This window comes from Molothrus ater, chromosome 1, assembly GCF_012460135.2.
Source record: "Molothrus ater isolate BHLD 08-10-18 breed brown headed cowbird chromosome 1, BPBGC_Mater_1.1, whole genome shotgun sequence".
NCBI lineage: Eukaryota > Metazoa > Chordata > Aves > Passeriformes > Icteridae > Molothrus > Molothrus ater.
This window is the reverse complement of record NC_050478.2, coordinates 135,591,555-135,735,733: the sequence shown is the minus strand read 5'-3', so window position 1 is coordinate 135,735,733 and position 144,179 is coordinate 135,591,555. Positions and strand designations below refer to the sequence as shown.

Genomic DNA, 144,179 nt, shown 5'->3' with positions numbered 1-144,179 from the left:
TTTCACCAAAAGAAAAGCAATGAGAAATTAAAATAAACACTGTCTTTACCTTATTCTTCCTGTTATCGTTATACTTGATCAAATCCAAAATAAACATTAAAACCTCCTTAGGACAAAGGTTGTGAACATCTCTCAGAAGGGCCATGGCAACAGGCATAGTCTGTGTAATAAAATTAATTACTATCACTCTTTACATTATTGAAATGATAGTTACACCCTGAAAAGAGGTATGTCCTGAAAATCAGCAATTAACAAATTTACAATAGCAAGGGTATGAAAAGCTGTATTTACATAATTTTTACAGTCAGACCATGTACTTTATAATTTTCAGATTATCAAATAAACTACGTAGTTATTGCTCAGTAATTAGTCACAATACAGACATTAAAAAAAATGTATATCCAAAAAACAGACTCTCAAGTCAAGACATTCTCAAAAAGGTATCAAATGCAAAACAATGAGACACAGAAAATTGTGATGGAATTGGAGATAGACACTGAATTTTAGACTTTTCATGTGAACATGATGTCTAAGCTTCCACTTTCACTGAGATATACAGACCCAACAGGGTCAGTGAAGCCTGAAGAACTATTAGCCAGACAGTTGTTACTCTAAATAGGCAGTTGTTTTAGAGTGAGCTAAGCAGATCTCTAGGCTCTACTCAACACAGATTTAAGAATCTTACTCTAGATTTACAAACTTGGCACACAGGATTAAAAAGGGAGAAAAATATAAGATTTAGTGGTAAAGACTGAACAATGACAAAAAAGCAAAAAAAATACAAAAAGAAGGTCCAAGAATGACATGAAGAATGAAACAGTTTTGGACAGAGTGAAAAAACCAAAAATTTGAGTCTTCTATAAAATCATTGATATGAAATCTATGAAATAAGAACTCAATCACCAGGTCAAGTGAATCTTGAAGGGAAAACATTGTCATTAATCCTGTTATCCAATGAACAACCACAGGTTACAGCAAAAAAACCTGCACTAACACCAAAATAAACAGTGGCAATATGGGATACTGACAATAGAAAGAAGAGGCCAAGAAGGATTATGCAATGTGTTGAACTAAAAATGTCCAGCAATTTAAGAGTTATAAGATTTTACTTGCAGTATGATATAACTGCTATTAAAAAATAAAGGCAGTTGCTGAATTAACCTAAAAGACAAAAGTACAGTCCTTACAGTCCTATTTAAGAATGAGCTCACAAATAATGGCAAGTATTTATATAATAATTTATAATTCTCCATTCTTCTGAAGAAACTGCTAATTTAACTTCAGCTAATCAGATAAAAATAGCCAATAATTTGTTAATTGATTTTAATAAGATTGAACAAACTGAAGCCATATGAGAAAGAATCAGTTACTTTGATTTTTATTAAAGAGGAAATCAGGTTTATGCTATCCACATTCCTGTAACTGTCAATTGAAGGAACATGTTTGTATTTTTGACAATTCTTTTAAAACATTCATTGAAAAAAATAAATTTTACCTTTTGAAGAAAGTAGCTCTGAAAGTTCATGAAGTTGTTGGTCTTCACAATGTTTGGACAAGTCTTACAACAAAACATTCGGGTAAAGAGTGACTTCATGGCTGGTGGTCCTGTCCATGTACTTACCATGGAATTTGCAATCTGAATAAGTAGGGGGAAAGGAAATCATATTAACATGACCACTGCAAGTTTAGTTTGGCTGTAGAAAAATACACATTTCCCATAATCAAAAAGGGTAATTGCCAAGAACATTCTCTCCTTTAAATAGATACTTACTTTCATGAGTGTATTATCTTATATTAGCTAAGTTTTCACTGTCATTCCCAATATATCTTATCTACATTAAAGGTAAGTACTATGGAAATTGTTCCATTTGGAAGACATCTGCAACTAACTATCCTTCCATGATAAACTTCTGTTCTTAATTATTTTCTCTTTTATATATTTTAGATTAATATTCTGTGTTTACTAAGCCAAGTTCTCTGACTCTACGGAAGCCAGTAATGGAAGGGGATTTTGCAATACCAGCTTCCCAAATTTACCCTGCCAGTAACCTCAGCCTAGACTTTAAACAGGCCTTAGCCACCCCAAGAATAAAAGACCACCCCTAAAGTTAAAGGCAAGGCAGTCCCCTCTAGCTTTAATTATCATTTATGGAAGACTGTGCACTGAGAACAATTTATTGCTGTAGTCTGCTCTGGTGTAAGACAGTTAAGGTTCCACAAAGACAAAACTGCTTTTTGTGCCTTCCCAGCATCCTGGATTTCATACATTTGCTGTAAGAAGCACTGAAAGCCTGCAGAACACCTGTGCTTGCTGATGGTTCATCTGCCTGATGTGTGTGTGTGCACAAATGAGACCAATGCACCCTACAAAGATGCAGGAATTCCCATTACAGACCCACCACAAACTAAGGAAAAATCTGTTCTTACAAAGAAAAGATTGAATTTGAGGATTTCTTTCGAGATTAGGTAGCTTGTTTCAAAGGCTATTACATATGCAGTAAGTGAAGAAAAATCAAGAGGTTATCTGAAAATGCACAGCAATCCACTTCATCAGTGCTTTTGGGGAAGTGTGGTGCTTAATAATTAAAACCCATTTTTCCACCAAGTCAGACTTCAAGGGAAAGTCAGAGAGGGAAAATACTGCAATTGATCTTCCCCTTGCAATAGGCTGAAGTGTTTGAACTAAAGATGCAGGCTTTTCTGAAGATGTAGCTTTTTCTGAAAGCTACAGTAACTCTTCCTGCAGAGGAAGATTAATACCAAAGACGGCTTAGAAACCATGATAAAGAACTTAAAACTACATATACAAAATTTATATTTTGTATATGTAGTTCAATATACAATAAAACTCAATCCCCAAAAGATCAAAGTGTCCTATGTTTACAAGATATTCACCATTCCATTAACATCAGGGTGTATATTTTAAAATATTAACTTCTTACTGTAAGCATTTAATTTCACAAAGTCTGCAGATAAACAACTATTTTCAATTAAAATCAACAGTAGTTAAACCATCATCTTTTCAGTATTTTTTTGGTCTTATCATATGTTGTGACTCATTTGATTTTCTCTTTACTGACAGAATCTGATTTTTCTACTTAGTCTACTGAGACATTACACATGCTGAACTAAATGCAACTGCATATTCTCCATACAGTAGCACAAATGACCTGTGTTGCATTTCCACTTAAAAAGGCAGGAGGCACACTCCATTTCTGCACCATTCAATTCCATACAGCATAAAAATGTAGGCAAAGGTTTAACTCACATGCACATCCATGAATCTCCTCAACGTTTGGGAGGGAGAAGTTTGTGATGGTAGTGCTTCTATTGCAAAGTTTATAACACATCACCTACACTGCAATGGATCTGAACTGGGAAATCAGCCTGTGGAACCTCAGGGATTAAGATTGTGACATTATCTTCTCCTTTGTCTGTATTTGTTATTTGTCCTGAAGGACTCAGGAATGAGACCCACAGCGTGTGTGCACACATGTTCACACATATCCTTAATTTATCAATGAGGATTTAATATGTCACCTGGACACTTTACTGCTGAGAGACTGAAGTCCTTTTCTACAATGAGGTACACCAAAAAAGTATAGCAAATTCAGTTTGACAATTGCATTGTCACATATCATTTCTCTGTATCAACATGAGTACACTGAGAATATTTGACAACAGTAACTGCAACCCAGCTAGAAACTGTAAATCAACAAAAAAGAACCCTCCTCCTGAATAATCATGAGGGACTTTGCTTTTTTCAATAAAGAATACAAATCCTGAATATTTACAACCTGAGAAAATTAAACTCAATGACAACAGGAAGTTGTTCTTATTATGTCCTGATGTTGGAATCAGTAATAGAATGTACTACACTTTCCTCCCAGATACTTCCATAAACATATCTACAACTTTGTTCTGCCATGCTCCTTCACCTTGATTTCATGTCACAGCCATACTTTTTGCTTGCCTTATTATCTTCGTTTCTGCAAGTCAACCACCTTATCCACAGACCCAAGATTCTCCATACAATTACAGCTGAACAAAACCAGCAATGATTATCTGCAGCCCAACTGCCAAAGAAGTTACAGTAAAGATAGAAAAAAAACTATAGCATTTAAATGTTGCAACAACATTTACCTGTGGAATATATACAAACAAATATTACAAGTGAATTTGTTCTAAAAAGTGCATATTTTAAGTCAGATACTGGCAGCACCAGCACTAGAACATACACTGGCAGTTTCATATCAGTGTCTCATATTAAAACAGTTTGTCAAAAACACTGGGATTTTCATTTTCAAAATATGGCTGAATGTTTTATTTCTGTACAGGAACGAAATTATTCCCAACAGGTACACAGCAGAAAGCAAGCTATATGTCAATAATCTGAACAAATTGTCTATCAATATGTCTTCATGTGCATAAAAGTCACCAATATGCCATTTTAGAAATTCTTGTTCTTCTGTGTTTCCACCCACTTGTTATAAAATTAGGGGTTTACTAATTTTCACTCTTAATGCTAATTTTATGTATAAGGAAAAAAAAATCTTCCCTTTTCAAGACAATTATTTGGCTTTCTAATATTTAATTGTATCCCAACTTGATGTTTCTTTTGTGACCCTATTCAATCTGAAACGATACAGAGCAGCAATCTGAAGTTCAATTAGGAAAAGATGAATTTCAGCACTTCAGAGTTCTCAACAGACTGGCCAAGGAACTTCCCACTAAAATAATAAAAAATATACTTTGGTTCTGAAAAAAATGAAACGAAAGTCTTTTATTTTGGCTACTTAATGAAATCTGGAAAAATCCCTTGTGGTTTTCATGTCTGACATCTCAATTTTGACAATTACGAAAGCCTTCTACAGTCTCCATTTACAGACTAAAATAATACCATTTTCCTTTCAAATCAGTCATGTTAAAAATACTTGGCAAATATATTTAAGAAGCTAAATCTCAAGCCAGTTTAGGAACTGTGCTAAGTTTTGACCCATTTTGAGCCATTTTCAAAGTCTAGTGGATTTCCTCCCTTACTGCACACAAGCTCACCTTTGCAAGGCAGAAGCAGGCCAGCATTCTCACCCGGTAGAAGCACTGCTCCTGTTCCAGGATGTCAGTCAGGGCAAGCCGGGATGCCGGAGTAGGGAACTTCTCCAGTGCCAGAATGGCTTCTTCTTGTGCCACCACATCTCTCTCATATCTCAGCTGATACTGCCACATGAAATCAGACTGCTCAAATTCCACCTTCCTCAGTACTGACATATCAGGATCTATTCTTATCCAGAGCAAGGGGGAATCAGCACTAAGACAGACAAAAAAAACCACTAATAGCTTACAAAATTTCAAGACTATAGAAATTCTAAAGATATTCTAACTTGTTATGAGTTATTTGTAAAGTATTTAAATTTAAAGAACCATAACAAAATACAGGTTAGAGAGAACTTTTGAAAGTCTCCTGCTCCAATCTCCTGCTTCTAGGATGGCAATTCGACAGCCTCCCAGGGCAATCTGTCCACACCTCCAATATATCAAAGTGAACACAGTTGTTTAGTATTTTTAACCTACAGATCTTTGTTTATGGTAAACTACTGTATGATCCCAGTATATTTAATTCTATGTGCTTGGATGCTACAATTTTCCTAACTGATAAGCACTTTATCACCATCTAAAGGTTAAGACTACAAAAGAAAATCCAAGAAAGAAAATCTGGTGGTAAATACACTTTGTTAATCAATAGATGTGAAACTCCTTTACAATCACTATGACGTTGAAAGCTGACAAGGGTAACCACGAAAATGATAAAAATCAGGATTAAAGTTATCCCACAGATAAAATGACTCAGTTGTATTCCACCCAAACACACATTTTATATTTTATTATTCACACAGCACCATGACTGCAGAAGTAATTTATGGGAACAACAAGCACAAATTATGCAATACATTCTCTTACTCATTTTTCCATATAAAATCATAAAATCAAATTATGCAATACGTTCTCTTACTCATTTTTCCATATAAAATCACAAAATCAAAATACAACAAGGCATTAGGAGAGAGTTTGGACTGATGAAAAGAGCATAATTATAAATATGATGTGTATTTCTGTATATGTTTGTAGAAAATCCAGAATTGCCACCAAGTTAGTAGCCAGAGAAGAAACAACAGTGCAAGAGTGTATACACAAGATTTAGAAAATGGAATCTGTATTATCACACATGCTTGGAGCAGAGAAGCCCAAACTGGACAGCAGAATGACCACACCACAGATCAGGTAATCAGATCAAATGCAAGTGTCTTGCATAAAATCCTATCCCAGTTCAAAGGTCATTCTAAGGTCACTGAAGTATCAGCTCAGGGTAATGCAGCAGGGACCTGAACACAAATGAGCAAAAATAGTCACAAATATTAAGGGTAATTATCCTTCAATATAATTAAACTATTCATATGTCAACTGTCATATGGAAATCATAGCAATGACTTGCTCAATGTAAATACATCTTACAATTTTTTTTCTCATAGTGTATTAGATGAGATAAATTTATGAGAATCTGCAACACTTTTAAGGTGAAAAGCAATCTATCCTTCTTCAAAGAGACACCACTGGCTTTCAAGAGCAGAATATTTACTTCCCTCAGCCAGAAAACCAGGTGCCAACACCTCCACTGTCTCTGAGGGTACTGCTGGCTCCAAGTCAAGGATGGTAAGCCAGGTATTTACACTGAGCAACAATTTGCTTCCAAAGAGCTTAACAGCTCCAACTGAAATGAACATCAGTGTGGATTTCAGTACAAAGCACTTCATCATTATTTTAATCCAGAGGAATTATTTTGTAATTACAGATTTCAGGAACCAGTCTGTATTAGTGGCAGTTAAATGGTCTTCATCAAGATCCAATAAAAATTGCTCTCACTTTGTTTCAAACAAATTCTTGTTTACATTTTACCTATGAAGTCAGGCTGAAAGGTTATCATTGAAAATGTGTTAGAGTCAAGAAATTTATTATCACCATACCATGTCCAGATTTTTTATAAAATCTGATTATATTGGTCAACCCATACTTTTTACACTTTGCCAGCATTTCCTAGCTACAGCAGAGAAGTGTCAGAAAAGACAGAGAAATGTGAGATAGTCTTAAAGTTTTCAGTCATATAATAAAGTACAACTTTATTATCCAATCCTTCAAAATAGCAGGCTTTAGACAAGGGGAAGATGGCTCAGACTCATACTGAGAAACTCCAACAAGCCAACTTACTCCATAGCAGAAAGGTCCATGTCCACCTCTTCTCCATTCATCAGCGGAATCTTTTTCTTCTTATTTCTATTGAAAAAGAGGGAAAAAAAAAGTATTACTTACCAGACTGGCAAATATATGTTTAAAACTTAAGTTTAAGAATGCAGAAGTACTCCATGCCTTTCACCACACAACAGCATAATATTCACAAATTTGAGCTATGTAACCATTTCTGTAATTTTTACTCCCACTATTTTTACAATTACACATAAACACAGAAGCTTGAGAAGTAGAATTCAAAGTAACTATCAAAATGCATTAGAAGATGGAGAGACTCTATGAGGGAAGTATGTCACTTTTCTTGTTCCTTAGGTTTACCCAACAGTCCCAGCACTCTCTTCACTTGAGGCACTCCTCTGGCCTACATGTGTCTTCCCTCTAATTTGTGATTCCCATTCAAAGACATTTTGAATAATTTGATTAATTAGAGTCTTCATTCAACTTATTCTACATAAATTAGGTCTTCATAAAACTTCTACAAAATCACTTATAATTAAGAACTGTGTAAAGTTTCTTGCTGTCCTTAAAGAGTATGAAATTCTCCACTTACATCACAGGTAAATCTTATTCAGTAAGATTAAGTAGAAGCATATATTTATCATCAAATGCCCTGAATGTTTTCATAAATCCATAGTAAAAATACCTGCAGTTAGTATTTCAGCTCTTACCTTCTGCTTTTAGAATGGCAAGGTATATCATGTTTAAGACTGTTTTCTTCAATCTGCAATGTATGGTTGAATGAGCCATCAAGTTCTTGCACTGTCACTTTAAGAGGACCCTTCAAGTTCACAAGATTTTGTTATTAACATTAAACTTATGCTTATTAATGTATACACCATACTTGTAGGTTAAATATGGAAAATGCACCTTACCACATATTTCTGAGTCCCAGGAGATGTGTAATCTTGTTTTATTTCCAATTCCAATACATTCCGTTTTCTATTAAATGCAAAGCTACCATAAAATTTTACCACTCCACTCTGATCCCTAATAAGCAGTATAGGAATTCTAGTGCACAATGCAATAGTTATAAAAATCCATGATTCTCAATTCTTAAAACTTGCTTTATGCTTCTTTATTCCCAGAATTTCCCATTCCAAGAAAATTTGGAAGAATCACTCATGTTCATTCACGAAATTCTGGGGTTTTACATTCCTTAAATTTTCTTCCCTTTCATGTTTCTTATGGAGAAAAACTGAAATGAAATGAAAACTACCTAGTATGAGGAAATTAATTATGAAAAACTATTCTGGACTCCACCACATCCAATGTCCTTGGCATGCTCTCAGAAAAAGTAATTGTGTAAGACTTCAGTAATTTCAATATGGTTTTACTATGTATTTTAGTTAAATAAAACTAAGGGGAAAATGTAGACATTAGTTTCTGTTTTCTATCCACACTATATTTAACTCCATTATTTTATTGTAGTTTTCCAAACTAGGTCATGTGAGCATTTGTGTGTGTGTGTGTGTGTCTGTGTTCAGGTATACATGAAAGTATACAATATGAATGATAAAAAGTAAAAATCTCACTCTAAATTTTTGCCCAGGCAATAATTTCTTCCAGACAATTTTTCCTGTGAATAATTTCATCCTTCATTTCTGTATCACAGCCATTACTACACTTGACTTATAGTAAACTAAAACCCTAAACTGAAGCATTTTGTCTAATGCACACTCTCACAAGTCTCTGACAATATGAGACAAAAGCAAGGGAGGAAAATCTGTTCCTTCATGTCCCAACATTTAAGGGAAGAGCTTCCATATTCAAAGACACTTCTTCTCATACAGAGGTTATTAACTTTCCTCTCAAAATTTGGCCATTTGGCTAAATATCTCAGACTGGTTCTGTTCATGGATGCTGCCTTCCTGAAGCTCTGGGACTTTGTCATCAGGTACAGTTTAAGACATTTTTAGTGGTTTTTCAGCACGAGGTTTACACTCAGCATCAACACAACCCTTGCTAATGGCATAATACAGCACTTCTTAATAGCAGTAAGATCTCCTCCCAAACAACATGAAGACCTTCTGTAAGATCATAGGATCTTATAGGGTAGGAAATCCACTGTCACAGGAATAGCAGTGTTTGAAGCATGGTAGGGAAGTTGCAATCATAGGATTAAATACAAGTTATAGTTACCAGGATCAGCCTTGGGGCCAAAGTATGGAAAAGGTGAAAATAATCCCCAAATGTGTGAGGTACAATTCTTTCTTCCTTACAGAACAGATGCAGTTAGATTCACCCAGCTCAGATAGTAATGCTGACCTTTATCTGTCACTGCAGTGGGAATACAGAACTCCTATTTTTCTTAAGCGCTTGGCACAGCAAGGTATGTAAATCAGAATAATGTGTATTTATATTTTATGAACACTTCTGATGCAAATAAAATACTAATCTCTCAAATTACTCTATAAATACTAATTATATAGTGCTTTTTAGTTAAGATATTGAGATGCATGAATGTTGTTAAGTCAGCTCAAATTAAATACCTTCTTTTGTTGTCTGTTACAACAGTAAGGTATGTTTTTGCTGGAGTCACGTACAACTCTAGCCTGGAGTCACATTAAATAAAACTAACAATGAAACCTGCTAAATGGAGTCACTTCAAATTGCCCCGTCATATCAATTCAAAATAAGAAACCCTGTTTCTTGACTAATATCACTTAAATTTGAAGAATCAACACACAAAGGTTTATTTTACCTGAAACTGTACTATTAACACAAGCTACCAAGCTATTAAAGTATATTGCAAACTAATAGTCTGTGCTTTAGGTTACTTATTTCATGGTGATTTACTGGAAATCAAATATTAAAATGCACCAGACTATAGTATTTTCCATGTCCCAGTTCAGCATATTTCTATGGGCAGTGTCCTCTGGAATCCTTTTAGTATAATTTGGCCTTAAATTCCAGCAGAGTTCCTGTGTTTCTTTCAAATGAAAACTTAAAATAATGAAATCCCTTCTAGTAAAGAACACGTAGAAAAGCCAGCGCAGTTCAAAGGACTGTGAAAAGATTGTGAACTTGTGGCTCACACATATATCTAATTAACAGAATAATGTACTTAACTGTTTTATGCAAAAATATTTCATGCCCTTCTTCACATTCTTTTGATTGTGCCAATTAAAAAACCAAATTCATTTTCCATATTAACAATCCAGACCAAGAATAAAAAGGATACACCCACTGCTTTATTAAAGGTTGGATGTCTTTGCCTGAGACATTTGAGATAGATTTCAAAAACCCAGATGTGGAAACCAACATCTGACTCCACATGTGTGACTGGAACTTCTGAGATGAAGCAGTACTGGCCAGACTCAACAACTTGTTGAAAACCTAAAATGATAAAAAGTTATTACTTTCCCTAAATACTTATATATAAAATAAGCTTTTCTGTTTAATTTCTGTTTAATTGCAACTAAAGGTCCATAAACTCACTTTCTGATAACTGGCTTTAAAAAAAGGTTTTCAAAATAAAGACTTTACAGGAAATTATTTGCTTGACCATATCAGAAATTTTCAGTCCAAATGTATCTTCCTCCAAGTTACACATACATATGCATATACAAAATCCATTAAAAGATCATCAACTTTCAACAATTATCTTTAGTAAAAGAAATCACTGACTATATCTTCTTTTTCAGAAATTAAACATTCATCAGATTCTCTGCAGTATTTTCAACCTGACCACCACCTAAAATAGCTCTAGCACAATAACATATATGTTTTCCCTAAAAATAACCTCAAACCAAGGCAAAAACCGCCAACCCCCCAAAAACCTGAAGCAGATGAGAAAACATCACTCATTTTTTAACTGTTTATTTGTAGCACCCTATTCTTTCACAAGTATGTCACAAAAGATAATTAGTGAAGAAGCAAAACTACAGTTCTGCAGAAGTTCAGTATTTCAGAATAAAATTACAATATTCTATTCAAATGCTTCTCTAATACCAGCATCTAAGTTTCATCTAGCACTGAAAACTTCATATAATGAGAGAGCTGGATTCTCATTATTTATAATTTCATTAGGTTAGCTCACAGCAACATCAGTCAGGGACAGGAAAACTGGCTCTCAGTGTTAACAACAAATCAAAATAACCCATCCAATGAAATACCTTAAGATTAAAGAGAATATGCAGCATATAAAAAGTACTGTAAGTTATGCATAAGAATCCTAACCCAAATGACCAAATGTTTGTGCAGTCCTGCTGAAATTGAAACCATAAATGGAATCCTATGATGACCTGTTCTCTACATCTCTGAACTCTATTTCATGAACAGAAATGCAACTGAAGACAAGGAGTTTTTTATATTCCACATAATCATCTAAATACCTACCTGTAACATGAACTCCATGCTAATTCTGTTCTCAATCAGTCTCATAACAAGATGTGCTTTACACTGGAACATCGTGTAATACTCCCAGGACAGTGTATGGGGGTGTTTGATAGAAAAATGTAAATGTGAAGCAGGGCTGGAAAAAAAAAATCAAAAAACCATCTATTTTGCATTTTATTGAATGAAATTTAAAATGTACCCGAGCAACCAAGCTTAGAGCTGCACCAACAATTACTTAGGATTTCTTGTACTGCCTTAGTTACAAATCATGGCACGCTTAAAAGGACCACTCACTTATCCAGAGAGGTGACAGTACCTGGCAGACAGCAAGTACTGTACAGAGATTAATGGCACATGATAGCTGCTGTGTAGGGCTGTGGAGACAATGGGAGCACCAGCACATTGAGCAAGGAACCTGTGACTGAGTCTGGAAATTACTCATGAATCAGCAATCTTCCTGCACCACTTCCATTTAAGAGTGGCTGTATAGAGTGAATATTTTGTATTTAAATAACCTATTATTGCAATTCAAGAAAAGTAGGAGTTTTACAATTCACAGAACACTTTCATGTGATGGGCCTAAGGAGTTTCTTTCCTTTTAATTTAGTTAGCATCTTTATCTTTCAATATTTTGGCAAACTTGGTATCTTCTAAATCAGGTAACATGGCAAAGAAGACTAGGCAGGTAATATTTAATCCTTGAGAAGAATAAGACTTTTTTGCCTCCTTTTAAAGAGACTCTTATTTGAGAAGAAGAAATTATTAATAGTCTGACTTAATTTTCTTGATGAACCAAGCCTATGGCAACTGTATGTGGCTTAGCTATGTTTCTTCTTTTAGTATTTTTCACAGGACATCTGAGTTTTCCATGAATGAGTAACACACATCTGAAGAAACCAGGTTTGCTGAGGTTCACTAGCAAATGAAAAGACAGTACCAGCATTTAGCTCCTTGTCTGCAGCCCTTAATATTTCAGATGGCAAGAATCAAGGTAGCTGCAATACCTTAATAACTTTTCCATTCTTCTATGTACTGGGAGAATCTCTTGACTTTGCTCATGAGTATCTGCTTAAACATCTTAAGAAGATACAAAAAGAGAAGTGTTTCTAAATTTAAGCAAGTATTACCCTTCTTAGGTACAGTAATTTTGTGAAAAAGAAGTATGTAGGTTAACTCCTTCTTTGTAGTTGATAAGCAGTTGCTGAAGCTCTCCTTATCACAATTCTGTTGTTCTGGATACTTCTCTATTCTGAGGTAGGGAAGGATTAGCAACCATGAAAGAATTGAAATTCAAGGAGGAAACTGAGGTTGTGGCTCAGACATTATATAATAATTTGGTCTCAGAATAAAAACCATCCAGCTTCAAATTTTACAGTTGATTGACTTTTGTAAAATTCTTTTCTTGCAAATTACAACTGAGCCAGTACCCACAATCCCAAGATCTCTTTTTAAATTTACTAAGTGTTGATTGATTTTGGTACTGGTTACATTATTTAACTGCAAAAAAAACTGACACAAGTTTGCATTTGACAGTTACATCTTGTAGTTCACTCAATATTAATACATTTCTTCAGATTATATTTTTCTTCAATCATTATTTATTGAACTGGCACCAAAACAGTGTTAAAATTACCAATATGGACCTAAAGCCTTTGTCAAAGTAGACAGTGAAGCAGCTTTTCCACAGAATATTATAATGCTCATGCTCCTGAAAAGAGTCCAGCCATTCAATATAAACCCTGTTAGTAAGCTTCTTCCATATGAAACATAGAGTTTTTAATTTTTACAGTAGGGTGGTACCAGCACAATCAAAGGCTGAAGAGAACCACAGCCTGAGAGAGGAGGACAGGAAATGAAAAGGTTACACACAAAGCTTCGCTCTGAAGCTTTCATGCAAACAGCAGTTAATCTGCAGTTTTCTTTCCTGCATTTTCCCAGGCTCTGGGATTTTGACTTTTAGAATAAGTACTCTGGAGTGCAGTGCTGGTACTACACCAGACATAAACAGGAAGAATCTGAGACCTTTGTTTTGCACACAAATTAATCTGTGTGTCTGAAGGAAGTTGGGTTTTTGGTTTTTATTTCCCTTGATGATTTATTATATTTTACTTCTAATTTAGCTGAAAAATGAGATTATTACTTAACACAAATTTTCTTCATATTATTAATTGGAACTACTGTGCTGCAAATACATTTGCCAGCTGTATCATAACAAGTAGAACAAAGAAATGAAATGCACAGAATATACTGGAGAAAAATGTTCTAGGCCCCATTATGAAAATACTTCCCTTCAATACAAATTATCTCTCAGAATCAGGAACACATCCATAATTTACATACCAGGGAACTCTGCAATCTACAAAGAACAGCAAGTTGTAATTCATACTTAAGTGATGCTGTGGTTATTATTAACAAGCTGTAACACAATGAAGTAGTAAAATAACTAGAAACAGTTTCCAGCAATATATCACAGCAAGGAAACACAACTTTAAGAGCACTAGAACAAGATTTTCTCAATTATTCATGTCCAATTCTAGAATAAATATAGTGCAACTAGTAAAATAAACAGTTAGAAAGAGATTTTGATTTTAGTGAATCTCCTTATTTAAAAATGTGGCCCTTAATTCTAGTGTCATCTGATCTTATTACAGTGAATGTAGTGATTTTCAAAATTCATTCAGTTCTAAACCCAGAGTTTTAACTTTAAATTAACAAAATATGGATTTGCACACTATCAAGTGCAAAAGAGCCACTGTTCTAGACAATTTTGGTTGTATTTTCATAAGACAAGGGCTTCTGCTGCAGTAAAGAACAGAAGTTGACATAGTAGTCTACCTGCACAGGCTCAATCTTGCAGTTGTGCACATGCTGCTTGTGTGTTTCCAAAAGCAACTCTTGTAAGGCTGTGTTAAATGGAGATCAATTTATGCAAGAAAAGAAAAACCCAGCAAAAGTTTGTCGCCAAAACCCATATCAACTTACTGATCTGACATGTAGCAGTATTTTCCACCACCAGTGTTTAGCACTTCTCATTGGGTAGTACTGGAGTATTGCAAGAGAGGGAAGGGGAATCATTCTAAGCTACACACACTGAAGCTACAATTATTGGGAAAATAAAAACCCAGCCAGTTCACACTGGTAACTAATAGTAGTTCACAGATGACTGATCTAATAATTTTCTACCCCCAATATACTAAGGAATCTCAGTCTAAGACTACAAGGTGGTATCTGAGAGCAGAAAGAAAAAAGAGCAAAGAAATAGAAAGCTGATGATACCATGAAAAAGCCTGAAAATCACTAACCACTCCAGAAACAGCTCACATCAAAATTCTGGCTCCATGTTGTCTCTTATCCTCTTACTAAAAAGCAGTTTCGTAACAGCATTAAAAACATTCATTATGCTTCATTTCCTTTGAGATTCAAATTGAAAGAAATAAAAAACAACAGTTAGAATATACTCAAGATGTACTTTATGAGACTGGTAATACATGCCTTGGGCAGCTCGAGATCTTCAGCCTTTGGCCTTGTGCTACACAACACACCCAAGGCATATATTAATGGCCCCATAAAAACATACCCTGCAATGACTTGCAGCTTAAATAAACATACTTGTCTTTCTCTTTTCCTCCTCCGAATATTGGATGCAGTAAAACTCCTCCAGTCTTCAGTTCGTATGCCACGATTTGATCTAACTCCTAAGAACAAAATACATAAGTAAGCATAATTTTGAAGAGCAGAAAAATTATTTAAAGAAGACAGGAAAGCTTTTAATATTGTTCAAATCATACCTCCTAATAAGTTTGTTTACAAAGGGAGAAGTATTTTAAAATCAAGGATGTTCCTCAAATGACAAACAATAATACAACAGTAGAAATTAGTATTTCATACTTTTTCAGGGGCTGAACAGGGGGCTAATGCCCAACAGTGCTTAACTACCTTATAACCACACTATTATTATTCAATAAATAAGTTGTCTTTGACCAAAAGAAATAAATGTGATGAGTATTTCATGCAGTGGAAAACAACAACAGATACACACACACAAATAAATATAATATATTAAATATAGATATAAATAAATAAATATATCTGTCTGGCCCAAGCTCTGTACTGGGTCTGAACTTGTGTGATGCCAGGTTAACAAGCATACCTTAAGGCAGGATGTTCGTAAGGGCTCCTAAGGGTGACTTTTGTCACCCAAAAGTCAACATGAATCAAATTGTGTCAGCTTAAGGACAGGAAATGGAAACTGATGCCTGTCTACAATGCACTGTTAAAGATCTTCCAAATATTTATATGTGTTGAGATTTATTGATACATATCAACTTGCACACCTTCATATATTGGAAATACTGAAAAAGGGCAGAACTGGAGCCTGTGACAGTAGCACCTCTCAATTCTACGTGGACACCTATAGTTTAGTGTGGACAGATGTGGAACAACATGAGCAACTTCTGCTGCAGACAGCAGTGAACTCTTCCAAAAGACCTCCACCCAGTTCTGCTGCTCTCTGCAGCACCCACACCTCTAGCACAGACAACACCAGACTGGTGAACTAAATGAGCATTAGGCAGAGAAGGACATGGTACTGGGTCCCCAGGTGAGTAAGGGATGTAAATGGAGCAAGCAGAGTTAGGATTTACTTTTTGGAATAGGGAGAGTAAGAGAAGGTGATGAGAGAAAGAAGATATGTATCTTTTTGTGAATAAATGTTACTTGCAAAGAATGAGGAGCCATTGCTGCTATCACTAGAAAGTACCTGTCTCAAAGATTGCATTTAGAAACGTAAGCTCTAGATAGAAATTTGTTTTCCAAGAAGAATCACTTCAGACAGGGAGCTTTGTACTGTTTCATTATTTCATTTAGTACTTTAATGATACTAAAAGATACCTGAACCACCACTGATCATAGCTAATACTGGAGCCTTCCTGAGCTATATGGATAGCCATCACAGTATAAGAAATTCACCAAATACAAATTCTTACGAATCCTATACTTCTATCCTAAGTATTCCAAAAGTAGTATCTTTTTTTGACTCTTTTTTTTGTTCAGGAGTCCAAACAAAAAGAGGAAAACTGATTGCATGGAGAGACAACAACAATTATTATTCATTATCCATACGTCAGTAACAAAAATCTATTTTGCTTTGTATGCTTGGTGTTCTTCCTTGCAGCAAGTGGTAAAAATATTTCAGCTCCGAGGATTGTCACTACTAAAAAGGTCTTTAGATTGCAATGCAAAGCTATATTATATTCAGGTTTTATGCTGTATTTTCTTTGATGCAAAATGTCTGAAAGGTACAGAAAACGCTATGATGTTACCTGTTTAATCCAGTGGCGATACTCATTAACACCAAAGGTTTTTTTCATCCAAAGGCCATAAATGTAACCAGAGATTCCCTTTAGCACCCATTCATCTGACCTATATAAGAAAGAAACATGAATTATATCACTTCAGAGGATATTTTGTAAGAGATGGTATTTTTGACCAACTCAAAAATAGCCACAAATTTCAAGAGGTTGTATAACTTCTCTAAGTCAACAGAAGTCTGATGAGCTGTTAACCAATTTATGGAACTTGGCACCTGGACAGAACCAATGAAACTGAAAAGTCAGTGAAAACTGAACTTTTACCACAGAAATCCAGATTAAAATATAAAACCTACTTTAGCTAAAACAATAATAATAAACAGGTGGAAATGGACATTAAAGTTAAAGCAACTGCTAATCAATATGATCTTTATTTCCTAGTACACAACTCTGTGAAGTGCAGAAGACCTGGACAGCAAGTAGACAAAGTACCTATCTCACAATTTGTTTGACACTCTTTTAAACACACCTTCTGTAAGTTATGTTCTAAGAGAGAAAAAACAGACAAAAACTAAAACTAGATCATGATCATGAACTAGAACCTTAAACAGAAAAATGACATTGTACACAGGATATGATGAAGTAAACAGAACAAGAACATACGAAAATGGAGTCATGAAGGATACAAAAACTGCCTTCATCACAGAAGTAGGTTAGAAATAAAGAAGGGAGCCACAGAAATTACAACAGTACAAACATCAATTTAAGAACATGTTGATTTCCCTTGTTTTTAAGACAAATATGTTCTGGGATGTAGGCTTTTGCTATTAAAAAAAGTAATTGGCTACTTGTCCCTAGTAAATAAACTGCATGCAAAAGGATTTAAGATAAATACTGATCAGAACTGCAAGAGCCATTTGGGGAGGTTTTCTGAGACATGGAGTTACAGCCACCTTAGCAGGGATTTTCCTATTTGACACTAATTTCTGCATTCTCCTCCCTGAAAAACTTAACTTATTAGTTCTGTGCTCTATAAGTACTTTGCGTGCAGGCTATACTTCATCATCCAAAATATCTAACAGAAATTGATAATGCAAAAGAATTAGCTTTCTAAAATTTTCAGACACCAAAGCACTCTACAACATTCAGGAAGATATATTCAATCTATACAATCTTTGGAGCTTTTATCTCTCACATTCTCCTTTCAAAACAACAAAAAATACTAATGGATTTTCATTTATTGAGCTTATTATTCTTACATTTTTTCCCATTTTTGCTTTCTTCTACAATTACTGTTTTACTTATTTTTTCGATAAAATGCAATTTGCAAATTAAACTTTGAACTTCCTAGATCCTCCCCATTTTCTGGAGAATACTGTGGTAAAATACTTACCAGGACATTCTGGATATGAAACATCCAAAGAATTGCTGGGCCAGGGCCTGTGCCAAGCATCTCCTTGTCAGTGGAGTTTCATCTATAATCATTGCGCTGTGCAAGAGATTTGTGCTGGGTCCCCACAAAAAGAAAATAACACAACATGAGCATTGGCTCCAAAGAAACAAAAGAGACCTTGCCTTAAAAACCAAAACAAGGAAAATAATTTCTTCAGTGTTTTTTCAGTGAGATAGTAACGTATTTTTTACTTTTTAATAATCTTAATTGAGGTAGATCTCCTGCTATTATCATCTATACACAACTCTCTGTATGGAGTCTAAGTAGTTTAACTGGTGACATTCTCTTGGATTCCTGATACCTTATTTCAGCTGGAGAAAAATAAAACACAATCATATTTCTGCACTTAATTTGAGATTAAATACTTCATGCATGGCATTTCTAATTCAGAAGGAAAATCACCACCAGTTTTTTCTTAAAGTAAATGCAACATCTTTATAACAGATAAAAATGGAAATGGCATTAAAACCCCATAATGTCGATATAAACAAGCCTTTTCAAACTAGGAAGCCCAACACTCAGGCTATAAAAATAACCAGTTTCACACATTTCTCAACAGTCTTGGATCTAGACCTTCTAGGCCCGTGGATTTAAAAGGTGCAATTTTCTCAAATACTAACCTGAAAATACTCATGGAGGCATAAGCAGCTACTTCAACATAAGCTTCATCTATAAAAACAGTCTTGAAACAGGAGTAAGGATAGCGGCAGGTAAGAATCTCCTCATAAAATTCAAACACCTCATGAAGGTATGATGTGGTATGTTTGAGCAGTGGGAGAAGTTGTGGTAAGCAAAAGTGAGTCACCTACAAACAAAGGAAAATTAGTTACAAGACCTACAAACATATTTACATACATAAATATCAAGTTATTATATATCTCAGGGAAGAAAGGCCATTTCAACTAAATTTGCCCCATAAATAAAGACATAAATGGAATTGCTGCTTATTTAAAGGCTTTTTTTCTGAGATAAATTTAAATGCAGGCATTACAAGACAAGCTTTATCATACAACTGTACTAATGAAGGTTGATCTAGAAATACCCATTCTTGGACTAATATATACTGACTGCAACATGAAACATCAGTAATTCTTTAGAAAAAAAAGGAGGCTTCTTTGATGAAGATTACCTCATGCATGTATGGATCAACAAGGATTTCAAAAGGTCCAATTGCCAAGGAGATGTTAGAAGCTGCAGTTGGAATAGTCAACATGTAATGAAAAGTCTTCTTTCTCATATCATGGGTGTATACAGTTTCTACCAAATCTCCATTTGAAACAGCTACCATTGCAGCATCTACAGTATACTCAAGTTTCCAGGTACACAGCTCAGAATATGAATCCACACAAGGAAACCAAAATCTAGAAAAGTGAAGATTAGGGGAAAATGGTTATCAATTATACTTAATAATTATACTCTTTTTCACAGATGATTTTTCTTTCAAGTTCCAAACTATATCCCTAATACTTTAAGAATATATGAATGTTGACATACTGACTTCTACAATACATTAACTTTATAAAGCTTTACAAGCTTATTTTGTCTTTACCTCTTGCTGAGCTATAAAGACTAGACATTCTAATTACTAGTCATTAGATGCTACTTCACATCAGTAAGCTCCTTTGAAGCACAAATTAAATTTTAGAATTTTTTTAAACTTGAAATAATTAAAATAAATTATTTGTATTTCCTACACTTTGAGAGTAAATAGGAAATACAAATCTAACATTCAAAGACAGTTTTCTTACCTTGTAGAATTTTGATAACCACATGAAAAGACATGAGCCCCTCTTTCTGCCATGTTGCCCTCCATGTCGGGTACCACAAAATGAAGGCCTCCTTTTGGCTGGTCCAGAGAAAAGTTTATATGCACCTTCAGGACTTTTAACTCTGCAGCACAAAGACCAAAACTGAGTAAGTATATACAACTTACATGAAGTTATTGTAGAATATTAACTCAGTTTTGGACTCCAGGTCTTTAAAGACTATGATAACTTCATTCTCATGGACTTCCCAGTCCACTTACAAAGTACAGCTCAAAGCTTACAAAACTGAGACCTCCCTAAGCACAACTCACAGGAGATGCATTTACAAAAATCTTTACTAATTAATAAAAACTGCAATTGGAGTCACATTTCATCTTCTAATTCCCCAACAGTAAAGCATATTTATATAGACTGTATCCTAACTATGAACTTGGCATCTTGCTGAAAAAAATTTCTCCAAAAACTCTATGAAGCAGGCACATTCTTAAAAGACATATTATTATCATTTGCAGTTGCTTAAAATCTCTTATTATAGTTAATACTTTTCCTGTAAATTAAGTGTCTTCACTTTGGTTTAGGTTCACAGAAATCTCACCTATGAATAGATTGGCAATCCAAGCATAGGCTGAAATTTATCCAACAAGTGTCACCATATTCTGGCATTCAAACATTGAAAAGTGAAATCATAAATGTTTGAATATTTTCCCTTCTAGGCTTGCTCCTCTTGTGTAAGGCAACAGGAACTTACACAGAAATTAAAATAAACAAAAATGTCTTTTCCATTAAGGTGCATCTGACAATACTGCATGAGTCAGCCTCGCGTTATTCTTTCAGAGGTCTCATAAATCCATGGGTCTTTCAGAGGTCTCATAAATCCATGGGAAAAACCAATAAAACCATGCAAGAAATAATACAAGAAATGAGTAGATCCTGGTAAGAAAATACACAACACTGGAGAGTAACTTATTACAACGGTTCCTTATTCCAGGATCCAGTGTGCCAGTTTATACAGGAGTCTACTTTCACACCAAATCAATTTTAAAGTGACCATTCCTTGAAGTGAGGTAGCATAAAATTAGTAGAGCTTTGTAAAAAGATGTATATACTGTATCCTTGTAAATTATTTTTTTGTTGGACCATATATATTGTAAGCAGCTTCAAAATTACAATTTAACCCCCAGTATGCTTCATTATTCCCACTTCCCCAAGTATTCTCCTGGGGTCATGACCACCCAAGAGTATGTTTGTATATAGTGTCAAGAAGCCTTGCAACACTCCTCCCTATAATCAAAAAGTGAAATTATTTTTCAGAATTCAAGTGGAGAGGAAAAAGGAAACAGTAATCACAAATTCATAAGATAATGTAAAACTACTTCTATTTCTTCAAAGCTACTATCTTCCTAAGCAAACTTGTAGCTGACAACTCTGAATTTAAATTAATTTTTCAGTATGGTCTCTTTACCGTCAACGTGTTTCCACAGCTCCGAGGGAACCTTAATGCAGAGCTCTCCGTTTCCAGCATCCGGGTCCACAGCACTGACAGCGGCAGCATAGGCATTGGAGAAATAGTTGAGATTCCTCCTGTCAGAAATAGCCAGTTAATTCTTAAAGTACAGTTGTGGTGAACCACAAAAAACAACCGTGGTTGTTAAGACTGTGTTTCTATGCACTGAATTTCAAGGTGCGTGGACAACCAAGTGTTTTGTTTTGTTTTTAAAGGAGTGGAAGAGAAAAGGAGGAAAGATTAGATTTCAACAACCAGAACTTAAAATATGGCTCTTGCAAAAGTGATCTGTGATCAAAAAGACTTAAACATCAATAACTCCCAATAAATTGAGAAATGCTCAGTGTTGTTTTCTTGCCAATAAGAGTAATAACTACATTTATTGGAATAGAAATTAAAAATTCTGGGTTTTATTTTGGATGAAGTTTGTATCTTTATTCTAAAGCTCTGTCTTGAAGATCTGCATATATTGCAGATATTGCATATATTGCAGATATTGCATATATCCTCATATATTGCAATCTTGCTCTTATTTTGCTTTTCTAAATGTGAGATTTTGCTTGGCAATGGTATTTTTCCCCTTTAGCCTGATGGATAGAAATAGGGGTTTTTTAATGCACTTGTAAATAACACATAAAATATGTTAAGAGTTCTGGCCTTAATACACAAAAACAGAAATATGTGTTATACTTCTTAGTTTCAAAATATTCTTCTTTTTAAAGTGTACCGTTATTTATTTAAGATGCAAACACAGTTGTTGTAATCAGGTTTGAGCAACTACGTATCAGTGTGGATTCCTTTGAACCCCTCAGGGAAATCCCCAGGGCCTTGCCCTGGAAGAATATAGCCATAGAGCCTCCACCTAGGCTGAAAGAGAAGACTTCCCCATGGACCCTCCCAGCACCAATCCACCCCAGTTTTCATTCCCCACGTGTTCCTAATGCTTGTGGTTTCTCCTTTCCCTCTTTCCTCCTTGGCTGTGGTATCCCTGGTGGCCAGCCCCATCTTCCCTGTAGGGCAATACCCTTTGTCCTGCCCTCTGTACCACCCCCGAGCCCTCAGACCATTGGCCACTGATCCCTAATTAACCTTGTGCACACCACGTGGCTTGGTCTTCTGTCCCTGATTTCCCATTTGCTGTGCTGGAATAAACCTTGGCTGGAATTTAGCAAACAAAAGGCCCTTCTGCCTCTCTTTGCTGACCTAGCTGTGGTGAGTGTAGACTTTACTGCTTTGCCTGAATGCTCACCCAAGCTGCTTTTCCACATGAGATGCTCTTTGGGAAATAGGCAGCAGCATCCACCATCTAAACCCCACACTGCTACAAAATCAGCTGCTCATTAACTGCTCACTTCACTACAAAGTCAGATCATTACTTCAGTTATGACTTAGTTTAATTGCTTTCTACTGAAATGAGCAGGAACAAGCTTATGTCTTCTGTTAAAGTACTTATGAGCAGGATGTTACCTTATTAGTTAATGTGATTATATTTAACTATTGTTAAATAGTTCAAAAATAACCCTGCTTTTACAGTTTTATGTGATAGTTTCTATACTTTTTCAAAATGGATTTCTAAACTGTTTAAAGTATGGGAGCAAAAGCCTCTCATCCATCATCTTAATTCTAATTCTCCAGTACACGCAGTTTTTCAAAAGCTTACACAACTCTATACCAGAAGAGAAAGTGTTTGACTAACTTATCACCCTTTCCACAGAATTTAGGTATTGCTGATGAATCCAAGCACAAGCAGGACACAATCAAGCAAAAAGCAGTCATGGAATCACAGAGCCACAGAACACTCTGGGTTGGAAGGGACCTCCCAAGGTATCTAATCCAACTTTCCTGGGGGAGGACAGGGACATCTTGTACTAGATGAGATGGCTCAGAGTCCTGTCCAACCAGACCTCCAATGTTTCCAGGAATGGGGCATCTACCCCACCTGGGAAACCAGTTCCAAGGTTTCACGGCCCTCACAGTAAGAGAGTTCTTCCTTGCACCTGGTCCAAACCTACCTTCTTTTAGTTTAAAACCATTACCCTTTGTCCTACTGTAACAAGCCCTACTAAAAAGTCTGCCCCATCCTTTTTATAAAGCCCCCTCTAAGTATTGAAAGGTTGCAGTAAGATCTTCCTAGAGCTGTTATCTTCTCCAGGCTGAACAACCCCAACTGCCTCTGCCTTTCCACACTGACAGGTGCTCCATCCCTCTTACCATCCTGGTGGCCTTCTCTGGATCTGCTCCAACAGCTCCATGATCTTCTGTGCTGATGGCCTCAGAGCTGGACACAGCACTGCAGGTGGGATCTTACCAGAGCAGAGCAGAGGAGCAGAATCCCCTCCCTAACCCTGCTGCCCACACTGCTGGTGATACAGCCCAGGACACCGCTGGCTTTTTGGGGTGCAAATGAACACTGCCAGCTCATGCTGAGCCTCTCATCCATCAGCACCCTTAAGCCCTTCTCTGCAGGGCTGCCTGCAATCCCTTCATCCCCCAGCCTGTACTGATACTGGCCATTGTCCTGACCCAGGTGCAGGATCACTGCACTACAATGGAGTAAATGAACTTTTGGCTGAGGACTCCACCTTCCAAAGAATCTGAAGTCTACAAAAAGCAGACATGATCTCATTTCAGGATTTTGCTCTCATCTAGCCATTCTCTGTTCACCATCCACGGAGAAAGCAACCCACATTACAGTACCTTACTTGGAAGAACAAAGTGTAATTAACCATGCCACCACCAGCATTCTGTAAGTCTGGGTATGTCAAATACCCTGCTTAATATTCCGAGTCTTGCACAGCTATAAAAAATTTTGCTAAAACTCTAAAATATATTGAGAACATATTTTCATGTAGTTCTTCATCTTTGGCAATAATAGTGCACAAATTCCCTGGCACCACTACCAAGGCTGAGAATGTCAGGAGCAGTAAACTTTTCTACTTTGCTTGAAAGCTTCTGAATAGCAAATGGGACCATTTCTGTAGAGAATCTCACAAACCTCAAGTTTAAATATATTTTTCTTTTCCTTTTTCGCACTTAACTATACCTAAAGGTAGGATATAATGCCAACAAGTTTTAAAAGGAAAAGGTTCAGTTTGTACCCTGGAATACAGTATAACTTCAGGTATAGCCCCAGAACAATTCCAGCCCACTTAAACTCCAGCTGCTGTGCTGCCTCTTAGCCTCACTCACGCATCACTACTACCTCACCCACTAAGGAGAATGTTCATCTGATCCTGTAGGGATGCAGCTGAGAGTGTCAAATGGGCAAGTAAGTCCTTTTTTTCTAATCAGGCAGCTTTTAGTTATCTGTCATACTGAGGGGTCAAAGAACCTCCCTGAGCAAAGTTGCTTTAAGCTGTCCTTCAAATGGCACCCTATACCTTATATAAAGGCAAACAAATACCACTGGGAAAACTCAATTTAAAAAGAGTCTGCATGACTAAGAACTGTAAGTAATCAAAAAAAGCTAGCAACAGAAAACCACAGTAACATTCTGTTAGACTGTGTTTAATTTTACTCCAAACTGTTTCTGAAAATTGACTATTATTGATAGGGATCCCTTTCCTACACAGTGAGAATTTGTTCAAACTTAGAGAATTGTGATGAGCTTGTAGCTACACTTTAAACATCACTGTGTTCACAGACAAGAAAAGGTTATGATTTTACAGCAAAGTAGGGAGACTCCAGAGCTTAACATTTTATGGAAAACAAGTCTATTCTTATATTTCTATTTTTGTGAAGTGTTCTAGTTCAAATGGGTGATTCATTGTAAAAGGAATCCATTAAAGGCATAGTACCACAGATTAATCTTTTCATAGAGTGAACTATTCTCAATAAACTACATATGGCCATTTTAAGAAAAACAGAGCACATGCCAGAAGTTACAGTCCAAGGAACAATGATAAATTTTCCTAATGCTAAGTGTAGATTGACAATGAAAAAATAAATGTGTATTCATGGTCTTTTCCCAACAGAGATACATTCTGTTATCAGCATTCACCCCAAACACTGTTAATTACAGCCCAAGGGCATGCAGCTTGAGCAACTGTAAAGAAGCATTGCTACAGAGATTTATTTTTTAAAATTACTAAATTGATATTAGTAGCTGCACCAGTGCTACAAACGTATGTGCCAAACACACAGTCTATAAACCACTGTTTTCCTACAGTACTTAACATCAACTTGGCAAAATAAGTTATTTGCTCTGCCTGTAATGCATTACTCTTCATAACCAGTAATTCAATTACTATTTTATTTTGCTTCCCATGTAGAATAAGCACTTGATATTGGAGTACATACATGATACACCACGTAAAAGATATAATACATGCACAGATAGGTGATTTATTATTAGGGCAATGATTTGAACCTTTGCTGAAAAACCTAATTTTCATTCCTGGTCATGTTTAAGGGCTTTGTCATCTCTTTTCAAAAGTGCTGTGCACCTTTGTGTCATGGTCTAGGAATGGTCCCATTTAGTGTTTCCACTGAAACTACTTCAAACCACGTGCCACTCTATCTCTCCACTCTGCCTCTGTGGTGGGCTGCAGAGGAGAACTGGAGCCACAAAAGGTAAAGTTTATGGATTGAGATAAGAACAATTTACAAGAGACAACAATGAAATAAGAAACAAATAGTAACAGTAACAATACCAATGACAATATGTATGAGAAAAGAGGTGAATGTTTCACATGGCATTGCTCACCCCAGGTAACTCATAAAAACACCTGACCCCCTGCCATGCTATGGGATCTGGAAGGGAGCCTTTTTCCCATCCCTGGAAAATAAGACAAGATGGTAGATAATAATCTCCAGATCTTAGCCTTTCTCTGCTCCTAACTACTGTAAAAATCAATTATGTCCTGGCCATGACACTTTTATTTCTAACAAACTCTGTAATGAATTTTCAAGCATTAGACAAGCATTATATCAGTGTAAATAAAGGCTATTTATTGCAGCAAGGCAACACATGCTCAGTCCACCAGAAATTTTTCTATTTTGTACAAAGTCTAAAGGCTTGATCATTGACTTCCCAGAAGAAAAAATACTGCAAGACAGACGTGCCCTTAAGGCTACCACATTGCTCCCTCTCACAGCTTACTGCTGCTTGTAACTAAAGCAACAGTGAAGTCAGAGGTTATCAGAACATCTTCATATTTGTAATGTTTAAATACTACAGGCTTCAGGCTAAAAAAAAGACAAATGAACCAGCAATACACAGGAAAGCATTATGTGCACATTAGCTAGCTATACAAAAACATAGCTTCCTTTACACAATAACAACAGTAAAATGCAACAGCTCCTCAGCCTGGCATCCTAATTATCTCATAAAGGTGAAGCACATAAGCAGGCACAACAGGATCCTCACAAACTTCACTTATCACAGCACTAACCACTGCACCCAAACTTTTGCTGCACCTATTTAACAGTTTACAATCTCAACCATAAGATTAAGGAAAAAATATATCTCCTTTGTCAGTTTTAAATAAATAGGGCTGAGATACAAGCAGTTGTCTCAGTATTCAGAATATGTACTAGGATTTCTACATAGAATGTAGAAGTATAGCCCAGAAAAAGCAAGCTTATTTCTCTTATACTGACGGAATCAAAACACAATTTACAAGAAAAAGAAAGATGAGGAGGATAGGCAACTGTAACACTTAAAAACAGCAGCCCCAAAACATGACCCAAATAGGCACTCTCCAACACTACATGCAGTCTCCAGAAGATTTGAAACTCTTCTCAAAAGCACAAGTAAAATGGGATTCTCTGCCATCTTGTGTACACACAGTAAAGCACTGTGGATTATTTCATACCTTACACCCTTGTTCAGGTGTTTGCTCAGTCAGGAAGGAAGTGACTGCATTATCTAAGTTCATCCATCTATTCTGATATGAAAATGGCATCAAAGCTAAAAATATATTTAATGTGCTAATGGCTTCTAAACTTTCCTACAAATTTCACAGATTTTAATTACTTTTTTGCTAAGAGTTTTTCTAATATTCAGGGGAACTGAAAAAATACATGACTGAAAAAAAATCGTTTCACCTTCTTCAACACTGAAAATGTGAAAAGACAGAGAACACGTGTCAATGATTTTTTTTCCTCAAATATGCTAAAATCCAATAGTACTGTTGCAACTGAAAACAAGTTGAATATTTCAATTCAGAATACAAAGAGGTGATCTCACACATCTCACCAAGAAGTAGCAAAGAACATCATAGCGAAGCCAGAATTCTGAAGACAGAATTGTGTTATACATAAAGCTGAATTTCTCAATCCTCTTTTAATTGTTTTCTTGCATGCCAAAATTTGCACAACATAACAGTGAACCACTTCTCTTAACCTCCTATCAGCAAACACAACCTTTCAAGTCAGAGACACTGTAGCAGGTTTTTTAATCTTTACTCCATACAGAATTTTTCATTTTAAATAGAATTCTGTTGCTAACTAAGGGAGTAAGAAGTCTTCAGATTATTTTAAATTTGATAAAATGGTAGGGAAGTGTCCATTAAATTAATACATTTTTTTAATACTTATGCCCCAGATAAGCTACAAGGAAAAAATTTCTTCATAGACAAGACTGTAAAGGTTGGAACAGACTGCCCAGGGAAATGATGGAGTCACCATTCCTGAAAGTGTTCAAAAAACTTGTGGACATGGCCCCTGAAGACATGATTTACTGGTCATGGTGGTGCTGGGTTGATGGCTGGGACATATGACAATGATCTTATGGATCTTTTCTAATTTCTACAATGCTTCTATGATTTTAAGTCTCTTAGAAAACAACATCTAAGAAACTAAAAGCATTATCAAAACAAAAGAAGATGTTTGTATATACAATCTTATAACCCAAACTTATACTTTTTACACACCACAGGGAAAATTAAAGATTGAAAACAAAATATTTAAAATAAACAGGTTGCCAAGAACCATCTTAATTTCCCATTTATTAGTTCAACAGACTACTTAATAAAACTGTGCAAAAGGTAATGATCCCTCTAAGATCAGAAACAAACCATCATGTCTAATCTGTGTCCCGCTCAAAATAATTGCTGCACCTAGTTCAGCTGCAAGGGCACAAAGGACATCATCACCAAACTTGCCATAACAAATGAGAACCTGGAAGAGATGACCAGATGATTAGATAGAAAGACTAGTGTTAGAGTAGTATGATTTGATATAAAGACTGAAGACTACTGTCACAAACCAATGTTTCTAGAAGCAGCTCTTTGTAAAGAAGGGCAGAGAAAACACACTGATGATTTTTTTGAGGTACTAATTCTAGAGTTTTTAGATTTCTAGTAATTCTGCTTGCAATCCTGCCTAAAGAGCAGAGATGCTGTATTTAACTACCCAACTGTGACCAGGCATTTTAATGGAAAAATACAGCTAATTTCATCTAATATTTTGTAACTCACATTGCCTTTAATTTCTGAGATACAGAAAGAGGAATACTAGTTTTTTGTTATGAATATTTAGTGACCTCTGTCTTTCATAACTATGAATAACATAAGAGTTATAAAATACAGAGATTTTCCATTAAGTTTGAATAGTTTGAACAAAAAACCCCTCACCTTCTCCACAAAATGACAGAATTCTCTCACGTAATCCCTTTTTTAACATAATGGGAGTGCTCCCTCTTATAATTTGAAATGCTGCTCCTTTTTCACATCTTCCAGGAGTTACACAGGATTCCAGTTATTACAGGATCACAGAATGGCTGAGGTTGGAAGCAATTTCTGAAGGTTGTCTAGTCCAACCCCTCAGCTCCAACAGGGTCACCTACAATCAGGTGCTCAGGAGCACATCCAGATGACTTGAATATTTCCAAGGATAGAGACTCCACAATCTCTCTGAATAAGTTATCCCAGTGTTCAGACACCCTCACAGTAAAAACTGTTTCTTGATGTTCAGAGGGAACCTCCTATGTCTCAGTTCATGCCCACTGTGTCTGCTCCTGTCAGTGGATGTAAGCTAAAACACATGAAATTCTATCAGAATATGAGGGAATGCTTTTTACTGGGAAGGTCATCAGCACTGGAGAGAGTTGCCTGGAGAGACTGCAGAGATTCCATCCCCAAAGATACTCAAAACCCAAATGCACACAGCCCTGTGGAATCAATTCTACCTGACCCCATGTGAGGGGACCTGGACTAGATTATTTCAGCCAGTCTTTTGCAGCCTAAAGGACTGATTTTTTTAATCAGCTGCTGTTGAACAACACTTTCACTAGAAGTTTTTCAACAATTCAGCAAATTGTAAATTCAACCAAGCCAGCCAAAAGAAGGTGTGAGAATATCAATGTTCCAGCAAATCAAAAGAGATTATCCAGGGAAAACATTTGCCCATCATGCTCTCACCAAAAATGACATGGCTACAAGATCATTTGCTAAAGCCCCTTCCCATATCAGTTCCCCAGAACATACAGAATGCCACATGATCTTGAACATACTCTTCAATATGAGACGTTGAAGAAATTTGAAACTTTGCCTTTCAAATTTTGAAGTGAGTTCAGGTTCTAGGACTTATACTGTTATCTACAACAATAAATAATGAAAGTTTGATTCCTTAGGAAAGACGAAAAGCTTTACTTTCTAGCACTTCACAACAGTCTAGAATCCCTACAATAAAGGATTCTGAATTTTTGACATAATGAGCAATAGAGTCAACAACAAAAACATCAAGTCACAGAGCAAACAGAATTACAGAATTAATATACTCAAGTGGTTCAGTATCAAGACTCAAAGAAAATTTCATAACTCTGATAATAAATTCAGTGTCCTATATAAATGAACACCGTATTTGCAAACTGAATTATTGAAGCTCTTGTATAACTGATGAAAAAAGGAATACACAGTGTCTGTCTTGAGCACACAGATCAAATCCAAGGCCTTTTTTCCCCATGAAGTGCTTTATAGGAAAATTTTTGATACTTTCACAAAACAATACAAAGATAAATGAGCAGAAGAAACTCTAAAGAAGACTAGTGTAAGAGTCAAAATTATTGCCAAAATACTTCCCCAAAATTAGACCAGACCAAAGATTATCATCAGGAAATCCAGGTAAAAGTTGACTGTAAAAGAGAATAGGTTATACTTAAGAGCAACAGAAAACACTCCATCTGCAGAGTCTTAAACACACCACTTACTGCTTTGACTCATGGTGACAGACCTCCAGTGTGGGATCATTATAGATGAAAGCTGCTTCTAAATCATTGACTCTCACTCTGTAAATCCGGCACTGTTTACTGTTCAGCTTGATTCTGTTCAGGTTTGCCACTGTGGGAAATATTGTGAGTTCCACATAACCCTATGAAAACACAAATCAAAATCTTCTGTAAAATCTTTAACAACTTAAAAACTAGAGAGATACAAAAAAATTATTACTAATACAATTTAAAAAAATCACTGGTATAAAGATGGTATTTTCATATTTAAAAAGGAAAATGAATTGCCCTTTGGATTTTCTACATTTTCCTTCATGCCATTTAACAGGTGAATTTTCGCAGCTGTAAATGAAACAGACAAAACAAAAAATTCAATGTGACTGACAATCATGCCTGTTTTACTGGAAAAAAATCTGCCTCTATTGACTAAATTTCAAGTTATTAGCATCATTATGTTTTGGCACTTGAATTTGAGACAAGAATTCTTAAAACCTAAGCAGAATCCTTTTAAACAGATATGTAAATTGACAAAGACCCTTGAAGACTTTAGGCCTGAAATGATGAAAGTCTCTTCAAAGCCCAAGTGAACTCACACACAAGGTAGAAAATTCTGTAAGTCTATCCCAAACATCAGCTAACACAGTGTGAGCATGAATTCTGAACTGCAAATTGCTCCGTAATATTTACAATGCAGCAGCTTTCATTTAGAAATCTTTTTCTAGAAGTGCTCACAATTAGAAAGAACTTTATTTCAAGCAATGACAGACTTATGAGAAGCATCAGATTAGAAAGTATAACATATAAAGTAGCTGAACAGCATAAATAGCTTGTGAGTGCAGTTTTTTCCTCTGAAAGTATGAAGAAAATCCAGACACTTAATTTCTACTTCACACTTTATTAAGAAATACTTACTACAACAGACTTTCTCTGAAAATTTATGTTGTTGATACAAACTACCTGATGAGTTGTGCTGGAAGAAAAAAAAACAAAAAAGCAAAGTAAGGTTTTGCACAAATGCCAGCATTTAAAATAATACTTTAACCCAGTTTAACAGAGAGCCACAGAGGATATATGTACATAAATACAGCCAATAGAATATACTTCTATAAAAATCATTAATGATTGTCTCAATCTTTTATACGGTCTAAACCAAATAATGAATAGAAGTTATCCACAATGTCAGGAAAGTCCTCCAAAAAAATCAAACACAGTATCATACCAGGATGAACATTACCAGTAATACAGGAAGATAACATAATTTTTGAACACCACCTATTTGTATGTAACAATAAAGAATTACAAATGGCAGTGTCCAGGTCTAACATGGTAGTGATGAGTAGTATCAGTAATGGCATGAGCTATAAGGCTTGCAATCAGAGACCTGCAGAAAGCTGACACTCATGCATCATTTATATAAGCAGGTATTACACATTAAAAGGTACAGTATGTGCTTTTACAATTAGCATGCCATAAGAATTTATAATTTCAAATAATGCTAATACATGAATCAAGATAGGTATTTTATACTAGTCAAATGCGTTTGCTTAAACTTTGAGTGACATATTAGAACTCCTGACAAATAAAACTGATTTAAAAGGTAGGAGATAATATAATGCCAACTTTTAAAAAATCCTCTAAGTTATTTCTATACAATTTTCTGTAGTGGGTGTCATCTTTACAGCAGTGCATTTCATGACTCAAGACAAAACCTTGAAATAATTCAACTTCTGTGGCAAATCATGCTTTATCTGCACATATCCTGTGCATTAAGAACTGACATTGCTTCAGGTGAGATAAAAAAATTCTTACAAGAGAATTACATCTAAAAATGGATTCAGATGTTACTTACATTAAGTGTGTATGAGAAGACTAATTCTACTTAGAAATACATTTGTGTAACAGATTTATAAAGGAATCAAAGAGGTATAACAAGAAATCTATTAAAATGTACTGAAATCCACCACCAACTGCTTTGTAGCTTGGTTACAAGCCAAATAGTGAATGTGTGAAAACAACAATTTGCTTAACAAAGCGGCTTGCTGCAAAGGCAAACATTTTTTTTTACACATAAAAAGCCCTTAAGTCAAAAGGGCTTTTTGACACAGCATTACATATGGAAGGAACATCGTAGTATGGTCTTTAGTACTGACACTGTGTGAAGAGACGTCCAAAGTTTGAAGAGCATAATGTAAATATCTTTATGAGACTGCATGTTTGACAGACTTGCTGCTCATGAATAAGTCCATTTACACACTCAAACATTTATCTGCAACACACCTTTTCTGAATGCAAGCTACACCACAAGCAACAGCTCCTTCTTAAATAAATTATTATTAATCAGCCTTTGGCCTGATTCAGTGTGCATTGGTTTCAAGTATAACAATTTAAAAAAATGGATACTTATAATTTATAGGGTCTTGGGCTTTCAAATCCTTTGTCTCCTTTCTTCCTATTCATCCTGAACCGCAGCACTAAACACACTCTGCTGACCGTCAGACTGGCATCAACATCATCCTCACTCAGCGGGTCCTTCGATTTTCCCCCGTGTCACGCCGTATTTGATCTCTCATCTCCTCAGCGATGTGCGACCCCCCGGCAGTCAGGAATCCTCAGCTCCAATGAGCGCCATCGCTACAGCACCACCACCAAGCAGTGTTTGTGCAAAACCTCCGTGGGTGCACACGCAGACCCTCGGTCTGCTGGGCTTACGGAACCAGTCCAGAGGCGCTTCCTCTCCACGGGAACTACGGAACACAACCGGCCGAGCGGCAGCGGCGGCGGGAGCGACGGAATCAGGAGGGCCGCAGCCAGGACGGCCGGGCAGGCACCGGGGTCTGTGCTCCCGGGAGCGCCGGCTGGGGCAGCGCCGTCCGCTGAGAGCCGGGAAAGGCCTGGCAGAGGGTAGAGCGGGCCGGGCGGTGGCCGGGCCCGGGGCAGGGTCGGCCCCGCGGGTCTCCCTCAGCAGCGCGCCCGCCGCGAATCTTCCGCAGCCGCCGCCATCTTGACAGTCACCTCCGACCCGCGGGTGAGAGGTCACGGCCCGATTGACTGAGCTCTGTCACTTCAGCGGGAAAGGCTGGTGAAGTTTTCCATTTTACAGAAAGGCAGCTGCTTTTTACAGCGGCGGCGGCGGCCGGAGAGAAGAAGAAGGAAAAAAAAAAAAAAAAAGGAAGAATAAAATAACCCTCCCGAACCGCCCAAAAGCCGAGAGGGGCCGCGCCGTGTCCCCGTGCGCAGGCGCCGCAGCTCGCGCAGGCGCGGGCGGGCGGAAGGCGGGAAGGGGCGGCGGGAGCGGCGCGCGCCCGCAGCGAGCCCCGCCTGCCGCCTCACGGGTGGCGCTGCTGGTGGGAGCTGGAGGACGCGAGATACAGTTCCTTCATAACCAAGATTGGTATAAGTCACTTCAGATTAATCTATTTTAGGTTAAAATAAATGCTTGCATCGGAGAAACTGGTGGGAGTTTGAAAGGGTCATTTCATTTTCAATGTGTAACAAAACCAAGCAGGAGTACTGCACACATGGAATGATAACACACACAGAATGAATGTAAACAAACTCTTCTCATAGCCGTAATAAAGTTCTATTCATTAAACACTTAATTTCTTATTCGTTTTACAAAGAAACACCTATGTAAATACAAACTTGGAGCACAAATATAAAAGTATCAATTGTGTTGCATATTTCAACTAAGGGGCCTTCTGTGATGCAATGGAAGGAATTTCCAAGGCTTTTCCGTTCAGATAACCATTGATCTCTGGGAGTGAACCTTCTGGTGCTGTTGGGGGACCAGAGCTGTTGGAACCAGACACCAAACAAGGCAGTCCTTCCCAGCAGAGAGCCCTTCTACATCACACAGCTGGTCAAACACCACAGCCCTGCACCAACAATGTGCAGCACAGGACACTGACCTTGCAGCGCTGGGCAACAATAAACAGAGCTCAGGAAGAAGCTTTTATTCAGCTTTTTATCTGTACCAAATTCCAAGTATGCACACAGTGTGCATCTTGAGTTACATTTGATTTAGGAGGAGTTTCTCTACTCTCCCCACTCACTCTACAGCTGGAATGCTGCAGTTCCAATGTATTTCCTACCTCGCATCTGAGTCTGATGGAAAAAATGCTTTTTGTATCATATAACCAACAACTGTTAAGCTGAAAATATAAATCTGAAAACGATCTAATATTAAACTCTGGTTTACTGACATGCAAATAATCCTTTTTAATGATTACAAAATTACCATCTCAGGTACACCACTTCATGGCAGTATCATCAAAACATTCTGTTTCATTTACATAGAACAGTATTATCATTACAAAACTGTAAGGCACAATTTCTATGTGCTGTCATTTGCCCTAGCAAAGTTTTAAAAAAACAATTGTACTACAAAGTTTTGTAGGTTCTTTTTAAAAAAGCACAAGTAGTCTTCTGTAAAGCATTAGTTTTACCTCAGCTACATTTTAATGACAGTTTATAGGAAATTTGTACCACAACATCCAACTACTCTCTCTTATATTCACACTTCACTGCAATTAGGTTTTTTTTTTTGTAATATATATAAGGCCATTCTGCCAAGTATTAAAGTGTCAGGTGCTGATGGTGTTCATAGACATGACCTTAAAAGGAACCAATTTTCAAAATCAAGACTGATGTAGTCTCAGTGGGGAATGATTTGTTCATCAGCTTGATGAGTTCTGTGCTATTCAAAATGTGAACACTGCACTGAAACCTTAATCTTTAAGAATGGCCACTAATGGGCAGAAGACTAAAATTTCTATTTTGCTATTCAATTGAGTTGATTGAATTATTATTAAGGAAGTTTTTAATATTCATTTCAGACTTGTGGATAAAGAGATTACGTGTATTCAAGAAGTAGAAGTTGGGCAAAGGAAGGTTGGCAAAGAATGCTGGCAAAGGAAGGTGAGCTGAATATCATTCCTTAGAGACCACAAGTGTCCTCACACTCTCCTTAGCTGAGCAGAGAACACAACATATTCAAGTAGCCTAGCTTAAACTCAAGTACACTGTATAATGATGGTTGGCCACTCTTTTCCCCAGAAGGCAGCAGCAAGTAACAGTCACTGTTACTACATTCAGTATCCTCAGTTCTTCAAACAATACTTGTTATGAGATGGGTCTTCTAGAATTATAAACTTTAACACCATTCAGCATTGATGAGCGAGCATATTTTGTCAGAAGAGCACCAACAGTCTGCTTCTCTGCACACAAGTCTCTACAGAGGAAATAAAGCACAGGACATTGGCATTTAGAGATACTATCACACAAAATGAATCTGTAAAACATTTGCAACTACAGCAATAAACTGGATTTGGATGTTTGGAAAAAAAAACAGAACTACTGTAACTGTCACATAATGCTTTAAATTACCTCAAGTTTAGAAGTTATCTTGACATTTACACACTAGGCAAAACTATAGTACTTACTTCAGAAAAAGAATTTGGGGTTTTAGGCAGAGTTTTATTATTACTGTTCTCTAACAGAGTTTTCAATCTAGCTAGCTCTGAACAATTCAGTTATAGCATGGTAAATTTAGAGCCACTCATAAAGGGTTGATGCAGTTACCTCTGGGATAGCATCAACATCTTCTCACATATATCACAGCTGGACATTCCAGATAATGCATAGTGTAAGTCTTAACTACCAAAGGAACAACAGATGCAGTACAGGAAGCACTACTGCCTTATAGTTCTAGTGTTGTAAATAGAGAGTAAATGTCAGCAAGTTTAGCCTTTGAATTGTCTGCTTTAATCAAATGAGAGTTATCACCCATTAAGCTCAGTAGGATCAACTTTTTACACACATTTAAGTCCAAAAAAAGAGAGTTACAGATCCCAGAGGTGGGTACTCTATTCATAGAGAATCCACTAAATTTAAAATGCAAAGTATAGAGTATCACTGAGGCAGTGATGGCTCATCAGAAGCCAGCTATACAAAAAGAGAAGAATATGGTACTAATTATGTTTTAATAAAAAGAAATACATCCTTACTGTATATAAGGGGTAATATCCACTTCTGTCCACTTTTCCCGTATGCCAAATAAGCTGTTGAATCTTTCCTGATTGTCCTCAGGTAAGTCTTCCACTTTCAGCAGAAAGATGGTCTCTGGTCTTGAACTTCTATCCACAAGAGCCAAGCCCTGCAGAACAGCATCAGAAATGAAATAAAAAGTACTGACAAAACAATTAAACTTCCTTCTTTCTGACAACATCCCATGCAAGTTGCTCTTTGCAGATCCAAAGCCTTCCAGAACTGCACTACCAGAGGCAAAGTGAAGAAGTATCATAAAAGCACTGTTTTACAGGCAGTATTTATCATTTCTTTTATGAAAAGAAGGAAGGGAGAATCTATTGGGTTCCAACATCTCTCTGCCTCCTCTGAGCAAAAGGATTCCAGTAGTGTTTGCTACTCTACTGGCTGTCACTACCATCTATTCAACAACAGCTTCAGCTTCTGTTCCAGTCACATTTACAAGTAGTAAATTATAGCTGCAACCTTTCTTCAAACAGTGAAATGTGCCTTAGTTACAGAAACCTAAATTATGATTCCAGACTACTGGTGCTCATAGAGGATATCATAAACCATACTTGAACTCAAAAGCTGACAGAAACAACACAATACCCAATAATGGCTAAAATCTATATATGACACAAGTCAGTTACAGCCTATTCACAGAATAATCCATCCTTCTTTACATGTTTACCTGAAGCTGATCAAGCCTTGTTGTCATCCCCTCAGGGACACTCTGTTGCCAGACTTCTTGAAACTCAGATAGATTGAATTTAACTGCATTTTGCAAAAGCATTTGTGCTATAGCTCTGCATATTTTATCTTCATGCATTTCAAAGAAAACCTCCCCTGCCAAGAAGCAAAAACTAGGTTATCTGGGGTTCTTGCCTTTTGATAAAAGAACGGCCTTGTATTTCCATTCTGTTCTACAGTCTTCTATACACCAAGCATCCTTTTTTTTTTTCCCTTGGGAAGCAATTTGACTTGGTATTAATTTGGATAAATTATGGTATCTTCTCATTCTCAGGAACAAATTACGCAGAATACAGCAGTACTGTCCCAACTACAGTATTAATTTGTATCAATAAATGTGCTTGCCCTCCATGTTTTCCCCTTTCAGTGTCCTGTTCCTCCTACAGCTCTCACTCCTATTTCTGAATGGCTTGTAAACAAAACTTTCACTTCTTTAATCACCCTTATGAGATTATGAAGATATGAGATTTAATTTTCTCTCACACTGACTTGGCTAAAATTTCTGACCCAAATCAGGTATAAACACTTCCTTCTATTGTTTCAGCCACTTCTGTAATTCAGACTTGTTCCTTGTGCAAACTGCCTAAATATATTAAGACAAGAGTCTGTTGTCACTCCAATAACTTCCTTGTGTTTTTTAAGGTTGAGTGCAACTCCTGCTTTAGCCAAAGGTGAGATGAAAGCCACTGTGGGGAAGAATTCAGACTGAATTACCGCAGTGCAGTATTTTATCTGTGTATGAGATGGACAGTGCAAATCTAATCCCTACAAGCAGCAGATCTTGTGGCGCAGTTCAAGAGATCACAGGCAGATACCTACTCCAGGCAAGCTGAATTCATACCACTGACTACTCATAATACACAATTAATTACTTAAATATCTGAGATCTTCTAGGGTATCTAAAGAGAGGATGTCATCTAAATTTTACTAGTGAGCTCTCTTTAGTCACGAAATTATGGCTTGTACACACCTAATAAATCAGTTCCAGTACCTCTGTTCACAATTGGCTTGTACAGTTTAATAGCCTTTTTTACCTATGAAATTTCCTTTAACAATTGTACTGATTTTTAGCCCAGTTTGCTCTCTCCTCCTACTCTCCTTTGCACTGTAGCAGTCATTTGTTAGGGCCGTTCTTCAAAAGCCTACATTTCCTCACTAATAACTATTTCTTTTATGCAAAGTTAAACCATGTTATCTTTCCCAAACTTACCATCATCAACATATTTCCTGCCATAGCTTAAAAGAATGTGTTCTATCATCTCTCTGGAAAAAAAAAATCAGAAAACATGTTCTAATACTAGTGTTTACTAGGACACTACCAAAACAGTTACCAAGAAGATTTAGGTAACAGGTATGGAGAAGAAAATAAACTGAAGAGAATATGATGAGACACATTTTTGTGGGTGAAATGAAGAAACTGGTAAAAAATAGAAGAGAGAAGGATCTCCCCCCAAAGGTCTCTTCCACTTTCTAGTTATAACTAGCAAAGACTAAAATGTGTAAGGGAAATAAGGAATAGACTCTTGCAATATCTTTTTTTTCCAATGAGAAAGAATTGTATCAGCACGTGTGGCCAGCAGGACCAGGGCAGGGATTGTTCCCCTCAGCACCGGTGAGGCTGCACCTCAAATCCTGTGTCCAGTTCTGGGTCCCTCAGACCAGAACTGGAGGACATTGAGGGGCTGGAGTGTGTCCAGAGAAGGGCAACAGAGCTGGGGAAGGGTCTGGAGCACAGCTCAGGTGAGGAGCAGCTGAGGGAGCTGGGGGTGTTTAGCCTGTTGAAAAGGAGGGCCAGGGGAGACCTTATCACTCCCTACAACTGCCTCAAAGGAGGCTGTAGCCAGTGGGGGTACTTCCCCCCCAGGTAACAAGTGACAGGATCAGAAGAAATGGCCTGACATATTTACATTGGATATAAGAAAGATTTCTTCATGGAAAGCATTCTCAAGCACTGGAACAGGCTGCCCAGGGAACTGGTAGAGTCACCATCCCTGGAGGTGTTTAAAAGACGTGTAGATGTGGCACTTGGGGACATGGTTCAGTCCTGGACTTGGCAGTGGTGTGGTAATGGTTGTGGTTGGAGTCAATGATCCTAATGTTTTTTTACCAGTCTGAATGATCCTATGATGCAAGTCAAAAATTTGGCAATTAATTATCCCTTACTGAATAATAGGCACTTTTCTGAAGCTCTGTCATAAATTATAGCCTAACTGCAGATATCTTTTTCAGCCAAGAGGCAATTAAATGGAAAATGCTAATATTGTAAACTTAAGACTTTCTTTGAATGGTACTTTTGAACTACACCAGAAAACATACTCCCCCTCTCAGCTAGTATGCAACAGGTAAACCAAACATTTTTGGCTAGCTATAGCTTCAGAACAGCTATTTCAAGATGCTGAGCAATTGACAACTTAAGTACATGTTCCTTCCATCATTTACAACTCAGCAGTAATGTTTCTACTGTGGATCAATGAAAATACTAACAATAAGCACTAAAATCAGTTTACTAACCTGTCTAAAAATTCCCTTGAGTATTTTTAGAAACAAAGAAAATGTATCATTTATATCACAGTAACTAGAATCCAGATTTGCAAGACTATAATTCTAATAGACAGCTAACAAGCACTGTAATTACACATAGTTAATAATGAATGTAGGCAATTTTAAGTACTAAAATAATTGTTTACCTGGGTTCTAGAGATCCAAGTTCTTCAAGGCAGGCACAGAGAGGAACCTTACTCAAAGGCCAGGACTCTGAGTCTATTAGCTGAGTCACATGATTCAAGAGTTTCATCTCATAGTCGAAGTCTAGAATTCTCCAATATCCTGCCAAACAGAGAACCACAAAACACTGTTAGAAGGAAAACATTAACACCTTAATTCCATTGCCGTTAAGATACATTATTCTATTGCCATTAAGATACATTACTGGAGTCTGGACATTCAGGTCACACCTTTATGATATGCAGCAGCATTGTGTTTTTTTCAGGATTAAAAGCTGAGAAAAGGAACTACATAATAAAAGCATATGTAAAGGAGAATGAAACTTAATTATCTTATTGTTTGTAATTCTTTAGTAATTTTTTAACTGCCACAGCTACAAAGACACTAAAAATATCACTCCAAGATGAGGAAAAACTAATGCTTAGTTCAGGAACAGAACTGCATGAACAGGATGGGCTTCATTGGCTCTACAAAGCAACAGCTCAGGTCCAAAGAAGTTCACAAAAATCCAGAAACCCAGATGACTCTAGGATTGCCATCACCTTGTGTCCCACTGAGAGTTTGGGCATGGCCAAGTAAAGGATGAACAGGACCTGTCCCAAAGTGAGGCACTTGCTCAAACCTTTCCTCACATAGCAGGAAGACACTGAGATAAACCAAGTCCAGGAGGAAGAAAGGACTATGAAAAGGATGGGGTTACCTAAGAATCAGCTGTTTTTACCTTTAGAACTACAGAAAGCAGTACCCACTCCTTCATGAAGAGGGTGACCAGCTAAAAAATATTCATGCTGTATAGTAGAGGAAATGTAATTAAATATCTGTATAGAGGCTTTACCCCAGAGGTCCCGGTTGCCCTCGATGGGCTGCAGCTGCCATGTCCTTAACTGGGCTGCAGCTGTAACCAATGAAGATGACTGGGATAAAAGGGGGTAGGTTAGCCAGTCAGGGAGAGCCTTGGAGGAGCTCTGACCTGAGAGAGAACAGCATACAGAAGAAGAAGTCTGTGCAGTGAAGATCTGCAGCCACGAGAATACACCAAAGAGGTATGGGACTCTAGAAGTCTGATAATATCATTATGGGACTTTAGAAATAGAACAACAACAATTGGTGACACCGACGTAATAGTTAGCAGAAGATAAGACAGCCAAGAGCTGCAACAGAACAGCCAAGAGCTGTGGTGATAGCTGGCAGAAGATAAGACAGCCAGGAGCTGTGGCAGCCAAGAGCTGCAACAGAACAGCCTTTGGGTCAAGGAGCTGTGAAAGAGTATGGCCTTTGAGCAAGGAGCTATGTGGGTTGTACATGGCCTGTGAGTCATGGGGAAATATGTGGGTTGTACATGGCCTGTGAGTCATGGGGAAATGTATGTATTGTACTTGAACATCTGTACAACTGTTTACTCAAGTAAAAGAAAAGGGGGAAATATAGTAGAGGAAATGTATTTGAATATCTGTATAGAGGCTTTGCCCCAGAGGTCCTGGTTGCCCTTGATGGGCTGCAGCTGCCATGTCCTTAATTGGGCTGCAGCTGTAACCAATGAAGATGACTGGGATAAAAGGGGGTGGGATAGCCAGTCAGGGAGAGCCTTGGAGGAGCCCTGACCTGAGAGAGAACAGCATGCAGAAGAAGAAGTCTGTGCAGTGAAGCTCTGTAGCCACGAGAATACACCAAAGAGGTATGGGACTTTAGAAGTCTGATAATATCATTATGGGACTCTAGAGAAATAATAGAACAACAACAATGCTGTGGGTGGGATACTCTGATGCAGTGTTTGTAGCATCAAAGGAGTTATCCTGGAAAGAAAGAGACTGGCAGTGCCTGCTCAGCGTCATCCTTCTGATCAGATTCATAGCAGCAGAGGACATGGACAAGTCTTAGAACTTTGAAGTAACTTGCACCTTGAAAGACAAGGATATAGAATAGGCCTTAAAAAAGGGAGACATATTTTGGGGAAAATAAGAGGGTTATTTCTCATAGGTAAGAATATTCTTTAGATACAAATACCTTCAATTTTGCAGGCATCTATGACCTGCAATTGGTGGAGTATTTCTTCCTCACTTGCTTGAATCAGATTTAACAAATCTTCTGTTGTATACTGCAACAAGGGAAAAAAGAAGGAAATAAAAGAGGTTATTACTCCTCCTTTGCTTCAGTGACCATACTAAATTATAAGTCTTTCCTTCATTATAGCTTTAGATGTTTTTTCCCCCAGACTGAATTTTCTAAGGTGTGCCACATTCTCTGAAACTTTTCCTGTAACCTTAAGACATTTTCTCAAAGGGTTATTCAATATAAAAGGCAGTCTAACTACAGGAAAGTTTTTGTACCAGGTCTGAGTAATATACCTATATTCCCAGAACATCAAACTAGCACAAGCAGACCTTGCAAGTGAAGTATCCCAGCAAGAATAAAAAGTGAATGTGTTCTGGCTTTTCTGAAATCACATATTTTTATCTGTGAGATTCAAAGAAAAGGCAAAGCGAAAAATCACTTACCACTTTTGGATAGAAGTCAGAACCTGCACCTAGTACCTCCACTGAGGGAAAGCCTCCTCCAGCATGACCTCAACAGTTACATGTTGTGTTTTAGTGTCTGCTAATCAGCTGGCACACACACAGCACAGACCCAGCCAGAACACAAATACTCCCTGCAGAACAGTTCTGTGGTGAGAGGGGAAGGTGCTGTGGTGATGGGTTTATGAAGGTGTGGGTGCATCAGAAGTTATCATGAGGAGTGAAGTAAAAGGAAGAAATACCAGACTTGAGTGCACTGGAAATAGGACACCAATTCCTTTATTCACAGTACAGCCTTTTTAATCAACTCTAATATTAGAGTTGTGTTGATTATAGCTCAAGAGTATTTCCTATCAGAAAGAAAAACATTGGCTTAAGTATTGGATTGAGATCTATCAGACTATGAGAACACAAATGGAACATACCAACACTATGTTTGGAACATCTACATGTTAAAAAACCACTTAATAAATACAGAAAGGCCTCCACTTCCTGCTATGCTATTCCTGTCAGATGATAGGACTATGCTGTTCCTATCATCAGGCCAAGCTCCCACCAGTATGTCAATGAGGGATGACCCTATCATACAATACTTTAAAAAAATCCACGCTGCTAGCAATTGAGAGCAAAAATATCCCCAAATCAGTATGTGTGTTTGAAGTTTATTGCTGCCATTCAGATGCCTTACACAGAAGTCCTTGGGACACATTTCTGCTTTGAGGTCAGCCCAGCAATCCCAACAGCTTTTCTGAATACATCACTGCTCTCAGCTCTGATGCTTTTATCAGCTGCATTGCCCTTGCAAACATAAAATGGAATGGGTTGACTTGCAAGATGTCCACAGCAGAAACTTCCAGATAATGTATTTGATATGTTTCTTATTCCTTTTCTTATCAGATGTCTGTGATTATCTGAGTATGCCCTGTCATTTCACAGTAAAATTCAGTACTGGCCTATATATTTATAAGCTTTCCTCTAGTGTACTAAATCAAAACACTATGCAACAGGGTTCTCTACAGTGCCATAGATCTTTATGGCTCTTCTGCTAGGGTTCTCTGTGTATGATACAGTCCTGAAAATCATGAGACTCAGATTATAGTAAACAACCAAAAGAGTAATTTGTTTTCAAACAGATTAAAGGTGGCTGATTAATTCCCAGCACAAGATAAATGTTAAGTGTAAGCAAACAAAACAGTGGAAATCATTACTACACCTACATTGTTTGGGATTTAGTGAAAATTAGTCCCATAGGAAAGAACTTGCCCCTGGAGAGCTTTCAGATTCATTTAGGAATTGCACCAGAGGCAAGGTTAAGACTTGTCTACATTTATCAGATATATCTAGTTGTTATCAAGTAACCTCATAGAGGAAATGCATTCTCCTTCAAAAATAAATGGTGATCAATCCTCAAACCAGTCATTAATGTACCTTATTTTGCTGTATGTCCTTCTATGCCTAGAAACACCATAAGACAGCAAGATAGGATTTATTTTGTGTTTTCCCTTCTTTTAGAATGTCTTATTCCATGCCTTATATAATCCTGTTACTCTCTTCAACTCCCTTCGTCTCCTTGTCATCACCAATTACTGATTGGCAAGCAACCTGAACATGGGTGTGCTCTGACCTTATAGTCATGTCACTCTCAAGGATTTTAGAAAAAATTCTGAAGGTTGTGCTCTAAGCAACTTCCCATAGGAAAAGGGAAATGCCCAGTCTCCTTCCATGTCCTTCTTTTAACTAATAAAAAGGTTGCTTACCTGTACTTACTGGAAGTGCTATCAACAATCAACTTGTTTAGAATAGAAGGGTTAAAAAATTAACTTAAAGAAGCACTGTGAATCATGTGAGGAAAGGGATTTTTCTACTTAAGAATGTTTCTTCACTTTAACTTGCTCATTACCAATTACAAAAAAGCAATTTACACAGCTGATTTACCTTTGAAAACGTTGAAGCCTGATCTTTCTGACTATCAGGCCCTTCATATGGATCTCCATCAAAAGCTTCCTCAGTTTCTTCAGTTTTGGTCGACATCTCCTTAATTCCCAATAGTTCTTGGAGAAACCAGCAATCTACAAGAGAAAACAGCAACTCTTTAAACATTTTAATGTAGCATCTAGATTCAAAGCTGCTCACCAAAAATTATCAGCAAGCAGTGTTAACCCAGTCATTAAAAACAAGTAACTATTAATAGGGTAATTACTTTAAAGATAAAACAATCATTGCATCATTTTCAATAAAAAATATTACTATAGACAGTGAAGAATAAAAATCCACAGTTGATTGATAAAATATATCCTTGTAGTGCATAAGACAAAGGTAACAACTCAACTCTGCAAATGATAGGAAATCACCACAGGATATATTTCTGCACAATTCCCCTCAAAACTGCTTTTTGCCTTAACAGTAAATTGTGTTACTGCCATAAAAGACCTCTTGCATTAACCTGTGTCTATCTTCCCCACTTCTTCCCAAGCTTGGGATCTCCTTCAGTCTTTTTGATGAATCATCATAGTCCTAAGCTCAAGCAAAGCAGACATTAACAAGGACAGAAAGCTACACTTGCACACAACTGACAAGACATCTCTGTTCCTCTCCTTGCGTCAACACAAAAATGAGGAGTGTGCAACAGGAAGTTTGGCTGTTCTTGATTCAACAACACCGACTTACCAAAGCTTTACTTTCAGAGTAATCCTGAGATGCTTCACAGGGTACAGCTTTGACTTACTGCAAGATTCTTGGAAGAGGCCAGACTACTGGAGGCCTTTCAGCATCATTTCTACTATTTACCAAACTGACAGAAATGGGAACAGAATCGCAGAGGCAGAACAGTGCTTTAGTGCTTTAAATCGCAGAGCTTTAACAGTGCTCTAGACAGTGCTTTAAAATACCCTAAGTGCTTTACTGGAGTACCTGAGGTATTTTAGAAGTCCTCCATTTAAAAAAAAATAAAAACAACAAATAAAACTTTACAATAATTTTCCATTTAAATCAACTATAAGCAAAACCACCTATATATAGAAGTAATTGTATACAAATTCTAATACACAGAATTCTGTCAATTTTAATCTATTACATAACTGGCTTGGTAAAAAAATTCAGCTAAACACCAACTTCCTGACAAGCTTCCAAGCTTCATGTCAGTTAGCATTTACTTAAGTGCTAGGCTTTTTTCCTCCCAAGTTGTTTTCTGATCATTTTGGTAATAAGAAGATACTCTCCATGGAAAAGGAAATAAATAATTCTAATTAATATTCCAAAGCTCATAACCTGAGATAAGCTCTGTGAATAAAATGGCAGATGCTTTGGCTGTATCAGCTGTGAAAGTGACACAAAGATCAGCACCAAGACAGCAAGTGAAGGGCAGTGAAGCCCCAAAGTACTGAGTACACATAGTATCTTTTGCTATGTTTCATAATTTGCAGTGTTAATGAACCATCTTACATTTTGATATAATTTTGAGAACTCTTAGAAATAAAACTTTTTAAATAGTTCCTAAGCAAATCACATTTCTATGATGTGTAACTTCACAGGAATAGTGAAATGATTAAATGTAGCAAAAAAAAAAAGTATATGAAAGAATATTACTTACTCATTAACCTACTTCAGCCTCAATTAACTTTTTACATTAGCTCATTAGACCACATGGAAGAACTGATGTTGAAGTAGGATTATTCCTCAATGATGCCATTATGTCCATTACAGAAAATAATTAACTAAAAATATTTGCCTAGCTATTTTTAATAGAATTTTATTAACTGTGCTTCAGGAGGGCAGAGAACAATGAATTCTTAAACTGAGAACTCTAAAATTTCACTTTGACAAACGTTTTGATACACTAATTGAAAGAGCCACCTTAGAACACATTTCTGTTGTTGTTCTATTATTTCTAGAGTCTCATATTGTTGTTGTATCAGATTTCTAAAGTCCATACACCTCCTTGTTGCGTTCTCATGGTTGCAGATCTTCACTGACTCCTTCTTCTGCATGCTGTTTCTCTCTCAGGTCAAGACTCCTCCAAGGCTCTCCCTGACTGGCTAACCTGCCCCCTTTTATCCCAGTTATCTTCATTGGTCTCAGCTGCAGCCCAATTAAGGGCATCACAGCTGCAGCCCATCAAGGACAACCCGGACCTCTCGGGGCAAAGCCTCTATACAGATATTCAAATACAATATATTTCCTCTACTATACATTTCTATATTTAAAAAATAGTATTCAGATACAACATGGTAAAATCTCCCTTTTGGGAAAAGCACTCCTAAAAATCAACCTGTAAATAGCTTACTTTAAAAACAGTTGCTAACACTGAGAAATTATATTTTCTTTGCAAGCTTTTAATACCTACCACAAGTAATTACTATGCAATGAAAATAAAGCACAGTTTTAACTTCTCCAAAATAATAATCATACATTACAGAGAAAGTTCAGCTGCCTGAAGAAAGGCTCTAAACCCATTTTGGACACCCTAAGGTGTAGCATGGCCCTGTATAAAAAGCACATTTATAAATACATCCTCCTGGAACTGGTCAATACACAAAGAAGCTACAGGAGACTCATCCTTTCCCCAGTGGCAGCCTGCAATAGTGGCTAAGCAACACCACAGGGTGTCTAAAATGGCATTAAAAGTCTATGTTTAGGCAACTGAATGTCAGCTGGATTTCACATATGCATCTTGGACAAAATACAAGAAATTACAGAGAATAAAAAAGCACAGAATTAAAGCAAACAAATAAAAACCCTGAAAGACATACCTGTGAATGAATAATATTACAAGATGCCTGATCTGCTTTCAGTTCCTCTGGAGTTTTGCAACCAGGAACAAACAGCAGCATATTTGAGGTATCTGCTATTTTCATGTCATAAGTTTTGTCTTTGCTGCACAACACTGCATGTTCATCCTTTTCACCACGGATTATTAGGCTGGAAAAAAAACAACGTGGAAATAATGTATTTTTACCTCTGTTTCAGGATGAACTCTTATTAAACTTGTTTGATATTTTCTCACATTCATACATTTGTAAAGAAATTACAAACTGCAGTTCTGTTTGGTAGCAGCAGTCACAGTTCACCAAAAGATAAAGATGCAAGTGTAAATTAATCTAATTGACTGTGTTTTTCCTTCTCCTTTTAGTGTGGGAACTCAAAAGACAAGCATTCCAAGTTTTCATGCAGAACACAGTTGAATGCCTATAGTCATACACCAATTCTCTCAACCCCCCTAAAACACTGCTGAAGTGATGCTTAATGTGTGAAGAAGTTCACTCATCTTAAAAATTAGATAACAAACTAGAGTTGTTCTTTAATGAGGACTGAAGCTGGCCCACTGTGAAACAAGAAAGCAAACAGAAACTGTGTTTATTGTGCAGAGCCCTTCAGACAATTAATACCTATTTTCTTGCAAGTAATTCCAAGCAGGAAAGAAAAAAATTCTTCTGGACAAAGAGACAATATAAAGCACCCTCTCAGCTCACATACTTGATGAAGTAAAGATTCTGCATGAGGACGTGATAATACCAAAGCAGGAGCACAACGGGGGAACATTCAGTTCCTCCCAGGCTACATACACTAACTTAAGTGCTCAGATTCAATTCAATTAAATCTTCCTCTTGTTTGCCAAAGCCTGCATGCATGAACAAAGCTCAGCTGTGTCCCAAGGGATCAACATGATTCAGGCCTCTAACAGATAATACTTCATCAGTATTGCACGAAATAGGAATGGCCTTACTAACATGCATCTCAGAGAACTACCTTCTTTAGAAGGATTTCCTATTTTGTATCACTTCAAAGATTTTCCTTATGTCACTGGCATTGCAGAAAGGAAGAAATTTAAAACAGTATCAAAACCTTATGTAGAACCTGCTCTTGGTTCAGAGTGTGGCGTCACATAACCATCCTACCCAATGCATAGTAGGGCACATCCTTCCCTGCCAATTTGCACGTCCATACTGCACATCCTTCCCTGACAATTTGTCTAACTTACGGCACCCTGCCATCCATCAGGCCTCAAGAGTTCTAGCAGGAAAATCTCATAGTCAGCAGGATTCTTTTAGAGACATGATATCTTTTCTAAACCTGTATTTCTGATCATAGAATATCCCGAGTTGGATGTGACCCACAAGGATCACTGAGTCCAGCTCCTGGGCTGGCACAGGACTGCCCAAAGGATCACACCAGGTGCCCGAGAGCGCTGTGCAATTGCTTCTTGAGCTGTGGCAGCCTTGGTGCTCTGACCACTTTTTGGGGAGTCTATTCCAGCATTTTCTGAGTTTTGTTCAGAAGTCCCACAGCAGGAAGCTTTCCACAAAAAAAAAAAACCAAAAAAACAAAAAAACAACAAAACAACCAAACCAACAAAAAAACTAAAACACCACACACACACTGAGGAAAAAACAACAACAAAAAAAACAAAAAAAACAAAAAAAAAAAAAAAAACAAAACACGCTTCTTATAAGGAAATAGCTGTTCGTTTCCAGTGTAACTGAGACAGGATTAAAGGATTTAAGGGGCAGTTACGCCCACCGCATCAGAAGAATACAGAAGTGCGGACACAGCCGCTGTCCGGGACAGCCCCGCGCCCGCCGTACCTGCGCCCCGCCTCCAGCTCGGCGCAGAGCCCCGGCTCCAGCTGCAGCAGGCAGCACTCGCCGCCGCCGGCCTGCGGGCCGAAGCTGAGGCAGTGCACGACCGGCAGCAGCTCCGCCGGGTTCAGCTTGGCCGTCTGCAGCGTGGCGTCCACCTCGGCGCGGCTCCGCATGGCGGCTCCGGCCCGCTCCGAACTCCGCGCCGTGGCCTCCATCCCCGCCCCGCTCCTCCCGCCCAGGCCGGGCCGGGCCAACGGGGAGCGGGCGGCGGCGGCGCGCGCAGTCTGCGTTGGTCCCGCGACTGACGGGCGGATGGGCGGCGGGGCGGGCGGGAACGGCTCAGGAATCGCTTCCCTCTGCTCCTCCGCCGGGTCTAATCTGGGACAAACCTCGCGTTTGCTGTCTGGCTGCACAGGAGTCGGGCTGTGCTGCAGTAAAATCTCTCGTTATGCCAAAAATGGAATAAAAATATACAAAGTGCGCAACACTAATAAATGACAAAACACTGCAAAACCAGGCCCAATATGGAAGTCACTGCCCAGCTCTGAGGCAACATTAAATCAGAGACGTGTTTAGGATGGAAAAGGCTTCCAAGATCACAAAGTCCAACCCTTTATCCAGCACTGGCAAGTCCAGCACTAAACCGTGTCCCTGAGTGCCACAGCTGCGTGTCTTTTAAACACCTCAGGGATGGTGACTCCACCACTTCCCTGGCCAGCCTGTTCCAGTGCCTTTCTGTAAAGACATTTTTCCCACTATCCAATCTAAACCTCTGCTGGTGCAACATGAGCCCACTTCCTCTCATCCTTCTTAGCTGGGACAATTCCTCCCTGGCTACAGGATCCATTCAGGGAATGATGGTGAGCAGTAAGGTCTTGACCGAAACTCCTTTTTTTTCAGGCTAAATAGCCCCAGCTCCTTCGGCTGCTCCTCACCTGAGTTGTGCTCCAGACCCTTCCCCAGCTCTGTTGCCCTTCTCTGGACACACTCCAGCCCCTCAATGTCCTTCTTGTAGTGAGGGGCCCAGAACTGGACACAGCTCTCAAGGTGTGGCCTCACCAGTGCTGAGTACAGGGGGACAATCCCTGCCCTGGTCCTGCTGGCCACACTGTTTCTGATCCAGGCCAGGATGCCATTGACCCTCTTGGCCACCTGGGCACACACTGGCTCATGTTCAGTCACTGTTGACCAACATCCCTTTTCCACCTGACAGCTTTCCAGCCTCGTGTCCCAAGCCTGGCGCATTGCTGTGCCACTCTCAGAGTTTTTCCTTGACACCAGAGCATGACAGCAAGTGTGGAGAGAGGGAGATTTTGGGTCCAAGCCACCAGAGTGGGGGGCGTGACAGTGGGTGGGAAAGCACTGCTGAGGCAGCTGCCCCGCACTGGTGTCACTCACCCCAGGTCCTTCTGTCCCTCTGGGGACAGTCTGACCGAGGGCAGCTGCCTGCAGGCTCTCATCCACACATGACCCCTTAGGAAAGGGCTTGCACAGCCTCCACACAGAGGTTTGTCACCCCATGACTCAGGGCTCAGCTCAGGCTTTTGCTGTGGCCTGATGTGGCTACGTCTGCCAGAGGAAGCTGTGAGGAAGTGCTCAAGCTGAAGCCACGACACAAATGAGTGGAAGCCACAGGCATGTGTGATTATTGCAATGGAAATAGTCTGCAGCTCAGAGATTCAAGGGGAAGTCTACTGACGTCCTTAAACCATAAGAAGAGAACAGAGGCTCAGAACACAGCAGCTAAGCAGTAGGGAGAGTCAGACTTCTGCAAGGAGCAGCACAGGATGCCTCTTCCCTGCCTTGCCCAGGACAACTGGCTCCTCAGACACTCACTGTTTTTTGCTGCAGGGCATATTAACACTCAGCCTGGTAGTGTGTTAGCCCTAGCTGCTGTGTTCATCAGCTAACAAATAGTTACTCAGTGCTCCTTTGTCTATCCACTTGCAGAGTACCTCTGTGCTTGGTAAAAGTCTGTACCAAATGACCCAGATGAGGAGGTTGTAACCCCTATTATGTGGGAACCAGAAGTAGGAGCTGATGGGATGGATCTGGCTTGGTTCAGTCCCAGCCTGGCAGAGACCAGCTGTTGTTGTACTGAGTCAGGCATCTTCTCTCTTCTGTCACCACCACTCTGGTGCCTGAGTGGTGCCAGTGGGGCAACTGGCCTTGGAGAAAACCTTGGCTGAAGTTATTAGGCAGCTACTTCTGTCACAACACATGTGCAGTGGCTTGTTCAAAGACTTAGAAATCTATCATGTTTTCATGTTTTATTTCAGTTTTTGGAAGGTGAAAATACCATCATTGTGCACACAGGAAACCAGAAACACTCCAATTTTGGTTAGTTTCTACTAATGCATAGGTGCAAACTGATATGTGTATAGTCTTATTTGAGACTTACATTTTAATTTAATGTAAATTTCTTCACGCACACCTCTCAGGTAAACCAGAAAATCACTTTTTACCAAGCAAGTCTTGAAATAGTTACTAAGCTTATTTGTGATGGCTTTAATTTATACCTTAATTTGTGCAATTTTCCAATGACCTTGCACACCTGCTTCTTCTTCTTTCTACTTTTCATTCTGTGAAATAAAAAAAAGTTCTGGTATAGCCAAGAAACTGATTCCAAGGTATAGGTTCATGGAGTTTGTACCCTAAGAGATCTGTTATGTAACAGAAACTCAATAGGAATTAAATCACTGGGTGTTATTCAAGAGTTGGCATTGATCTGTGGTCAGGAACATTTGTAGTAGTTATTAATTTTTCTAATCATTTTTGTTTATCCTGGTAGTTCTGGTTGAAGATGCCTTATATATATATATATATATATATATATATATATATATATATATATTTATATTTTGGAACTGAAATGTGTATGCTTGTGCTGCCTGCCATCTTTCTCTATCTGTCCCTCCTTTACCCTTCTGGAAGTTGCTGTTCAAGGTCAAGCAAATTTGGCATGTAAATTTCCTAGAATTTTGATAGAAATCAGTGGCTGGATAACATATTGAAACCCCTACTTGGGGGAATGCTGCTCTGATCCATTCTAAAAAGCCAACTGACCTATCACCAAACACATGGACATAAATCTATAGAGATGTCTCATTTCTCAGGAAACAGCTGGAATTATGCATCTGTTTTCACTGAAATTGCTTTAGAGCAGTGACCTGACAAAAACAGGTTTTTCTAGGAACTCATGAAGTTGGTTTCTTGAAACATGGATGAATCATTTAATGAATTGAATTGAAGAGAAAATCAGATGATGAACTATCAATGTTGCTGTCAATTTATAAGGAAATGCATGTGATGGCAAGAGAGCTTGGTAGGATCCTGAAACTATTTTATATTGATGCTGTCAGGTTATTTATTTGCTTTGGAGTTGCTATAGCATAAATGAGTTCTGTTTTCAGTTTGAGATGGTCTGGTGGACTGAAGCTGTCAGGGGTCAGGAACATGTAACATCATGGTACAAGCAGGGCTGAAACTCACCTGTAGGAGAATGGAAGCAAGAGTTGAGGAAGCAGTAAATTCAGCCATCCTGACTTAACTAATCACCAGCTGTTCTCAGTCTACCCAAGTGCCCACTGGAGGCCTCAAGTGGCTGCTGTGGCATGCAGCTGTGAGTGTGAGGTATAAGGTGTAGACCTGTCAGCATAAAGCTGAACTGCCACATAGCCTCTGCATCCTCAGCTGGGCTGGGGACGGGCAGCAATGGAGTCAAGCCTCAAGCAAGAGAAGCTTTGACATAGTTTTCCAACTGACAAATGTTAATGGAAATTAGTGTTAATGGAATGTGGTTGACAATCATTGAGTGAAGTTAGCAAACAAAAAAAGGATCATTGAAGATTGTTATAGTCTTGCCTTTGAAGTCCTTGGCCCTGTTAATCTTTCTCAGAACTCAAACATCAGGGATGTGAGCTGTTAAATTAATGAAGGGCATCTGTGACAAATCAAAGAAAGAACTCCAAAGCTCCACAACTGAAACACAGAATGATGAAGCAGGAGATAACAGTGCACGGTGCCACTGTCAGGCTCTAGTCATTAGGTAGCATGTTAGGGGTATGACTTCCCAGTGTGATTGCAGCTCAAGTGCTTGGGAGCTCTACAGTAAAATGTAGTGAAAAAATAGGGCTACATGAAATGGGGTGTTCAAATGACAAAGATGTACACACTAGAAATTTACAGATGTTCTTCAAAGTACAACAGAGGTAGCTGAGAAAAAAAAAAAAGCCAGCACTGGAAAAACTGACACAGTGCCAACACATTATCAGCTCAGTGATAATTACACAATTCACAGTTACAGTTCTTGGAGATTATTCCATAAGAGAGGCTCATTTTGATTAAAGCCTCACAACCCTAGTTCAAGGATTTCTTTTTTCAGGTGGAATGCCATCTGCAATATGTAAATTGGCATGTGTGTTACATTTTCACTCTTTAAATGACAGTTTCTCATTGTCTAGAAATACCTGCCATAGGATGTGCTCATTGTGTTTCAGTACAGAAGGTGACCACCAAAGCTCTAGGTGTGACTGGGGTTAGAGCTCTGAATGCTCTTTCAGCACATCACAGACTCCTATGGGACACTGGGAGAATGACTGTCTACCATGACTGTGTTACATTTCCTTCCTAGGAAAACAAGAAAGAGAAAAGACCAAACAGGAAATATCATTATGCCATTGTATAAATCCATGGTGCACACATATCCTGGATAATGATTGGCTAGTCTGTCTTAAATATAAGAACTAGGGGCTTACTGATGAAAAGAACAGAAAGTAATGGATAACAGGAGAGAATAAATTTGTATGCAACACATTGAGAAACTTGGGACATGTGTGAAAGTCAGAATTACTGTGATTCATGGAAAAGTCAAACAAATTCATAAAGATGTGCTTGTCTCTATTAATCACAATATTCAGGTTTTAGTCATAACTCAGGATCCTAAATAAATTCAGACCCCTAAATCACCAGAGCACACACGCTTCTGCTCTCCATGGTTATTGAGACATACTTCAATTTTTTTTACTTTTTTTTTTTCTTTTTTTGGCAGTGAAACGTAAAATAGCAAAACAGTGGCTTGCATATTCTATGTTGTAGACCTTGGTTCATTTGTATTACTGTATCCCAGTAGAACCATCATACCTGATGATGTCAGCCAGAAAAGCACCACAAGGCAGGAACTAATGAGTCCAAGACTCAAGCAGAGAGAATTTCAGGCAATTACTAGAATAACCAGATAGCTCATTGCTGCCTCAGCCAAGGCTGTCTTGTCAATCTTAACAGGCCACTAGGGAGATACACATATCAGCAAAACACATATATTCAAATTAGGAGAAAATAAACAGCTGTAACCAAGCCTAAATATTCGTGTAAACCACACAATAGCTTGGAGTATCTTGGTGACATATAATTGGTTCTGGCCTTGAAATACTGGAGAAGAAACACTCAGTGACAAAGCTGGAGAGCGTACACCAAATAGTCAGAGCTCAAACATGGTCAAGACAATTTGGAAATGACTTTGAGAATGTCACTGCACACTGTTGTGACAAGCAAGAACCCAGATGCTCATTGCTTATGAGACAACCAGCAATTAGAGATCTGTTTTGTTGTTATGTTATTTCTTTGCAGGGACTGCATGTGTAATTGCAAACAAAGGCAGAGGATCAGTCATGCAACACTGATTTAAAGATAAGGTGCAGTAAACTTGTGCAAGCTGGTACCCAGCCTATATTCAGAGCTTCTCCCAGTCCTAGCCAGTCAGCCAGGACATTCATTGCTGCACAGCATGTCCTCACAGTGCAAACCCTGGTGCAATGGGTGGGGGAAGGTGCTTTGATCTTTGTTCACATGCCATGAAAAAGGAAGCTGTTTTTTTCAATAATGTAATAATTACAGGGACCCTTTTAAATTTAGAATATATGTCAGGCAGCCGTGTTAGTTCATGCATGAGTACATCATTAAAATCTTTTGCTCCCTGTACATCATTTTCTGGGTAGATCTCCAGAGTGCTTCTACCACAGCAAAGCCTGTAATTCAGACTCAGATGATTTTTCTAGTTGGGAAAATTAGCAGCAGTACTGCAGTCCCTAAAATTTAATCACATAAACATCTGCTGCTAGAGATATTTTAAATGGTGTTATTATTAATACTGAGAAGTTACATGAGATAAATGCAAATAAATGTAGTTTTTAAAATACTCTATAGAGAATTTTGTGGCTAATTTCAGTCTGAAGACCTTATTATTACTGACAACCTAAATACCAGTATGTGTCATCTGGCAAGTTATCCCATCATCTCACTTCTTGACTAGATGCTATCTGCATAGCAGTAACCTCAGAGAGTGGGTGGTTTTTAGTTTATCTTTAATTTTTAAGACATTGCTGGGGATATATACTACAAATACATCCCAGCAAACTACATCCTTACGCTTTCTGTATGAATCTAAAATAAATAAATAGATTAATCAAATTAATTCAAAAACTATAGCCATTTTATGCAAAATATTTTTAAAAACCCAAACAGGAAAATACATCAAGTATTTTTTTGTAGAGAGAATACAATGAAGGAATAGAGTGGCACAGGAAAATGACAGTGAAAAATGGCAAGATGAAAACTTCAATGAGAAGAAGCCAATATGGGAAAAGCTCATGTAACAAAGGGAGCAGAATCCTGACATGAGAAAGAATAAAATGCAATACAAATGAACACATAAATCATAATGAACAAATGAAATCATAAAAATTATACCCAACAAATCTAATGCTGGAATGAGCTGCAGAACAAATGTAGGATTCTGTTACATTCTAGGTGTTTCTCATGCTTCTGCTTGTAGGGCCTTGTAGTTTCACTCTCAGTCATGATGAATAAGGCAATCTCGGGCTGTAACTGTACAAGAATTACCATTTCACTCGATTTTGTCATTCTCAACTTTCTTCCCAATGCTGAAATGTTAGATGAGCAGGCTATACCCTTCACATCTTCCTCCCCAATATACGTAGAAGCCCTTCTAATCCCATGCCCTTTTTAGCCCCAAACCATCAACCTGACATGAAACACTCTGCAGACATCTCTGCAGGAAACATTTTATTCTGAAGATTTCTATCTACCCCCCTCATCAGGTACTAGGCCCTATGCCTAAAGCATCCCATGTCTGTTATATTTTTGGTATTTTTCTGTGAAGATGCTAACCATCTTATTTTTTTAGTTCTGCTGCTCCATACTGGTTATTAAACTCCAGTTTGTTAAAAGCACAACCATTTTTCCATTGTAATCTCTGTGTAAATGAGTATCTCAATTTTTTTTACAACTCTGTGAGTATTGAATAGTAGTGAGTTTATCAAAAGGGCTGTCAATGTCTTGAGATGTTGAACAATTTGACATAATGTGGTAGGCTATAACCAGGATAGAACAAGTAATTTTCCATTCACTGGATGTTTTGGCATCTCAGATCCACAGTCACTGTTGACTCAGAAAAGTTCACTGCCTGTACACTTAGGACTGAAATTCTTGTCCTCTCACCTTCTCCTGCCTAAGTGTTGGAGTCTGGGTCATCAGTTTTGACACAGACCTAACCTAACAGAATTGCTTCAACCCAGGAAATTGCTTGGTAAGTGGATGATGAGACTGCTCTCATCATGAACTGCTTCAGAAGAGATCCTGTATGAGGCATGCGGCAAAATACTTCCCTTTAAGCCTATCTTCAGAGAGCTAAATGAGTTTTCCTCCAAAATTTAATGATTTGAATGAGAGAAACATCAAAGGCAATTTAAAAACTTTGAAAGCTTTAATTAAAAATTCTATGCAGGTTCCATTCCTGGGGGAGTGCACACCGGGGTCTGCCAAATTGTATCATAGAAAAAATACCGGTGTAGCTGATCCTATTCCATGGTGGGGATGTGCATTAAGTGGGCCTTCTGAGATGCTTCTGGGTGAGTTTTCTGTATTGACATCTTTAACAGTGGCAATTTGGAGGGCTCCTCTCCAGAGAGAGAAGTCAGTGCAGATAGGGAGGAAAGTTCTTGTCTCCCTGACAGTTGCTGTGAAGGTAGTGTAATACCGGAAAAAACTCTGAGGAACCTCACAAGGAAAATTTATTCCTTCCATCTCCTCCCTCATCATGGCTTTATTGCTGCTGTTCCAGCTTCTTTCCCTCTGTTTTCTCCAGCCCAAGTCTTACTTATGTTCTTAATGGGATGCTTTTCTCACCAATCCTCTTTGCTGGTGCTTCCTGGACTTTTTCTATCCTCATTTGGCCCTTCTTCCCTGTGGGAGTACACCTTGGTGAAATTTTCTTCTCGGACTCAAGAACTACAGGCTGATTTTTATATTTTTTTCCTGCTGAGCTGTAGAGAGCAGAACAGTGTTCCTACTACAGTTCAGCCCTTGGCAATATTGTTTACCAGTTATCTATTTAAAGACACCTGAATTAGGTCTTATGAGAGAACCTTGATATGGTTCTGTTTCATCCCAGTTCTGTCTTTGATGCTTCCTTCCAACGGGTTTTTGGCATCCAGTTACCCTGATGCAGAGCTGCAGAAGAACTCTTTCTACCCTGAAGAATTCTGGTTCTCAATAGCACTGAAGATACTTTCCTCTTTAGTTCAATAGAGGGACTGGTCATAGCCGATCATTTTGCTATATCTCAGCACAATGTAGATTCTGATTTATTTTAGAATCATGTTCTACTAAATTAATCTCATGGCTTCAGCACTGTAGGACATCCAGAAATACTTTTGAGAACCCAGGAAGTCCTAGACAAATACTTGCAAAGTGCCTTCCTGAAAAAGAATATTGAATTATCTGGTGTTTTACTGACTTTTTCATTTTTACTAGATTGGGCAGTTATTTTTGGTGTTCATCAGGGAGGGAAATTAATGATGGAGTCAAATATGTTTGTGTTTTTAATTATGTGCAAAGATTGTATTGTCTAAAGATTATTCCTTTATAAAATTAGCTTAATTTAGCAGTCTTTTTCTTTTGTGGAGCATCGATTCACCACAATTTTCTAATGGGCATTTTCATACTTAAATTCTTGAAAGGGCCACAGGGTGGCAGAGCGATTAAACACTGGCCACAGTTCTTTATAGGGACATGGACCCGAGTCAGGCGAGCCGGCGTAGCTGCTGTGCCGATCATCCCGGTGAGCCGAGCCGTGCCATCGGCTCACCCAAGCTGCTGTGCTGATCATCCCGGTGAGCTGAGCCGTGCCATCGGCTCACCCAGCGTAGCTGCTGTGCCGATCATCCCGGTGGAGCTGAGCCGTGCCATCGGCTCACCCAAGCTGCTGTGCCGATCATCCCGGTGAGCTGAGCCATGCCATCGGCTCACCCAAGCTGCTGTGCTGATCATCCCTGTGGAGCCGAGCCGTGCCATCGGCTCACCCAAGCTGCTGTGCCGATTATCCCGGTGAGCTGAGCCGTGCCATCGGCTCTCCCAGCGTAGCTGCTGTGCCGATCATCCCGGTGGAGCCGAGCCGTGCCATCGGCTCACCCAGCGTAGCTGCTGTGCTGATCATCCCGGTGGAGCCGAGCCGTGCCATCGGTTTGTCGCGCTGCCGGTGTCCCTTGGCAGCGGTGGCACTTTGTCAGTGTGCCGTGCTGCTGCCTATGCCCCAGCGAGCTCTGTGAGCCGGAGGAGCGGCTCGGCAGGCGGTGTTCCTCAGGCAGGGATGTTGTCTCTGTGTGTCCCCCAGCCTCACCTAAGGAATTACCGGCTGGGACGTGGTGAAGGACAGAGACAATGCTGAAGGCTGAGCAGCCTGTGAGGAGGCCTGTGATTCTGTGCCTCATTCTGTGCAGCTGTTTGGACTCTGTCAAACTTTTTGCCTCTGTGGCTGCCGCCAGAACCACATGTCTCCTGAGATGTGCACGCTGCATGCTTGCACCCACACCCACCCCAAGCCCTGGCTGTGATGCTCACCCTAGGAAACAAAGAGCCAGGTGCCCTAAAGCAGAGTGTGCTCAGTCGTGGGCAGCGTGGAAAGAGAAATATTCAACAGGAACTTGTGCTGAGAAGCAGAAATAGATAGCAAAGGATACTAAAGTGTCTTAGACTGAATCTCTACTCTCAGGTCCTGTCTCCCAGAGAACAAGAAAACCAACCCACGCCTGAGTGTTCAGGGCTGATCACAAGTCAGTGTCAAACCTCCAGTTCAGGCCACAGCGCTTTAAGCAAACATTTTAAATCTTGTGGCCAGACCTCAGAGTGCTTTAATGCAGAGGCAGCTGGGGGATGGCTTAAGCTGGCTTTTACCACAGAGCTAGAAGGTGTTGTCTTCACATGTGAGAAGTGGTTTAGAAAGCAGTTCTTTTCAGCTCTTAGTCACACTTCCCAGCTGACTCACACCTCCCAGTCCATGCATTAGGCTGGATATTACTCAAGTCTAGGACTATGATCTGGACTAAACCTGTGATATAGATGAAACTCGAGTTGTACCAGTTCATAATTGCCATTGGTTAAAATGCAGAATAAAATAAAATAAAGAGAAAACAAACAAAAAGAACTACTGGAAATACATATAAACTTCTTCAAAAATAAACCTGAGGTTTCCAACAGATTTATACATGCTTTTAGGCTTGTAAATATTTTTGTGATGATCAAAATTTGAAATAATTGGAAAATGAATATATGAAATAAGAGGAATTAGAAAATATTCCATGTATAATGAAATAGGGGGCAGCATGCATTGGGTAGTGCAAAATGCTGGTTTAACAGAGCATACTGTCAACTGGAATTATTTGGGTTACTGATCTGATGCGAATTTCTGATCTTTTATCTTATTGAAGTTGCTTGTTTCTATAAAACATTTACCTGCTCACTAGAGCAAGCACTGAAGCAGGTACCCATCTCTTGGTCATGCCTTAGCTGTCAGTCTGCACAGAAATCTCGCTACGTCTGTCTGGCCTAGTGAGTGTTTGAATATTTAATGCAAAATGGAAAAGCTGTGTAGGGACAGGCTTAGAAAACCCTTTTCAGATTGTCTCTGTATATGTCAGGATCAAAATGCCTTTTTCTCTGCACTTCAGCTCACTATTACAACAACTACCAGGTCAGTTACACATGAAATATGAGAATATAAGCAGATATGACTCTCACTGTAGTGCTGAAAAGTTGGACAGACTATGAAAAATTCCTTCTGTTATCTCCATGGAGGCTTTTGCAGGAACTTGGATGCAATAATAGAAAAAGAGAAGTTTAACACATATCCTTATTTTTGGGGGGTTTTGTTTGTTTGTTTGTTTGGGTTTGTTTTTTTTTTAAACTTACTACTTACTAACTTTCCTGTGGTTTATCACAGGACTAAAATTAGCTTGGCCAGATATATTTTTTGAGTCACAAAAGCACTGATTCTTACTACCAGTTCCTAGCAGATAACTTAAATGGTTCATACTTAGAGCAGCAGTGAATGTAATCTGTGCACTTCCGTGTATGGGAAACACTATTGTACCTAGCCTGAAAAGAGGAGGGGAGATTGGACAATACCTGGTAGTTCCTATGGTGCCCCTTCCCAGGCCTCTAGTGCTAAGGAAGTCAACCAGTTGAAACACAAAGACAAGGGAGCTCTCTTTGCAAGTAAGCATGGGAATATAGGAAAAAACCTTCACACATTTTCCATGAGTGTTGCAAGAGCTACTTAGATAAAAGGTCAACTTAAAAGCCAAAAACCATTTTGTACTTGTCTTTCTCGGTAAAGAGAGTGACTTTTATAAAATTCCTTTCTAAAGGAATTTTTAAATTTCATGTTTACATAATGCTGTCTCTTATACAAAAGATGTTAGGTAAAAAAAACACCACAACCATCCAACAGCTTACCTGTTAATGCCTTTTGTCCCTGAAGTGCTTCACCATCTTTTGCATCTGTGTCATTTTCCTGTTTAAAAAGCTCTAGTCATCCCAGCAAGGGAAAGCCAAACAACTTTATTTGGGACTCAAGAGCAATGTTATAGGAGAAATGAGAAGTATAGACATGAATACTTGTAATTCTTTCATAAGGATGTCTGGTGTTAAAATAAGCTTGCAGAAAATTGACTAGTGAGACTAAAGAATTAAAATATCAAATTATCAGATTAATTTCTCGAGTCAAAATGTAGGCCACAGATACAACAGTCTTCAAAGCAGTGAAAGCAATATTCGTATTTCATTATGTAAACATCTAGTGTTTCACCACTTGGGCATTTACTAAATGAGATAAGAAAGTTTATACAACTTACTAACATGTTTCCTAAACCCAGTACTCTAATACAATGTGCCTATTCATGCATGAGCTTCCACAGAGCGTTGTGACCTTGGTGGTTCAAGTGTACTGCCTTATACCTCCCTGCATGCCAGAGAGCCTCTAATGTCATCAAAAGTCACTGGAAGACACTTGAGCTACCCCTCACACCTGTGATACCAACCCTCTAGCAGACCTATGCAGCTTTTGTTACTCTCTTGTTTTGAAGTGTCCCAGGGCTCCAGCTCAAAGATCTGTCATGCTTTTGGCTGAGGAATGCCTTAATGGTGGCTACCTCCATCTCACTTAACTTCAGCCATGCTAAAGTAAAACTCAAATATTCATATCTAAAATAGGCACCAACTTCTAAAATTGATCCTATATCTGAAAAAAAAAATCTATCTACTTACCAGAGGTTGTCTCAGAGGGATGCCTCTCTCTCTCTTGCTGTTAGGATTTCAAACTCTGCACATGCTGTCCCACCTCTTAGAGGAGCATTTTAGTCTTCATGACCTCTCCCTTGGGAGGAAGGGTCAACACAGCCTACTTTTTTTGTTAGACCTTATTTTCTATAGCAGTCTGTAGATTAAAAATCCCACCAGATTATTTTGTGTAGCTTTTTACTGGCTCTTACCTGCATTGTGACCCTTCAAGGTTATGTCATTACCCTTTTTTGGGGGATGGCAGGCTTGGAGTGACTGATAGCCAATTCCCTCCTCTGAGGATAACTGTAACTGTAAGAAATTTCAGTGTAGACATGTGGAACAAATTACAAATGGGATATCAGTGTGCAAAAGCCAACATGAAATTCTATAATCATTAAATAATCCAGTACAGGAATTTGCAGTGGCCTGCATTTTGCAAGTTGCAAAACTGCACAGGGGAGGATATGGATTTCAGGCTGCAGTTCCACAAGCACCCTATCATGACACTTTGTCACTGCATGACGACAGCTTCTTCTCCCTCTTCCTCCTCTACTGTTCCTGTTTCAAGCTGCCAAGGCCCACTCTACCTTGGTGTCAGCTCTGGCACTCATTGCATCCTGCAGCCAACTGCACAGCTCTGCTTACTAGCTCAGAAGAAAGTTCCCCACTTTCTGTTACCCTTTTGCCTGTTTAGTGAATTGAATTGCAACAAGCAGAGGACCTAAAAGTGGGAAAACTAACATAAGACACATTGCAGATTGTGTTGCCAGAGCCTGGAGGAACAGTGTATCTCCTTTTAACAGCAGTGAATGGATGAAATCAGCCAAACCCAGGTGATAGAGCCAAGCATTTACCCAGAAATGGTCTGCAATGTACATTCTCTTGAAATTGTCTTTCCTTCAGTCATGTGATAAAGTGCTTGATAAAAATTGCTGTGTAAGTTCTTTGTCTTAAAGATAAGGTCAGATGAGATGGTTGTTTCAATTCTCTTTTTGTTTCCAGCTCTGTGAATCTGTACTTTGTATGTTTGCAGTATGAGTGGAATTAGAGGCTGTTTGCAAGTATTCAGGTTAAATGCATGTTTTCCAAATTTACAGAAAATAATCTCAGGCTGCAGTGCTTACAGTCCTAAGGTGTTCCTCTGTCTGGCCTAAATGAAACGAAGGCAGATTGTGTTTTTCTCCCTTTGCCATTGATGGACCTCTAGTGCTCTTTGAGACCCACAAAGGTGCTCATTAGAAGGACTCTACTGGATTGAACCAAAGGTCCATCTAGTCCTGTGTTCATCTCAGTGGCTATAAACAGATGAGTAGGGAGCAGCAGGGAAAGCACATATGAAATGTCACACAAGTGCTTGCCTTGTGAGACCATTCTTTTTAGAACAGAGAATTTCCTGAGCTGGATGTGGCTGCTGTCTGCTTAGTAACACTATGTAGATTTCTTTTCCAAGTGTTTTTCTCCTTGGTTCCAAGTCCATTCTTTTACATCCAGAGCCACCTTTGGTAATAAATGCCACAATTCTACTATGGGTGATGCAAACAACACCTTCCCATTGTCTGCACTCTCATTGCTACTAGGTTCACTTGATTCCTTCTTAGTTTTTCTTGTGGTTCTATTATTTTGGTTCTGAATCGATGACAGTATTGCAAGTGCTTTAGCAGAAACAATTTCCATGCACAAACAGTATGTTCAGACAGCTATAAAGACAATGAGTAGGCAATCAAGGTATTGCATGTGTTTGCAAATGAAAACCATGCTTGGACCACTGCAGAAGATGCCTCCTCCTGGACTTTTTTAAAGAAAAGGGCGATTTTTTTTTCCCCCATCAAAAATGATGACAGTATTCGTGACCTTGCAATTTATTTCCCGTTTCCAAGACAAAATGTTCCTCTGCCCGCAAGAATTCTGCATCCTCTGTCGCCTGGAGACAAAGAGTTGATGTAAGCAGGGGATCAGGGTTTGAAAATAACCCCTGGGTGGCAGATAAGCGGAAATGTGAACAGCAGGAGGGCAGTAACAGTTTTTGAGGTTGAAACCCCAGATCACCAGCTCCCTTTCTACTACCCGCCCCGCGCTGCATCTCCAAGGATCGCTGCCAAGGCGCAGCCCGCACTACCTGAGCGGGCAGCGGTCGCATCTCCTCCCGCGCAGTCGGATCGGCTTTTCCCGAGCTCACTGCTCCTCCGAGCAGCCCCGCGTTGAAGGGAGGACGCGGGACTTTGCACCCGCGGGAAGGAGCCACGGGCGGGGAGCGCTGCGCTCCCCCGTGCGCGGCCGCTTTCCGCCTCCCGGGCCGGGGCTGGCGGGGCGGGCAGCGGCAGCAGCCGCTTGGCTCGCAGCCCCCGGCGGGGAGCCGGCCCCTTCCCGCGGGGGCAGCGCCGACCCTGCCGTGTGACAGCCGGGGGGGGCCGCTGCTGCCTCGGCGAGCCCGGCTGCGGCGCGGCGGCTGCAGCCATGTGTTTCTCCGCCTGCGAGTGACACAATAACACGGGAAGCGGCGGGAGGGATCCGAGCCTGCCGAGGGGAAAAGTGACCTGAGGCGCTCAGGTGAGCCGGAGCGGCAGGAGGTGGCTGTCGCTGCCCGCCACCACCGGAGAGCTCCGGAGCCGGGCGGGAGGCGCCCCGGGGCTGCCGGCGGGGGCAGCGCGGCCGGGGGCGGCGAGTGCCGGTCCCCCCTCAGCCGGCGGTGCTGTGCCCGCAGGCCGGCGGCGATGGAGGAGGGCATGAGCAGCATGCAGCAGAAAGCGGCGGAGCTGGAGCACATGGCCGAGGTCCTGCTCACCGGCGAGCAGCTCCGGTAAGCGGTGCCTTCCTCCCCGCTTTACCCGGGGTCAGCAGCAGCCCCGCTGACGGCGGGAGGGGGAGGTTTGGGAGGCACAGGGCGAGGGTCTGTCCCCGCAGACTTTCTTTGCACCGGAGCACCTGCCCTGCTTCCATTGCGGCCCCGGGCTCCGGCCGCGCTTCCAGCAGCGACGAGGACGAGGGGCCGCAGCGGCGCTGCGAGCCCGGGGAGGGCAAGCACCGCACGGGGGCTTCTGCCGCGGCACCTCCGCTCCCCTGCGTGGAGCAGGAGGCGGCTGGGGAGAGGCTGCTGCGTCACTAAAGGCATCAAACGCTGCAGGAGAGCGGCGTCTTTAACGATAAAAACCCCAAAGAAACCATAAGAGGTAAAGTGTCTCAGCACCCCATGGAGAGCCAGGGCGAGCGCAGGGCAGCGCTCCCGCACAGCCCGGCCGGCACTGGCAGCGGCGCCGGGCACTGACCCCGCAGAGCTGCGCCTCACTCCAAGGGACTGTTTTTATTTTGCATCAGCTGGTCCCAGCAGATGGATGGGGATCCCTACTGTCAGTGCCAGCAGCAATTAACAGTGCTGTGTGACTGGAGTTGTGAGCAGCGCAGGAGCCTTGAACAAAAATGCCTGACTCCGTTAATTTTTAATTCTGCGGTGTATGCTGGCTATGTGTGCCAGCTGTACCTATACAGTGCAGAGGAGAAAAAGTAATTTTAATAATGTTGGTTTGGTGACGGACCATCTTGTGATTCAGGAAGAAAAATCTCACTATAATGTGTTATATAAGTAACTAGAGGGGGATAATAAAAATCTTTTCTCAGTAGTTTTTCTTGAATTTTTTAAAACTTTTTTCTCAGATGCCAGACAAACTCTGAAAAGTGTTAGAAATGTTCCCTGCTTTGGCAGATGCCATCATTGCTGCTAGCACAGACACTGTTACTGTTTGCATCCACAAAGTAAGGAGAAGTGCCACTTTGTAATGCACACCAGTGATACTCCTCTTTGGCAAGTAAACGTTATTTTGGTGATTTGGCAGCAGTACACACCAGTGCCTCCTCCGAGTTTGAGATTCTGCTTCAAAGTAGCCTTTAGGGTGACAGAGTACACTGGCATGGGTCCTGCATGGTGGATTTGTTGCAGAGTTGAGCATCCAAGTGTCAGATAAGAATTCTGTTGTTTCTAATTTATGTTACTAGAAGTTGAAGATTTCAGGCCAATACAAAATTTCTATAAGGATCACATTAATCTTTCTGTATACCTCATAGTTAAATGTAAAAGCAAAAGCTTTGCAATCTTTCCCAAAGGAGAAACTGAGGAAATGTTATCAAGTCTGGCTCCTAGAATAAACTCATCTGTGTTGTTATCAAGAATTACATTTGTCATTTTATTTATTATGGTATTGAAACACAGTCAAAGATGATTTGCAGATACAAAATAACTATTGCCCATCCTGTGAAGTTACCTGTGGACATTCCTTCATGGATCTATAAGTGGCTTAGATCTGCTTGGACTGGGAGTTCATGAGCAAGTCAGTCTGGCTGCTGCTGAGCAGGGAGATCCACTCTTCTGGCCCTTTTCCTTCTACCCAGCAGTAGTTCCACCTCTTTGTGCCTGCTCAGGTAACTTCTTGGACTTCTTGAAAACAGATCCAGTGTGGTGATTTGGTGTGTAGGTTGATTTTCTGATCTGCTGACTTCAAGAAGCCACAGAAAATTGGTGTTGGGAATGTGTAGCCAGGAGGAAGAAGTGGTTGTGGTGGAGAAGACACAAAATTTCCATTTGGATAGCAGTGAGCTATTGGGTCAGCTGGAACCGTATTGTGAAACTGCACCCAAAATTGTCTGCTTCCCCCCAATTTTTTCTTAACTTCATTCTATTTCTCTGTGATATTTCTCTGGGATATTCTGTGCAAAGGACTTGTATTCTTCAGTTTTCCAGGCAGTAAAAGCCACAAATAAGTGATAGAAGACTGACTGGCAGACAAGTTTTAGCCAACCCTGCATTTAAAGTTTCCCTTTTCCTGTCCAAGATAAGCATATAATTGTTAATGCAAAATGAAAATGTGGAGTGTTTTCAGGATCAAAGACAGTTTATATCAGCAGCCTTTGGGGCAGGCAAACAGATGATAGAAAACCAGCACACACGTGCACTCAAGGCAGCATACTGTACTCTATTCTTAGTGATGCTTACAACTGCAAGATTCCCCAGTGGGATTGATGCAGCCAGACAGGTGATTATGTGTGTATTTGGGTGAAAGTGCATGCAAGATGAGCACATAACTGAGGAGTAAAAGTGTAAAGTGAAACTATGAGCATGGTATTACTTACACAAACCCAACCAAATGGAGGTATTTAAAGCACTCTTGTACTAGACCAAACAGCACGTGTGTCTAAACTCAAATACTTACCAGAGCTGCTTGCTTTAAATTCCTTGCAGAGTTCCTAGTGCCTGTCTCGCTCTGGCCTCACGTGTTGCCTCACAGCTCTCATTCCCATGGGCTGTTGCATGTCTGTCCTTCTCTGGCAGGGATCTGATGCAGTGAGGGTCAAAGTTGTCTGAGCAGCACCTTGGCAAGCCTGACTTTGCACACTGGTAGTGCCTGTGGTGGGAATAGAAGCCCTGTGTCCTCTTCCACTCCTGAGACAAGTGCACAGTGGCTGGGGGAGGGAAAGGAGTAGGACAAAGAGTTTTTCCTTCTCCTTGTTCCTGTCTCTTGGTTGCTTGTGATGTGTGTTTTGCCTTTGCAAGGTCAGGAGCCTCTGCCCTGATGTGTGCAATGTCAGCGGGCGCCCAGGAACTTGGCTGCTGGCATAGGCTGTGATGTAAATCCTGGCCCATGAGTGGGGTGATTTATGGAAAAAGAAATAAGAGCTGTATGTTGAGCTGTATATTAAATAACATGGTAAATTTTTACATCCAGTAGTGTCCTTTGCCTCTATACCCAGCAGCTGTCTGAGCAAATACCTAACTCTTACTTTTGCTTAATAGAAACATATCTTTTAAAGTGAGGACTTAAAAGTTTGGCTCTTGGTGAGCCTTTAAATTATGAAGCTGACAGCTGTGAAGGAAAGCTGAAGATTACAGCAGTGTGACACACCAGCACAGACCCTTTGGCAGTGTCTGTTGCCATGCAAGAGATTGGCAAGAGCAAGGGGAAAGCTGGGCTGGTCATGACCCGGCTGTAAGCTTTGGCACCAGTGGTCCTGCAGGGACAAACTGCAGACTCTGGCTTTCTGACAGCTCCAGCCACCCAAAATCTCAGCTCTTCCCTTTGTTCTGCTGCAGAGACCCTACAGCTGTTCAGTGGTGAGCTCTCTCTTCTCAGGAGGTTGCAACAGCGTTGTCCTTAAAATGTTTGAGAGGATCACGGGGCCTTCAGATTCCTCAGGACTGGGAGAGCCCTTGGAGGCCTCCACCCTGCTACATCCCTGCCTGGTACAGCCCTGGGCAAGTGAATGTCCCTGAGCTTCCCTGACCTTGCTGGGAGTGCCTGAAGGGAGGTGTCACATTGATAGTCATTCTTGGAAGCTTAATAAAGGCACTACTGAAGTTGTTAAGAATTTTATCAGAAGCAGAGCAATTCCAAGCTGATTTCTCTCACAGTTGAAGGCAACAGGTTGTGCCCATTTCAGCAGTGTTTGGCAGAAGGATTAAAGTATTATGTCTGGGTTTGAGCACTGACTTGGATAGAGCTGATCTTGCCCTCGGGCCACCAAAAGCAGTTTTAATGGGCACGTTTTGATATGGATGCTTGTTGCCTGTATTCTGAGGTAAGGGTGTCTGAAATCTCCTCATCTGCTAATTGTTTCTTGATGCCAGATTGTCACCAAAATCTTGTGTATCTCCCAAGAGTCCCTCATTTCTTGCAGAAAATGTGCCTAGTAATTCAGGAATCCTCAGGCTCCAGTCGACTGAACAGCAATATTTAAACACCTATTATTGCCATTGTATGTGGTGTATGGTTCTCTGTAGTAGGTGTAACTTCAATGACACTTAATGTCTCTGCAGACTTTTGGATCCATCTTTATCATCAGTTTTCACAAGAAACTACATCTTTCCCTATCCACACTTTTGCTAAATAGTTGGGTAAATAAATATGTTTTATTTATTCTTTTATTTTATTTACTTCTTTAGATGAGGCAGTGATTTTGATAGAATAGTTTTTATAATCAGGATCGTCTTTCTTTCTACTTAGAGAAATATGAAGCATGTTTCTTAGAGATTTTTCTTTCTTTTGGAAGAGACAAAAGTTTCAACAGAAATTTATTTCCCTTTTGTCAGAGTTGGTGTATGAGTTTTGATTCACAGAGTTAAAGGTTTTACATGATAAACAGCTACACATTTTGAAGCTGTAAGACAAAACCAGTTTCACTCATCTTCCAAAGGTTTTACTTCAGGAACCTTATCACTTTCAGAAGCCACATTGGAGTGCATAACTTTCAGAGTCATTAATTTGTGAAGGATGGCAGCACCTACAGGTTCATAGCTTTTTTCTTATTCTAAGCAATAAACAGTCAACATTTTTTTTCACGGTGGTAGGATTGAAAAGTTCATTAGCACTGTAAGGTGCAGAAAGCCCATGACACAAAACAGTGATGGTTTCTAGAGCAATGATATCAAAACACCCTAAGTGTTAATGTATTGCTGTGATACAGGATTATATAAACTGTGCAGTTACAGAATTTATTAAATGCCATCACTGTGCTTGAAAGTGTGTTAAGACTCTGTTGTAAGCTTAGACTCTAAAAGGATTTGAGATATATAATTCTCTAGAGGTCACTTATTCTCAAGTCACATCCCTAGATGTTAAACTAACATCAATGCCATTTGAAGAACTGACAGAATCTCTTAAAATGAGATTTTGTAATCTGCCTAAGACAATCCAATTTTGTACTTCCTCCTCAGGGAATGATTGTTTTTCTACCCCCTGAACATTTTTCTTGCCACTTCCTTACTTCTTCAACAGTGGTTGCATTTCCCAAGAGCTGATTTGGTTTAAAACTAACCCTGAAAAAAGTAGTTTTCAGTTATCTCACTTGAGAAGACCCTTGTATGCTCATTTCTTCAGCGTGGATAGAACACAGAGATTACATCATCAGATCTCTGTGGAGCAGACTCCTCCAGAACTCTCTGTACAAATAATTTCACTTCCATCAATTTGTTTTCCAGAACCAAGCAACCAAAAAATTGTCATTTTTCTTTGTAAGGTTTCACCAGAGTGATACACTGAAAGAAAAGATGTTAAAGTAAAGGTTGGTAAAGCTGCAAAATGAAGTGTTCTGAAATCAGGTTTCCCACTAACTCTACTCTATCACAACAATTTCAATTACATCTTTTTATTATGTATATATACTATAAATTATTATGCATATACTATAAATTATTTAATGTTTTTTTTAAAAAGTGTTTCTCAGATTTATATGCTCATTTTTCTAGAGTCTTTGATTCTTGATTCACCCTTTCATGTGTTTCAATCTTGCCTGTTGGTACTAATTCTAATGACAAACCCCATCTGTATATATATATATGTATGAGATTTCTGGGCCAGGAATTTCAATTTCTCATGTCGTTCAGTAAAATCTGGGCTATTCGATGTTTCTAGAAATGAAGATGTAAGGCTTTGTTTCCTTATTTCTTTCCTTGTAGCTGTGCCTTTTAATAATTCAGTTGTTGCCCTCAGCAGCTTTCCTCAAGTGCAGCTGAGAGATCAAGTAGTTAACAACGCATGTGCAAATAGTGATCATTCTTTCACTGTGTACATAAGAAGGCAAATGTTGTATGAGTGGTTCGTGCTGTATATTTTATGTATTCCATTCCAGATGGAGTCAATAATTAACTTTTGTCTCAGGTTAGCAGAGAGCGGCAGGCGATTTGATGTGTATGGCATGTGAAAGAATATTTTTTATTTATTTTATGTTAGAGGAGTTGCCTATGAAAAAGTGAAAGAAACTTGTTTCAGTGTTGATGGTCATGCAGGGAAGGCAGAATGAATGTGCCAAAATCAATCTAGGTTTGCATTTATTGCATGAACCCTGCTTCTGTGGGAGCAGTGGCCATAGGCTGGCACCATGACAGAGAACTCTTCCTATCACTTGTCATTCTAATTTACTGTTTGTGTAGCGGTAGCGCCTAGGAATTTGAGCTGTTTATCAGGTCCCATCAGGGGTAGCTGCTGTATGCTCTGAGGAAAAATAAAGCACTTCCAACACAAATCTTGCCTGAGGTTGTTTGTAGTGTCTTGCAGCAGTGGTGGGTTCTGGACAGTGAGGGATGGTCAGTGTGAAGCCACCAAGGTGGGATTCTGTCAGGACTGGGATTTCTGGTTTGGGAGGTCAGACCTTGAGCCCGAGAGTGGCATCCTGAAAGCACAGAGAAAAATAACTCCCAAGTGTGGAGATATATTTTAAACAATTTTAATGCATAAACCACTGGAATGAAATAGGTGTTCTTGCCTTCCAGTTCCCTCCTCAGTCCTTTGGACTGGCCTAAGCACCTCTGGACCATCAGCAGATGGTGACCTGTGCTGCGGGAGTGATCAGCAGAGCTTTTGGAAGGCTGGTATTTCAGTTGGGTCAGTTTTACAAACCAATTTATCACATGACCACAAAAAAGCTTTCTCTGAAGAAGTTCAGGGGGAGAAATGGGTGCTGGCTTCCCCCCTGTCACTGGAATACGCACGGTTTGAGGCTGTGGTTTACTGATAGAGCGGATCCAGCTGCAGGCTGCTGCTGCCCCGCTCTTATCACTTCCCTTGCACTTCGCACTGGTGTTTGTCTGGGATCAGAAGTTCAGGGAACTGAAGCAGCTGAAGCCAAATAAGAAAAATTTAACTTTCTAAACAGGTTCAGTGTGAAGTCAGACCAGTGCCAGCACTGGGGTGAAGGAGGCAGTGCAAACACATGGTCAAGTACAGGGAGAGGGAATGGTGGCAGCAGCCACTGCTGGGTTTGCTTGACCACCCCCTCAGGGTTTAATTTGCTGGATTCCCATTAAAAAGTTTCAGACTCCGGTAGAAGACATTGTAAAAATGGTGTTGAGTTTAAAATGCCCAATGTACATGTTGTTATTGGACAGGAACAGAGACTAAGTTTGATGATGTTTTTTTTCTTTCAAGGCTTTTACCTTTACTTCTGCACTCTTGTCACAGTATTGTATGTGAATAGACGTTGAAATACTGACATTTCATGTGTTTTGAAATTTGTACTCTGCAATTTGCATGACCAGCTTATCACCAGTGTGACAGCACTACTTCAGAAGGCAACCCTGCCCTTAATTATCAGCCTTTTACAGTTTTAAGAGTTTTCATCTTAGCAGTGCCTCAATCTAGTAAATGTGTTCAGACCTCAAAGGTGCAGTTGCAAATAATTAAAAATTGTTTCTGATTGCACTTGCTAATTCAGAGCGAATATGGAAGCACGTTTCCACATCACAAGGCTGTAATTCTCCATTTCTTTGCAATTGTGGGTTGGGTCATGGGCTACCACAGCTGTGTCACAGGGATTTGCAGGCAGATGAGCGTTTTCTGGTTTCTGTGAGAAGCCAGGGGAAGGTCACACTGTGGGTTTTACAGGACTGTTGATTCAATGTGTCTGGCTACTGCTGCAGAAAAGAGCAGCCCAATTCCCTTGGACTGGGGCTTCTGCTGTGTGGCTGGTGCACTGCGCTGGTGCATGTCTGAGCCCATGGTGAACAGTCTGGGGGGCTCAGCCAGGGTGTCATCCTGTCAAACTAGTGCCGATGATGGTGTAAAGGGTAAGATCAGCTGGCCTGAGGTCAGGGGATGAGGACCCCACAGTGAGATTGTCTTGTCAGGGAATCAGTTCTTGAAGTTAAAAGTACAGCTCTGCCAGGCCACGAGCCCCTTCTCACCCCCGTTCTTGCCCTGCTTGACCCTTGTTTACACATCAGGTTTTTGGCAGAGATCATAGCAATGCTAGACAAGATTCGGGTGACTCCATCCAAATGGGTCTGTGGCTGTTTGGGTGAGGGTGCCTTCTCTATTAAGGCAGCAAACACAGAGGTGCTCACTTGAAGGTAAAAAATCAAACAACAGTTACTAAATGGCTGATCAGAGCAAAAGCCAACACACCTAAGAGATGGTGATAGCAAAGATGGGAGCTTCAGAGTCAAGTATGGTAATACTGTGTTTGGTGTGACAGAAGAGGAGAAGGCAGTAGAAGGAATCTGGGAGACAGACACTGTTATTCTCAAGAGCTGTGGCAGCTGTATTTCCAAGCTGTAATGCTAGATAAGATTCAAACAAGATCATGTTTGTTGAGGACAGTGCACAGAAGACTTGAGGTGGAAAATAATAGGGATGGAGAGCTTTAAACAGAACTTAAACTTTTTGGGGAGTGGTATATCTGTCCTGAAAGGGGCATTGCACAAGGAGTCTGCAGAGACCAAAGTTCTGCTCATGCAGCACTATGATATTTATCCTGTATGAATCTTATATGCTGTACCTGGTTTGGGAAGATTCTCCCATCCCCAGCAGTACGGTGGCCATCCAGCACAGTAGCCTTTGACTTTGTGTTACAGAGCTTTGTGTTGGTTTGCTTCATTGCTTCTCACATTAAGTACTGTGGGCTGTTTTTCTGTAGTGTTTCTGTTGGTGTCCAGCTCAACAGCTGTACAACCCACTGGCTCTGTGTCTGCACCCCTTACCTGTGTATTGGGCCAAATGGGTTTATTGGCAGGTAAAAAGAAATGTTTGTATGTCGTGTCTGTGGCTCTTTGCATTGTGACTTGTATCTTCAAGGCATTGTGGCTGCTTAAATCAGGCCTGCCTGTCCCTTTGTGTTTGAACAAGCCAGTCTTGGCCTGGTTTAAGAGGCAAAGCGAATGCAAGAGATAATTACAATATGGTTAGTAAAAACAATGATTTTTTATTTAATTCCAACGAGTATTGCAAAATATTCACAGGAAGCTGACTTTTTGAGGGTTTATCTGAGGAATCAGTCCAACATTTATGCTCATCCTCTCTGGAAGGAGACTCTGACAACACACAGCCAACACATCACTCAAAGTTAGGATTGCAAATAATGGAAATTACTTCTGAAAAGATATTAGCTAGGCATTATTTATAGCACTGATTGTCAGCTGTGGAAAAATTTCCTTTCATTTTTTTCTGAAAAGATCCTTGTCTTGATAATCATACATCCTTTTCTGCATTAGCATATAATTGTATAGCTTAGAAATTAGGGCAATGTAATAGAAAGCTGTTAATTGTTTCCTGATGCTCAGGATATAATTAACTTACACTTTCCTCTAGTTGAAATTAATTTATTTTTACTAAGATGTAGAAAAAGTAACTTAGCTTAAACTGCTATTTTGCTGGTTGTTCAGTGCAAACAGAGGGAAATTGTCACGGGAAGAAGTTCAAAGTAGCATTATCATGTATAAATCCCAAAAGAGATTGTACAAATACCATTTTGAGAGTGTCTGGAAGCGTAAAGACTTGCATTGGACATTATTTTTAAAACTCTTAGCACATTAAACAAACTCACACTTTTCAAGTCTTTTGGCAACTGGTAGAAATAGGTGAGATTAAATTAGCTTAATAAGTGACAAGAAAAATGGGTCCATAATAGGAGCCATTTGTATCATGTTACTACATGTCTAATTAGACAAGAGATGAAAATGGGTTCTTAAAAACACACTGAACAGAAGAAATAAAGCAAGGTTTATTGAAAGCTTTATTTTATTTTAATAAGATTTATTTATTTATCTTTAATTTATGCAAAATTATGCAACTCTAAAACAGACTGCAAAAAGTTGTGTTCATACAAGACTCAAGCCTCAAGGAGGGCTGGCTCTCAGGCTGGGGTTGGGCCAGGACATGTGATATACAAGGAGGTGCTGAGGGATGGATCTGCTCAGCCTAGAGAAGAAAAGGCCTGGGGGATTCTTCTAGTTGCAAATACTAAAATGAGGTGATAGAGGGAAAGGGGGAGAGAATTTTCCAAAGTGCACAGGGATGGTACAAGAGGCAGTAGTCAAAACTTGCAAGGGACTTCCTAATCAGAGATTTAGAAAGAATTACTGTCTGTGAGGGTAAGTAAAAAAATGGAATAGGAGTCCAGAGAAGCTCTGAAATATTAAAATCTTGTCTGGACATGACCCTGAGCAACTTGTACTAACTGGTTATGCTTTCAGTATAGATTGGACCAGATGACCTCCAGAGATCCCTTCCAACTGAATATTTTATGAAGGCATAGTGTGTTGTCTTCTTTAAGCTGTGGTGGCTGATATTATCAGCTTTTTGTTATTGGCTGGTAACCAGAGAAAATTATCTACTCAGTGACACTGGTGGGAGAGCTTCTAAGAATGCCTCCTAACCTACTCCAGTGCAAAATCAGCTGCCTTAGTTTGTACCACTGCTCTCACATTGTCCAGCTTTTCAAGCAAATTTAAGGATGAGAAATGTACCAATTTCCAAATGACTCCCAAGAACTTTTGAAATCTCTCTGTTTCAACTGAGATTTTTAGGAAGATGTGAAGGTGACAGCCTGACTCCCTTGACCTCAATGTCCTAAGTTAGGCTAGGATTTTACCTCAGATCACGTAAGATTCATCAAATGCCAACATCACAACTCTTCCCACCACCAAGATTTCCAAGTTTTTTGTGATCTGTAGATTCATGCCTCAAGAACTTGGGGTGCAGAAACCAAAGTGCACATATTTGGACATGCTACTTTTATAGCAATCCTTGAAGAGTGAGAATAGGGAAAAGATTGGAGACAGTAGAGAGTAATATGTGCTGTAAGGCCAGTAGGTCATGGTGCCAGAAATGCTGCTGGCTGTGCCATGTTGGCATTACAGGAGGAACAGTAATCTCAGGGCCAGCCACCTGCTCCTCTTTCTCACTGCCTGCATGACACTGTCAGATCCCCTCACTGTGCACAAAGGAGGGATCAGTTTGGGAGTTCATTTGTGTGCACAGGTTTCTGTGCATAGTCCTGCAGCTCCAACTTTGCTTGTGGAAAGAGGATTTTCATTCACATGTTGAGGGAGGAAGGTATTTGAACTATTAACATTTTCTTCCCTTGGAGGGGCACATCTCATCTGGTAGTCTGTCCTACAATCAAAGGCATGATTATATCAAGCATGTGTCCTACCATTATTCCACCTATTTAAAAATTATAATACAAATAATATAAATAAATAATAAATAATAATAAAATAAAAATACATTTCTTTCAACACACACAAAATAATGAGATTTTTGCTTTCTCTATATGCCATTGTGCTTTATCACAATGTTGCAAGGCCTAGGTCTGTTAGAAATATTTCCTCATGGGGGAAAATCCAATCTCCTTAGTTTTCTATAAAGTGGTGGTTTTTCCATGTGCTATGCTTTGGGCCTACTGTAATGAATCAAACACCAGTGGCTGAAGGATAATTGCTTGCATTCACTTTGTTGGGCTACAAGTGGCTAGAGCTGCTCCAAACTAATGTATTACTAACTCCATATTACTTTTTTGGGTTGAATCTGTAAATCAACACCAGCTGAAACAGTGTTTCCTACATAATTTCATACAAAATATGTTTGTACCCTGTGTTGCTTGCTCTTCTGATGAATATGGAACATCTCAGTTTAGATGGGGCCAGTAACAACAGTACTCTTGGGAAAGATATTATAGGGCCAAAGGAGGAAGAAAGAAAGGATTCTTAACTGGCATCCTGAAACTGTTCAGCACAATAAAAATGGAAAGAAGAATTTATTTAAACATATAGTGGCTAAGGAAAAGTTCCAGTGGAGTGGAAATTGTGAAATTTTGCTTACAGGCTGAAAATTACGCAGCACAGCTTTTTATGTAAAATATCAGTATTCCCTCTCAGAAAATGAAAAACTTGTAGGAAAAGGCACAGAAAGGCATTGGTCACTTGATCAATGGTTTCATGTCTTCAGTGGCCACAAACCTTTCGCAATTTCAGCAGTTCATATCTGCACAGCCTACTTACATATGGACTGAAATGTTGTATGTCTTCATCTACAATCTGGATGAGGGGATCTAGGGCACCCTCAGCAGCTTTGCAGATGATACCAAGTTGTGTGGGAGTGTTGATCTGCTGGAGGGCAGGAGGGCTTTACAGAGATGTTTGGACCAGATGGATCAGTGGGCTGAGGCCAATTTATGAGATACAACAAGGCCAAGTGTCAGGTCCTGCATTTTGTTCACAACCCCATACAATGCTCCAGTTGGAGTTGAGTGGCTGGAAAGCTGCCCTTGGAAAAGGACCTGGGGGTGCTGGTCAACAGCTGCTGAACATGAGCCAGTGTGTGCCCAGGTGGCCAAGAGGGTCAATGGCACCCTGGCCTGGATCATATAGATACTGTGTGGCCAGCAGGACCAGGGCAGGGATTGTTCCCCTCAGCACCGGTGAGGCTGCACCTCAAATCCTGTGTCCAGTTCTGGGTCCCTCAGACCATAACTGGACGACATTGAGGGGCTGGAGTGTGTCCAGAGAAGGGCAAGAGAGCTGGGGAGGGTCTGGAGCACAACTCAGGTGAGGAGCAGCTGAGGGAGCTGGGGGTGTTTAGCCTGGAGAAAAGGAGGCCCAGGGGAGACCTTATCAATCCTTACAACTCCCTGAAAGGAGGCTCTACCTGGGGTGGCTTGGTCTCTTCTGCCAGGTAACAAGCAATAGGACAAGAAGTAATGGCCTCAGGTTGAACCAGAGGAGGTTTAGATTTGAACATTATACAAAATTTCTTCACTGAAGTGATTGTCAAGCACTCTAACAGGCTGCCCAGGGAAGTTGTGGAGTCATCATCCCTGGAGGAATTTAAAAGGCATGGCACTTAGGGACCTGGTTTAGTGGTGGACTTGCCAGGTTTAAGGGTTGGACTCGATGATCTTAAAAGTATTTTCCAACATAAACATTTCTGATTCTGTGATTCTCTCATTCAACTGGTTTTGGTTACATTCAAATTAAGACCTAATGAACACTGTAGTGTGCTTTAATAGCCAGCACAAATAAGGGACTAAACCTTGGCACATGCTCTAGTCATGCTCCACCTGCCTGGGTAGCTGCAAGAAGTGCCTGTGGTCTGTCAGCCCAGCTGTGCTTGTTCAAACCACCTGAGGAGCAACCAGAGCCAAGCTCCAACAGATCTTCCTTTCTTCGTGCAGGTGGTGTCAGGGCTGGTCTTGAGGGGAGGAATCATCTTGAGGATGATTAACACACAGTGTTGGGCCATTAGACCAATGATAGGTGAATATCTGAGTTTGTGTAAAGGCATCGTGCAGGTCTGAACCACTCGGCTCCTCTTGTCCTGTTGCCCATCTAAAGTGTATCTCCAGACTGTCTGTGCAACATGTGTTTTGGATTCTAGTTGAGGCCCAAGACTAATTTTGGAGTATGCTGTAAACATAACCATGTTGCTATAATCTAAATCCAGCAGCATTCTACTGGGGCTGATGAGTGTGTAAAGCTGATGCTGTTACTTGGTGAATAAGGGTCAGGATGCATGGTCTGAGTTATTAAAGCAGTAAGAAATCACATTTTGAATTTATTGTCAGATCACATAAATACCTGTTCACTGAGCTTTCTGCATGTGTGGAGAGAGAATATTGCTTACAAGGAGAAATGGCAAACACATGGCCCAGCAATGGGAGCAAGCTGTTCAGTAGAGCAGCAGAACTTCTGGACTCCTTAGGGATTTATTTATTACTTTAAAAGAAAACTTCCATTTAGTCTTAAGGAAGAATGCTTCTGTAATATTAATCCTTTCAAAGCTTATATACTTGTGAGCTTTTGACAAGGCCTAATCAAACAAGACAAGATCCTTGATAGCATCCTGACAGAAGGATCTATTCATAAAGAGTGGTTGTGCCACAGCTGTGTATCTGTTCATATCATAATATATGAGATGTAGAAAAATGCTGAGCTAATCAAACAAAACAATCCCCAGACTAGATTTTTGCAAAAAGAAAATATTTTAAATAGATTCAATATTTAACTATGATTTTCGTAATGAACAGATTTTTCGTAATGATGAAGTTCTTCATTAGCCTACCAGAATTTAGGCAGTGAGCAACTTCATCCCATTAAATAATCCCCTTAAATTCACATACCATAATTCTTGCTGTCATGGGTTTGCATGACCTAGATAGAGATTTAAAGCAGATAGGATGGTTTTTTGCCATTAAAACATTTATGTCAGAGAGCAATCCTTTCTGTGTTTAAAAAATAAATGCAGTAGTGTTATATTGCAAAATTGTTGAGTAAAATCATTGTTACCATTGGCGTGCATTCATTTGGAACTCAGTGTAGTCTGGGGCAGTCAGTAGATTTCTGAGACATTTTTCATTTTTTCATCTGCACATGGTGGTTTATTTTTTCTTTTTCTTTTGGCAGTGAGACCTTATTGAATGTTACAGGATTTTCTGTAAGAATAAAATGTATAAATGAGCAGAATGTTAATTAGGATTATGCTGCTTTGTTGCCTCCAGCTGACTGGAAAGGTCATACTGGCTTATATTTTACTCTCAAAGACAAGACAACTTAAGGGAACTCTAAAAGGCTGTAACACCATTTGATTTAGACTTGTAACCTATTTTGATTTATTCACTTTAATAATTACATACTCTATATTATTTCAATAAGTAAAATAAATATGTGCCACTATATAAAATTAGACAAATTCCAGGCTAAGAAGACCAAGCTGACTATGACTATATAGACATGTTCTTTGCAGTAACTTCACAGGATCTCAGGTTAGAAGCTGGAGGTCCCTGCAAACCTGGTGATCAGGATCTCAAGAGGATGAGTGAATGTTGCATGTGGAGGCAGGAAAGCCAACGGAGTTCAGACATGTAGAGACTTCAGCCAAGGGTAAAATGCAGAGCTGGTCTGTGCAGCTGGCAGAAGGATCCTCAGCCATTGCAGTTGTGCTCCTGGCTTCTACACTTTGATTTAGCAATGAAGCAGAGCAGACCCTTGGTCTCTATGCATGCTGCTACCCAGCTGATGGGGTTTCCTCACAGCAGATCCCCAGCTCTGTCCTGACACAGTTGTATGCCACAAAGGTTGCACGGTTTCCTTCAGATGCTGGAGGAGAACATGCCACTAATTTGGTCTTGGCTGGCCAGTTAAATCCCCATCCTTCCAATCAGCCAGGTAAGGACTATTGGATGCTTGCACAGTAAAAATGGAAACCAGGGAACACCCTGTGGCAAAAACAAGGAAGCATGTTCACAAAATGGGGTCATCTCTCATACTTACAGCTACTGAGCTTTGTCAAACACACAAAGAATGTCTGTATATCTGCATATACACTTGTAGTAAAAGCTTTGATATAAACAGCAAGTGTCTGAATATAGGCAGCATTTGAACTTTCCTTTTTTGCTGCTGACATGAACCAGACTTTAAAAAGTCTGAATCCTGGTACAGTGCATTCAAAGTTCAGCCTCTGATATTTTTCCACCTTACAGTATTCCCAAGGTTGTTTGGAGATAGCAGTGTAAATCATGTAATTATAAACCACAGGACTGGAAGGTGCTCTGAAGAATATTACAACACATAATCCTTTGATATATTAATTATTATTATTATTCTTGCCTTAAGTGAGACTTAGAAATCTTTTCTCCAAAACTTTGTCTAATTCTTTCATTAGGATCCTCAACATTACTTGAATAGCTTTTCTTGCTCTCTGCTTTCAACTCACCTGAAATATTATAGACAGCAATTCTGCTCTTCTCACTTTTTGTCTAGGTAAGGCCAGACTCCCAATCCAGTATCTTTTTCTCTCTGCTCATGAGACCTGCTCATCATTTCTCATACCAGAGTAGAGCTTCATTGCATCTCTTTGAGCTGATCATTCTTGAATGAGATGTCACAAATGAGATGTTCTGTAGCAACAGGTACAATGACATAAACAACTGAATTTCCCATAATCTCTGGAACATCTCTGTTAGTAGAATGTGAGCTGCCCTTGATTTCTGCGTAGTCTCAGCCTGTACCCAGTGAAAGTTTCACTACTGCATATTCAGCTATTTCTTACTCTGTTGCTTTTAGACTCTGAGTTCCCAGTTTTCAGCAGAGCATTTTGTTGTTAGTGCACAGCCTTACATTTTATAGTTTTACCTGTTCCTCCATGTCTAGTTATGAACTGTGAAGGTCATCCTCTAACAATTTAATTGCCTCTAGGCAATCCAGTCAAATGGATCATTACCTTCAGTGTTTAAAAATCTGCAGCAGTTTTCCAGCTTTGTTTTAAAGTTTAGTGGTCAACCACTGGATTTCAATAGACTTCTGGAAGACAGGGGAAAGAACTCCCTTGAATCATGGCTTTGGTCAGTGTAGCATCCTGCATATTGTGGTGTCGTGAGCTGGAGGAGGTAAAAAAGTGTGTATCAGTGTCAAAACATGTTAGATTTTTTTAAATTTAAAGAAATTCAATGCAAAGTGCCTTTTCTAGTGAGTACTTTTACACTTACTGCTGTCACAACTTCCTTCAAAATAAAAATAAATCCTAGAAATGAAGTTATAATAAACATGAAAGATAGGAAGCTATTAATCTAGAATGTGGCAGATAAACAAAGTTTGGTGGTTTTAATGAAACATATTGTATATTGAAATAATATTGCATCTGTATTCATTTCAAGATGGACCTACATATTTGTTGGAAGTGAATAAAAAAATTTTGAGTCATAGCCCCAGTACAAAATCAAGTTTGTTAACAATTGTACGTAACACAAAGCATTTTATTACTCATTATCTTACCTGTTAATTACTGGATATTTATGTTTAATGACAGTCATGATTCAGCACAGTATTTAGATATGAGTTTTGTGTGGAGATGGAAAACAATTGTGAAAAGCAATTGAGATATTACTGCAGTATGACACTTTATTAATGATGTAGGCAGGTTTTTTATTCTTGCCTTCAGCAGGGTTGCCAAGGACCACTGAAAGAAGTCCAAACAGTTGGTGCTCCTCTGAGAAGTGCAGAATATCAGGGAGAAAAACTCCTGCAGGTCTGTGGTTCTCAGGCTGAGAGCAGCCATTCCTGGAAGGACTTTGAGCTCAGAGTTACCCATATAATGTCCCAGCAAAACTATTTGTCATTTATTGATAGGGTGGGAGAAATACCAAACTGCGCTCAAGATTAGGCACTTGACTGATTTCAGTTCTCCCATGGATTTATTGGTTTATCTCTGGCACATGACAACCCCTTTTGCTGTTTGCACTCCAGGCTTCTTCAGTACTGTGCTGCATTCTGGGCATTACAGATTTGTTCTTCCCCAGACGTGCTGAGAGATGGGTGTTCTTGTTTTGCAGGTGCTCTGAAACTTGCTGCACACAGTGCAAGTGCCTACCAAGGTTAAAGTCAGCTTTGCCCTCTGGGTAAAAGAGGTGTCAGCCTTGCTGCACAAGGGACCTCAGCCTGTAGCTTTTTTGGTTCCCCTACCCCCATGGCATGCCAGGTGCATCCAGGAGGAGTTGTCACACAGCAGGGCTTTCTGGTACCCACAGCTGTTTGTGTCCTTGGGGCAGCCCCTCCTCTTGACTCCAGCGAGGCAGGCCTGTAGCTGAGCATCCTCTTTCCCAGCTGCTGGTCTGTCTCTCCAGGTTCCTGAATGGCAGTGCTAGAAGAAATATCTGTCTCAGTAGGATTTGGGCTCTCTGACCTGTATTTTCCCTGTTTAGCCCATTTAGCATTTCAAAGGAACATTCTCTTTTTCCAGCCATGTTACTGAGATAACAGGCCTGCATTCCCTGACACAAATTTAATTGATTTTCACTGGCCTCCCTTGAGACCTCACTGCATCTTCCTGAGTTTGCTATCCATAAAATAATTCCTTTATTGAGAGGTATTTTTGCATAAGTCAACAAGAGCTGGTGAGCTTATTACCATGTTAATCCAGTCATAGGATAATAACAGTTCTGCTATGGTTTCTGGTCTGTACTTTGAAATTTTGGTGGACTTCAGTTTAGATTTGGGAAAATATCCTTGCAAAAATTAATCCTCACAGTACACATTGATTTAACAAGCCTAAGAATATCCATGCAATGGAGACACAGAAAATTAGTGTGGATGCAAAACCTAGCTGATTGATATTAGCAAAGATGGCTTGGTTTTGAGTGAAAAGTACTTCAGTTCTTTTGGGGATCCATCCACACGGTAGTATCCCATAGAGTTTGGCCTGCATACGTCTGTCCTGTGGTGCATCCCAGCTCATCCATAACTGAGTGAGAAGCACAATTATGTCTGACTTCCATTTAGAGAGGGAGGGCTGTGATTTGCTGAGTTGTGACAGCTTCAGCCCCAAAAGTGAGCAGCCTGACTGAGACAGGCAGTCTTCTGCTTTCTTTGTAAGACTAGGGGCAGGTGAAAAAAAAATTTGCCTGTATTCTGTGTTTTCCTATTTATAAACCCCAGTTTTATGCTTTCCAGCAAGACTTTCTCTCAAGGTTCAAGTGCACAGGCAGTTAGATGTAATATTAATGTTTGAACACATTTTGCTTTAAAGTGAAATGCAAGTGAAATGGCTTGGCAGGCAGGGAGATTAGTCACTTCACAGCTTCTGTAGGTTTTACAAGGGATCTCTAGTTTTATGACAGATCAATACAAATACACAGATTTAATTTTTTCTGCAGTCTGGGGTACTCTGAAGGCTGTGGCTCTGAATTTCTGGCCTGAATTTGTGGGCTGAAAGACAGTCTCTGGGAGACATCATGTTGATTTCATCCCAGACCCTGAGCAATGCCTGTGTCTGTTCCCCAGAGTTTGCTTTGATCCCTGACAGTGTTAGTAAGATATTATGAACATTGGGGATGTCCTTGTGCACCTTTGTTTGCAGGCTTAGTGGCCTTAGTACTTTCTAAATGTATTAAAAAAGACTTCATAAAAGAGGCAGCCACGGTATTTTATTTAAAGCCACAGGGACACTGGTGAACTCTCATGTCTTTGGAAGCTTTAGAATTTCCTCTGCAGTGCACCAAGAGATGGTTTATGGCTCTGTGTTCTGGCATCTTCTCACTTTGACTGCATACATGGCTGTGGGCAAAAAAGGGGAGGTTATCACAGTGATGTGAACTGCTATCAGGAGCTGCTTTGAAAACACTCTTTCTAAATGTATTTGAAATGGCAGAATTCCTGCTCTGCTACAGCTACCAAAACCAGAAATATCTTCATCCTATTTCCAGTAAGACCCCATGTTTTAAAGGGTAATTTAGCTCCTGTGAATATCAAGTAACAGAATGAAGTGATTGCAGAGCTGAAGCATAAATAGAAAGAGGAACAGGCAGCAGGGAAATGCTGACACTTCAGCTGAGACTTGGCAAGCCCAGCTGGAAATGCTTGTCCCAGCAGCACACACTGCATTCACAGAGTACCTTCAGGATTGCTTCTGTGTACAAAGTTCATATCCTCACTGACCTATTTTATTTTTTTGCTGACAGTGCAAAGGCAAAAGTTTAGTATAAAGGACATTTTAAGTAGTTTTTTCCTGGGTGTGTATATATACACAAATGCCACCTTATACTCATTTATTTTGTAAAGAATGAGGTGTGTAACTGACTTGTAAGTTTTGAAGTTCAGTGGGACTTCTGCTTCTAAGTCACTGAGACGTTTTGGAAAATGTGATTTTTTAGTAAGATGCCTGTCTACCATCCTGTCGACAGATCATATGCTTATGTTAGAAACACCAAACTTTGTGACCTCTGGGAGGATACAAAACTGTTCTATTTCAAACAGAAAGGGGCAATTCTACCTACCAGTGGAGGACGTAGGATGTCCCTTGAGAAGAGGTGTGAAAAATCTGTGCTCTTTGGCCACCATTAATTGTCCTGATCTTTGGCAAGATGCTTCTTTTGTCCATGTGTGTTCTCACAAAGGACATCATGACTAGTTTTCCTTGGAAATAAATAAATCCTTCTCTTACAGAAGTTTCATATATACATGAAACGTATGAAAGAATTTTAAGATGGCAGAAACCACGTACGGGGCTTTGCCTCTCTGCATATAGCTGCTAATTTTCAAGGGATCTAATACAGTTTTGTTTAGTTTACCCAAATTTGTTAAAATTGTAGTAGTTCAATGAATGCTGCCTGGCAGTGCTCAGTCTGGGATAGTCACTGCAGCCAAGGGTGCTATGCAAGGTGTAACACACGAGCAGTGACACATGAGCAGTGACACATGAGCATGCCAGAACTCCTCAGCAGCAGTTGAGCATGCTGAGGCAGGACGTGCATTGTGCTGTGACTAATTACATCATCAGTGTGTATTGTTCAATAATTAGTAAATTCTGATAGGGATTTCTATTTTAAGTGATCTCCTGACTGGTGTTTTGTTCTTCCATTAAAAAACACATTGTTTTATCCAAAGCATTGGGGACAGCAGTTTGAGGGAATTGGTTCTGCCCTCTACTCCTTCTGGTGGGACCCCACCTGGAGTGCTGTGTCCAGCTGCGGGCTCCTCAGCACAGGAAGGACATGGACCTGTTGGAGCAGGTCTAAAGAAGAACCCTGAAGATGATTAGAGAGATAGAGCACCCATTGTAAAAACAGAAATACAGACTGAGAGTCTTGGGGCTGTGCAGCCTGGGGAAGAGACCTTATTGTGGCCTTTCAATATTTAAAAGGGGCTTAGAAGAATGATGGGGACGAACTTTTTAGTAGGGCCTGTTGCAATAGGACAGGGGTAATGGTTTAAATTAGAAGAGGTAAATTCAGACTAGTTATAAGGAAGAAATTTTTCTTAATGAGGGTGGTGAAATCCTGGAACAGGTTGCCCAGAGAGGTGGCAGATGCCCCATCCCTGGAAACATTCAAGGTCAGCGTAGAGGGGTTCTGAGCAAGTTGATATAATGGAAGATGTCCCTGCTCATGTTGGACTAGATGACCTTCAAAGGTCCTTTTCAGCCCAAACTGTTTGTGTGTCTGCAATTCTATGGTTCTATTATATGTGCATTTCATGTGTGTGATTGTCTCAGGAAGGCTAAAAGAGATGAAAGGGTGGAGCACATTATGAAAGTATCCATACCATGTTGTTTATTTAGAGTGTCAGGGACCTGTTCCTTGCACATTTTTTGAGCCCTGCTAGGATAAGCATAGGGACTAAATAGGATGTCGGAACTGGCAGATTAATTATTCATAAAATTACCTGGAAGAGCAGGAGGTTTTTGGGTTTTCTTCACTTGTAGAACTCAAGATTGGATAATGCATTGTAAGATCTATGTTAGCCAAGCACAAACTACTAGACTTAATAGAGGGAAGTAGCTGGGTGAGATATTTGGACTGTGGTTCAGTTAATGATATGTATTCATCCAGCATGTTGGCCTTTTCTGGGGTTGGAAACGAAAGCTAATTGTGCAGGCACTGTTTCATAAATCCTTCCCCACTGGTTCAGAAAAGAGGCAAGGAACTTCAGAATGCATAATGCCCCTGGTGGAAATAAAAATGCCCCCATTGGTGAAAGCCAAAATGCAAGTTTCATGTAGCTGCAAGAGCAATTTCATCCCAAGTTAGTGCGTCGTTCTTCACTTCTGGGCAAAAATTTAGATGTTTCCATTATCATGAAACTGCCTAATGGCATCTGAACAAATAACATTGTTCCAGAAAGCTCTGAACACATTTACTGCAAAGCAGGAGCAGTGTGTTCCAAGTTACCTTGTTCCATGCTATGTAGGAGGAAGACACTTCTGTTTGCAGCAAGACTCCTTACATATTGTCAGTTAGGAGCAAATCCTGTTTAGACAAGCCCCCAAGAAAACTATTCTGGCATGCATGCTTGCAAATACAGCCTTTATTTGTTGTAAGCATGAGTAAGGGCCATGGATATAAATTTGTAAATATTAAAGGCTTGCATATGCCTGTTGAGCTTCACAGGCAATTGCTCAAATGCTCTGGATCTCACTCACAATGTTTTCCTCAGGTAGGGCAGACTGTGGCCTCACATGCAAAATCTGGCAGGTGATCTTGAATAATATATGGAATTATATGTGGGTGAGGTAATGGTACACACAAAATTGGTTTCTGGTGTTAAGCTATTAAGCTGCAGAAAGTGGGTCAGTATTCCAAAGGTTTGTTGAATCAAGGTGTCCCCCTATCACCCCTTGTTTTTTGCCTGTCTTCTCCCCCTTCTCCTCTCAAACTGGTCAGGGTTTGTCAGTCAGCTAACTCTCTTGAACAGCTCTTGAGAAAAACTTCTTCTAGTGAGAAAAATGTGTTTGATGCTAAGTTAGGTGTTTTCCAGTCATCATGCAGACTAGCTGACATAAAGTGATTAACATTACTTAAAGGGAAAACATCAAGGACTTTGGGTGAGAAGCCTGCTTCTCAGTGCCAAGGGATAAAGAATTTACCACTTCACTTGAGTATTGGTTCCAGTGTATAATTGTATGCACTGGTACATTTTATTCCTTTTTATTCCATTTGACTTGGCTTCTGAAAAATACCTCTGAGCACAGACACATTTTTTGAATTCCTGCTTGAACCTTTGATTAGCACACTGCAATATATACTCAATAACTTTACCTGAGGCTTCTATATTTGTAATTTAAACTATGTACAGTGTCAATTTATTGAGCTACTTCTCCTCCACAGAGTTTGATTTTTAGCAGATTTGTAGAGGTGAGGGAGCCTTGACAAAGAGAACAGCGTATACCACCAGAGAGAAAATCTGGATTTCTTTTGTGTTATTCCAAATAAATAAGCCTGGACATAAGTCAGTATGGATATAATTGTCATAGACTGCAGAAGAAATTCACACATTCATGTGGAAATTCAGGTTTGTTAAGGGTTATGTGGTCATGTTTTCTTTGATTAATGATTTTGTATCCTCTTAGCAAATTTGGATCCACTTTAGCAAGAGAGTGGAAATAATTCAGATAATGAAATGCCTATGAGTTTTATATAATATAAACAAAATATAAACAAAAAGATGTAGAGAGGGACCCTTTTTCTGAGTGAGGCAAAAGATTGTAGTGGGAACCTGTGTCTTTTGACATGACAGAGGAATTGAAATACTTATAAGCCCACCAACTGCAGGAGAGCCTGCAGCTGGAATTTAAGACATAAACGCTCATTTCTGGGGCTCTTGACTACTGGTATGTTTGTGAAATGTCAGACCAGTCCTATGCTCCTATGCAACATGTGGACAAAGAATTTTGTAGAAGGGATTTTTCCTCTTGTGCCAGATGAGCTCCATCCATTCAGACTTACACTGCTGACTGAAAGCTGGATTGGGCTCTCTGCCTTTGTGTGATACACTCTTTTTCTAGTTTTGTTCTTGCAGGTTATTGTGTGACATAAGACCAGGTGAACATTAACAGAACCTGGAATGTATTTTAATTGTAAAGCTCCATCAGACATACTGATAATTGCATGTTTTATAATAAAAACTGTGAATGCTTTTCTTTCTAAGCATAGTGACAGTTGTTAGAGCACATCTGGAAAATATGCTTTAAGCAAAAGTATTTTAGCTCAGAGAATTTCACAATCTGTGGGATATTTATCAGCATTTCTTTCCAGAATACTAATCTGATTTATCAGTATTTTTAATATAAAAGTCTTGCTTTTTTTAAATGATGTTTGCAAATCTGGCTTTGAATTTACATCCCAGATTGGCAATTCCAGTGTACTTCAAAGCTAAATGCTGCAGAACAAAGCATTGCTTTGCTACTATTTTTAGGTAGAAACCCACATAAATCTTCTCTGATGCCCTAATAAATTTCCTTCATTGATTTCAGCCAAATATTTTCCCTTTTTATGATTTTAAAGAGAAATTATTGTTTCATACTGGAATTTCACTGAGAAGAAAATTTCTCATACTGCTGCTCTGTGCTTCTTGAGGCTCATGTCAACCAACACCTTTCTGTGCTATTTCCCTTGTACCTCCTACAGTTATTACAGCATTAGTCAGGACTCTGCAGCCAGTGAGAGTGTTTACAAGGTAGGACCCTGGCCACTTGGAAATGAAGAGCAATGTTTCTGGTTTTGATAGGAGCCCAAGCATTGTCGTTTCTGCACTTTCCTCAGAACTGTCGTATAGGCATTACAAAACCAGCTTTTCTGATTTGATTCATTAAAATGGAACAAGAAAGCATAAAACTTCGAACAACTTTAAAATTTCTATCTGCTAATTTATTGCTAATGTTCCTTATTTTGTTTATTTGGAAAAAAATGACTAAACATAAAGATGCAGAACCCTAAATCTTCATGGTATTACTTTAATCAGGATCTTGCATTCTGACCCAAGCGTCTCGACCAACTTGCTTTCAGGATGATGAGGGAGATTTTGCAGAGAACATTTGTCAACAGATGCCTAAGCGAGAAATCAGTTTCCTTTATTTGGAGTAGAAGGCAACTTTTTAGTGATAGATTACACTGTGTTGGAGCAGCTTCACACCTGAATTTTAAATCACAAGTGCTATCCTCGTGCAGTTGGAGGCACAATGCAGTTATGCAACCAAGCAAGAAACTACAGCTGCAAAAACTAATGAGATTTTAAAAGATCTACAGCAGCAATACTATGAAATAATATGGAACACATTAGTGGTAATGTGGGAAAATTAATTCCAAATTATTGACAGTTTAATTGACCTACGGGAAGTATTTTAATGGAGTTAATATGCTGTGCTGTTCTTGAGCTTTTTAAATTTTCCACTGAGCAGAAAACAAGTTTTTCCAATTATGGGGTTTAAAGTTGTAACAAATGGGTGCTATGGGTTCCCTGGTTGTGAGATGCCAGCACTGGATGTGTGACTTTTCTGCCCAACACCTGCAAAGCCCATCCTGTGAGCAGGGCGTGGGTGCCACTGCTCTGCTCTCATCCCAGTCTTGCTGTCACAGAGGCTCTTTGCAAATGATCCTTACACGGTGATTTGACCCCCAGGCTCCGACTGCACGAGGAAAAGGTCATCAAGGATCGGCGACACCACCTCAAAACGTACCCGAACTGCTTCGTTGCCAAAGAGCTGATTGACTGGCTGATCGACCACAAAGAGGCCTCTGACAGGGAGACAGCCATTAAACTGGTGCAGAAATTACTGGATCACAGCATTATCCACCATGGTAAGTGCAGTATCACCTGCTGAAAAGTTCTAAGCTCAATTTATTGACTGCTGTGAGACAAAGGGAAACCTCACTCCTGCTCTTCAGCCAAGTGTAGGACAGGTAGGATCCTTTCCCTGTCAGGTATGGAGCATCTCTTGAACTGTCCTGCTGTGCAAGGTCACCTGTGTCCTGAAGGAGATCAGAGCCTGAAGAGGAGTGATGTTCCCCATGGCGGGGGGAAACTTACTGGAGACTGTGTTGTGTCTCCAGAGCAGCCCCAGCTGGATCATGTCCCCCCTTTCCTGCAGCTCTCATTTCCCTGCTCCTAAGAGCACAGTTCTCCAGCTGAAAAACCCATCTGAAAAATCAGCTAGCAAAAAAAAAAAAAAATCATTTTTCTCACATGGATTAGTTCCCTGGCCCTGGCCCTCACAGCAGCTGCACAAACATTAGTGCTGGTACAGCTGCAAGAAAGTTAGTGGTCTGGCTGTGCCCTGATTAATTTTCTCCTAAAGTTGTTGTCTATTTGAGATCTGTTCCTTTCAGCTTCTTGAATAACAATTCATGCTGATGAAAAGACTTCCAATTCACTGGTAGCATTTAGTTGCCTTTTAGGGCACAAAGAGGCTGGGAAGCACATGAGCAAAGAAGATCCAAGGCCTCAATTTCAAGCCTTTAGTATTACCCATTTCAGAATGGCAAATGTACCATTTGTTTCTTTTTAAAGAGAAAACTGAGTGACTATGAACAGTCGAATGTTGACTTTATGCAGAGGTCACTGTATGTGCAGCAATGCTGCTGCTGTCTGCAGTACATGAACAACACCTTGATTAAAGTCAGAAATGCACATATTGAATGAGTGCCACTTCTACAGCTTCTGCTCAGCTATTAAATGAAAATTCTAGGTTGTTATGGAAACTGGGACTCACGGTAGATAGTTAAAGAATAAAGTAATTATAGGGTATTCAAATCTGTCTATTTAATCCTCTATTGAGAAAATGTCAGTGAAGAGTTGCGTGGATGCCTGAGTGACTTAATTTAATTGAGCAATAGATATTTTATTGCTGAATGCTTGTTGAAAGCTCTAACAACCTTCAAGCATTTTCTACCCTACCATCCAACTGAAAACTGTAGAAGAAATTTTATTTATATATCTGTGTCTAGATATTAGAAATGGAACAAGTGTTTCTTGAAAATGTTGATGTATTGCACTCTAATACTTTGTGAAGTGAGCTTGGGCAGATAAATTCAGAGAGGTTCTGTCAGGTTCTGCAGGATGCTTAGAACATTCTTTCAAGTGCCCTGTCAAGTGAAGGGACACCAGTTCCTGCTTCTGTGGTGCAGAAGGTCCCCCATGTATGTGGGTTGACAGCTGTGCTAGGAGCAGCTTGCTTGAGATAGCTTTCCCATAGGTTTATGCCATTGATGGGGCTCTGTTCTGCATTTACAAGAGCCCATGATCAGCTGTGGTTCTACAAACCTAATCTGGCATTTCTTGGTGTGCTCATGTTGTACCTACCATTTGCTAGCTGGCATGGCAGAGCAATTGAGACAGTTTTAAGAAGGCAGAAGGCTTTGGTTTTAACTGTTACTTTAGGAAGTCTCAGGTTTCCTGCAGCACTGCTAACTGATAGGAATAACTTTAAGAAGTTTGGCAAACCTTAAATTATTGGGCATTCTACTCTCGTGGCCTGTTAAACAAACAAGACAACAAACCGTTTTCATCAAAATGTTTTCTGAGTATGAAGTGGATGGATGCTTTTTTGCTCTTAATGTTTGCTGTAATACTCACAAAACTGATGGACACTTCTCCCCTTCACCAAGAAATTTGGTTACCTCTCAATGTTTTCTTCAGCCTTTCATTAGAATTGAGTAAAGCTGTGTGCTGAGACAGCACATGCTTGCTTTGAAGCTCAGCAGTGGTACCTGCTAAATGGATCCTCAGCTACTTACCAAGTATGTGAATTTTTTTTTTGTTGTTTAATTATTTTATGTTTCAGTCTGTGATGAGCATAAAGAATTCAAGGATGTCAAACTGTTCTACCGCTTCAGGAAAGATGACGGGACGTTTCCACTGGACAATGAGGTGAAGGTGTTCATGAGAGGACAAAGACTGTATGAAAAGTATGTTGCATTCAGTATTCCTAATATGTTGATAATAGTGCCACGTGAGGCAAATGATACCTGTTAATTTATTTTTGAAGCATCAGAGGCTTTCAATGCATGCAGGAATGGGTCTGGGAAATTCCATTACTTCATTTGGGAGTCCTTCCCTCTTTCCCTCTCTTATTTTTCTTTTACTTTTCTACCATATTCACTTGAGGCATTTTGTTTAAAATCTGATTCCCCAGATTGTAAATACATCCTATATGAGAATTCAATGTGACTTGAAGCCCTTGAAATCTATTCTGTAAAAATAATTACAGAATTATTTGTCAAAACAATTCAAATGATTACAGAAATATTTTATATGTAAAAGCATAATTATAATTCCTAAAACATTATTGAGCAAGCAGCTACATGTCTGTGGAGACTCCATATCTTCACAGGGAGGTATGCTTTTAAATCATAGGTGAGATGAATCTTCAGTGTTCCAGTCTGCAAAGTTTCAACATCAGAAAAGTTATGTTAAAAGCAATTTCAAAAAAACCATTAACCCAACCAAGAGCATCTGATTACCTAATTTGAACAGATTATTTTACTGAGATACTAAATATCCCACTGGCTTACTTCCATCAAGTAAGTAGGTATCATAACCATACTTCCTAGTATTAAAGACATTTTTATTCAGCATGTAGAGATTTTGACATGGTACTTTCAAGCAGAGAGAAGAAAATGGATATTGGCATATGCTACAAATTAATGCAAAAGTTGTGATGTGTTATTTACCAAAAAGCTTGAAGTATTGCTCTAGACTGAATACCACCCACTCTTCTGCTTGCTTGGAGCAGAAGCGTGCAGCAGCCAGGAGAGATGCTGTGTTTTCTCGATGAAAGAAATTTGTTTCCTTCTAAGAAAGAACTCAGGAAGCTCACAAGTTTAAAAGCTGATAATAAATATTATTTTCAAGGTTAGCTGGCTCTAAAGATCAGTTTGGTGAAAGAACAGTGAACCCAAAATATAAACAAATAGTTGTAAATGCCACTCCTTTTGTTACACCCATCATATAAAATTCCCCAAGACACAGTGACTGTGACTATTTAAAGGGAAAATGTAATAAATTGTACAAGACAGAAGAAAATGCATCACTGGAGAAAATCCTCCATTCTATGCACTGGGACAGGTGAGATGAATCAGCTACCTTCAAACTCTTCTGTGTCTTACTAAGCACAGCATTTGCTCTTTAGACTCAGTAAACATGTAGCATCTACAAGCCTGACCCATAGTCTGAAAAGCAGATTAGAGTGTATACAGTTCTTTTTTTAGTCTATATTTCTGTTTTAATTATCCATAAGAAAAATAATATTTTGTTGGCAAGGCTAGTGTCAGTCTTGTGCATGAAAGGAGCCATAGTAGAAAGAACTCTGTTCTAATAGTGTCTGCTTCCATCACCATTTCTCTGAATGGAGAAATATCCCCAAACCAATGTCTGTGATCCAGTTTGTCTAACTCTGTAGTAGAAGAAAAACATTCATAACTGTAGAGAGTGTTCCTATCTTGGCACCTGTATCTGAATATAACTGCATCCTTGTGAGGTGCTTGCTCCTAGGCAACGTATTTGAAGGGTTCAGAAACTTTTAAAAACAGCCCTAAATATAGTGCTAAATATAGTATAAATTAAAAATACCTCTCATTTCAAAACCAGTATGTGACAGTCAAAGGTAGTCAAAATTCTCCATGGATCATCGGAAGTATTTTGTATTCATGGGAGATAAGAAGGCATACTTGGGCTATATGGGCTTCCCTTCGTTTATTTTAGCAAATCCCCTGTACAGAGATTTCAGATTTTGTTAGTTCCCTTGCCTACGCACCTTTATTAGCAACACCACAATTTCACTGGATACACTTTGAACTCAAAATCTAATGCTGAAAGTCAGGAAGAGCTCTGCAGTGAAATGTGTGATTGCGTAATATATCTGTTGTATCAGTTTGCTGATTGTCTTGAGAAAGAAAATATTAATTCAGTGCTATTAAAATAATTACTAAATGGCAGCAACCAGAGAAAAGTATTCATGCACAAACGAATTAAGTCATTTACCAGCACATTCAACTTGTTTATCAAAATGCCTATGGGCCTGATTGCAAGAGAAATGCAGCTACGCCAAAGGAAATCTGTCCAAATCCAACACATTTTGAAAATCTGTGTCTAATTTTGTAGAGTTTGCTGATCTTCACTAGGCTTTGCTAATTTAAGATAGACATTATAATTATTTTCTGCTCTTTTCCACTCTCTGATTGGGGCTGGACTACCACTAGGCTCAGAAGCCAAAGTAGTTTGTGCTTGCCAAAATTGCAGACATTACCCAACACCAGTCCATGCAAATTTGTACCCTCGGTGGGTAAAATGAACCAAATGCTTTAGGAGGATCAACAGGTTGATGCATGGATGTCTTAGGCAGTTTCTTTACCTTCAAACAGCTGTTTTGGGTAAATGCCTTGTTCTCTGCCCTGGGACATGGGAACATCAGGACTGTCCCTCTGCTGAGGAGCTCCCTTTCCCATCTCTCTTCTGCATGACCTTGGAACCTGAACTCTCCTTTCTTGTGCATGACCCTCTTCACCCACTGTGGGCATCCTCAGCGGCTGTACCTGTGGGATTGGAAGATTTTAAATCAGTCTCTGATGGTATTCTCCATTTATTTGCGCTGAAAATCATGAACCAGTTCAGATTCCCTGCACATCGTTGCAAACTTTGCTAATCCTGTCTGTGAGTAAGCTTTGAGGTTCAGGTTTATAACTAGAGATGAAAACTGCTGGATTTCCTACAGTCTTGTCTGAAATAGTTGAATAGTTTATAAGATCTAAGGTTGGTGTCAGCTTTCAAGCTCTACAGGACTGCCCCGATAGGTTGAATGAGATAAACATGTTTCCTGTTCAACAAAACTCTCCCTGCAAATCTTTTATAAATCCAGCATGGACCTTTTGTAGCTTAAAAAACAAATCAAGTTGTTGCAGGCTTCTTATTTTTATGATGTTTGCAATTCTCAGTAGGGTTTGGTCAGACACACAAGATTGTTGTTTCTGGTGCAGTCATGTACAGGAGCTATAAGTCATTTCAAGATGCTGACATCAACTGAAATTTTTGAATCAGATTTCACAGTGAAAGAAGTGCAGATTTATGGCTTTAATTTCAGGAAATCTTTCAGATAATTTTGAGACTGCATTCTTGGAATCACTTTCAGTTTAACTCATCAGTGGTTGAGTTGCTTTTATCCTCTGGTGTAGTTATTTTGATAAAAACAAGGTTAAAGATTTCTTTTGAAAAGGAGTTTGAATGTTGGTGTTTGGATAAATACATTCCTTTAATGCAGGACAACACCAGTTTTAGCAAACAATACGTTTTGGCATTAACAGCCTCATGTTTTTTTGGAACAAGGAGAAAATGGAAGAGTAAAAGGAAGTTTCCAGTTCTGCCTAATGAAAGGCCAGGCTTTTGATTGATGTAAATTGGTACAGTTTTGTTGACAGCCATGGACTTACAGTGATTTACTTCAGTGAGTGACGTAAGTCCATGGATTGCTATGTCTGGGCTTCTTAAACTGGCAATTTGTCGTGTCTGTTTGTTCACAAGTCCAAATCCTTTGCAGTGCTATTCTGGGCTTATGCAGAAGGGTGTGAAATGTCAAACTGAGTGGTTTTCCACTTGATATTTTTCCAGATTTCTTTTGTGTCTCTGTAAAAATCTAACCATTAGCACTGCCTTTTCAAGGACCTTTCTATCTGTGATTTCAATGAGGCGGCCAACTAATTATAGTCTCATCAAAGAACAATTAATGTAATCCTAAGGATTTTTTATTTGGTGCCTGCAGAGCCTGGGTAACCAGTTCTGGGTAGCCAGTTCTGGGTAGCCATGCAGCAGATGGTACAAAAAGACACAAGCCTTGGGTTTCCATTTCTTTCCTGTGGGGGGAAAAGCCTGGTGAATGAGAAACATTTAAAGATAGTCCCTTAAAGCATAGTAGGTCTGTATTAGATGTGGTGAGTGTGGGACAAAACGGTGTGGGAAAAAATGTTTGTAAATTAAAATATTAAAACATAATGAAGTCTGCAGGAATTCTGGAGTCAATACGTTGTTTTCAGCTAATGTGGCTTTCTCAGTTCTTACTCAGCTCAGAGGTGCTGGCAATGACACACCATCCAAACGAGCAGCTCCTTGTGCTGCCACTGACACACAGCTGTGGCTGAGCAGCCTTGGCCTGGTTTGATGATCTGCTACCTGGTGGTCAGATCCTGTAGGTTCAGGCCTCAGGTTAATGCTCATTAAAGTCAAGAGAAGAGTCTTTTAGATGAAATAACAGAGGTCGGACCATGTCAAACCTCTTCACTGTAACTTCAAATGAAACTTCTCTCTGTGTTCCTATGGCACAGATTTTTCTGATGCTTTCCAAAGGAGATGAAGTTATATTCTATAATCTCTGGATATGCTGTCAGTTTAAGAAGCAGATGGCTCATGTATGGATTTACTTGAATTTCAATTCCTTCATCAGAAGGGCAAAGATTCAGCACTTCAGACTATGACTGTTGTAGTTCAGATGTGCCCTTATTTCAAAATAGTTGTTGAAGGGAGGGGACCTGTTACTCTTACATGGAAAGAACAGTTCTTGAACTATTACTCTGAAAGTCTTACCACTAGTCCTATTATTAGCCTACAATAAATAATATAGTTATGAAAAATATTAGGTTAATAAGAATACTGTGGTTCTCAGTCTCTCCCCAAAAAGTGGAATTCTGTATTACAAAGAAATTATTCTCATTTCTTCTTTAAAACTGCTTTTTGCATTAACAAAATATTGAGGCTTTTTTTTTTTTTTAGCACTGTGTCATTTGCATAGGTATCTTGAATAGAGAAGAGTTTTATTAATATCCTTCAGCTACTCACATGCCAGTTGCTAGGAGATTTTGGGACATCCCATGATGTTCCTCTGACTGGTGTTACACAGAGCCAGCTGGGGCACAGACAACTGTGAGCCTCAGATGTTAAAATGCGTTCAGGTTCATGTGCAACTCACTGACTGCAGCTGCATCATCAAATGTTGGATGCACAATATTTATCCACCCCCAATCCACAGAACTACCTTTTTGCCTTCTCTTGAATTTTTCTGCAGCTGTTTTAGAGCTTATGGTGAGAATTTTCAAAGTCATCTAAATGACTTTGGGGCATAGTCCTTCTAACTGTAAATATTAATTAAGAAGCTTTGAACACATTAGTTACATTCTGGTGCTTTTAGGCTAATTTTTTTTTTCAAAGCTGATTATGCAGTAACTTTTAGAGAATGTTAAACACAAAATAGGGAAACGCAAAACCCAAACTAATTTTCTTTTAGGGGAAAAAACAAGAAAGCATTAACTTCACACAGGGATATTAAGTGTAAATTTCTTTACTAAGCAGATTTCATTCACTTCCTAAGTAGATTGATAGCTTGAGGAAAGATTTAGTAAGTCAGTGAAAGCTTCATATGCATTTGCTTGATATAAATGAGATTTGCCAGAATAGATCTGGAACTGCTTTTCTGAAGAACCAATTTTCCCCCTCACCATACCAGGCTGATGAGTTCTGAAAACAGCCTTCTGCAAGCCAGGGAAGAGGAAGGAGTGAAGTACGAGCGGAGCTTTGTAGCGTCGGAGTTCGTGGAGTGGCTGGTGCAGGAGGGCGAGGCGGCGACGCGCAGCGAGGCGGAGCAGCTCGGCCGCAGGCTGCTGGAGCACGGCATCATCCAGCACGGTGAGCAACCCATGCCAGGCGGGGAAACTGCGCCCACTGCAGCACTGCCTGCAGCTCAAATCACACGGAGCGGTGTTGTGAGGGTCCCCAGGACGAAGTGAGAGATGAGAATTGACTCCAAGTTCTTAGAAGGCTGATTTATTATTTTATGATATTGTATTATATTAAATGAAAATGATATACTAAAACCATACTAAAGAAAGAGAAAGGAGACATCAGAAGATGTCTAGCAAAGAATGAATAATAAAAACTCGTGACTGACCAGAGTCCCAACATAGCTGGACTGGGATTGCTCATTAAGTTAAAACAATTCACATTAAACCAATCAAAGATGCACCTGTAGGTAAGCAACCTCCAAACCACATTCCAAGCAATCAGATAACTATTGTTTACATTTCTTTTCTGAGGCTTCTCAGCTTCTCAGGTGAAAAATCATGGCGAAGGGATTTTTCATAAAATATGACAGAGGGGCCCTTGTCTTTCTGATCATGAGATGTTTAGGTTCTAAATCATTTCAGATAGGAGTCTAAGTAACTTTATTCAGTAGAAGTATGGCTTTTTCAAAAGAGCATTGTATTCTGAAAATGCTTCCTCAAATGCAGAATATAGCAGGAATTTGAAACTGTGTAATGACAGCTTAAGGATGTGGATGAAAATCAGTACTCCTATCTCAGAATCTCTGCTAGTCAGAGTGACCCTGAGATACGTACAAGCCTCTTTTTCGCAGCCTGGCAGTCAAATAAGGAGTCAAGATTTTTCTGTTCTTGGTCTCAAGGTTGTTTATTATTTCTTATCTATAACATTCTTTCTCTGACCCACCACAGTTCTGTCTGGCCCGTTGGGTTGAGGCACACTGCCCGCCCTCGGGGTGGTGTTATCTTTTTATACTAAAAACTACATGTACATTATTTACCATAACTTCCCAATACCTATCACCTATGTTAGACAGTGAGTTTCTATCTTAAACCAATCCAAAAGTGCCAACATCACCCAGAACATGGAGGCTAGGAAGAAGAAAAAAGAAGGACGAGGCATGCCCAAATTCCTCCATCTTGGGACCCTGAGCCCCCATTCTAAAACCCCAAAAATCTATTTTTCATCCCGTGACAAACTAACTATTAATCTACTTAAACTCTCTTGACTTGTAATTCTTCTTATAAAGGTGGTAATTTGCTCCTTGGATCAAAATCAAAGTCACAGGTGTCCTGTGTCCTGGGCTCTATGCCAAGGTGTCTGAGTCCCCCGGGCAGGGGCTCGAGCCATCCAGGACAGCCAGAGGCATGTCCTGGGTTCCAACACTCCTACACTTGTAGTGATTAACCTGTAGAACTTACCATCTGCAATGCATATAATTGAGGTAAATAGATTTGTAAGGATCAAATAGGGATTAGAACCATAAATAAGCTAATTTCTGTATGCAGGATAAAAATTTCAGGGTCTGTGTATCTCCCTACTTGTAGGCAGAACAGAGCATATCTGATGCTAGAAAAGCAGCTTTTCCCCTTGGGCATGTGTGGTGGTTTGACAGGAAATGTGTTTTTTGGGATGCTGTGTTTTTGGCCAATGGATATTCAGACTTTAATATTGGCATTTAACCTGGCCATTAGGACATGGACACGCCTCTGAGAACACAGGGTTAAAAGCAGAGCTCTCCCCTGGGAGGGTCCTCTTGGGTTTCCGGCGGGAAAGAGTTCGGGTCTCTCCCCTGGCCCAGCTGCTGGCTGGGCAGGGGGAGGGGAAAGCCATGAGGCCGGGAGAGGTAGGCCTGAGCCCGGGGGTGGAAGGGTGGAAGAGAGAGAGAGAGAGAGAGACACACCGGGAGCCACTGGGCAGCCCCCCCTGAGAGACACAGAGAGAGAGAGAGAGAGCCACTGCCTGGGACTGTAACCTTGAAGCTTGATAAACACGGGCCTGCGCCGGCAGCACAGGAGAAGAAGGAGGGGGGTTCAGCCGGCTGCTTGTAGGAGCTTTTAACCCCTTTTTGGAGAATGAGAACTTTACAGATCATTGACCTCTCCTGGAAGATAGAGTGGAAGATGAGGAAGGAAATGGGCCAGTGTGAGAGAGGCCTGGGCGAGCAAGAGATAGTAGAAGAGTAGAGAAGAATCCTAGTGGGAAGAGATGATGGAGTAGCTTTTGCTGGACTCTTTTTGTATAGCCATGGACAGAACCATGTTCCTTGTGACACAGAGACTGCATTCTAGGGGGAGGCAATGGCCACAGAAGCAACAGGGTTCAGTGTTGGTGCCCCTCGGCCCCAGGGGGTGAAAAAATATGGAGGGGACAGGTGTCCCAGAGGAGAGATTGTGGGGACAGGTGTCCCAAAGGAGAGACTGTGCCTTTTTTGGATCAGGACAGAGCATCCTTAAAAGACAACCCTAGAAGCAGCTCTGGTCCATGTTCAGTGGTGAGAGCACTGGACATGAAAAGGAAGAGGTCACGACGGCAGATGTACTCCGGGCGGTGCCACAAGTGACACAGAAACACACGAGGCTTCAGCTGTGTTTCCAGGGGAAGCCCATGGCACAAGAAGGACTCCTCTGCTCTTGATGAACTGAGGATTGATTGTCTAAAAGGTGGTGCTGGACCGAGAGTTGGTGATTTGAGGAATAAATGTATTGTGTTGGAAATTTGGTGGGGGGAGGAGGAAATGCATTTGTGAGGTTTTCATTTTCCCTGTGTGTGTGTTCCTTTTTATCTGTAGTTGTAGAGTAGCTAATAAAGTTCTGGTTCTTTTTTCCCTAAGTAGGAGCCTGCTTTGCTTATTCCTGGTCACATCTCACAGCAGAAACCAGGGAGAAGGTATCTTCATGGGGGCACTGGCATTGTGCCAGTGTCAAACCATGACAGCATGTAGCACAGTTGTTCTAGCAGGAAGGAGGACGTCACTTTTGGCTGAAGTGTTATTGTATTTGTCCTGGTGGTATAACTTCTTTGAGGCAGGAAACAAATATTTCTTCATGGTCCAGTATTAATGTGTCTGGCAAATACACCTTCACTAAGAAGCTCCTTCTGTTAAGGGTGGAGGAGACAGAATTTTCTCTCTCTACTGCCACAAGGGTGAAGAAATTAATGCCCCTGGCCCCATTTTACGTGTTGTCATTATCTGTTCTCATTGCACGTTGCCTTTCTGTGACCAGGCATTTCCCACCATAGAAGTGGCAGTACCTCTGAAGCAATGAAGGGGTGCCAGGAGATGACAACAGAATGGCAGAAGTTGTTACCTACATTACTTAGTGCAAAATGGGAAAATAATCACATCCTGGTGGTCCAAGTGTTGTTGCATTAAACCTAATTCTGACAGAGAGCAAACAGATGATACCAGCAGGCTGTTAGTACAAAGGTGCTGGATTGACTATGTTGCCTGTTACTTCACGAGAAAGCCTGGTTTTAATGAATAGAGCAAAGTGGGCATGTGAGTGGCCTGCACAGTTCTGTCATGGTTCTAATCATGTTCACGCTAACTTGCAATTATTAGAAGCTACTTCTGAATGTTTACAGTGATCAACTTCCAGTTCTATAATTACTCCTGTGCTTCCTATGATTTATGGGGTGCCAACTGCTCAGAGCTTGATGGACAGGAAAGGTATGTTACCCCTCCTCTTTACAGCAGCCATGATTTCATTTCTATTTTTACCTGAACATTTTCTGTGTATTACATATGTGGTAAATTTTCCTTACTCTCCTGGTGTCCCAAACCAGGACACTTAGAAAAAAAGTTTTAAAAAAATATAAGTGAGATTTATGCTGATAAAGATGTTTTTTGCAGAGAAAATAAAGTCAGGACTTAACATTTGCTGCAAAGGTGGTTTTCTTAGATACTGAGATCTTCGCAGAGCTAAGAAAGGCAGGATGTGGCTTTTCTTGCAGCTCAACCATTGTTTCATTAACTAAGACAAATGCTCAGCAGGGCACATTTGCAGGGAAATAATTTTGCCCCAGTCAAGCCAGGTTTCAGGGGTCATTCCTGAGTGACACTGGCCCTGCTCCTGTAGGGATAGCCCTGGCCATTCTGCAGGTTTATCCCCTGCCCACCATTTTCTTGTAGGCAAGAGCATGTGCAAAGCTCCTCCTTAGAAAGAGATTTGAAACTCATGAAGTAAAGACAGGGTTCTGGGAATTAGTTGACTGCTGAGGAAGTGGTCTTCTCACTTGTCACCAGGTCATTGCTGCAAGGTACTGTCATCTTCCTCACCCAGTTTTTAATAAAACAAACATAACTGAGTGGGATTTCACAAGGACTTGATGGGGATGTTGGGAGTAAAGCAAAACTGAATGGTGTCCTTGAGATTTGTCTTCTATGAGTGAACATCCTTTGTGCACACTTTCTCCTTTGTGGAAGGGGATTTCATTCATTTCACTGCAGCCATTTGTCTAGATAGTGTTAGGAATATTTATGAAAGTACTGGCAGAATTAACATAGAGCTGGTTTGGGGTTCATCTTAGCAACTGGATATGATCTGTGCACATTGAAGGTCTTGTAATGCTGGCTTCCTCTGAGAAGGGAGCTCAAAATGAGAACTTCTGGTACAGAATTAGGGATATAAACTGTAAAACAGCAGGAAAGGTATTCTCTCCCCACTCTCCCTATCTTACAGAGTTCTAGATCCAAGCTATTTTTCTGTGGCTTAGTACCATAAATTCATTTCACCATACTGTGCTTCCTTTGTTTTGTCTCTCATCAGCAATACCAAAATGTCACTACACTAATTGGCATCCTTGTTGGCAGAATCAGCAGAAAGACTCTTGACTGAACAGCAGTGGAGAATAAAACATTTCCTGTCCTAAAGGCAATCTTTTTCTAGCAGTATTGTTTGATATCCACAATATGGAATAAAATAAAACTTGCTGTATTATTCTTATGAAGTATTTCTTACCCCACCTAAAGTAATAAATAGTTGCATCAACTTGCCAATCTCAGTAGTAATTTTCCAGCCACAGCTGAATTACGCAATGTCTTATTTCTAATACTGACTTTCATTTCAATTACTCAGAGAAGCTGTATTCTGCAGCTGAGGCACTGTATTCAAAATGTCTTCCTGACACATTTTTCTTCACTTTAATTGGTCTGACACCAACCAGGTTTCACACAGGAAACAAACACCGATGCTAATTTTAAAAGGAAAACAGTGGTTTAAGAGGAATTGTATAAATGCTGCAAAAGCATCAAATTCTCAGCTTTAAAATAATCCTCCTGATCTCTTTGGACCTATGTAACTATACATATTTCCCCTGCTATGCATGAAAATGATGAAATGTATTTAAGTGCTGAATTGCTTCCTGCCAAAATCTCACTGGCCCACACCAATCTCTGAGATTTGCTCCATTGGTTGAAGCATGGTGCTAATAATGCAAAGTTGTGGGTTTGATCCCCATATGGGCCATTCACTTAAGAGTTGGATTCAATGATTCTTGTGGGTCCCTTCCAACTCAGAGTATTCTGTGAATCTGTGAAATCATAACCCACAAAACACCATTACCACCATTTTCACAAATAGGACCCAGATTTCCTTTGCTGTGTGTTGGTATCCCATGTAATATGGAATAAAGCCCCCATAAGTAGCAGGGAATTGTGCATTTTGCATTTCTTGAAGGCTAATGTTGGGATTGTAGTTGCCAGTAGTTACCCAGCATTTGTGAGCACTGATGGCCTTCATCCAGGATATAGAAATAAAGACTGTGGGAAGAGTTATAAGTTTAGTGATGCACATAAAGGCTGGGACGAAAGGTGTGCAGAACAAATTTCTCAGCTGTAGAAAAGCCCATCTGGTGAGGTATGTAGAGCTTGGTAATGTTAATAGATAAAATTTTCCTCCAGGAGACTGGATCTTTCTTAGTTCTTCTCCATATGAGCATGGTGGGACAGATTAGCTACTGTGGTCAAAATTCACATGCATCAGGAGAATTTCTCTGCTAGCTGCCAGGTAGATCAGGCCAAAGCAAGGATGGTCTGGGGGTAGGTGGAGGACAGTGTGAGCACCCACACAGAGTCACAGCCCTTCCTCAGTCTGAAAAACAGAGATACTGAGATGTCCAAGGACAAAAGAGGATATTCACAGAGCTCTTTATGGAGTCATTTTTGGCTCATACTTGCTTATAGCCCTTTCCAAAGAGCTTACCCTGCACCTGCAGCCACAACAGCAGAACACTGCTGACATGACAGGCAGAGTCTTCCTGTCCTCCTCCAAGGACTCATTGGGTATGAAAGCCTGAAGGGTGGATAAACATCTGCCTGCCTTGCAGAAACTTTTAAAGTCTGGAATCTCCAGTGCTAAATAAGTTAAATTTTAATCTGGTTAATACTGTTAAGAGAAGCCAGTGCTGTCTTAGGATAGCACCTACAACTTGCAAGATAAATATTTGCATTTCTTCCATGGCAGCAACCAAACCATAGCTCATTTATTAATACTTTTCAATATATTGTGGGATGTAAACACACAGGGATTGCCTTGTACCACAGATGGTACCGTGTGTTCTGCCCGTCGAGCCTGTGAGAAATGGGGGCCTGAGCAGCCGAACTCATCTTCTCATGCCACATCACATTCTGTCTCTTTTGTAGTTGTGGTTTCCCAAGCTGCTGCTGACCTTCAAGTCCATGTGCTTGGTGTGATTTCTTCCCTGACGTGCCCCCAGCATCTTCCCTGAGCAGTGACCACAGCACGGTTCAGCAAGAAGCATTTTGCAATGGCTGTCCACTCTGCTCCAGGGGGTTGGGATGTGGATTCCCAGATTCAGACCAGCAGCAGAATAGGTCTGGTGAGGCTTTGCTCTCTGGAATGATTGAGGGGTCTAAGAGTCTCTTTTAGAGATGACAGCCTAGCAGCTATCTTCTTTGGACCCCATGGTCTACCTGGACTTCAGTAAAGCCTTTGATACGGTTTCCTGTGATGTTCTGCAGAAACTGTATTCCCATGGTGTGGATGGGAGCACTCTTCACAGGGCAAAAAATTGGCTGGATTGCCAGGCCTGGAGTATTCCCCAGGGCTCAGTATTGGGGCCAGGACTCATTATTGGGGCCAGCCCTCTTAATTATCTTTGTTAAGGAGATCTTTATCAAGGGATCAAGGGCAGCAAAAGTGACTTTATGGATGACACCAAGTTGATTGAGAGTATTGATCTTCTGGAAGGTAGGAGGGCTCTACAGAGGGATCTGGACAGTCTGGAGTGATGGCCCAAGGCCAGTGGTGTAAGGTTCAACAAGGCCAATGGCTGGGTCCTGCACTTGGGTCACAACAACCCCATGCAAGGAACCCCATCCAGCACTCCAGGCTTGGAGATGAGTCACTGGAAAGGTGCCCATTGGAAAAGAAGCTGAGCCCAGATGGCCAAGAAGGTCAATGGCATCCTGGCCTGGATCAGAAACAGCGTGGCCAGCAGGACCAGGGCAGGGATTGTCCCCCTGTACTCAGCACTGATGAGGCCACATCTGGAATCCTGTGCCCAGTTCTGGGCTCCTCACTTGAAGAAGGACATTGAGGGGCTGGAGTGTGTCCAGAGAAGGGCAACAGAGCTGGGGGAGAGTCTGGAGCACAACTCAGGTGAGGAGCAGCTGAGGGAGCTGGGGGTGTTTAGCCTGGAGAAAAGGAGGCTCAGGGGAGACCTTGTCACTCTCTCCAACTTCCTGAAAGGAGGCTGCAGCCAGGTAAGGGTCGGTCTCTTCTGCCAGAAAACAAGTGAGAGGGGAAGAGGAAAAGACCTCAGATTGCACCAGGGCAAGTTTAGGTTGGGTTCTAGGAAAAATTTCATCTCTGAAAGTGTTGTCTTGAATTGGAACTTCCCAGGGAAGTGATGAAATCACCATCCCTACAGGAATCTAAAATATGTGTAGATGTGACACTTAAGGACCTGGGTTAGAGTTGAACTTGACAATGTCAGGTGAATGGTTGAGCTTCATGATCTTAGAGGTCTTTTTCAACCTAAACGATTATATGATTTTGTCAGTGCTAGGATTTTTTGATGGTAAGAAATATGTGGTAACATGTCTTAGACATGGTATCAGCATCTTTGGCCTCCACCTCCTTTAAAATACCTTTCAACTCTATAAAGTTTTATTGAGGTAATTTCACTAGATCAGACTTGGGGAGTTCAAGGTAGACATGTGTTCTGCTGGCTTAGCACAGAAGCAAGTGCTTATCTCCTTTCAAGAGTTAATCTTTTATCTGCAAACTCCACTGTGCAAATTACTTTCTGAGATGAAAACCAGCACTTTGCAGTGACTTAGTGAGAGCAGTAAATGTTGACACATGCTGTGTCCCTGTCTCTGCAGGAAAGTCTTATATCTATATTTAATTGTGCCTATTCTTTGCAAAGACTCTATACCTTTATACAACAGATTTTTCATTCTGAAGATGAACAGTGCATTTTGTTTTAAACATCAAGACACATGATGCAATTGAAAGTTTGTTATAATTGTGGAAGTGGATTATATATATCTAACAAAATATTATTTCTCTTGCTTTTGTTGAAAAGCTTTCCTTCTCTTCTAAAATTGCTGTGAATAATGAAGTCTGTGCTGCTATATTTACCTTAGATGTCCAACTGGTTACGATTAGCTGATTATGATTCACTTGCAAAGTGAAAACTTGCCATGTATGTGAAATGTACTCTTCCTTAATTCAAGATTTCTCTTTTGAACCCCTTTCTTGGAAATATCAACTGCAGATAGAAGCTTACAAGTATCATTGAAGCATACCATAAATCCTTGACTTAATTGATCATATGCTTTCTTCTCCAAAATCAACGCATATATTTTTTTAAAACATTTTTTTAGTTAATCTAAAACCTGAATCACATCAGCTCTTGGATATATGCAAGCTTTTGTTATGATAAAAATTATAAAACATCACATTTTTACAGATGATGCCTTGATTTATCTCAGTAAAACACAAGCCTTCAGTTAGTCTATGATGTCCTGCAATACAACTTTGTTTTTTTAAATCCTGTTGCCCCCGTGCTGATGCCAGGCAGAAGCACTCACTTGTTTGTGTGGCAGTTCCCATGTGCAGGGACAGTAAACTCACCCACAGTAATTCAGCTGCTTATGCTAAATCTGGAGACCACTTTGCATATTTTTCATGATTTTGCCCCTCTAAGAAGTCAAAGAATAAGCACTTTGACTGTAATTGTATAAACCCCTAGATCCTTAGTGTGTCAGCTTCTCATTGTGCTCTTGCTGTTGTCTTTATCTACAGCAGGAACGGATTTGGTTTTTGAAAGAGCCACATGCTTTATGTAAATAACATATAAAAAATTCTTTTCATATTAACTATTGAATTTTATTTTTCTGACAGAGAATGGGTTTCAGTTTTTAACAGCTGCATCAAAAAAAAAAAAAAGGAGATACCCAGATGGGCCTTTTCATCTTCTGCTTCCCTTGCCACAGACTGTACTTTCCATACTTTATTTGGAAGCAAAGAAAAGCAGTTGGCTATGTTCTGTAAACTTACTAAATTAAAGATGGTAAATCCTCATATACAAACCAAAAAGACTGCTAAATGTGTGTGATTCAACACTGGCTTTTCATGCTAGAGTAAGTAATGTGTATTTGAAAATATACTACAAATAGATGGCAAACTGGCTGGAAAGACAAAATGTATATAGAAAAATGTATCTGCATACCTAATTTAAGGCAGCAGAAATAACACGTTAATGCACTGATCAGAACATACCCCCTCAATAAAAACAGGATACTCTGAATTTCAGTTCCCAAGGAACTTTTTGGCAGTTTACTGTAAGCCTGATGCTTTAAAGACAGTATAAAAGTTGTCTAGACTTTCTTTGGACTACATAAATATGCTACAGTTCATTGAAATCCCTCCCTAGTTGTAGCTCAGCTGCAGTTATAGCACAGCTTTTTTTTCTGGACCCACTTACAGTTCCTGGACATGCTTACTGACTTCACCCTTATTAGGATGAGCTGGAACAGCTCTCTGGATTTTGTATTGCAGGGCCAGAATCTGCCTTGCAGTTTTATACAAGAGGATCAGTGGAAACAAGAGCAGTTCAAGCTTAGATCCATTGTCTGTTCAAAGTGAATTCCTTGTAATCCAAATAAGAAAAAAATACAATTTACTACAGCTGCACTGCCAAGAGTTTAACGTGATGGTTGAATACATGCACAGGTGGGCTTATCTATGGTCTGTGTTGCATATAAACATTCTTAAAAGGTGGAAATGCAAGTGTTGTGTTTATACAGTGCAGAGAATCCAAGACCCAATCCAGGGCCCTGTGCTGACTGAACATCTGTAGTCTCTCTCCCTGGATTTGTGGGAGATCCAAGCAGGTGGAATTCATCAATGTGTACAAGGAAACTAATCTGAATAGGTGCCATGATTAAAATGCATTTGCAGTGCCAGATTAGCAGGAAAACAGGAAGGCTTTGAGTGGAGTGGGAAAAGCATTGTCCAGTGCTGAATAAAGCGCCAGTTACTCTCCTCCAGGCACACGTGTGTCAGGGCAGTGGGAGAGGGGCAGCCCAGGGGGGGCTGGGTGCTGTGGCAGAGGTGGGCACTGGGGCTGGGGGCTGGCAGAACTGTGAGCTGGGGTGGGCACGGTTGCAGAGGTGGGCACTGGGGCTGGCAGGACTGTGGCAGGGGTGGGCACTGGGGCTGGCTGAACTGTGAGCTGGGTGAGCACTGGGGCTGGCAGAACTGTGGCAGGGGTGGGTACTGTGGCAGGGGTGGGCACTGGGGCTGGGGTGGGCACTGTGGCAGGGGTGGGCACTGTGTCGGGGTGGGCACTGTGAGCTGGGTGGGCACTGTGTCAGGGTGGGCACTGTAAGCTGGGTGGGCACTGTGGCAGGGGTGGGCACTGGGGCTGGGGTGGGCACTGTGTCAGGGGTGGGCACTGTGAGCTGGGTGGGCACTGTGTCAGGGTGGGCACTGTGAGCTGGGTGGGCACTGTGTCGGGGTGGGCACTGTGAGCTGGGTGGGCACTGTGTCGGGGTGGGCACTGTGTCAGGGTGGGCACTGGGGCTGGGGTGGGCACTGTGTCAGGGGTGGGCACTGTGTCAGGGGTGGACACTGTGCCTGGGGTGGGCACTGTGGCAGGGGTGGGCACTGTGAGCTGGGTGGGCACTGTGTCAGGGTGGGCACTGGGGCTGGGGTGGGCACTGTGTCAGGGTGGGCACTGGGGCTGGCTGAACGCTGCGCAGCCGCCCTGCAGCTCTCAGCAGCGTCACTTTTTGCCAAGCCCGCGGACTCACCACTTCTTTGTGAAAGCCAAAGTGGACACACACTTCCACTGTTTCTCTGGCAAGGGACCAAAACTATGCTGGCCAAAGGCCTGAGGCACAGAGGAGGCTGGCTCAGCAAGCTGTGTGCTATCCATAGAGAGAGGTATTTTTTTAAGGAACTTGTATTTTATGTGGTGATTTGTTTCCTTCCCTTTTAAGCACTCGTTCTGCTTTGGAGAGGGGAGGGAGAAAGCAAAATTACATGGAGGGGGAGCCAGACCCTTCCCTGGGCACACTTTGGGTGCAGGTGGAAGCAGCTCCAGCTGTGCTCTCCTTCAGATAACCCCCGAGCCCCTGCCGGCCCCTGCAGCCTGTCAGTGTATGTCTCATCATCCTGCATTTGTTCTTGGCATGATGTTGCTCTTTTGGGGTAATATCCTGCCACTCTAGAGGTCAAAACTGATATGGTCATCTGTGACTGGCTGTATTAAGGCACAGACTATTGCAGCCAGTAATAGTGAAGGTCTAGAATGATTTCCTGCAACTATCAAACTGCATTTCACATCATTTTAATAGAAGAAACTACCTCATTAAAAAGATAAAATGTACTTTTGAATAGACTGGGGCTGCTGCCTTGTGCAAAGACTTGGAAATGTGTTGTGCACTGCTGGAAAGAGATCAGTGCTGCTTTTGTGTTTAGGTGGAGAAAAATATGACATATCCACACTGAAAAATCCATGCACTCTGCTCATGTTTATGGCCTCTTCCTCTTAACCCTAGCACAGGCACACTGTCACACAAACAAGCACACGCTTCAATGTGTCCTCTGCTCTCTTGGGAAAAGCTGCTCATCTGGCTCCTCATAACTTTGATCTCCTTCCCTTGCTCCCTCAACGTGGAGCAGCCGTTCCCTGGCTCCAGGCAGGAGCCTGCTTGGTGACAGTGCTGGTTGTGGGGACGTGCAGAGCAGCTGGAGTCCCTCACTGGATGTGTCCTGCTGGGGCTGCGGCTTTCGGCTGGGAGAAAGCATTAATCACCACGGTGGAGATGTACACAGATTATCAGCGCTAAAAATCATGGGGAATTGAAGTGGTGGGAGGGATTTGGGGGAAAAGCCAGTTATGAAAATGGCCTGATTTTTCAGGCATGAGTCATACCATTTATTAAAATAGGCTTTTGTACTTTCTAAAGCTCCCTCAGTCCTATGTAATCAGTGTAAAGCTAATATTTCTATCTCTGCTGTGCATCAGCCTCCTTGAAAAAGTGGAAAAGAAAAGGTTGTTTGAGCTCTATGCAGATCCTGGGATTTTATGTCAGAATCAGAAGCTGAAAGAAGATTTGCATGGATGTTACTATTTATATTTTATGTATCTGAACAGAAACTGTGAAGCAGCCAGGAAGTAGAAGCACCAAAGCTGCAACATTAAATGCTCCCAAACAGACGAAATCCAAAATAAATATTCTGATTTTTCTCATCTTAACAGTCACATAAATGGTGAATGACCAGCTAAAATCCTTGACAATGAAATTTGCAAACTCTGAGGATATATGAGACAGGAAACAATTAATTGAACTCTATTAATTAAATTGTCAGTACCTCAAAAGAGATTTTTTTTTTTTTTTTTTTTTTTGATAGCTAATAGTATAACTACAAGGCAATGCATCTAGGAAAGGAGAATAAAGTCTCCACTCCTTGCTGTGGAGCTGTGCTGTGCAGGGCACAAATTATTCCCATTTTATGCTATTTGTGCAGTACAGTGCAGTAATAATGATTGGCCTGGGATGTACAAAAAGAACAATACCCAGTGAGAAAAGGGGAGTGAGGCTGTAATTGTGGGTATGCTGTTCTGATATGTGGATTTTTAGAAGTTCCAAAGAGGTCTCCAGAAGGGCTAAAAAAGGTCAGAATTTAGGGGGTAGCATTGATTTAGCTGATAAAAGATATGTTTGAGAGTTGGCTTCATCTCTTCATAAACTTCTTTGCTAAGATTTTTGACCAGATCGTGCATAACTTTCTAATGAAGGCATGACAAAATCCAGGGATTAGCAGCTAAGGTTAAGCAAACTCAGCTTTGAGTTGAAACTTTATTTTCTGTCAGGGCAAATGACTGAAGGCTTGAATAGGTTGTAAAAGGAAGAGTAAAGTGGTCAATAAATGCTTTAAAGCATGAGTAGACTAAATTTTTTGTAAGATTAAAAGATAATTGTTAAATTCTTTTTCTGGGAGAAATTTTGTGGCCTGTGTACGTGGGAGATCAGGCTGGGGGGTTATGACTCTACCTCCAAAGTTTGACATTGGTGAGTATATGTTAGTGTTGGTGCCTTTCCTTCCAGGACAGTAAATGCTCTTGTATACTTGGATGGTTTTGGAGGTTTCCAATTGCCATATTTTTACTTTGCTCTCTTCGGTGCATTTCTTTCTGTTGCATAAGGTGCACATTGCAACATGAACATGTTGCCACCTGAACAGCCCTGAATTAAACTGGAGCAAGAAACATGAAGCCACCCCACCTTGCTCTTTGCATCATCCATAATGTAGGGGTCCTGACACTCATCAGCCGTGGCTTGGCTCTTAAAAACAACCTGAATTGGGTGCCAGTTTGCTTTTCTATGCTGCACTATGACAGGCAGTGAACTAATTCAGGAGTAGTAATGTTAATCCCTTTCTAGAACAGCAACTTTCATGAGAGATACCTGGAGCAAGAGCCTTGTCAGCTGCCACAAGTTTATCTGCTACTGGCTCTGAGTCAACATCCAGAGGTAACAACCTCTAAATTACCTTTAAAGAAGCTGCTCCTGGGCAAGTCTGTGCAACCCTCTCAGCATTGTGCCATTGGTTTGGAAATTGGTCACTCCCCCTTTTCTCTGCTGCTGGCAGCACAGTGTGGGCTGCTGAAGCAGTTGGGCTGAGCAGCCGTGACTGCACCTGTACCTCTCACCCAGCAGCTGCCAGTGTAACAAACCCAACCTCTATGTGTGCTCTGCATCCAACAGTCCCAGAACTCTGATTTGGGCATGTTTCACTTCTCCTCTTGCTTAAAGCCAGCCACTGCACCTGAGAAGTGCTTTCAGAGGCAGCCAGCACACACATCTGCCTCCCCCTCCTCAACTTCTTCCTTCTGATCCATGGTGTGGAAATTCCTTTTTCCACACCTTTCCATATACACTCATCCTTAGGCAGAGTCACAGCCTGGACATTTAATCACAAATCATGAATAACTCAGATGATTTAACAAAAAAAGAAAGCCCCATGAGGCACAGTAATAATTTTGGTGACTTTATTTGAGGATGTATGCACAAGGAGACAGTCTGAGCCATATTGCTCCTATTTATATTTTTAGCTTATTTTTAAATATGTAAAAAATTTCATGATGTTAGAAGCACATGATATGTGAACTATCCTTAGAAATGAGGAGGTTAAAATATGAAAGTCAAGAAGCACACCAAATTCTATACTGATGCTACATGTCCTAAGCATTTTGGCTAGAAATCCTTTGTTGTATAAATCATATACAAATCTTCTCCAACACACAGTCATTGGACTTAGCTTTTCCACTTGCACTCATCTATTGTATAAAAATTTTCCCTTATATGCACTGAAATAATTACAGCAGAGATTAATTACTTCAGTGGAAAAGCTAAGCCTTGCTAGTTTAATTATATAAATATTACAATATTTAATTCAAAACAAGTATTGTTATTCTAAGATGTGTTCAGTATCATGGCATAAAAAGGTTTACATTATCTAGTTTCATGGTCAGTAATTCTTGAATTTCAGAGTGCTTACAATGTCTGCAGCACGAGTGTGTGTTTATCTCTGATTATCATAATTTCTGAGTACTGTCAGAGCACTTCAGTTAATGATACAAACAACAGAATAACTTGCGTTAAAAACGGTGGTGTCATAATATTTAACCTGACTCAGAAACCCTTCTGATATTTCTTACATTGCGAGTGGTTGGCCACAGCAGCCCTATTTCCAAGGAAGCATTTGTGGAGTCCTCTTTCATTTAAGATTATGAATCACAATAGTGCTGAATAAGTAAAGCTTGCCTTTTTAAGACTGAGTTTGAGATGGCCTCAAAATTTTTTTTTTGTCTTTAAATTAGGTTATTCTAATCATGTGGTAAGATATTGAAGATATTGCTACTTTTACTTATTATGTTAGTGATCTTAAAATGAAACTGGTAGCTGCAAACACCTACGCACAAACTCTGCCTCTGATAGCAAATCCTTTGGGAGATGTAGGCAGATTGCCAGATTTCTCCTCCTCTACTTCCGTTCTTCAAAAATAGTGATTGTTAGTAAGTGCTGTTTAATAGTATTGCATATGACATGTATCCAAAATGGGGAGCACAGCAGCAGTGTGTGCCTGCAATAATTAATGTGTCAGAACACTGTTAGGAGGTACTTGTGGTGCTAAATTTGACTTAACAAAGCCAATTTGCATCCCTGAGGACCCAACAGATTCAGCATCAAAAGGGAGCAGACAAAAGCCAAGTGGCACTGGCTCTTCCAAAGATCTTTGACAGAGCCAGGCAATCTAAGGGATGCCTTACAGCCTATGCCATGCGACTGGGGCAGTGGCCTGTGTGGCAGCTTGAGCACCAGCATGTGCAGTTCAGAAAGTTCTTGTGTGCTGATTATCCTTGTCCCAAAGGTAGAAGTCCATTTGTACAGGCAGTGGTCTCTCTGAGAGTGACCCAGGCAGGCAAGGGACACGCTTCTTTGCAAGATGGTCTGACCTCATATGGCCGTTTCTGCATCCACATAGAAGACAGTGCCCTGAGGACCATATCTAGGACTGGCATCTTCCTTATTGTCTGGGTGATTTGACATCCCTGGAGGTGACTGGATTGGACTCTTTCCTCTTGGAGCTCACAAACATCAAACGGCTTACCAGCAGTTTATGTGTAAATACAGCCTATTTTGGAAGATTGTCATGTGTGGTGTAGTTCTGTAGTTCCATGGAGAGTAACCTGATACATAGGGAGTGTTCAGAAGGGATGAGAGCAAGGAAGACTGTGTTGGGGATGTGAATGAAAGGAAAGCAGCCAGCAGGGCTCCAGGCTCTGGTTCCTGTGTAGAACCTTGGACTCTGCTGGTTTTTGGACCCCATGTATTGGGCAGAGCAAAGAGAAAGGCAAAAGTTCTGTGTCTGCAGTAGAAGGCCAAGTGACTGAGACAAGTAATCATAGACTTGACTGACCTCAGTGCACACCTGTGTTGTTCTTTACACTTTAAACATAAATATCTACAGCCCACCAGTTCTTACAATTCAGTATTGCAAGAAATGCAATTTATAAACAAGGAAAATCCAGAATCTGGATTCTTCATTGAAAAGGTCAACTGTGGGAAATTATTTCTGCAGAATGTGATCACAGAAGCTGGGTAAAAATGGAGAAAAATGCTGCCAAACACCTACTGCAGCTATTTTACATGCAGAGTACTCTGGAGAGATTTCCTGCAATCAAGACCTGCAGGAGTCAAAGCACTTTCAGGACCTGGCACAGAGCTCCATCCAACTACTGCATTTTTCATCACAGCATTGGTGGCAGTGAAGACGTAGATGTTATAGTGATGTTGCACTCTGAGAGTAGGCTTGGTGCTCCTGCTCTGACACCAGCAGCCTGGGGTTTGCTCTCTGTGTCAATACAGGTTGCAATTAAGATTTTTCTTTATTATGTAAGAAATGACTTTTGGCCAGGTGCCTGTTCCCAAACCTTGTGTATCCGTGCGAAGGGGGGAAGTGGCCTGCAGGAAATGTCTGGGACACAGTGTCTGTGGTGAACAAGACAGAGGAAATACACAGGTCTTGATTCTTTGCTCCCTGTAGCTCTGGACAAGGTAGTTGGACAGATCTCTGGAGTCTGCCCTAGACTGATTAATTTACACAAAACTTGACATAAATGAATTTACTGATGAATTTACACAAAACTTGTTGTAAGGAGCTGAGTCTGGTCTGTGGGGCCAGCAGCAGCAAGGCTTACAGAGGAATCATGCACAGAGATGGGCCATTATGCAACCTGTCCCAGAGAGGTACTTTTATTTCCACTGGGCAATAAGAAGTACATATCATTAATCAAAGTAATGTAAAAGATTCTTCTCAGCATTTGCCATTACAATTCCTAGTTTGCTATTGCTGCTGTAAAGGGTGTATATTGAAGCCACCTGTGTGAAGTTGGCCACCTTCCTTCTCTTTCTGAGGCTGCACAGGGGAAGAGGAGAGCTCTGAGCATTGCATCCTTACAGCAAGGTCTCTAGTGCACAAATTGCACATGGGTAGGCTTGGATTTCTTTCTATGCCTACCAGGCATAGACTTTGTATCCATCTTTTTCCCTAGTGTCCAACAAGCACCATTTTATGGACAGCAACTTGCTCTACCAGTGCAGAATGAATTTCCGCCGGCGGCGGCGATTAATGGAGCTCCTCACTGAGAAATCTCGCCTGATGCCAGAGAGCCATGACAGCCCTTTTTGCCTGCGCAAGCAGAACCATGACAACAGGAAACACACCAGTTTTCTCTCAGGTGACTCATTAATTATACTGCTGCCAGTAGAGTGACTCCATGGAGTATTAAAAAATTGGTTTTGGACAAAGGGTTTCAGTGTTAAAAAAAAAGCAGGGCTGAGTATTATATGTCCCTGTTCATAGGGATTGTCCATTCACTCATTTTACCAAACCTACAGCTCCCTGGGGTGCATCTGTATCAACAGCATTTCAGATGCTGATCAAAATTTGGGGTCCGTGTTCAAACTGAACTGGTTAAAGTCCCCCAGACTCAAAATAATTTGTCATACATTCTATGGGGAGTTTTCAAGAATATTAAAAGTGAGGGGAAGGAGCCCTGCAGCATATGTGTACAGTAATATTTAGTAAGAACTGAAAGAATGGAAAGGAAAACTGGAAAAATGTAGTTCCCTATATTGGAATGCCTCTTAGAAGACACTGCAATGGGAACAGTTCAGCCATACTGTTAGTTACAGCATTACTCTCATGCAGTGACTTCTAACAATGTAGGACACACTAACTCATTCCCAGTGTTGTCAGTGTAAGCATGGCTTGTTGCTGTTTTTTTTTTTTTTTAAAGAAACAGGGAAATGGCCTAATAACTGCTACTATCTCCCTTTCTCTCTGTGTTTTCTCTCTGCTTGCAGTGAGTCCCACCAAGGAGATAAAGATCGTGTCGGCAGTGCGGAGGAGCAGCATGAGCAGCTGTGGCAGCAGTGGATACTTCAGCAGCAGCCCCACGCTCAGCAGCAGTCCCCCTGTGCTCTGCAACCCCAAATCTGGTGAGCACCAGCATGGTTTACCATGCACAGCAGCCAGGGTGCAGACATCTCTATAGGGAGAAGGTGACATGAAGAATGCCTATCGTCACGCCTAAGCCTCTGTTTCCAAGAATACATTAAAAATTCACAGTGTCACAGGTTTTGTAGGCCAGAGGGAACTATTATCATCTTCTAGCCTGAAGTCCTGTTGAACATAAGCCAGACGTCTGCCTCCAGTAATCTCTGTCAAGTCCATAATTGTGGTTTGAGCTGCAGTTTATCTCTTAGGACTACGTGCAGTCAGAGGCCTAGATTTGCCTCTTCACTGCCAAGCTCTGAACCAGTTCAAATCTCCTAGAGACATTCCTTTGGTGCAAGTCAGAGGAGAGTTTAACTATCCAGTGACTGCTTGAGCTGCTATGGAATAACACCCCTCAGAAAACAGCAGGCTCTAAAAAAAACTGAGGCAGCATTGTTTCAGCCTGTCAGAGACAATTTGAACATTTTAATTTGTTTCAAGTCTTACACTCATCTGTTTCAGAAGGTAGAAATAGTATTGAAGCTTATTTTCCTTTTGAAAGGATTTCCTATCCCACGCCGGAAGGTTAAACACACCCATTCTTCCACAGTTCACTTAAAATTGTTTCTTACTGTACATCTGGGAAGGGAAAAACAGACCAAGATAGATATTGTTTCAGCTTCTCTGTTTCCCTCAGAAATAGCCCTGAATATCAAACAGGGTTGCTGCTGCCCTTTTAGCTCCTTATTTTTTCAAATTCACCAAGTCCCTGCCAGTGGTGCGGGGAGTACTGTACAGCGGGGTAAGGCTTCAGTGGATATGTGTAATCTTTGCTTTCCGAGGGATGCTGGCATTTGAAGTGATTACAGGAGAGTGCCTCAAGCACGAGGTGAATGCTGTTCAAAACATCAACCATTTACTCTGGAGATGAGTGAACTAAAGTGCATTTCATTCCTGCTGAGCAGAGTGGCCATCAGAAAGGGAAGGATATTTTCCCCTCTCTTTCCTTTTAGCACATTTCCTTCCCTCTGCTTAAGCTCTGCTGGGAATTCAGTATGAAGCTCTGAACTAAAATAATTGGAAGGACTCAGTAGGATAACCCCTCCAGCAGACCTGCTGCCCAGCAGAGGAGATGCTGTCAGTTCTAGTGGCCATTGCATCCTTGGAATGTGTTATTGTTGGATGCTCAGCACCACCTTCCAGTATGCTCACCCCTTCATGCAAGGGGCTTGCCCCTAGAGAAAGGGTGCTACAGTATCATATTTTGGCAGAATATCTCTCAGGTATAATTTGCAGAAATGTTGTGGTAGCTTTTGTATGGGGAGCTCTTTTTGCCCAGTACATTAATTACATCCTGGAAAATTTTCTGGGACAGATAAAATAGCATTCATGTGCTACCCATAAATGTTTGTGTTATCTAAAGTATGCCAACAATTCTGTTCATTTATGGTTCTGATTTTATATGAAGTGTCAGCCCATGAGTAGTGAGAACAAGTTTATTTTAATGCAGCTGATTACACAATACTGGAAGAAAAAGAATAGGATGACATTGCCCTTGCATGATTTTTTTAGAAGAAACTTTCCTCTAGGACTAGTTTTCAAACTGTGAATAGCTTTAACAGAAAGAAGACAGCAGTGGGCTTATAAACAGACTGATTTTTAAGAATTAGAGAATTACTGACAATGTAGGGCTATTTCTCCCAGAGCACAAGTACAGATCCACACATCAGCTTGCACAGGTTAATATAAAGCTGTCAGATGTAAATGTTACAAGTAATTCTTAATCCTCTGCTCACTATAAGGAGATTTTGTTCACAAATAGCTTCCTGCTAACCAGACCCAGAGTGTGTTACTGAACTACATGCTGATAAACACAAGGCAGAGGTGTATTTGTTGTCAGACGAGCTTGCTTGCAGGCAAGCACTTAAAAAACCCAGGTCATGACTTGACCAATCATGTAGAAAAGCAATCATCAAAAAAAAAAAATCTGGAGGTATAATGAAGAGAGACACATAAAAGAGCCGTATGTGGATGATTTATCAGATTCTGACTTCTCAAATGAGTACAATCATTCAGTTTTTTCACATTGACCAGACATGCTCTGCAAAGTGCAGCACTGGGTAAATGACAGTTCATCAAAATGCATGGGAAGGTTAAAAAAAACCAAAGATATTGGTTTGTCTGCTAGAATTCTCCCTGCTCCCATGAATGTCATTAAGAAACTCAAGAACATCTTCAAATACCATCTGTGAGAAATTTTGTCTCCCACTTGTGACTGAAAAGACAGACACTGTCAAAATTATTTATCACTAAAAGAAAAACAGCCATAATATTAAGGGTGAAGCAGGCAAATGGGGGGAACAGAATATGTCTTTATGTTATACTTTGTCTTTGAAGCATTTATGGACAGATAAGAAGTGGTACACAGGATGGTATTGATTTGATCTGGCAGAACTTCAAATTTAATTTGTTTGGAGGAAAATTATGCCATTACATGGGAAGGCAATGGGGACCTGCAGAAACTTACTGGTATTTCCTGTCATTTAAAATCCCAGACACCTGTAGGTTACCTTGTCTGTCCCTGGATAAGATGGGAGTAGTAGGTCTGTGCCTACAGTTGCAGAAGTCTCTTGAGATAATTCCTCACTCAAGCAGGATTTTCTTGCTATTCAATTCTGTGATTCAAACCCAACTCAGATGAAATAGCAGAGAACACCTAACAAGCACACAGTGAGCTGTGAAGGAAAGCTGTTCTGTGCCAGGAAGGTGGGTCACTTGTTTCAACACTGGACACAGGAAAAGCCACTTCTGAGTTTTGTGATAGTGTTTAGGGGATTCTGATTGCAGACAACAAAGTCTGTTGGCTAAATGCCCCAGTTTTCCAAAGTTCTCAGCATTTATACTCAGTGTTATTCTGTGGGCTTTTCCTTGGTTCTTTTACTGCTTTCAAGCAAGCCAGCAAGAATGGAAAGCATGTATGGGAAGTGGGGCCAAAAAGATGTATCCCAACAATGTATCTGATTTATTAGGAGAAATTCCAGAGGAGTGTTTTTATTGAATATTCATTTCTGTACCTCCACAGTATTAAAGAGACCTGTGACTGCTGATGAGCTCTTGATGCCTGGAGCCCCATATGTTAGAAAAACTTTTACGGTACGTCTCCAGTGTTTTTCTTTATTTTCTGCATGTTATATGCATATGGGCAATTCAAACAGACATTTTCTGGTGGGATAATTAGAGCTTATTTGTATTTGCTGAGATTTATACTTCAAAATCCCAAACTCCATTATCAGTACTTCCACAAATTTCAGGTCTGATTCAGCACTTGTTTGTTCTGTCTTTATGCCAGTGTGATACGTAAAAGGGGTGTAAAATTGCATAAAGCCAATAAGATTTGTATTACACAAACTCATCTGGACTTGGTGTTCCTGCTCTGCAGGACTGGATCACCTACCCAAACCGAACTTTTCTAGCAGGGTCTTTCTACATGATGGGACAGAAAATTTGACTAACAGAAATTTTTGGAGCCCTTCTTTAAAAACATTCCTGAACCTAGTCATTGGGAGCATTGCTTTTACAGTCTCCTAGTTCAACAAAGAAACTTCATTAAAAGCAAGAGGAATCACTCGGGTAGAGCCTTTCCTATGAGCGACATAGCAGCCTGTACTCTACTATGTGTTGGAAGTACAGAGATGTTGAAATGACGTCTTGGACCATTTAGAAGTTGCCCCCTTGAATTTCATGGAGCTGCTTGAAAGTGATGATGTCCTTTCTTCTTTCCAGATCGTTGGTGATGCCGTGGGCTGGGGCTTTGTGGTGCGGGGCAGCAAACCCTGCCACATCCAGGCTGTGGACCCCAGTGGGCCAGCGGCCGCGGCTGGGATGAAGGTAGGTTCTCAAAATGGGATGATTTCCCAGGGAAATTTGTGCTGCTTAGTGAAGGTCTTGGGCTGCCTGTATTAGGGGAGGGAGAGGTGCTTTTGAATGCCTTTGTCTCAGTTTCAGGCATTTCTGCACGGTGAGTTCTGTTGTCTTTAAACCCCCTCCTGTTTTTTTCTTCTGTCCTTGAGATTCTTGAAGTCTCTTTTTCACATGAGACTCAATTATCCTTTCCAAGTTGTTCTCTTGAACTTTTCCCTTTTTGAGGTGGGTTTTCATTCATGTGGTTGTCAGGTTTTGGTGGTGGTGGTGCTATTTTTTGATGGATTTTTTTTTAATTGCAATGTTTTTTCAACTCTGCAAAATTTTAGCTTCCCTCTTTACAATTTATGTGACTGTTGTTATGCACCTTCTGGAATTTGCCTTTATAGGAACAGGCAAAGTCAGACATACCTAGTAAAAGTAAAGCTAGCATAGCCTATTGTTCAGTGAAAAGCAGTTAAGATTCAAGACAATTTGGAAAGAACAATGGATAATACTTTCATAAAGAGCTGAAATAGCTTCATAAGTGATTTAAGAATCAATAAATACACATTCCACTTTTAGCTTTTGCACTGTAATGCAGAGCCCATTGACTTACCTGCGGGCTTGGATCACATCCTGCATATATCTGTGAATTAATCTCTGCCTTGTACAAAGTGAAAAATAAAGGCCGAGTATTATGTTAAGTACAGATAAAAGTAAGAAAATTAAGTTAGCTCCTTAGCAAGTGCAGGACAGGGGTTTCTGCTCTCTGGCTGCTGATTCTTTATTTCAATGGAACTTTCAAGAACATACTGTCTTTGAAACTTTTTTTTTAGAACAGGTAGGTAAAACCCCTGGGACAGGGAATGGCAGCTGCAGAGCTTGTTGGTACATGCAGCACCCAGACACATCCTGCTGGCAAAGAAGCTTGAGTTCCGAGTGAGCTGGAAGTTTTTTAATATGTTTTATACAACACCTAAATATAAAATACAGTTACATTTTTTATATGAAGAGTGTTATTTTCAAATAATGATCCTGCCTAAAATGTAAAGGGCCTAAATTTAAAAATAATTTATTAATTCATGTGTATATTCTAGATCCTGAACTTGGGAGCTTAGTATTTTACAGCAGCTTTTATTCTTGAATATAGAAACTAGCAGTACAGTGGAGCAATTCTGAAACCTGAGTTGTAAAAGCAACACTGTGGTGTCATATGTGTAATCCCATGGGGTTGCAGAGGTCTACCTGAACCATTCAAGATTGAAGAACACAAATAGTTCACTGTCCTGAGAGGAACAAGTAGTGTTGTAAAACTGGGATATATTGCCTTGATTTTACGCAAGGACAGATCTGATTGTTTTCAAAGCTGTTATCTTTACATGAAATGGTTTTTCAGAGCAGAATTGCACATAAAAATTTATAGCTGTATATGAGATGAGCTCCTCTTTAGACACAAAAATTGTTGCCACATTTTTGGAAATGCTGAATACCTTTAGCCTAGTGAAGAGATGGTGTTTTTCTTTGAAAATAAGGGCTTTTGTCAGATGTTCCCATAGCAATAAGTATGTAAATCATAGTGCAGTATCTGAAATTTTAAAAAAATCTATGTCACTTAATCCATCTGTTTACAGAACTCCTCAATCTGTCAAATTTAAAGAAATCAAATGACAGGCTTTAGATGACGGCTCCTTGAAATTAAACATTTCCCTGTGTGGAAGCTGCAGGAAGGGCACTTTGAAAACAGGCTGGGCATGGTAACTTCTGGTGGGCTGGTGCAAGAGGCTTTTGTCTGCAAGAAGAGTGCTGCACCAAAGAAGCACTAACAAGGAAAGTTGGCTATGATGAAAAGGGCAAGAATTTGAAGAAGAGCCAAGCCTTGGCGTTGCAGTTTGTAGAAAAGTTCTTGGCAGTAGCAGCAGGGATTTTCCTCCTAGAGAGATGTATCCACTGTAATTGTTTTTAGAACGTCTTTATTTGTAAAGCTTGTGATTTTGCACTTGCCTGCTTCGGAGAGCACTATTTTCCTGTCTTTGCATTATGCTGGACATAGTGGTGAGAGAGGACTGCTGCCCATGGTGCCATTGTAGGACCTTGGTTTGTGCATTTAAAATTCTACCATGTGTCACAGAAAGCAGTAAACATTGCAGGCTCAACCTGCCTGCTGCACTTAGTGGTGGCTTGCTTTCAGTTTGAGCTTGTCTGGGCTCTTGGCCTGCTCTGAAGTGCTGTGAGTTGGGAGTCTGAGCAGAAAGCTCAGTGAGCTGGGGACAGAGCTCTGGCTGCCGGCAGTGGCTGTGCCTGGGCATGGCACTGGGACACCTGGGCTCTGTCACACACGTGCACCTCAGCGTGGCACCACTTGCCATCTCCTTATGTGTGACATCCTCTTCTGGGGGAATTTTAAGACAATTTATTTCTGACAAAATCCTTACCAGCATGATCTGCTGAAGATGTGTGAGAGGCTATAAGCTTTAGGATTTGGTACCTGTTCTGGGGCTGGTAAATAGGTTTACCACCCACAGTCTGAAATTTCAGGTGTGAAGCTGAGAAAATAATTCAATAAATATCTAGTCAATTAGCTTTATTAAAGTATTTTTGGACCCGGTTTGCTGAAGTATGTTTGCTGTGACAGTGTTGTGAGGAGAGTGGTTGCTGCAAGTGCATTAACTAGTGGGAGCTGGAGGTGACACAAGGCTATGAAAGGAGTCAGTGTTGTGGTGCATTCTTCTAAGTTATTTGCAGCTCTGTTTAGCTGTCTGCTGTCATCAGCAGTGCAGACAGGAGCAGCAGGATTTTGAAGTTCCCAAGTTGCTTTAATATTCATTATTGACTGGCTGAAAAATTCTGTTCTCTGCAGATGACACTGCTAAATACTGCCAGCTATTGTCAGTAAAACTCTTTTTCTCTTTTTTTAGTGATTTATTCTCTAAGTTCATTTCTGCTTTTAAGGTGAAAGTATTATTTGAAAAGTTACAACTTGACTTCAAACTAGTGACTTAAATTATGCATCACATTGTTATTTAGTGTGACATAACTGCAACAGAGTGTGATGGAACAAGCAGACCTAGCTAAGTATGAGGCTTGTGAGAGAGACAAATTAATCACTCATTTTGCTGATCATCTGTTCTTACCACTGGCTGGAGAAATCAGTGCCCTACTCAAACTGTTAATAGAAAGCTGTCTGATGCCTTAAACTGATTCTTAGCAAATTACTATTTATAGCTGTGACACCTAAGGTCCTCAAATCATACAAATTGCCAGTGGCTGTTTAAGCTTTTCAAGCCTAGTTCTTCTTCATTTCAGCAGCAGGGAGTTTGAAGGACCACATGTTGTCACTGGTACCACACCTTCTGTTTGGATCTCAGCTTGGGAACTGTAATGTGCAGCCAGGACCCTTTCAGAATGGTTCTGCTCTCCTGATCTCTAAAAGCTGGCACAGGGAGGAGATCAGCTTTATACATTTTCTGCCTGTGCATTTGTTGTCTTCATTCACAAATGATTATTTCAGGTCCAGTTTCTCAAATGATTTCACTAGCAGAAGAAGAACCAACCCTCAAGTGCAATTGAGTTGCCACTGTGTCAAGAAGCCAATGGATGTCACTTCATCAGGGTCATCAAGCCCATTTCATGCAGTCAAAGGACATCTGTACTATCTGATTGCTCCAAAGGATTCAAGTACTGCCACAAGAACAGCATGGAAGACTAAAAGGCACACATTATAAGTGTCCAGCAGGGTGAAAACCAGCCCAAAACCATGTGATGTCAGAGGACTTGCCAATGCCTTATATTCCTGCAATTGGAAGAAATTTGAACAGTGAGATTCTCATGAAGTTGAATGTACCTCAAGCTACAGAGAAACACAAAACTCGTTAGATGGTCCTTGCCAACCTGACCTCAAACATGAGGATTGCATAACTGTTTGGCAAGCAAGATAAATCAGTCTAAAAATCCTAAAAAAAACCCTTCCCCCAGGAAAAAAAGTATCCCAAGTCCAATTTCCAGCTTTTACAGGATAGTGGGAAAGAGATATGGTGGATATTGTAGGTGAGAAACTTCTTCATGACTCTTAAAGGCACCCTAGAGGGAGCTTGAAAGCTGGGATTTATATTGTATCAATAAGGCACAAGGTACATGCCTCCATTTAACCCTCTCTGTGAAGTTGAGGAAAGAGAAGATACCTCAGTGTTTGATGCTGGGACTCTAGCCCTTCAAAGCACTCCAGGGATGCTTCAGTGCTAATTGAAGCTATCTGAAGGGTACTTTCATTTTTTCATGGAATTGAGCTTTAAATGAGAAGATGGAGTAGGCGTGGATAAATATTTATGCTGTGCACTAGCATATGGTGTTGAAGCAGATGCAATTCAGTCTTAGAATTCTTATACTAACATGTTACTGATTGTAGAAAGGCATAAATTACACGAGTTGCCATCTGTTTTCAATTACAGCATGAAAACACTGAGGCAGGTTGGGATTTTCCTTTAGCTGTGTTATCGGCTTGCTGCCGAATTCGATAATTACATTAGAGTGAGTTGAGAATGGATGTATTTGGTAATGTGAACACTCAGAAGAAGTTGCTGACAAACTGCTTTCATAGCTTGTCCATAAATAGAGAAGCAGCAGAGCTAAACATGCACTAGCACTACTCACAATGAATGCCACTGCTGTAGGGCTTGAATATAAATGTATATATAAGTTTCAAACACATGTCTGTAAGTGCTTCATTTTCTGATAGTATTTATTTATAAACTATGGTATAATGGTCCATTCTTCTCTACAGAATTGTGGAAGCTGTATTTAAGCACCTATGACTTTAGAAAAATCTAATTTTAAGAAAATTTGATTTTTTACCACAAAATCAGTCTGGTTTTGCAAAACCAAAGAAAATTGAAAGATGTTTTGACTCTGTCTTTCACTTTATGCAGCAGTAACCAGGACCTCAGATTTTATCTGCTATTATCCATCACAGAGATTGGAGAGTGAACCGAGTCAGGTAGCATTAGCCTCAAATATCATTGAGATCATGCTTGAGAAGAGCGGTTGTTACATTACATAGTATCAAAGAATGGGTCATGTTGGAAGGTACCACAGTGGGTCACCTGGTGTCATCTCCCATCTCAAGCAGGCTTATCCTAGAGCACACTGCACAGGACTGGGCCCATCCAGTAAGGGGGATTCCACAGCCTCCCTGGTCAATCCATTCCAGTGCATGATCGCTACACATTAAAGTCCTTCCTTGTGTTCAAGTAGACCTTTCTGTGCTTCAGTTTTTGCCTCTTGTCCTATTGCTTGGAACCACTGGTGAGAGCCTGGCCCATCCTCTTGGTACCCACCATTTAGCTAGACATTAATGAGCTTCATCAGTCATCTCTTCTTGAGGCTTAGGCTCAGCTCCCTCAACGTTTCATTGCAAGATTCTCCAGACCCTTGACTGACTTTGTAGCCCTCCACTGGACCCACTCCAGGAGTTCCACGTCTGTCTTGTACTGAGGAGCCCAGAACTGGACACAGCCCTCCAGATGTGCCTCACTGGGGCAGAGTAAAGAGGCAGGATCACTTCCTTTGACCTGCTGCCAATGCATTTCCTAATGAACCCCAGGATACCACTGGCCTTCTTGGCCACAAGGACATGCTGCTGGCTCATGGACAGTTTGTTATCCACCAGGACCCCCAGGTCCTTCCCTACAGAGCTGCTTTCCAGCAGGTTGGCCCCCACTCTGTACTGCATGGGGTTGTTCCTCCTCAAGTGCAGGACCAGGACATTAGGACGTGTTAAGAGCAAAGCAACAGTGAACACAATGTAGAACAGTTTGATGAACAGTTTGGATAGCTTTTTCATTATTATTTATTTAATCCTTAGTGGAAATCTTTCTAAAAGACACTAAAGAAAAAGTCAGTAAGGCTGTGCTAGTCAGTAGCATAATGATTCAACAGAAGTTGGAAGAGGTCAAATATTTGTGAATGTGAAAATAATAAGCTCTGCCATGAAAAACGAGTTCTTGACTGGTTGTGCTTGACAACTTTTTAACATGTATAGCACTCATTGTGCTTTCCTGATCAGTGAATGAGTCTGTGCCTGGGTGTTCCTGTTCTGTGTCTGCCTTCTCTTCTTTGTCTGTGGTCATCATTTGCTCATGTAGTTTGCTGATGAGCTGTGGTGATGCCTTCCTAACTGTCCCAGGGTTTCCACTTTCCCTGTGTGTATTTAATTAAACTCAATGAGTAGTTCCCAAATTTTTAGAGTGAATCTTTTTACCAGTTCTACACAGGTTGGACCTACCCTAGAACCATGTTACTCTTACTGTACTGGGATTAATGCCATGAAAATTACCACAGTAACATGGTTCTGTGAGGACTTGGCAGAAAACTGCATTGCATATCCTCTTGTCTGGGAGTTCTGTGAATTCAGCCCTCTCACCAAAGTAGAGTCTTCTCTAACTGAAGAAGAAGGTAGTTTTGAAAGCTGCATTGTGTGTCACTGCCAGAACTTTGTTTAGTTGCCAGAAGGAGACAAGGCTTGGCAAATTTCTCCTTTGCTTTCATTGCAGGCTACTACAAGTGCAACAACAGAGTCTTTATGTCCTTGACCATCCTTTGCACTAGCACAGTGTCTTTAGGTTGATTGAAATAATGGAAGTGTTTTCCTCAGTATTGGGAATCCCAGTGCAGGATTAGATCTTTCTCTAATGCCCCTTCACTGCATCAGCTGCTCTGTCCATTTTATTCCTTCTCTGTGTTGGAAGCCCTGTCATTGCTGAACCTCTGTGTCGAGAAACTCTTGGAGACACTGTTCCACTGGTGAACCTGCCCCATGGTAGCCACAAGGAAGTCACAGTTTGGATTTGGATTCTCCTCTTTTCCTGTCACAAACCCTCTGTGCAATACTGACCATTTCCCACCAGAATTTTTGTAAAGTGGTTTGGGTTTAAATAGAGATGGAAAATTTCAGAAAATCTGACATATTCTCAAACATAACCAAAACATTTGATGAGTAGATCTGTTTTGGCACCTGTACAGATAAGTTTACTAAAGTTTCTTTGTTTCCTTGTGGGAGGTGTGGTTCACAGCATAAGATCCAGGTTTTCCAGTCTCAGAGATTTTGCAGACTGGGCCCAGTGACTCCCATACAGCAAAGTTACAGCTCCCCAGGTTTCAAATGTCAGTTTGTACAGCTCTCATCTTTCTAAGTCATCCTTCTCCCCCTCCTGAAATTTGTGTTTGTGTTGACTCCAGATACTTTCTTTGTGACATCCCTGCCCAGGTTGTAAGTACTCTGCAGACAGACACTTTCTATTTCCAATGTTACCACATTCCAGTCTCTGCTGATCTTTACAAAAATTCTCCTGTTTTGCTCCATTTTTCAGTAATAAATCAGTAGACTCTTCATTGTGAAATTTTAGTTCTTTTAAAGCCATAATAAAGCTCCTGTTATCTTCTGACATGTCAGAATTTCATCCTACATTCCTACTTTTTTTGGTGGATTTCCGTTTTTTTCTGTTTGTTTCCTTGGTTTGCCTTGCTTCTTTGTCCACAGAGTTGTATAAGTTTGTTTTGAAGAAATCTCTTCTGAGGCTGCAGAACTTCTGAAGCAGTTTTGGAAGGTTAAGTGAACCCCACCCTTGTGCACAAGCTTCAGAGTGCACGGCCACCACCAGGTAGTTGGGTCTGGGACTGTGCTTGCTTCAGTGGATCATGAGCCTCTGTTCTTCTGAGCCAGTGGATATAAAATTGACTAAAAATTCAGCCACCTTAATCTGGTGCTAGAGACCAGGTGCTTGCTGTGACTATCTGGAACTGTTCTATGATGAAGAAATCAAAACTTGGCGTGTGAAAAGTCACACACTGAGATATGAGGGGAAAGACGCCCCACCATGCGGTTGGGAACATTGACGCAAACATCACGCCAGCAGGATGTGAGCTGCAAACTGCACACACAAAAGAAAACAGAGAAAAATTATTTTCATGATTGTCAGACCTGCTTTTGAACAACAGGATCCATGTTGCTCACTATAGAGAAAGGAATTAAGACAGTGGGAATTCCCAGGTGAAATATAAAAATAGTGAGTTCAACTTTTTGAGTTTGAATTTCTCCTTTAACATCTTCCCCTCTGCCAAACTTACAGGACACAAGTTTAACAAGGTTTTACTTGCTTATCCCAGACCCAAATTTTAGCCTGCATAGAAGTATTAGGTTTCCAATGCCTCTATGTGATTTTTCCTAAACACTCTTTTAACAGAGAGAGTTTAACTGGGCAATAAAATAATTTTTTTTCTCTTTACAACAACTGAAACCTTATGTGAGTACAGCAAGTTTCATAATATCTCAGAGCTCCATTTTCCACATTCACAATGCTGTGGTTGACTTTAGAACTGAACTTGTTTGTAGGCCTGTCACCTAAAAATGGTCTTGGGCAACAAGTGACCCACTGTACTTGTGTCTGTGTGTTGGCTCCTTCTCATCAATAGGAAATACAAATACAAAAAACCCCCAAATCTGCAGCTTCATTATTGGAGAACAGTGAATTTTCTAAGTTTAGTCACATTATTTTAATAAATTATAGTTTTAAAAATTCTTTTCAAGTAAGTGGTGTTCTATGACAGGATAACCCAGATATCTGAAAACCCTGCCTTTATCAAAGTGTTTTCTGGGTTTTTTCTGGAGTCTTACAGCTGTAACCATTCAGAAAGAGAGACAGCAGCACTGTAGAACATGGCTGTGCTTGTGCTTTGTTACAGCTTCCAAGCTCCTGTGTGGTCTATAGGCCATTGAATGGCGAGATCCTGATGGGGCAGCTGGGATCTCCCCATGCCTGAGCTGTTATGGGCTATTGCAGCTCATTCCCAGGTAGCCCAGCCTCTCTAAAGAGACTGCTGTCATCTGAAAAACTGATCAGCAGAATGCCTGAAATCTTGAAAAGGTTATCCTAAGTGTCTGTAAGAAAGACATAGAATTAGAGGCCAGTTCAGCAAAAAGCTATCATTTTGAACTACTTCTGCTCTCAGCTGAGGATGAAAAGCATTTTGTAGTACTTGGTTTAGTTGCAATACTCATTTCAATTGATTACTTGGAGAGTTCCTCAGATGAGGTTGTTTTTACAAGTCCAGGCTATCTCAACTCTCTGCCCTGAGCACCTCAAGGATGCTGCTGCTCCCCAGCTGCTGGTCTAAAGACTCTTGCTTGCACTTCTCTCTCCGTGTCTTTGCTTGCTGCTGCTCAAGACACAAAGTGGCTTCCTTTCATGGTGTAAGGGAATGATTCGGGAAGCATGTTGCATTAAAGCCAAGGCTCTGTTTAGCTAGCCAAACACATGGAAAAACAATTGCACTTTTGTCTGTGCAAACAGAGAGCAGCTGTTTGTCTCAAACAGTGCAGACTGTTCCTGCTCACAACATGCTGGATACCAGAGGGTGCTGAGGGTGCCTTGCATGAATCTGCCTGCCCCTGCAATTCCCTTGCTTGCACTTCATCACTGTTTTTATTCAAGATGGGACTTAAATGAACTACAGTTCAGCATAATTATATTTGACCATGTAAGTAAACTGATACATAGTTTTAAAGTTCTTTATTCATTATGTGCAATTTTGTTTTAGCAAATATGGTTTAGCTACAGATATACCAGGAAAAAAAAGACCCCGAAAGGTCAACCCAAGCATTAAAAGACATTATTTCTAAGCTTAGACTCTGTTCTTCTGAGACTGATGCAGTATTTTACCCAGAGCCATCTTTAGCCATTTGAGTTATTTAACTTTTTCAGAACTGTTCTGTGGTAGGTATCAAATTGCACTCTACAATAAAAATGCTTATAAAGTTAGACATGCAGTCACTGGTTTGCTTTCCTGATGTGGCCCAGCCTGGTCCAGCTTTACCTGTGGGTATTTCTCACTGGGACTCACATTAAGTCAGTGATTTTACACACCAATTCCCAATTAGGGCCGTGGAAAGCAGTGACCTATATTCCCCTACTCCATATTTATGGATGGTTTGTGTTTCAGGGTATTATGTTCTTATGTTATTACTCTCCAGATATGTACAGATAGCATTAATTTACCTTTGTGAATAATTCCTGCTCAGTTGATCTGTCAGCAAAACTCCGCCACTTGCAGAGCTGAGACTTGGGCAGCCCAAGAGACTCATGCTCCAAAGCAAGAGTTGTTCTCATGGGCTCTTAGGTCAGCTCTTTTCCTTCTCTAATTTGTCCACTCTGTTTGTGGAGTTTGCTCAGCAGTGGTTTAATTCTCTTTCTGGTGAAGAAAAAAGGATTTCAATTCCCAGAGATTCCCATCATTTGGAAGGGAGGAAGGAAGGGAGAGGCTGTCTGAACCAACGATGAAGCCCTTGATAATCTATGACTTTTTATATTATGTGACTTACTGTATTATGTTATAAAATAGATATTACTATATTACATGCTTTTTCTTTTTCTGTATTATGCAGTTTAAGAATTATGTTGTTTAATTCACATTGGGTTTTTTTTTCAGTTGGAGACAAATTTGTTTGGAATACTATAAAAAATTTAGCCTCTTTTTTAAAATGGAAAGAAATATGTAATATATATGTAATGAAAATGTGTAATGAAGCCTTGCTCAGGCAAACCATCCACGCCACTCTACAGTCACAGATCAAGATGGAGCACAAGAATGATGAAGTTATATTTTAATTCTGTAAATGGAGTTCATTCTCTCTGCTGTGAGTTGCAGTGTGCTCTGCAGATACCCAGTTTCTAGGCCCCTGATGGAACAGTGGGTCAGCTTCACACTGCTGTACAGAATGAACACGAAACACATCCCCCGAGAGACAAAATCTTTTTTATGCAAAGCCTGGATACTTGCCTACTCCCACACCACCCACTGCACAGCCAATTACACTTTCGCTGGAGATATTTACAGAACTGAACACACATCTGCAATTTATTCTGTTCCATCCAGTAACCTCAGTTGTGGGGGAAAGGCCATGGTATGATTTTTTTAACCTTCCAGCAACATGCAGTTGGTTGTGAATTGTGAGGTTCCAGCTTTACTTTATTAATCCTATCAAGATTGCATGAACTCTGTAAAAAAAACCCCAAAGATAAAAATCTAAGTGGAAACATAACTTTTAGGACCTCTGATTTTCATCTCTTTTCCTCATTCCATTGTGACACTGTAAAACTTAGCAGAGTGAGAGCAAAAAATTCAGCGCTGCCTGTGTTTACTTTTAAGTAGAAGTTAGTCTTAGACCTTAGGCTCTTCTGTGGTACCACATCCAGCATCTCTGTAGCCTGGCCTCTTTGCTGAGCATGGGGATTCCTTTGCTTTATGGGTGACCTATTAAAACAGAAGAAATCCTGTATCAGTATAAATGCAGGCTGTGTGTGTAAGTGTGTAAAAGAAGCTGAGCTCTGTGCTCTCTCTCCTCCACTGTTGTTCTCCTGCCTCAGATTTCTCTGCACTTGTTTTTGCCATTGATTTCACTGGGACTTTAAGTTATCTGAAAACTTAAGGCTGCAGTTTACTGGTCTGTGTAAGCTCTGCCAGGAAGGCTGATCCTATTTTCACCTCCTTTTCATCTCCTTCTTTCCCTTTGCCTTCAACCAGATATGTGTCTATTGCCTCCTTCCTCCATCCGTGTCAGGCACATCAAGGAACTTACTTTGCCTGGAGACAAGTCCTTTCATTTATTTATTTTTGCTGGCACAGGATGAAAAGGATGAAAAGGGAGCGGTGCCTGGCTTTGGTGTGCTGCTCCCAGAGCCAGCACAAAGGACAGGAGCATCCCTTGGGACTGCAGCCACCAAGTCCTGCTATGAACCTTCCTCCCATTTGAAAGGGGTTTGACATCTGAATCCACAGATTCCTTGGCAACTCAGGTTGAGTGTATCCCTCTCTGTGAGCAGAGGACCCAAATCAGATTACTGGTCCAGCTTTTAATAAGCAAACATTTTTTTCCACATTTCTTTTAAAAGTAAAATTATCTTTTTGCACTCTAAAGAGAGGAAAACCTTATTGTCACTAAGGGTGTTGTCACTAAGGGTCTTGTACCCAAACCCATGATGTGGTATGTGAGGTAGAAGGTGATGATGTGGTAATTGTTTGGGAAGATTTATTCAAGAGATCTAACAACTGGCAAGGCAAACCTGCGTGGTTTTCCACTTGCAAATAGCTCCTTTCTAGCTGGTGACAGCAATGAAAAGTACAAATGGTGTAGTTTTTTGTTCCTTTGTGACAAAATAACAGCCTTAAATGGAAGTTTTTACTTTCACTCATTCCTTCACATTTCATATTTAAATTAGATTTTAAAAAATGACATCTTGAATTCCATCTGTTTGCTTGGAGGGCAGTGGTGCTTGGGAGGCAGGAGTGGGAGGAATGTTTCCCAGCATCTGCAGAGGAGCAAGGGGTATGCAAGGGGGAAAGGATCCCATTAGAAAGATACCTCTTCTTTTACAATGTTGGATGCTTGGACGTCCCCTTCCTCCTGAAAGCTGTGTTTCAGATGTTATGTTCTTGTAGCACCTAAGCCTTGCCCAAATTTTGCTGAAATCTGTCAGCAAGACAGGAAAAGCCAAAGCAGCTGTATTGACTCTTGAAACAAGCAATGGTAAAGGCTGCATTGTTTTTATTTTTGCTTTGTGTTTTCCTTCTCAGTTTCAGGAGTTTAGTAACCTTCCCAGGTGAGAACTGTGGCCTTATCACAGGAATCAACCAGTATCTTTTCAAGTTTAGAACTGGCCCAGAGCTTTCAAAAGTATCTGAAGTGTGAAAAGTTTGATTTGTTGGGTATCCTGCTGATGACATGTCCAGGTCACTGACAATTGCAAAATGTTAACCCTTCAGCCCTGATTTCATGGGTGCCCATAAGGAAGGGTTCTTATTGAGAGCATGGCCTGATATCTAATAGAAATCAGGATCTTGTGGGTCTCTCATGCACACAGAAAACAGATGGGTTTGCTAACCACATATGGAGGACTTTCCTCTGGAAGATTACAGTGAACTTCAGAATTGTTTCAATAATGAAACAATTATGAGTTTGAGCTATTCAGGCCTCCCAGCTGATCCTTGTCCCTGCCAGATTAGTAGGACATGAAAAAAGCATTTATTTATAATTATTGAGGGTATCTGTATAACAGAAATGTAAGCAGGCTGTCTCTGTAATGTATTTAATTTTAATTTTCATTAGCAAGAAGAAAAGCAAAAATATTACCATTGGGATATACTTTTCTTTTTGAAATAGTTATATTGTCAATTCTGGTATGAATTCTACTCTATAAAATAGCCAAATATACTTTTGTTTGAACATCTCTGAAAGAAGTTATACTTAGAACCTTTTATTTTTGTTCTTAGGAAAATTACTGAACAACTTTCCAAGGTTGAAAATAACTCCTACATTTGCCTAATTCATAATTTTTATTTGATGTTAATAAGGTTGTTTTTTTTTTAAAGAAACTGAAAAGAAGGCAATACATTTTTTCATGCATTTTGGGAATGGTTTGTGTGACTGGGAATTATCTGTGTGACTTTGGCTTCACATCAGATGATAAGAAGAAATAGTACTCAAGGAAGCATGTTCCAGACTATCCAAGTGTATGTAAATCACTGTGGATACAAATGATGAAAAGAGCAAGGGGTTAAATCCAGTCTGTCTCCTGCTGGATGACTGAGCCTGTCTCATTTCAGACACAGCTTGCCCAACGAGGACAACTTGTTTCTGTGCAATGTGCTAAGAACTTCTGAACTACCTTGGTCTCAAAGGGATGTGCTTTGCTGCAGAACATGGGCCTGCTTTGTGCTGTCAGCTGCTAGAAATCTGTTTTGGATCCACAGAGAGTCCAGGAGTGAAATCCTGGCTACTCCAGAGTGAAAAGATTAGTGCAAGACTGGATTTCACGCTCTCTCCAGCATTTTTAAAAATTTTCCTTCATACAGTTGCCATGTGTACAGTAATATTCACACTTTCAGTGGAAATTGATTGGTGGCAGTATTTTCAGCATCTCTTTATGCTGTTAATTGCTGATGTCAGAGCTGCTATCAGTACCAAACAGCCCATCAAACGTTTTGTTTGGTTTACCTTGTTGCTGTTGAAGGAGAAAACTCAAGTGCACTGGCATAGACTTTGTGCTTTGCAGTTTTAGACCCTGAATATTCCCATTGCTGCCTAGAGAATGAGGTGAAGTATCAATACTGCTGCAAAACAGTATTTTTGCCACTATCTTTACTGTGTCATTGCATAATCTAGCTTTGAATTTGAGAACTTCAAGCCTGCATTATTTGGTAACATTGATTGCTTTGGTACCTATTTGATCTGCAATTTTAGTAGTGTTTGTATTTTCCTAAAGAGCAGTTAACCAACTAAACAGCAAAAAAACCACTAAAATCCCACAGTCAAACAAACAAACAAACAAACAAACAAACAAAACCAGAGTGGATTCCAGACACTGATGCTGGCCCTGAAATGTAAATGATAAATCCTTTGAGAATGAGCACCTCACCACTCAGCAGCTGCTGGAGTAAAGGACAGTCCTTGGCCATCCCAGCCATGCTGCCTGGTGGCAGTTGTATTCCTCTTAATTTGGGCAGGTTTTTTAAAATTTATCTCAAATTAAGGTGGATATGTAATCATGGTCTTATCCTACTGTTTTGAGATATATTATCTGCTGACTGTGCATGGCTGTTACTTACTTTATACCAGAGATGAACAGTTGGACTCACTGCATCTATAAATTAAAATGTCATTTTAGGGCTGTCCCAAACAGCAATGATCACTTAAGTCAAAGTCTACACTAGGAATTCCCAGCTCTTTATAAACTTTCACAACACCCTTCTAAAAAGTGTGCCTAGAAAAGAACATTTTTAAAGGATTTTTAAGTATATTGCACTCAAAAAAGTCCAGCAAGCAAGGCTTGGCTCTGCAGGGAAGGCTAACTAAAGCTCACAGTGCAAACAGCATCTGAATATCCAAGGATCTAGGCTAGCTGCCTATCCTCTAACATTCCTGTAGCATTTATAAATATGAAGGTCATCCTGAGGCAGAACTAACAAAGAATTACTGACAGGTATGCAATGTTTTTGTTTCATGATTGGCTTTAAGGCGGTTGCACAGTTCCACACCCGTGCCTGCAGCCAGTCTCTGACATCCCTTAGAAGGATCCCACAGTCATCCTCAGCCCAGCTCCTGATCAACACCAGCTCAGCTGTCCAGCCCTGGTGCAGGCAGCCCCCTGCGAGGGCAGGGCCTTGGTTTGGCAGCAGGCAGCTGTCCCAGCAGGAAAATCAAGGGGTGTGGATGTACATCTGCAGGGCAGCTTGGCGGGATCGAGGAGGGGCAGGCAGCCAAAGATTGCCGTGGAGGAAAGAGCAATTACCAGTGAGGGGGAGGAAGGGTTGGACAGTTCCAAGTACAGCACAATCCCGATTTTGGCCAGTAAATGTTACGGTAACAAATTATTCTCGCCTCTCCTTGCCATCTTCAGTCCAATGATAAATGGCGTGACGAATCTTTGCTAACTTCTTTAAACTACAGGCTTCCAGATCCTTTTTGTTCAAATGTAAGCCCAAACTTGAAGTTTATCTTTTTAGGGGGACACCTGGTTTTGGTTAAACCTTCTGTATGCATGATGGAAAACTCACAGAAAGACAGAGGTGCTTTTTCTGCTATCCCTGCTTCCATGAGCTGCCGTTTCCAATGGCGGGAAATTGAAATACTCAACAATAAATGCTTACTGCTGTAATACTTAAATATTTGAAATCAGTTAAGGGAGGGGTTTTTTTTCATTTGAGTGTTGCTTTATTTATCTATTATTAGTTCTGTGGTTTTTAGATCACCACATCCTGACCAACAAAATGGTCGGAATTTATTCTGGGCTGTGTCATTTCTTGAAGTCTGAGGGATGAAAAGGGATGGTTATCTCTTGTCAAGCTCCTTGGAGAGCAATGAGGAAATGAACAATAAAAGGTTCTTTGAGGCTCTTTTAAGTGTAGTTTATCATCTATTATAGTCACTGATGTGTGGAAACCAACAGAAATACTTTACATGTTTGTAGTTACAAAGCCTTTAACAGCTGCAGCTATGAGCTGAGCACTTACAGCTTTTTGAAATGTGTTTTTATAAATGTAACGTTAAATCATTGTGTTTTTGTAAACCAGTCTCCTGAAGAAAATTCCTCAGATAATAAAATATGGATTGACTCACCAGTCAGGGCTGGTGAGTGGGTGCTCACTTGCTCTTGCTTGTTTTCTAACTTCAGTAGAGCAATACACAATATGAGCATTTTTGGATTTTTGGGGCAGGATTGATAGCGACTAAAATGCACAAAGCAGCACTGCATTTCTTTTCCCCTTGCTGGATGCAGTGAATGGGAAATCAGAGTGGGGAGAGGAAGACTGAGTTGAGGGCAGTCAGCATAACAAAGGGCTCAGGACTGTGCAAACCTCTTTCTCCTCACCAGGATTGGAGGACACAGCAAATGGCTCCTCATTTCTTCATCCCTGAGGGAGCCAGGTCTGGAATTTGCAGAGACTCAGCCCTCAGGAGCACTGGTCAAGCAATTACTATGGAGAGAGCTTTCTAGCCCCAGGGTAGTTGGCTCTTTACTACCATCTCTTGTTCCTCATGGGTCTTTTCCTGCAGCTTTAGGATGAGACTGTGCTTTTCTGTGTATTGCCCTCCCCGCTGCATTTCTCATCTCATCTGGCCTGGGTGGACTTCTTGCACCTAATCCTCTCTACTGGGAATGATGAAATTAATAATCCATGTGGATCCACTGCAAAGGAGGGCACAAAGGGGCTGTTCTCAGCTGTGCACATTGCTGGTTAATCGTGCTGCCAAAGGCATGTGATAAAACAAACACACTGAGAATGCAGACGTGTCAGCTCTTGTCTTCCACAAAAAAATTCACTCCTTGGCATCCAGACTGCTGTTCATGTTGTGCCTGTACCATCTGCATTTACACCATTGCAGCCCTGGTGTGGGTCACTGGCTGGTCTGAAACTCTGTTCCTCTTTCAGGGGCGTTCCCCAAAGGCCCCTGAATGCCCCTGCCATGATCCAGCATGCAGATTTATCCATTGAACCTGGCCAAACATGAGTCCCATACACTGGGATTCCAGTAAGAAGACTGAGAATATGCAACAGTAAAACAAAGATCAGCCATTCAACTTCCAAAAATTGCTTTAAGCCAGAAGAGACAATGTTTTTTCTGCTGGTCTGTTTTAAATCAACCCAAATATTATTTTAGAGCCAGAGCTATAATTCAGTAAAACTTGATACAATCTTGGAAAGCCATAGAAGGTATTAGAAAATACCACTGGAAGCTGAAACCTACAGATACTGCAATAATCTGCATTTTAAACTAAATAGACATGCCAGTTAAATACTAATTGGACATATTGCAGAGGAATGACGGGTTACATTTTCAACAAAAATCCTTCAAATTTAGAAGGCTTTGTCTGCATGCAAAAACTAAATCATTTTCCCAATGCTACTTGCAGCTGAACTATTCATATATAGGAAATTTTATTGCCATGGGAGTTGTATCACTGATTGCCATACTTTGGTATCATTTAGGCTGCCAGTAAGGCTACTACCAGGATTTTCAGCTCTGCAGAGGAGTTCTGAGGGTAAGGGGTAAGGTGCAAGAGTTTACCATCCCTTCAGGAGCTGCTGCTGCCACTCTTCCTCTGCAGAGGCTCTAAGGAGCAGAGATTAAAGTAATTGGTGACATTTTAAATGAAACGTTACATTTTTGGATTGGGTTTGCTTCCTCTATAATTTTTCTTAAATTGATAGCTACATTCTATCCATTTTGCAGAAATACAAACTGAGTTTCACGACACATTTTGAGAGGGAAGTTGCTGGCACACAAAAGTTAAGTGACTTGGCATGTGAGAAAATCTGCTTTAGAGCTAGCATTGGAGGACACCGGAGCTGCTTCCCACCTCTCCCACACCCATTTCTGCCTTGTTCTTCTGCCTAAATACGAAAAGTGAAAAATCATAGACTGATAGAAGAAAAGACTGGTTGGTCTAATAGCATCAAGTCCAGCCATTAACCTGACACTGCTGTGCTCACCACTAGACCATGTTCCCAGGTGCCACATCCACACAGGGCTTTTAGCACTTGCAAGGACGGTGGTTCTATCTCTTCCCTGGGCAGCCTGTTCAAATGTCTGACCACTTGTTCTGTGAAGAAATTTGTTCTCATATCACAGAATCAAATAGTTTGGAAAAGACCACTGAGATCATCATGTCAAAGCTATGACTGAACACCATTGTGTCAAGTAGCCCTGGCACGAACCCTCCCCTGGTGCAACCTGAGGCTGTTTGCTCTTGCCCTGTCACTGTTACCTGGGGGAAGAGACCAAACCCCACCTGGCTGCAGCCTCCTTTCAGGGAGCTGGAGAGAGTGACAAGGTCTCCCCTGGGCCTCCTTTTCTCCAGGCCAAACACCCCCAGCTCCCTCAGCTGCTCCTCACCTGAGTTGTGCTCCAGACCCTTCCCCAGCTCTGTTGCCCTACTCTGGACACACTCCAGCCCCTCCATGTCCTTCTTGTAGTGAAGGGCCCAGAACTGGACACAGGATTTGGGGTGCAGCCTCACCAGTGCTGAGTACAGGGGGACAATCCCTGCCCTGGCCACACTGTTTCTGATCCAGGCCAGGATGCCATTGGCCCTCTTGGCCACCTGGGCACACACTGGCTCATGTTCAGTCACTGCTGACCAGCACCCCCAGGTCCTTTCCCAAGGGCAGCTCTCCAGCCACTGTTCCCAGCCTGCAGGGCTGCATGGGGTTGCTGTGACCCAAGTGCAGGACCTAGGACGTGGCCTTGATGAACCTCATATAATTGACCCCACAACTGATCCAGAGTGTCCATATAAAATAAAGCATGAAAATTTTGGTGATACTTGTTTCATAGCTTCTTTCCTACAGATTCAAGGTGACTTATGGGTAAGATAGCCTTCCAGTGAATCTATTGTTTTCATTGAAACATCAGGACAATATTATTATTCACTTAGGCTCCATATTTTTATCATTAAAAATACAGATCTAGACACTACACACATTTTTGACCTTTTTACCAAACACTGTAATGTTATGATTAGATACGGAGAAGTCTTAACATCCTTGAGGAATCAGTATTATCTTTATTTTCCTGCATTTTTTACAATGTTGATGTGACTTTTTCTCTGTTTCAATGTTTTAAGATATACAGTGATGTTGGTCGGTATATTTCTATCAAGAACATTTTGCTTGAAAATGTCCTATGATCATACAAAACCTCCAAATTTGTTATAGCTTTTACAAACAAAATACTAGCATATTTGAAATTAATTAATAAGCCATACTTGATGAGGGAAATCAAAACCAATCACATGGAAGTGACATTTTAATCTGTCCTAGTACTGACTTCATCTTCCATTATATTATTTCTCAAAATTTGGATCCATTTGGTTGATGTTACACCGTTGGAGGTTTTGGCACTGAATCTAGTGAAGTCATCATCCAGACCTTGCCCTGAGCCTGGAAACATGGTGCATATTTTTACTGTGATTACCAAGAGCTGACTAAATGATTTCTAAGAAAGCATTTAAGACAAACTAAAGATAAAAGACTGCAATTGCCAGAGCTGTCTTCATAAAATCATTGAATGGTTTGGGTTGGAAGGAAACTTAAAGACCATCTCGTTCCCGCTGCTGTCAACAGGGGCACCTTTCACAAGGCCAGGTTGCTCAAAGCTCCATCCAGCCTGGCCTTAAACAGCTCCAGGGATGGGGCATCCACAGCTTCTCTGATCAGCCTGTGCCAGTGCCTCACCACGCTCATAGTAAAGCATTTCTTCCTGATAGGTAATCCAAACCAACTCTGTTCCATCTTAAAGCCTTTCCCCCTTGACCTGTTACTCCAGGCCCTTGTGAAAATAGTCCCGCTCCGTCTTCCCTGCAGGCTCCTTTTAGGTACTGGAAGGCCACAATAAGGTCACCCAGAAGTCTCATCTTTTCCAGCCTGAACAAACCTAATTCCCTTAGCCTTAGTTCCTTATTGAAGAAGTGCTGCATCCTTCTAACCATCTTTGTGGCCTCCTTTGGACTTGCTCCAACAGTTGTCCTTCCTCTGCTGGGGACCCCTTAGCTGGATACCATATTGTTTGCAAAGCACCATTGATACTGTAAAATATCGCTGATATAAGAAAAAATAACATTGCTGTAAGAAAAAATGATTGATATTGATAAATGATTGATGAATCTCAAAAGTTAAAAGATTGGAAAGTTGAATTCCACTGATTTGTATGTTGAAGTAATGTTTCAAAAAAAATTATGGAAAATTAACTTGCCAGATTAATTCTAAGAATGTGGGGGCTTTTAAGAGGACCAAATCAGATGATGTGAAGAGTTCTGGAGGTTTTGTCTGCCCAGGAGTTGATAGTACATCTGTGTAATTGACCTAACAAAATAAAGTCTTATGCATAACTCGTTTTGCTGCTTGCTTTCTCCTCAGGTTTGCCAATTTGTCGTGTCTGTCAACGGCCTCAATGTTCTCCATGTGGATTACAGGACAGTAAGCAACCTCATCCTGACCGGCCCTCGAACAATTGTGATGGAAGTGATGGAAGAAGTGGAGGCCTGAGAAGGCACAAAACCCCTATTACTGGACATTTTTGTGAGACAAATAGCAACAGCCATGGAGTGTCATGACACAAGGCAGCAGAATGTTGCTGTGTCTAAAGAGATGATTTTGCTTTTAGGGGAGGGGGCTCTCTTTCCTTTAACAATAATAGCACTGGTGATTATGCTAAGATGTGAACAATAGATACCAGCTTATTTTCACTATGGATTTCTCTGTCCCCAACAGAGACAAAATCAGGGCCTTCAGGTGGTCTGTCCAGCCATGGCTGCATCAGTCAGAATGGGTTCCAGCCTAAGAGGCCATGCATATTTCCTCACAGTCCACTGCTGGATCAAAGCACTTCAGGAGGTGAAAGAGCCAAGCACTGTGGGTCGGGGTGTCACAGGTGGTTTCCATGGGATACTGACATTGATAAACATTGTCCTGGTGTCCAGCTTTGTCCCTGGAGCACGGGTGGTCACAGTTGCTCTCTCCTTGGGCTGAGGGACAGCTGATGAAATCCTGGCTTGATTACAGTCAAACACAAATGAACTGCAAATGCATGAGAAAAGGTGTCTGTGCTCTGTAGAGGATAGTCTGGTATGAATGCTTGGGCCTTACTGATTACATGGGTTAGTCTAGAAAGAAAAGGGAAAAACGTGTGATCTTTTACAAAAACCGCCTTTACAAATTGGTCTTTTGGTTTCAATGCTTGTGTGCTGGATTAGATGCTTGAGTACAAAATATTGATTTTGAGGTTTTTTCCATACCCGTAAAGGAAAGGTGCCTCAGTCTTACTATTCATCACTTTGGAGAAATTTTGGACACCTTAATTCCCAGAAGAGGAATATTTGGAAGGTTGTAGTGGGAAATTCACAGTGTTAGCATAAGGAATGATATATTCAGATTCTCCAGTAGCAAAAGCACACTTCAAATTGAAGCAATGTACTTGAATGTACATGAAGTTTATCAGCACTTTCCAATCATCTGATGTTTTGCAAAGAATCAACTTCCCTCATGAGCTGCATTTGACACTGTTACAAATAAAACATTGTATTTAACTGACTCTTATTGTTTCTCAAACAGTAGGATTTTTTCATTGGTGAATTCATGAAAGAAATATTTTTAAAAACATATATTAAAATTCCATATTCTGCAGTTAGGTGACTCTTTAATTCAATGTTAAGGGGACTGAATGGGTTTTATTTGATCTTTGAACTGAATGAATACATCCTGTTCCACAAAATTATATATACATTTTGCAGGCTTTCTCTGCTGTCTAAATTTTACAATTAAAGCTTGACTTTCTATATGCACATACCACAAAACATCCAATTCTGGGATGGGGAAAGTATTTTTCCTCAAATAATTTTGCAACATGTTTTGTATTAAAAATTGTTCTCACTAAATAAATTGCTCTTTCAGTATGTTTTTCATTCACTCAAACACTTTTATTTCAGAGATACAGCAAGTCTTCAAACTCATGTACTCCTGCAGCTTTGTAGGAAGAGGTCCATGTGTTCTTTGTTTCTCGTTTTGTATATCTCTGGTTGTATGTTCACCAAGAAAACTTTTCATATTGCACTAATATGCAGAAGTGCAGGGAGGTATAAAACTGCAGCTACTTACTTGATACTAACCAGGCACCAGAGTGTTTGGAGGGTTTGTTCAAACTGTCATCTATGACAGTTCTGAATCCTGACTGTACACCCCAAAATTTTGGTACACATGTATATGCCATAGCGGGTTACATTTTACAGATCATCCAAAATAAATAGCAGGGCACATATTGTTATATTAGATTGTAATAACTGTCCATGGTATCCACTGAGAACAGTGGATACAATCTTGTTGTTCCAGAAATGTTTCAGTATGCTATAAGTATTTTGAGTTTGTGAATCCAGGAATGCTTCTCCAAATATTTCTATTTAATTTTATTTTTTAATTCTCTTTTTTTTCTTCTTTTCTTTTTTCCCCCTGGGTTGTTTTAGTGGTTTAACCCCTTTAAAATATAAATTCTGCATGTTAGGTTAAGTTAAATATTACAAATGAAGGATTTTCTTAGCAAAATGCTAATGATTCTCTCTAATGCCATCATGGGTTTGTCTGTATTACATCTCTTGCCTTAGTTAATATTCTGCTAGAAGTTCTCTGTAGCTCACAGATAATTAAGAAACTGGGTCAGAATTTGGCTTAATAATGCATTACAGAGTGCACTTCAGACTGGAGCAAAAAGAGTGGGAATGGGGGCAGGGAAAAATCTGTGCATTTCATTATGTTACAGATTGGAGATGGCATCTTGATTCACAAGATACATTAGTCTCTATCACAATTTGAGCGCAGCTACTTGCCTTCTGTTTAACAGGGATTTCCATATTGTGTTCTCAACTTGACTGACAACCCGGGATTTAATTAATTCTTTCCCTCTTCAGCGTGACAAAGGTATTCAAATTGTGTCTGCAATGAAATTTTGTATTTTGGAAGAAAGGATGAAAAGTAGACAATTAAGCTATGAAATGTATAATTTCCACTTAAATTGCAGTTTGTCTGCACATGGTCCTGCATATGCTCCAAGACATCCCACAGCAGTCAAACTCTCATGCACTTCAGAGGGCACAGAATTTTAAACATAACAGAGCACCTTGCTTCCTGCAAAGTGCCAGGGGAAATGTAAGATTATTCACAGAAGTGAGGCATTTCAAGAGATGCATGAATATCACAGTGTAGAATGAAGCAAGAAACCAGAAATTAAAAGATGAACCCTGGCATCAGCAGTAATAGCTTCATTAAAAAGACAGGTGTTTTTGTAAGACTTACCCTCTTCTGTGATCTCATTTTGGTTACTGTAGATCTTGCAAGATCCTCTAATAAATCTTTAAGCCTTAATCACTCAAATTAGTGCCATTCCTCTGTACATGTACATTTGCACATCATCCATGGACATCTTCAAGCAATGTAATATTTAATTAAATTCAAGTAGCAGTTAAGCTAATTGGAGCATTAAATCAGTGCAATATTTATAATATTTTTCCTGTTATATTTCCCTAATGATAAATTATTTTCATTATCTTTTTCAAGATCAAATATCCTGTGTATGGTATTGAACACAACTGGTTCCACAACTAGTCCCATGGAAGGCATTTCATTCACACAATGATGCAATAATCCACTTCAGATGTATCAGAACTTAATTGTCTGTATTTTAGGTCTGCATAGAAGCTGAAAAATAAAACTTTCAGAATTAAAAAGACATTTTGTCATAGCAGCATCTGAAATATGAGTGGGTGTAGCCTGCCATACTTCTATGAGATTACATTCCAGAAGAGGTTTGGAATGAAAAGGCCATGCAGTTGGACTGTTTTTCAAAGTGTTTTTCTTAATTTTATCTCCATTTTCTGATCATACCCTCACTAATGATTAGAGTGCTAGGGATGTGTCAAATGCTGTCCCAGAATTACTGGTTTAATGGTCAGCTTGTTCCCTTGGCATGGTCTG

At 40.3% G+C, this 144,179-nt stretch overlaps 3 protein-coding genes across 5 annotated transcripts in view; 1 reads left to right on the top strand and 2 right to left on the bottom strand.

The window, feature by feature from the left end:
• TAF2 (TATA-box binding protein associated factor 2) overlaps window positions 1-33,952 on the bottom strand; it is a 60,549-nt gene extending 26,597 nt beyond the window's left edge. Inside the window, exons 1-18 of one of the 3 annotated variants that reach the window (XM_036398854.2) lie at window positions 33,243-33,952; window positions 31,751-31,805; window positions 30,821-30,981; window positions 21,628-21,746; window positions 20,148-20,289; window positions 19,529-19,760; window positions 19,020-19,204; window positions 18,340-18,453; window positions 16,959-17,058; window positions 15,247-15,332; window positions 11,638-11,773; window positions 10,481-10,635; window positions 8,172-8,286; window positions 7,968-8,077; window positions 7,261-7,326; window positions 5,056-5,308; window positions 1,496-1,636; window positions 50-160 (exon numbers count right to left, since the gene is read on the bottom strand). In XM_036398854.2, coding sequence (XP_036254747.1) covers window positions 50-160; window positions 1,496-1,636; window positions 5,056-5,308; window positions 7,261-7,326; window positions 7,968-8,077; window positions 8,172-8,286; window positions 10,481-10,635; window positions 11,638-11,773; window positions 15,247-15,332; window positions 16,959-17,058; window positions 18,340-18,453; window positions 19,020-19,204; window positions 19,529-19,760; window positions 20,148-20,289; window positions 21,628-21,746; window positions 30,821-30,981; window positions 31,751-31,805; window positions 33,243-33,295 — 2,334 coding nt within the window. In that variant the 5' untranslated portion in view covers window positions 33,296-33,952. The remainder of the gene's footprint in view (window positions 1-49; window positions 161-1,495; window positions 1,637-5,055; window positions 5,309-7,260; window positions 7,327-7,967; window positions 8,078-8,171; window positions 8,287-10,480; window positions 10,636-11,637; window positions 11,774-15,246; window positions 15,333-16,958; window positions 17,059-18,339; window positions 18,454-19,019; window positions 19,205-19,528; window positions 19,761-20,147; window positions 20,290-21,627; window positions 21,747-30,820; window positions 30,982-31,750; window positions 31,806-33,242) is intronic. The other 2 variants (XM_036398838.2, XM_036398846.2) reach the window with 2 other exon arrangements.
• A 1,063-nt stretch (window positions 33,953-35,015) lies between these two features.
• Window positions 35,016-49,646, bottom strand: DSCC1 (DNA replication and sister chromatid cohesion 1). The gene is given in 10 exon segments (XM_036395443.2): window positions 35,016-36,068; window positions 36,844-36,992; window positions 37,557-37,711; window positions 38,826-38,878; window positions 40,303-40,441; window positions 42,344-42,434; window positions 44,788-44,840; window positions 44,843-44,921; window positions 47,601-47,769; window positions 49,434-49,646. Coding segments are annotated over 10 exon segments (1,209 nt in total). The 5' UTR covers window position 49,646; the 3' UTR covers window positions 35,016-35,959.
• A 14,790-nt stretch (window positions 49,647-64,436) lies between these two features.
• Window positions 64,437-143,570, top strand: DEPTOR (DEP domain containing MTOR interacting protein). The gene is made up of 10 exons (XM_036406674.2): window positions 64,437-64,613; window positions 64,768-64,863; window positions 89,704-89,882; window positions 91,865-91,988; window positions 97,568-97,746; window positions 115,264-115,449; window positions 116,078-116,212; window positions 119,293-119,363; window positions 119,994-120,098; window positions 140,577-143,570. The coding sequence occupies exons 2-10, from the start codon at window positions 64,778-64,780 to the stop codon at window positions 140,703-140,705; spliced, it is 1,194 nt and encodes a 397-aa protein (XP_036262567.1). The 5' UTR covers window positions 64,437-64,613; window positions 64,768-64,777; the 3' UTR covers window positions 140,706-143,570.
• The last annotated feature ends 609 nt before the right edge of the window (window positions 143,571-144,179 follow it).

What these genes read in the sequence shown, in the direction of transcription:
- DEPTOR (XM_036406674.2), top strand. Translation starts at nt 64,778, where the DNA reads ATGGAGGAGGGCATGAGCAGCATGCAGCAGAAAGCGGCGGAGCTGGAG. An exon ending in GCTCTGCAACCCCAAATCTG is followed by an intron (nt 116,213 to 119,292) that starts GTGAGCACCAGC and finishes GTACCTCCACAG; the next exon opens with TATTAAAGAGACCTGTGACT. An exon ending in ATGTTAGAAAAACTTTTACG is followed by an intron (nt 119,364 to 119,993) that starts GTACGTCTCCAG and finishes TCTTCTTTCCAG; the next exon opens with ATCGTTGGTGATGCCGTGGG.